A 142,478-nucleotide genomic window follows, 5' to 3' on the forward strand; every position below is an offset into this window, starting at 1 on the left:
GGCTGGGCAGGCCCGGTCCTGCCCGCCCCGCCCTCCGAACGCGGCCGTCGGGCCCAGGGCTCGGGCCTAGGTCACCGGGTTCGGCGCCGGGCCTGCATGGGGTTGTGGCGCCCGACAGGGGCGCAAGTTGCCACCCTTAGCAACGCCTACCAGCATTGCAATCCCGCAGCCCCCAGCTTTTCCGGCGGGGAGAGGGGGTAGGAGAGACCGTCGTCGTCACGTGACGCCTCGCCCGCCCGGTCCTGGTCACATGGGTGGCGCGGTCGCTGCGTCAGTCACAGCCCTGGCTGCCGGAGTCGAGCCGTCGCCACCGCCGCCGCCAGCTGACTGGGCGGAGATCCGGGTACCAGGTCCTGGTCAACCCGCCCCCGCCGCCTCCGTCGGCCGTTCCCGACCGGGCCCGACCGTCATGGAGCGGGGCGGGACCTCCGCCTGTTCCGTGTGAAGTGCGTCGCCGCCGCCTGTGCTTTTCGCGACCTCACGAACAGCAGCAGTCGCCGCTGCTGCTGCCGCCGCCGCCCGGAGCCCCTCGCTGTTGGCAGCCTGTCGCCGCTCCCCGGGCGGGCTCGAGTGCGCGACCGGTGAAGTGCAGGCCCGGCGCCGCCGCCGCCGCCGCTTCTGGGAGATGGTTCGGGCCTAGCGGAGCCGGGACTGGAGGTGAGAAGGCCGACGGGCTGACTGAGGCCGCGCCGCGGCGCGGGGGAGGGGCGGGAGAGGGGGCGGGCGAGGGTGGGGGGCCGGGCTCCACCTGGGAGCTACTGACGCCCTCCGGGCCCGGGCTGTGGCCCCAGCCTTTGCCTTCCACCCGCTTCCCTCAAATAAATAAATAAGCTAACCCAATCCGAACAAAAATTCCCAGAAATCCATCTTTTCGCCGTCTCTCCTTTCCCCTTTCGTTCCTTAATCTGTCCCTTCCCTCAGAAATTCCGTCGACTGTTTTGTGACTTTAATACCCGATTTAGAGTTATTTCTAGTTAAAGAGAAAATAGGCCTAGGTTTTGGCTTTCCTAACCGAACTAGTTCTCGCTTTCCTTCTCTCGCGATCCTGCGCACCGTCACCCCCACCCTGCAAAAAAAAAAAAAAAAAAAAGGAAAAAGATTCCGCCTACGAGCAGCGGAGGGGGTAGCTAAAAATGGGAATGGGCGGGGTGGGGGGGCGTTATGCTTGAGTCCCCCCATAACTTCTGAGTTGGCCTATTTAGCTGGTTATCCCGGTAGCTTGTGTTTGGATATTGATGTTTATCGGCCTTTCCTCCAGCTGCCTGTCTGTGCGCGGGGTTAATCTCGTAATTGACGTCAGTGCTTTGTTCTTTCCACTTTGCTGTTCCTTCCACTCTTTGAGGATGGATGTTGGGGTAAAGGAGTTGGAGGAGTATCCTTAGTGCCGTTTCTTTCAGAAACGCTAGCGTTCCTACCAAGTTGAAGGGTCCAATCTGAAACGCTTGTGTATGGCGTGCAAACTGAGACGAAGAGTTCGGTGCAGGGTTCTTAACACTTAGCTGCAATTCGAATGGTGCGGTTTCTTACCTGCTGGCCCTTGGATTTTAAAACTTAGGCCCAGTGCCTTTTCCCGTGACCCGGATTTTTCCTGACGGAATCGAAGCTCTAGGTGCCTGTGTGAATAGGTTTGTCAATATGACGTTTGAAATGGGTGTTATTTTTTAGGGCTCGGGTGTTAAAAGCTCAACGCTTTGTTTCATTCTACAAAGCTTTATAAAGTGCTTGTTGCACTGAACTGCCCTTTAACTTACCAAAATTGAAATATTTATGAGAACTTTTCTGATTTGGCATTTGATAAAGATCCTTTGTGGCCCCTGAACCTGCCTAGAATCATCTTTGGTCTTATGTGCATAAAGGGATGTTGGCAAGTGGCCACTTGGTTTTCAACAAAGCTGGCTTCTTTAAATTTCTCGGGTTTCTTTTTTTTTATTTTTTTAATAGAACCATTTTTTAAAAAAGATTTTATTTATTTATTTTTAGAGAGAGGAGATGGGAGGGAGAAAGAGAGGGAGGGAAACATCAATGTGTGGTTGCCTCTCACACGCCACCCCGCCCAGGACCGGGCCCCCGCAACCCAGACATGTGCCCTGACTGGGAATCGAACTGGCAACCACTGAGCCACACCAGCCAGGGCTCGGGGTTATTTTCCTTATTCATTATTGCATTTTTCAGTCTCTAAACATTAAAAAAATTCTCAAAAAGTTGTTTTTATTATCTTATAGAATTACCTGAAAGCAATCAGTGTATTTATTTTTTAATTTATTTCTAATACCAGCAGTTTCATTCAGTCTGCGGTGGCTTGCAGGCTGATGACTGGTTTTCATTAGTTCTACAGGAACAGTAGGCAAATTTTACTTCAAATAAAAATTTGCATCAAGTGAGGACAAGATAGGATGTCTGTGAGTGACCAACTTTTACTGTTTGGTTACAGTAAAAGGGAAAAAAAGAGCTTGGCTGTGTTAATTGGAAAGTGGTCTGCAGTTTGGGGGCATAAAGGTGATTACAGTGCTTTGGTGAAGCTATGTAATTAACAATTCTTAAACATAATATTTTCATTCAGATTCACTTTCCACTTGTCAGATGACATACATTCTCTTCTGTGCTCTTGGGTTATTGTATTACCTTTTTAACAGTTTATACTTTCTGCTCTGTGTTGCAGTTTTCTTTTTATTTTATTTTATTTTTTGGTTTTTCAATTACAGTTGTCCAATTTTTTCCCCATTGCTCCCCCCCACCCAGCCCACCTCTTCTCCCACAATCATATCCCTCCCCGTTGTCCATGTCCATGAGTCATTTATGCACGTTCCTTGTGTGTTGCAGTTTTCTTACAGGCCTTTTGTAGTGTCTTGAGAGCAAAAACCTCTCTGTATCCTCCCCAGTATTTTATACAATTATTAGATTGAATTTGAATGTGATATCCAACCTAAGATTTCACTAAAAAGTAATCTAAAGAAAACTAGATGAGCAAATGGTCGGTACTTGAAGAGGAAAAGATGACTGTCAGCCACAGAAGATGACAGAAGATGAGGCCTTCTAAAAGTTTTGTATCTTACCTTTTTTGAAGAGTTAAGGTAAATTTCATGGTTTTATGTGTACCTGAGAGGAACAAAGAAAATAGGTATTCTTTTGTGGCCATCTACTGGTTTAGAATGGAGTCCAAAATATATGAGGCCTTTTTGTAATATTTTTCATAAAATCAAAGAGGCAATTTTTAAGTATTGAAGATGCACCAGGACCCAGAAATATAATGTGAATTACAAAAATTGATAACAAATTTTATCTTTAATTTTAGCTCTGTTCTGTGAATATCTTACCATAAAAATCTTTGCTATATAATGTAAAGGTTTCCCAGCTTTTGAACCCCGATTCTTATGTTTTAATCATTTTTTTTTTTTTCATTTCTTCTGTTAAGTTGGAACGATTATATTTGATTTCTGGGAGGGTGTATACCAGTCTCAGTTATTGTGAAATAAGGTGTAGTCAGTGAGTTAAAGACTGCTTAAAGCTAACCTGACCTGTTGTTACCTTGCTGCTTTTTCCTTTGGTTTAAGAAAAGCACTCCTACTTGTAGTATCTCTCTACACCCACTCATGTTGGTTATTTGAAGTGATATTCTAGTACATGGAAGAGGGCAGTAATAAACATTCCAGTTACTAAGTTTTGGCTGATCATGTACATTCCTATTTGTCTTGATGTTCATTTTCATGGCATCATATCCTGAGAATTTTAATGGTACTGGCACATAGAAAATGTTAGAACCACTGACTTTATTTTCAAAATATTCCAAAAGGATTTTAATATCTGGACTTTATTTTTGAAGGGAAAAAAATCTTATGTAAAGTCTACTTGCTTCATCAACCAGACTTTAAAAAATCTGTAACCTGAGAAAAGGCATTTCATGTAACTTTATCTCTCGTGGAGTGCCTAATGAGCCATGGTGGTGGCTTTGAGGCAAGTAGACAAAGCTTATTAGTGGGTACTGTTTTAAACTAAGTATTTTGATAATCATTTTCTAGGATAGGTAAAAGAACTTCATGCATTCTTGTCCTAAAGCATGGTGGTGGGGGAGTGAGGAATCAGGGATGGATTGACATGAATAGATTGGAAAGCCAGTATGGTTTGACTACCCAGATATTCTCATGATGTGTCCTGGAGCTGCTTGGGGCCTGAATGAGTCTCCCATGATATTGTCAATTTGGAGCTGCCTAGTGGGTTATGACTTTTCACTTTGTTTTTGGTTTTCATGTCATTAGGGTAGGGACAGTTTTATGAAGAGGTGAGCTACAGGTGACTACTTTGCATAGACAAGTTTTCCCAACTCTTTGCAATTGCTTTGATTTCTTCCATAGGAATATCACTCTTCCTCTCTTTTACCTTAACTGTTAAAAATTACATTTTTTAAGGCCCAGTACAGGTACCATTGCCTTCCTATAGTTTTACTTGATTCCTCACTCTACTGCAATTGTGACCTACTTCCTTGGAATACTTGTATCACTTTGTATCTCAGTTATTTGTTAGGCAGCTAACTCTGGGTCTGTAGCCTGCTGGTGACATGGAACCCAATGTATCAGGGAAGACACACTGGTAAAATAAAGATTGTTACACTATTTCATTATGTTATGTCTAAAAAATTAACACTAATTCCTTAATATCATTACATATCTAGTAAGTGTTCAAATTTCCTTGCTTACAGTTTTTGCTTTAACAGTTTGTTTGAATTAGGATCTAAATAAAGGGGCATATATTACACTGGGTATGTGTCTCAGCCCTCTTTTTTTTTTTTCTTCTTCATTCTGTAGGATGCTGTCTTTTTGTTCTTGTTCTTGTTCCCATACAATGGTTTGATAAAGAAACTGGGTCTTTGCTATATGAAATTTCTCAGAGTCTAGATTGTGCTGAATGCATCCCTGTGGTTTCATGTAATATGTTCCTTTGCCCCTTGTTTTTCCTCTAAATTAGTAGTTACATCTAGAAGCTTGATCCAGTTCAGGCTTGACATTTTTTAATGACAAGAATGCTTCATAGGTTGTGTTCTGTGTACCTCCTATGCATTCTTTCTTTCTTAAAGATTTTATTTATTTTTAGAGAGAGGGGAAGGAAGGGAGAAAGAGGGAGAGAAACATCGTGGATCAGTTGCCTCTTGCATACTCCCAAATGGGGACTTGGCATGAAAACCAGGCATATACCCTTACTGGGAATCAAACCAGCAACCTTTTGGTTTGCAGGAGGACACTTAACCCACTGAGCCACACCAGCCAGGATCCTGTGCACTCTTAAACCTTCAGCTTGGCTTCTCATCCTACCATGCTAGTGAAATTGCTCTTAATCAAGGCCTCCTGTGACTTTTATTTATTCATTTATTTAAGTATATTTTATTGATTATGTTATTACAGTAGTTTCAATTTTTTTCCCCTTTGCTCCCCTCCACCCAGTACCCTCCTTCCCTCCAGCAATCACAGCCCCCCTTAGTTCATGTCCATGGGTCGTGCATATAAGTTCTTTGGTTTCATCCTTTCCTGTATTATTAACTTCACCCTATTTTGTATTTACCAATTATGCTTCTTAATCTCTGCACCATTTCCCCATTTCTCCCCCTTCCACCTCCCAGCTGATAACCCTCTGAATGATACCCATACCTATGAATCTGTTCCTATTCTGGTTTGCTTAGTTGGATTTTGTTCTTATTTTTTAGATTCAGTTGTTGATAGTTTGAGTTTGTCGTCATTTTAATGTTCATAATTTTGACCTTTTTCTTAAGTAAGTCCCTTTGACATTTCATATAATAATAACTTGGTGATGATGAGCTCCTTTAGCTTTACCTTGTCTGGGAAGCACTTTATCTGCCCTTCCATTCTAAATGATAGCTTTGCTGGATAGAGTAATCTTGGTTGTAGGTCCTTGCTTTTCATTACCTTCAATACTTCTTGCCAGTCCCTTCTTGCCTGCAGAGTTTCTTTTGAGAAATCGGCTGACAGTTATAGGCACCCCTTCGTAGGTAACTCTTTGTTTTCTCTTGCTACTTTTTAAGGTTCTCTCTTTATCTTGAACCTTTTGCATTTTAATTATGATGTGTCTTGGCGTGGTCCTTTTTGGGTCTGACTTGTTTGGGACGCTCTGTGCTTCCTGAATTTGTATGTCTAGTTCCTTCGCCAAATATGGGGAGTTCTCCTTCATTATTTTCTTACATGTAAGTTTTCAGTTTCTTGTTCTTCCTCTTCTCCTTGCACCCTGTAGTTTGGATGTTGGCATGTTTGAAGTTGTCCCAAAGGTTCCTAAGCCTCTCCTAATTTTTTTCAATTCTTATTTCCTCATTCTGTACTGGTCGACTATTGTTTTTCTCCTTATGTTCCAAATCATTTATTTGAACCCCAGTTTTCTTCCCTTCACCATTGGTTTTGTGTGGATTTTTCTTCGTTTCACTTAACATAGTCTTCACGTCTTCTCTTACGTGTTTGCTGTACTTAAGCATATCTGTCAACTGTGAGCATCTTTATCACCAGTGTTTTGAATTCTTCATCTGTTAGGTTGGCTATCTCCTCATTGCTTAGTTCTCTCACTGGAACCTTGATTCATTCCCCCTTTTGAGCCATACTTCTCTGTCTCCTTATCTTGACAGGCTCCTGTGTTTGTTTGTTTGTGTCTTAGGTAGAGCTGTTGCTCCTGTTACGTTGTAAGGGGCGAAGCCTTAAGTTTTCTCGTCAGTTGAGGGCAACCTATTTCACCACGTTGTGGCGCTGTATGTGGGGGAGGGGTCTGAGAGGGAACAATGTCAATTGCTCAGCACTCACCCCTTTTCCAGGCACTTCTCCCACTTTTTATAGGACTCACGCCTCTCTAGTTGTTGCCCTGGCTGTCGTCCCCAGAGTGGGTGGGTCTGCGGATTTTCTAGGACCGTGGGTGCCCTTTAAACAAGCAGACCGGTAGTTTCTTCCTCCGCCCCAACCCCCACTGGTTTGCACAGTTAGAAGCAATGAGGCTTTATTTTCCCGGGTGCTGGGACTGTGAGCTGTGTGGTCTGGTCTGGTGCTGGGAGTGCTTCCCAGGTGTCCCTCCTGACCTTTTAAAATATGTGATTGTGCTTTCCGGCAGCCTGCTGCTGCCATCACTGCTGCCGCCACCGCACCGTGTCCTCTCCATCCCAGCTCCGCCCCTCCTACTTGTCTGGATGAGTATTTCTTCTTTATATCTTTGTTTGTTGGACTTCCATGCAGCTTGATTTTCTGGAACTTCTGGTTGTCTCTAGTTTTGAGGTAGTTGTAGTCCTTCTTAGTTGTGGAGGGAGATGTATCATGTCTGTCTAGGCTTCCATCTTGGCCAGAAGTCTCCTCCTGTGACTTTTATATTGCCAAATTGTATAATCATTGCTTACTCCTACCTCTTTCTGTACTTGCATTGTTTATCATTTTCTCCTTGATATTGTTTTCTTTCTTTGGTGATTATTTATTTCCTACCTTTCTACCTACTAGCTGCTTCTTTGCAGACTTTTTAAAAAAATTTAATCTTTATTGTAATTTTTTTTCATTATTATTTAGTCCCCGTCTACCCTCCTCCCCCATCAATCACCACACTGTTGTCCATGGCCATGAGTCCTTTTTCCTCTTCTCTCAGTCCCTGCACCCCCTAACTTCCCCGGTCAATAGCTGTCATCCTGCTCTCCATCTGTGAGTCTGTCTCTGCTTTGCTTGTTAGATCAGTTTGTTCATTAGATTCCACATATGAGTGAAATCATATGGTATTTATCTTTCTCTGACTGGCTTATTTTACTTAGCATAATGTTCTCCAGATAAACTTATCTATAGATAGACACTTGGGCTGCTTCCATATTATGGCTATTGTAAATAATGCTGCAATGAACATAGGGGTGCGTATGTTCTTTCAAATTAGTGTTTTGGGCTTCTTTGGATATATTCCCAGAAATGGGATTGCTGGGTCAAAAAGCAGACCCATTTTTAATTTTTTGAGGTATCTCCATACTGCTTTCCACAGCGACTGCACCAGTCTGCATTCCCACCAACAGTGCAAAAGATTTCCCCTGTTCTCCACATCCTCACCAGGACTTGTTGTTTGTTGATTTATTGATGATAGCTATTCTGACTGGTGTGAGATGGTATCTCGCATACTCTTAATTATTGCTAATTCCTTAATACTGATAGTTTTGTAGTTAGTCTTAGCATTCCCTTTTCACTCTTCTGGGTGATCCCATCCATTTGTATGGCTTTAGCTATCATAGCTAAGTGTTTTGTGGGTACCAGAACTCTTTCATCCAACTGAATACCCCACTTTAGATTGTTTAAAAGGCAATTTGTTTTAGTTAGGAAAGTGACATATATCTAACTTAAGCAAAGAGAAGAATTTAATGGGAACATACTGGGTATCCCATGAATTCTAAGAAAGGCAATCAACTCATAGGATGGCAGCTAGAACTCAGAAACAGCTCGGATCTAGGGCCTCCAGATAGTTTAGGAGGGTCTCTTTATCTCTCATAAGATACTCTTTGTATATTCAGTTAGTTCTCTTGCTGCAGACCAACTTTTAACACTTACTGCTGTTCTGAGCTTGGAATCTTGCATCTTCTGACATTAGAGAGAGACTCACCTGAATCTCAATCCCAAACCCTTGCAAGTGGAGTCATTATTAGGTTATGTGTCCACCTCTAGGCTACAACTTTGGCTGGGGGGTCTACATTGTGGAAGATGCTCTAGCTGCACTATGCCAGAGATAGGTGGAGTAAAGGACACTCTTGAAACATAGTTGGTCTACCACATTCATTCCATGACTATTTAGCACATGCATACACAGTCCTACTTTCCCCCATATGTATATTAAGTATTTTAAAAATATAATATACATATGCCAGCAAAAACCCTTCATTTCTTCTATGGAGACAACCCAAATTCACATCTAGCTACAACATCCAGAGGTAATTGTTCTCTGAGTCCAGATTCTGAAGGTGATATCCTTTGTTTATCAGTTAGATATCCTTTATTACTTGTCTGAAAATTGTGAGCTAAATACTAAATTTAATCTTCTTTAACATAACTGATACACAGTGGTTAGGAAACAAGATAACTAAGACTCTTAAGAAGGAAGGGCAGAGGAAGGTATTATTGCAAAACTATGTGAATGTGGGAGAGAATTTCCAGAAAATATGTGGATGAGGTGAGGCTAGAAGTTGATCAGATTATCTCTGTAGTGTTCATTATGTACAGGTTACTATTCTACCACTTCTCAATCCCCTCACCCCAATCCCGCTCTTTTCCTGGCCTTGGAGAATGTATCACTATCATCACTTTTCCCAGAAACCTGCAAGTAGTCCTTGATTCCTCTGTTATACTTCTCACATCTGACTTGTTGCAAAATTCTACTTCCTTAACATCTTTGCATCCAAACCCTTTCTCTCCATTATCTACATACATCCCTGCTATTGCTGCCTTAATCTAAGCTTTCATTTCTCACCTGGATTATTGCAACAAGGCTTCTCACTTGTTTATTATTGCCAGTTGGATCTATACTCTGTACCAGAATGATTTTTCCCTGGAAACTGCGAATCTGATTTTGTTAGTTCTCTACTTTAAACTTCTTAGTAGTGTTCCGTTTCTGTAGCATTCTTCTAACTGGGGATTCTTAGACATTAATGAGTTTTATGTAACTTTCAAAGGACTGATTTATCACAGCCAAATACTCCCTTGGGGGTTTGTTGCTGGGTTTAGATTTTGTTTACTATGATGTTTGTGCCAAGCTGTAGTGCCTTTTATTAAGTTGATATTGCAGTGGCTTAGAAGGGAAAGATGGAAAGTAAAATTGGACCATGTGATAGTATGTGTTAGGGTAGGCAGATCAAATTCAGAAGAACCCTGGCATAGTGGGTGATATCATATTTTCACTGAGATGTTTCTGGTGGATCCCATCTTTATAATCAGTCAATCACGAAACAGTTCGCAGTATGGCTGTTGTGTGTCCAACTTCAGCAGTAGTTACACTTTATATACATTTTTTTAAAAGATTTTATTTATTTTCAGAAGGAGGGGGAGGGAGGGAGAAAGAGAAACATCAATTGGTTGCCTCTCACACAACCCCAACTGGGTACCTCGCCTGCAACCCAGGCATGTGCCCTGACTGGAATCGAACCAGTGGCCTTTTGGTTCACAGGCTGTCACTAAATACACTGAGCCATACCAGCCAGGGCTACTTTATATACAGTGTTCCCTCACTTATTGCAGGTATTACATTCTAGACCTCCCCATGAAGTAGGAACCTTACATTTATTCTACACTCTTAAACCTACATAACTTTAACAACATACGTATACAGTACCGCAAAATCCTGCGATATAGCCAAAAATCTGCGATAAAAAATTAAATGTAATATTTTTTAAAATCCCGCAATGCAGTGAGGCTGTGATAAGTGAATTGCGATATAGAGGGACTACTGTACATTTAATGTATATTTCAATAAAGTAGGAAACCACAAATGAACAAGATTGCCAGAGTTATCAAGTAAGGCCTGTTTAAACATGATATTTAAGGACTGCTAGCTGGTCTAGTGTATAAAGCGTTATTTCCAAAACTAACAAATAAACATAGTTATTGAGTCCATTTTTGTGTAATATATTTATAAGCATTTTCTGTATTAGTGTTATTGAAGTCAAGTTACAGAAGTTGTTTAAAAATATAAAACCAGACCTGAGACTACATATTTCCAGGATTGAATACATCATTGGTTTAGTTTCTGTTACATTCATGTTATTTTATACTTAATTTGTAAAGTTGTTTTAGTTTTACAGTTACATAAGAGCTATAAATATAATGAGTTCATACCTAATTTTATACTTATACTTTTTTATTAACATTATAATAAGTCACATGAATCTTGGAGGGTTTCTCAGAAAAAGTGGGATATGTGGTAAGCTTTGAAATAGATATAATTAGAAATGGGGGAAAGTAAGGCACTACTAAGTAGATGGGCTAGTTTGAGTAAAAACCTGGATCTAAATGTATGTTGGTTATTTACAGGCTCAGATAAATACTGAAAGCTTTATAAAAGTAGGTAAGACTTGAACCACAGACAAGTTTAAATCCTGTTATTGATGACTTTTAAATCATAGGAATAGAATATTCCCTCACTTATTGCAGGTATTATGTTCTAGACACCCCCGCAATTTGGTAAAGATCTGCGAAATAGGAACCTTACATTTATTTTAGTATTTATATATATTTTAAGGCTTTATAAACCCTTCCCACACACTTATAAACCATTCTCAGTCCCTTATTAACCTTCTCCACACTTTTATAAACACTACTTATATTCTTAAACATATTCTACACTCTTAAACCTACGGAACTTTAACAACATGTATACAGTACTGCAAAATCCCACGATATAGCGAAAAATCTGTGATAAATAATTAAATATAATACTTTAAAAAATCCCGCGATACAGTGAGGCCGCCGTAAGTTATTTATTCATCTTTGAAGATCAAAATAGATTTCTCAGTTTATTTGTCCGTATGCTTTTAGAGTTTGGTAGCAACATTTGTTGAGATAAGTTTAAACTAGTTAAATTTGGTTTACACAGTTCTGAAATAGTAATAAAAGAAGTGTAATTTGATTTGGTTTGGTTCTGAAACAGGTACATGATATGTAACTTCAAGACAACAGGGGGAAGGAGCATTTAGTATTACTGAGCTAAATGTTGTCAAAAGGGAGGAAGCTGGTTACATGTAATATAAATATATATTTTTAGATTTACTCTTAAGTGTGAGTATACTTGTGTATGTAAGAAACATTTTTTTTCTTGAATTGAGGTTTTATGTTGTCTAGTATTTATAAAAGAACATCAGTTTATCCATAATCAGTCTGGCAAATACTGTTTCATATTATTTATTGAGCAGTGGAATGCTTAATTACATAATAAGCATTGCTTGTGATACTGTTTGGTCTCTAAGATGAGGAAATAAATTTTACTTTATGAGAAAAGCTTCATGGAGAAAGTGAATTGAGTTATAGTTAAAGGATAAGAATTGTACAGCTTGACAGATGAATAAATGTTTCAGTTCTGGTCTATCTGAAATAATTAAATGCAGATGTTGTTAGAATGTTAAATTAAAATTTGTTGCAGAATAGTCTAATTTTAGTGTAACATGAAGTACCAATTATTTCATTTGTGCAATATTAGTATTTTGTGATGTTAGGTAAATAATATCATGATTTCTATGTATTATTTCCTAGTGAGTGAGATAACATCTCCTTTCTAACCAGGCTGTGAAGTTCATTAGTTTACTCATTCAAGTGGTTGTCTACTAGGTTATGTTATAGATATGCAATGCTGAACAAAACAAACACATTCCTTGATTGTTGTCTAGTGGGAGAGTAAATATTAATGAACATCAAAATAAGTATATACTTAATTGTGATCAAGTACTCTGAAGGAAAGGGGAATTGCATGAATTTTCTGAAGCTGGAAAGGACATTCCAAGTTGAAGAAGCTTCCCAAAGGCTCCTGGTGGGAACTGGGAGGGGGAAGGTTATAAGATATAAAATGAATCGGATGAGATAGGCAGGAGTCAGATCAGGTAGAAAGTCAGGTCAGGGCTCTGTTGGCCTAGGTAAGGACCTTAAGGTTTATCCTAATATTAGTGGAAAGCTTATTAAAATTTTATAAAGCAGGGGTTGGATGACATGATCTGGTTTGTGTTTTAAAAACATCACTTTGGCTGTTGTAAGAAATGTGGAGTACAGAAAGACCAGAGGAACCAGAAGTTTAATAAGAAGGCTGTAGCATTTGTCCAAATTGGAGATAAAATGATGGCTTGTTTTGAACAGTGGCAGTGGAGAAAGAAGTGAACAGGTTAGTTCAAAATACATTTTGAAGGCTGTGGTTATGGATTGGATACGGAGAGAGGCTGAAAGGAGGATTCGGCAATAGCAGTTTATTAGTAGGAGAGGATCACTGGCGTAGGAGTTGGTGGAGGCGGGAGAAAACAGATCAAGAAGTCGATTTTGTGTGTATTAAGATTGAGATTTCAGACCAAGAACATGATCAAATGGGTCCTTTGATACATGGCCTAATGTAGTAGGTGTCCTGTAGAGTCCAGTGGCACAGCCTCCCCTGTCACCTAAGCTGCATATTCAAGGTGCACCCTTCCTGTGGGCTGAGTATACCCTTCTCTTGTAGTTGAGCCTTGTTTGCTGTTGGCAGATCAATGGGAGGGATTTACCCAGGCCAGTCAGCTGCAGGGACTGTCTGCGACCACTTAACCACTAACCTCTGCCCTCTGTGGAGGATCAGCTGTGCTGGTCAGGGTGGTGGTGCTCCAGTGTGGTCTGTAGCTGTCCACTGGGTGCATTGGCCCTGAGGTTTCCTGGGTGGTGCAGGCCAGGGTCAGCCCCAACCTGTGTTTTGCCTGGGGCCACCCTGCCTAAGGTATAAAGCAATCTGAGATGGCTGCCACTTGTGGTGGACTTGGAGATTCCCAGGTGAAACCAAGCTATGAATCTAGGCTGGCTGCTGCTAGTGCTGGGCCTGGGGCTCACTTAGTCCCACTGTTGCTTGTTTGATAGGATTTAGGAAGTTGTGAAGCATGAGCTAAAACCAGCCATTCATGTGGAGAAGCAGCTAGGGTGGGCCCATAAGTTGGGTGGGCGGAGTCTCTGGGGATCTGCAAGGTGGGTCAGACAGTGTTAGGTTGATGGAGGCTCAGATATGGCACAGCCTGCTGGCTCAGTGGCTCTGTCAGGGGAGAGCTGAGGAAAGGGACAATAGCCTCTGCTGTCCTTGATGCCAGACACCCCTGTTTCCCCTAGTATGCCACTGGTGCCTTTCAAGCTGCTACCCAGAGCTGGAGCTCAAAGGGAGTGAGTAGGTGAGTCCGTGTGTGGGTTCTTTAAGAGGAACTGCCTGGGGCTCCAGCAGTTTCTTCCACTGTTTCAATCCCCGCTGGTTTTTGCAGCCAGAAGTTGTGGGGGCTAATCTTCCTGGCACTGGAACCCTGGGATGGGGGGCCTGGTGTGGGGCTGCAACTCCAGCAGACAGAGAAACAAATAAAGAGACTTAGAGTATTGACAAATTTTAGCAAATCAGTGAGGCTTGTATCACAACCTTTTTGGAAAGCAGTTTATTGATATATATTAAAATGGTATAGCTTATACCCTGTGACTCACCAGTTCACATCTAGAAATTTATCTGAAACTAAAATAGAGTACACGCACACACACTGTATCATTTGTAATGCTAAATTCTGTATACAACCCAATGATCTATCGGGAACTAGTTCATTGTTTATTAAATGAAATAGAATTGCATGTATAATAATTTCTACATGTATGACTTTATGTGACTCCTTATATTGTTGTTTATTTCAGGGGAGTGAAATTATTGGTGACTTTTACTTCCTACTAGCCAGATTAGCTTTTGAGCAAAGAACCAGTATTACATTTTTTTTTTAAATTTTAATATCTAGTTCTTATTTTGAAGAGTGAACATTACAGATTCATCCCATGTATCCTTTTCTTTCAAAATGAGTTTGAAAAGATCATTTTCCTTTTTTATAAGCTAGGAAGTATCCTTTATATAACGAAGACTCAAATTGTATCTTATTGTGATGTCCTGGGACACTTCTCATAAGGAATATGATGTCATTTCCTTCATCATTAATATCATCAGGAGGAACCATTTCCTTAAAGGAAATAATTGTGTTCTTACAGGAGAGAGTAAACATTTTATTGCACTTCACAGAGATGGTTACTGCCAAGCCTCTAGGGAGGCTATCTTTATACATATATATGATAATTTCAGTCCAGGGTGCATTACCATCATCTTCAGCTACAAAGTAAAGTGTGTTGTCAATAAATTTCATTTCCACAAAATTGATGCAATTGTCTTCTACTGGTTCAGCAGCCATTTTTATTCCTGTGCTCAATAGTTTTCTAGAAGAAAAAGTGATCTGGGAAGTTTGAGGTCTCTTTTCCTCTCTTGTGGCCGTGTGGACAGTGAAGGGGACAGACAAACCCCTTCAGCAGTACTGTTGGAAATCCAATAGCTATCTAAGGAAGAGGGAGGAAGAAAGAACCAGTATTACTTTTATAATTGGAAAACCAAAACCATCAAGGTTTATCTCGTAAATAGGGGGAAGAATACTCCTTATTCATATTTACAGGAACAGTCAAAACATTTACTGAGGGCCAAGAAAGAAGATTCAGATAAAAAGGGAGACATCCTACAATCTTGTGTATGAAATTGGATACTTAGATTTCAGTTTTCTTGTGTTCAGCATGTGAGGATATTAGTTGGCACATTCTGATGTTAATTGAGTTGGTTGTATCTAATTTTTTTAAAGATTTTATTTATTTTTAGAAAGAGGGTAAGGGAGGGAGAAAGAAAGGAAGAGAAACATCAATATGTGGTTGCCTCTAGCACTCCCTCAACTGGGGACCTGGCCTGCAACCCAGGCATGTGCCCTGACTGGGAATCGAACTGGCGACCCTTTGGTTTCCAGGCAAGCACTCAATCCACTGAGCCACACCAGCCAGGGCTAGTTGTATCTAATTCCTATCAATATATTCAAAACCTGACAATTCTACTTCTGAGCTTACCATAAAGAAATAGCTAGGTGCTCAGTCATTTCATATGCATATTGCATCTACTTTTGTTCACATACGACAATTATGGAAATTTTTCCAAGTTAATTGGCAAACATCTACATCATTTTTAAAAAAATAAACCATAGTTTAACCATTTACTTGACCGTTTGTTCTTGAGCATTCAGTTATTTTCAGTAGTTTTACCACTAAAAAGAGTGCTGCACTAAATGTCTTTGTAGCTCATGACTGTGCTTTTATTCCTATGGGATATAATCCTGTGAGTGAGGCTGCTGGCTGAAGGATTTATTTTTCCTGGCTGAGTTTGAAACATGGCTTCACCATTTTAATAACTTTGCTATCTTAGAAAAGTACTTGGCTCTTAATTATTGTTGTTATTAAATAACACATTCCTTTCTCATTGAATTCGATTTGGTAACTATTAAAATTCCATGGATCTGGTAAATTTCTGGGCTCTATTTTACTGATTGGTGTGTTCATTTCTGTGCACTATCATGCTAATTTGAAAATGGTGATGGATTTGTAATAAGTTTTAGTACCTAGGGTGGCAAATTCTTGTTCTCTCCCCAGTGCTAAGTGTATAATAGATGTTTGTTGCATATTAAGTTAATAAGTACTCTTAGAAAATGATAAATATTAAATGAATTTGGGGTGCTTGTTTTTTTAGGGAAACAGAAGTTGGTATATTGATCATGTCTCCTCCTAGCCAAGAATGGCATTACATTTTCTCAAGTGTAAACAGTGACAAGGGAAGAGTTGAAGAGTATTGGATGATCAGTGTGAGTTTGGAGGTGCAAGGGGGCACACTTTCGGGAATGAGAGGAATACTTTACGCCCTAGAGAAGAGACAGTTTGATAGTAAATCCCAAGGCTGAAAAATGCTGCATAGCACTCATAAATGGTCTTTTCATCCCATCTTTTATTTAGAAAAATTTCAAGCCTGTAGGAATAATGTAATATATTGGGTTGGCCAAAGAGTTGTTTTTTTTTTTTTTCCTCCCCATAAGATGGCTCTAGTAATGCTTAGTTGTCTTTTACTTCATTCAAAACAATTTTGTTAGATTGTATTGTGACTGCTATCATATCAGCATGCATTAAAAAAAACATCAAAATTAGTGAATTTTTGTGTAGTCATTTTAATATTAAAGATGGAAAGATATGCAACATTTTCAGCATATTATGCTTTATTATTTCAAGAAAGGTAAATACACAACTGCAATGCAAAAAAAGATTTGTGCAGAGTATGGAGAAGGTGCTGTGTCTGATTGAATGTGTCAGAAGAGGTTTGCAAAGTTCTGTACTAGAGATTTCTCGCTGGACGGGGCTCTACAACTGGGTAGAACAGTTGAAGTTGATAGCTAGTGATCAAATCGAGACTTTAATTTAGAACAATCAATGTTACACCACGTGGGAGATAGCTGACATACTCATACTATCCAAACCAATAAAGTTACTGGTGAAAATGATAAGTACGTCTTTTATTTTTGGCCAACCCAATACATCCATATATCCTTCACCTATATGTACCAGTTGTTAACATTACTTTTACTGTAACTGCTGCTGCCACTCTTCCACTTCCTCCTCTTGTCTGTCTCTTCCTCTATCCTTTGCTATACACGTGCACGTGCACACACACACACACACACATATATGTAAACATATTAGATATACAGGTAGATGCTGAACCATTTGAGACATGGTAACATTTCAACTGTGTATGCCCTAAGAATCAAGGGCATTCTCCCACATAACCAAATGCAGTTATTATAGTTGAGAAACTTAACATTGAGATGATTATCTGAAGTACCATCAACATTCAGATTTCCCCAAGTTTCCAGTAATGTCCTTCAGAACACTTTCCTCCCCAGGTCTAGGATCTGGGAAATGAAGGATCATTTGTACATTTAGTTGTTGTGTCTTCTTCACTGTAGAAGGTTGTAGAAGTAATCTGCAGTTGTTTTGTTTGTGGAGGGCGTCTTATAGTACTAACATTTTTAAAGAGTACAGGCCAGTTTTACAGTATGTTTCTCAACTTACATTTACCTGCTTACTCATGATTAGTCAGATTAAATATTTTAAGCAGGAAGAATACTTAGGTGGTGGTGTGTCCTATGTGCATCACATTGGAAGGCACATGATGTCAGTTTATTCCATTATTGATGTTAAATCTGATCACTTGATTTAAAGTAGTGTTTACTGTACTCTATTTTAAAGATTTTTTTCTTTGCAACTACTAGCCTGTGGAGCAATACTGATTAACTTCTGCCCCTCCCCCCCATATTTCTCACCCATTGGTTTTAGCATCTGATGATGATTCTTCCCTCAATTATTACTTTGGTGTTTACAAAAAGGCAGTTTTGGGATTCTTTTATTTCTTCTACATGTATTAGCTGGCATTCTTCTATGAAGAAGGACTTTTGTTCCCTGCTTTATTTCTCTTTTTATTCTTTGCTACTATTGCTCTGGACTCAAGAATTCTTTTTTTATTCAATTGGTTATATTCCATTCCTTTTCATTTTGATGCTCATGTTTCTAAATATGACCAATGGAAGAACTTTCAGGCTGGTTCCTGTGCCCTTATGATGTCTTCATCTGTTTTTGAGCATTTTCTTGCTGTTACAAGAATATGTTTTAGGCACACTGGTGTTTTTCCTGCTACATCTTTGGAATTAGCTGTTCTGCCAACTAGTTCTGTTCCATTTTTATGGGGAGTGATGTTAGAAATAAAAATTTGGGTGCTGACGGTGCTTCTTTCTACTCGGGACACTTTCAGTGGACAGAGCTAGAGACTATATGTATTTTTTAAATATAAGCATGAATTCATAACAATACTTCTAATTTCTAATCCCCAAATGTTTTTTCTCCTTATTCCATTCTATATTTGTATTTCTCTTTTCTCCTGGTAAGGTCCGTGATTCCCCAAAAGTCTTAATATATCTACTCATTTGCTCAGTCTTGTAGCAATGAAATTACTACATGATTATCGCTACCAACAAAAAACCGAGTTGAAGATGTTTTTTGTGTTTCTCTCTGTCCATGGACTATTGTTTATAATTGCATGTAATAGATGTGTAAACTTAACAAAAGTACTTGATGGGTGCTTAAAACAATTTACCTTAAGTGATTAAAAAATTTAGATGGAGAACCCTACTTTCTACTTGACAGTTTTCTTTCTTTTTCCCCCAGAAGAATGTAGTTTGGTATTCTTACTAAATAAGCTTTGTGCACAGTGTAATAAATACATTTTTTAAAAATCTGTTTTGAAAATGTGGGTGTTTATTTGGGTTTCATACTCTTATTGGTTTGCCAAAAAGTCTGTTTATTTTTTTCTGTAAAATAAAAGACTAATTTTTCACTTTCACCAATAACTTTATTGATTTGGATATTTTGAGTATGTTTGCTCTCTCCCACTATTGGCTTCCAGTGGGTATAGTCAAGGGGCGCTGCTAATTGTCTTCCAATGCATAAGGCAGCCCCACAGCAGAAAATTATTTGGCCAAAATGTCAGTAGTACCGAAAACTTCACAAACCACTTGGACACGTTTGATTAGTCACAGCACCTTCTCCATACACTGCCACCAATCTTTTTTGGTATTTCAGTTGCATTTTTACCTTTTTTGAAATAATAAAGCATAATATGTTGAAAATGTTGCCTATCTTCTTCCATCTTCAATATTAAAATGGCTGCACAAAAATTCAGCAAGTTTGATTTTTTAAAAATGCATGTGATATGACAGCTGTCAAAATACTATCTAAGAAAATTGTTTCAAATGAAGTTAAAGACAACTAAACACTACTGGAGCCATTGTATGGAAAAAACTAAATGAACTTTTTGGCCAACCCAATACTTCATTCATTAGTTGTTTTACTTCTTTGTGTCTTGTAATTGCTCAGCTCATACAGTCCTGAAGTTTAGCTCCAGTCAGTCCACTTCTACCTGGTTTGTGAAGACAGCATAGCTTGCCTTCCTCAGCCATTACTACTGTTAGGGTTCCAGGTGCCAGATGTTCCTCCTCTTAGTAGGGCCAGCTATAAGCAGAGAGTTAGAAAACACTGCAAAGGAAGTAGCAACTGGACGAGTTCTAATATTCAAATAACTTTTCTTCATTAAATTAACTTCTGCTGAAGCAGTCCTCCCTCATTTATAGTAATTTCAGGCAACTGTACATTTTTAAAAGCTGCTTACAAAGCAAATGTGCAGGCATCCAAAATATTTCCATCATAGTCGAGGCAAATGAGATTACAGTGTAGAAACTAAGCATGCTTTCCTTGAGAAATGCATAAGTCCTCTTTCTGAATTATCTGTGAATTTTCCATGACATCTGCAGTGAACTGGCTAGCCACTTGTGCCTCTTCTTCGGGTGGTCCAGACCGAAATCTTGAGGAACACAGAGGTGGTAGATCCACATTAGGAACAACATATCCTTTATCGGGGGCATCTGTTTGTGGTGCTGCAAATTCTGCAAATTACTGTAGTATTTCCCAGCTTCACTAAAGCAGAACCATCTATAGTACTATTGAACCTATGTTAACAGTGTGGTTCTGAATTCACCAAGTTCTCTTCCATCAGGATGGCAGCTCTTTCAAAATTCTCCTGTAGTACTCCAGAGGTTTCACAGTTTTGAACCAGCTGCCATCTTCCCGCCTGCATGCCTGTGCCTGACAGTGTTTTAAAAATATTATTTTATCTAGTGGCCCCTTAGGTTTTGTTCTGGTATAGCAATTTGCTAATTTTACAGTCTGAATCCTATTTTAGTACAGTAGTTGCATGGATCCTGAGGGATATGCTATAAAATAGTTTTGCCTGTACTGCAGAAATACACTTCAAATTGACTCATTTAAATTTCATGTTACTTTTAGGGGAACTCAGATTACTGGAATGATTGTTTTTTAGGAAACTTTATTTTACCTTAGACAGAGATATTGATATTCAAAGAAACAGAAAAATAAAAGTGGAGCCTATGAATTAGATGCAAAAATAAATCAGATCAGAAAAAAAATTAGAAAACAAGAGCTACAACTGGGATTTTGTTCCTCTAAGTAATCTGTTAATTTAATCTGAGATTCTTGGCAGTCTTGTTAAAAGAGGAAATATTCAGTTGGATGGCTTTCATTGTTTAAGAAAAGATAACAAAAGTTTTTTGTAATTGTCTAAAAATGCTACACAGGTATAACCTAATTTTTCCCTTTGACCTCCAACAGGACTTTCTTCTTTTCTTTTCTTTTTTCTAAATCAAAACTAGAATTGTTTAATTTGTCTCCCGGGAAGAGTGTTACACAGCCCCTGGTAATTCCTTGTCCCAGGGTTTGAAAACCTTTTTCCTTATTATCTATTTAATCAAAGTCCCCAATGCTGTAAATAAACTATTTCAACACAATTTTGACTACTATTACTAACCTAGGTTAATTTTAGATTCTATTGTGAAAAGCCATTTATTGAGGTGTTAATTTAAATATTAATGTATTTAGAGCAGAAGTGTCGTTTTTTTAGGGAATCTAGAGCAACCGCAGAGCTGAGGTCAAACTGCCATAAGGATGGACACCAAGGAAGCTGTGTTTGGGGCAAAAAGAAATCCGGATAAGGTAGATGCAAAGGAGAGAAAAGCACTAAACCCTGGTTGGGAGGGGTTGGGAGGTGGGAGTAGGTTGTATGTCTCTAATGGCAAAGAATAGTTAGATTTCTGAAGAGGAAGCCATGGAAGGGTTGTAGGAAATATTAAGGATTTGGGTTTAAATACTACTTTTCCTCTCAGTGTATACATTTTACCTGACTTTTAGCTAGTAGAATAATTTAAAAGTTGGTAAGGTTAAGTGTTTCACTGAGATGGTATTAGTTGATAAAACCATTGCCAAAACCCAGCTTCAGAACTAATGTCTGTTATTACTTGGAAGTCCAAAGGAAATCTCTGTTTGAAACAATAAACTGACAAATCAGTACAGAAGATTTAATTTTTCCTTTTTTGTTTTGTGGTGTAAAGATTGCATTTCTCTCCATAGCAACATGAACCGTGAAGACCGGAATGTGCTGCGAATGAAAGAACGGGAAAGGCGGAATCAGGAAATACAACAGGGTGAAGACGCCTTCCCTCCCAGTTCTCCTCTTTTTGCAGAGCCATACAAAGTTGTAAGTGGTTCTTCTCTGACTGTCGTTTTTCCCCAATACATTTTTGCTTTAAAATGTTAAAACTTAAATTTTTATATCAGAAAAGAGTTATTATGTATACCATTTAACATTTTTTTCTTTCCTCTAAGTAGACTACACTTTGTTGGAGACTTTCATTGGAATATGACATGCATACAGTAAAATATACAAATTGTGTTATAGCTAAAAGAATTTTCACAACATGAACAACCTGTTATAATAAGTACCTAGATCAAGAAATAGAGTATTCCTAGGGCCCTAAAGTTGTCCTCATTGCCCGCTCTGGGCAGGTATTTCACTTTTCCAAGCCTTGAATTAAATCAAAATTTTGTGAATCAATCTGCATTGTCTGCTGTGTCCTAGGGTCTTGGGGTATCAATCAAAGATAAATATATTTCAAAGATTCTTTTGTTTTCCCTATTTCTTTGCTTACTTGTTTTAGTTTTGTGGCTTATAGTATGTTTGAATAAATGTATCTTCAGTAGCAATCTGTTTTTTTTTCTTCCTGTTATCACATACTAAATTCTCTGATTTTCTTTCTTAATGTATTTAATACTAATTAACAATATCAGATTTAGATTAAAGTATGTTGCTAGAGATGTTCAATAAATGGAACCAATTGTTATTTTTATAATGGCCGTTGTGCTTGATTTGGGATTATATAAAACACTGAATGATACCACTTCTAATGACTAATGTAGCTGTAGGGACCACAAATGTCTATTTTAATATTTGATTTAGCTTTGGGTTTCATTTGAGTATTTTTACATTTTAAAGACTTATACTGTGTATAATAGCTATAATACAATGTATAGCAGTAGTAACGACCATTATTGGCATATAGTATGAGATTGAGAGTGTACTAAACCTTTTTTTGGATGAAATATAAATGTAACACCATATTCTGTGTTTACCCTTATAACATTTGTTGTTTATGGAAACTAATATATAAGATATATAAAAGCCACATATTGAGAGCTGTTGAGGGTTTTCTAATTAAAGGCAGTTATACTGACATCATTTATATGAGTGTAACACAAAACCTAGAATTTGGAATTAGGGATTAGTCATACTTCCATTTATTTTGTGATTATATTATGATGAATTGGGTTTTATTTCTAATTGTGATATTGTCTATAAATTACGGTGTATTTATCTGTCTTGTTTAATAGGGATCAGATTGATTTTCAAATAATTTAAACTCATTATTGATTTATGCCAGCCTCAAAATACAATTGTGTGGCTGAGTCTTGATTTCCTTTTAATATAATTAGTGACATTTCTTCCATGTGTATGAATTTGAAAGAGTGCTAAAGCTTGTAGACATCTTAGACTTTCTTATTATCCAAGAAGAATTCTTGAATTTTAAAATAGGTACGCTGACTTCAAATATTAGAGCATTTATTAGTAAGAATTAATAGTATTTAAAATATTTATTCATTTGTTTACTTATAAAATTAAATTTATTGGGGAGGATTTAAAACTTTTTTTAAAGTATATTTTATTGATTATGTTGTTACAGTTGTCCCAATTTCTTTTCCCTTTGTTCCCCTCTGCCCAGTACCCCCCTTCCTTCCATCAATCCCACCCTCCTTAATTCATGTCCATGGGTCTTTCATATAAGTTCCTTGGCTTCACCCTTTTCTATATTATTCTTAACTTCCTCTTGTCTATTTTGTACCAACCAATTATGCTTCTTAATTCCTGTACCATTTCAAAACTTTTATTAGTGGATTTTTCATTCTTAATTTGTTGCTGGAACTTTTAACTTGATGACTCAAAGTAACAAAGGAATTAAAATTTAAAAATCCATTGGATATAACTTGTTTCACTAAATTTTTGTTTTTGATTCTAACTATAGATTGAATTATAAGAAGTATATAATGTTTTCCTAGACTGCCACTATTCATTAATCTGCTGACCTGGAACTTAATTACATGAAGACAGGTTACTTTTCCTGCTCCTCAAAAGATTTTCACTACTGTTTCAGTATATTTATTGGTGAAATACGGGTTTCCTTCCCTCCTGAAATCTATTATATATGTTTTTCAGTGTCCTATAGAATATTTGTGTTTTAGTGTGAATATTTTTCACTTTCAGTCCATTTTTTTCAATATAAAAATTATATATTTGGAGTTTGCTTTGAATTATGAACCTTAAGAGGAAAGACCACATCCATTTGAAGTTTGGAAAGTCAGTTTAGAAACATCTTTTATTTTTATGCTACTTGTACATTTATATTTTACTCTTTTTTTTTTTTTTTTGTAGACTAGCAAAGAAGATAAGCTCTCAAGTCGTATTCAGAGTATGCTTGGAAACTACGATGAAATGAAGGATTTCATAGGCGACAGATCTATACCAAAGCTTGTTGCAATTCCCAAGCCTACTGTACCACCGACAGCAGATGAAAAATCTAATCCAAATTTCTTTGAACAGAGACATGGGAGCTCTCATCAGAGTAGCAAATGGACTCCAGTAGGACCTGCACCCAGCACTTCTCAGTCTCAGAAACGGTCCTCAGGCTTGCAGAGTGGACATAGTAGCCAGCGGACCACAGCAGGTGGCAGTGGTGGCAGTAATAGTAGTAGCCAGAGGCATGACCGTGACTCCTATAGCAGTAGTGGGAGCAGTAGCCGAAAAAAAGGCCAGCATGGATCAGAACACTCCAAATCACGCTCTTCCAGCCCTGGAAAACCCCAGGCTGTTTCTGCATTAAGCTCAAGTCATTCCAGGTCTCATGGGAATGATCACCATAGCAAGGAACATCAGCGTTCCAAATCACCTCGGGATGCTGATGCAAACTGGGATTCTCCTTCCCGTGTACCTTTTTCAAGTGGGCAGCACTCAAGTCAGTCTTTCCCACCTTCATTGATGTCAAAGTCCAGTTCAATGTTACAGAAACCCACTGCCTATGTGCGGCCCATGGATGGACAGGAGTCAGTGGAACCAAAGCTGTCCTCTGAGCACTACAGCAGTCAATCCCATGGCAACAGTGTGGCTGAATTGAAGCCCAGCAGCAAAGCACATCTCACCAAGCTGAAAATACCTTCCCAACCACTGGATGTAAGTCACACAGTTAGAGCTTTTAGTATTGTGACTGTGAAGCAGTGTCCTATGAAATTATGTTTGAACTTAAACTGTGTTTTTGTTTTAATAGTAAGGAGTGTAAAAGTTTTAAGGGAAGACTTGTGATTGACTCCCACGTGTATCCCTAGAGCTGATAGCTTCTTCTTTTGGGCAGTGGAGAAAATGTCATTCACTATTTCAAGTATCAAAATGATGAGTCAGTTATAGAACAAGAGTATGATCTATGAATATCTTAGACTTCCTCCTTTTGATTTTATGGAATAATACATCTTGTGTTCTTTTGCTTTAAAAAATTGTAATTTGTATTTTCATAGTGATACTCATGAATGAGATGCGGGCCGTGATTCATTGTAGATGTTGGAAGTTTTTCAGGTCCTTGGTGATGATAATGTTATATGATTTGAATGCTGTGATTCTTTTCTCTGGTTACACTTAAGATCTGAGGCAGCTTCTCCAGACTCATAGTGGTGGTTTGAAATTTACAGTGTTTAGAACTACATATCAAAGCATGATATTTAGAATAATGAAGGAAATTAAATAGCTGAATTTTTCTTTTAATGCAGTTTTGCAATAAAAAAATTTTTTAGCTAATGTTAGGAGCTGAAAATCATAGCTCATAGCTTAAAACAATGGGGGAAGAAGGGTCAGGTATAGGTAAAATGCTATTTTGAGAACATTTAAAAATTTTTCTGTGGCCATGGGAAACTCATTGTTGATGGCATTTGTCATCTAATTACTCCTTTCAAGAGAATAAAGTGGTAATTTGTTTTTTCTTCAAATAACATAATCCTTAGGATTAGATTTAGGTTCAGACTCCAGCTCTTAATTCCTGTTTGTTCCTTTATATTTATTTTTTTAAGGTTTTATTTATTTACTTTCAGAGAGATGGGAAGGGAGGGAGAAAGAGAGGAAGAGAAACATCAATGTGTGGTTGGCTCTCTTGTGCCCCCAACTGGGGACCTAGTCCACAACCCAGGCATGTGCCTTGACTGGGAATCAAACCGGCAACCCTTAGGTTCACAGGCCGACACCCAATCCACTGAGCCCCACCAGCCAGGGCTGTGCGTATAAGTAAACAACTTAACTTCCACATTTAAGAAAGGTTTTGTAAAATGTCCATTGTGTTCCACACAAGTAATCTTTGAATAATACTGGTTTTATGCTCTTAGTATATGTGAAATGATGTTTCTCAGTATCTTGGTACATTTTGTATGTAAATTTTAAAATTTTTGACAAGCTGCTCACCTGAAAAATTACATTTAAAAATTATTTCTAATCTAAGTATAAGAAAATTTAAAACTTGAAAAATATAAAATTTTAAATTCATGTATAGTTTGGTGATTGAAATTTTTTAGTTTTTGGAAAATTCGTATTTAAGAAAATTAGTCCAAAGATTCTGATAGTGTTCGGATGTGGAGTAATGAGATCGTAAGTAATTTTTTAAATTGAATTTCATTTCTAATAATGCTGTTGAATTTGTGCAACAAATGATAAAAATCTAATAATAAATGACTTTGAATCTAATTTGTCTTTCTTTCCCTCTTTCTTAAGGCATCTGCATCTGGTGATGTGAGCTGTGTGGATGAAATTCTTAAAGTAAGTTGTGTGTTTTCTTTTTAATAGTTTCAGCTCTTTTAATTAACCCTCTTATTCCTTTTCCCCTCTATTTCACAAAGGATCTGAAGCAACAGATTGCTCACATGTATGACTTATATTCATCAAAAATAATTGGCTCTATTATGCTTATGTTCATACTTAGATTCTAAACCACTTGATTCGTTTACTGTTTGTCTTCAAAGAGCGGTTTTTGTTTGTTTTTAAGTAAAAAAATAAATTCAGTCTTAATTGTTTGCCGTAAAAAGAGGAAGAAACCAAATATAACTGTACTTTCTCAGGTTTATCTGTTAATAATTTGAATGGCTAAAATCTCAATAGTTTTATCAGTCAAACCATCATACTGAAAATAACTTCTTTTGTAATTCATTTGTACATACTGATCAAATCCTACACTGTAAGACCTCCTCTGAATACTGCATATTTTGAGTGTTTAATGGAATATGTTTAAAACTGACACATGACCAAAAAGTATATTCCTACAATGGGAAAAGAAAACGAAAAAGTCCAGTGAATTAATAAGTGACAATAACTACTTTTGACTCAATGGAGAAAAACTGTAAGAAACGTTACATATATTTTGTGCAAGAGCTTCTAGGTTTTTGTGTCTATGCTTGCAGTTCATTATGGATACTTTTGAAAGATTACTTGCATTGGCTGCTTTTGCTTTATTCTCTCCTCTCCCTTAGCCCAGTATGATTTCTCTTTTACCTCTGCTGTTTTGCTGAATCTGTTCTGTAACGTCACTGGGGACTTCATTCGAGTTTTGTACTCTTTCCACTGTTTTAAAGAGTTGTTATTTTTTCCTTTTGGAAACATCAGTCTGCCTTTCTTGACTGTTGTTATGCTTCATTGTTTTTATTTTCCACTCACCTCTCTTGTCTCTCATTCTCTGCCTTTGGAGAACCTTTATGTCTTCTCTTACTTCTTAAATATGGGTGCATTTTCTAGCCTCTCCTCTTCTTTTTGCTCTTTTATTGCCTTTTTCTCCATTTTTGGCTTTATCTATTAGATAGCTATTTAGTCTTTCTCTTCTGCCTTGGTCTCCTTTGGTTTTTGGTTTATGCCTCTTAATTGCTTTTTAGCTGGGTCTCCATTTGGATTTCTCCCTGCTGCTGCATTTCCTTCCATTAGTGGTGCCTCCATTCCCCCATGTTTGTAAGTGTAGAATCCTAATTATCTCTTACTTCTTTCTCTCATGTTCTATTTAATCACTAAACTACACGTAGACTTTGAAGATTCCTTGAAAATATACCTTTATTTCCATTTCTGCCACCTGAGCTTCAATAACAGCAATATACAGTCCTCACTCTGCCTTTCTGCCTTCAGTCTCCCTGCTCATCTCTCTTCTGTATTGCTACCATAGTCTTTGCCTCAGTCCTTTATCTTCATAAATTAATACACTTTCTGGAAATTTTCAGTGGCTCTCTGAGGCCCATACAAAGAATAGTGTCCAAATTTAACATTCTAGACCTTCCCCAGGCCAGTCCTAGCCTCTCCCACTACTGATTGACCAAACTGGTTTCCCTAAGTGATATACTTTCTTCCTCTTCTACCTTTTTTAAAGAAAACTTCATGGAACATGTATCTCCTTCCTCTTCAATTACATATAGATTCTGTTTTTTTCTTAGAATCCTATTGAAATTTCTCTTCCCCCTATATCAGACTATCAGGAACCACAGTTATGAACTCTTTCCTTTGATTTTCATATAGCATTCGTTTTTCATTTGTCATGTACATAAGAAGACTAAGGGAGCACATATCTTTCCCCCAAATCCTTAAAAGTGCATGGCATACTAATAGCTAGAAGAAATCTTAGATTTTCTTATATTTAATTGTTTCTTTGATATTGTTGACAGTTTATTCTACATTTTATATATACAGGATGGCACAAGGCCTCAGGGAGAGTTAAATAGATTTTCTGTTGATGGTATTTTGGTATTTAAGGTATAAAATGCCAGCACTGAAAACCTGGGGTATATGATTTTCTATTTTCTTTCCCCTTCCCTATGCCCAGTGTGCAAGGAACTTCGGGTCTGAATTCCCTTCATGTTTTCTTGATATTTGTAGTCATACTGTTTCTATGAACAGACTTGAAGAAAAAAATTTAATCTAAAAGTAATATGTATTTACTGTAAAAATAAAATATTTTTTAATTCAAACCTTACTAATTGAATACCTACCATGTGTTAAGCATTGGGATACAGTGGTGATAATAATGATACTGTTGCAACCTTTGAGCTGACATGCTAGAGCAATATGTAGGAAATCAACTATATAACATTATTTCAGTAAGTGAAATACCATTAAGAAGTAAAGCAACATTGTAAGAGAATAAAGAGCAATAACAGTGCAGGAGGTTGTTCTGGTTCAAGTAGTATAGACTGTATCAAGTGCCTGTCTTTTGCCCCTTCTGTCATTCTATTACCCAAAGGTAGCTACTGTTAACTATTTTCTAGAGATTTTTTTCATATATAAACATCTACATGATTTGTGCTTATCACTTAAGTAATATACAGTGGATATCATTTCATATCAGTATTTAAATTTCTCATTTTACTGTCTGCTTGGTGTTCTATTATATGGGTGTCTGGTAATTTAATTATTCCTGTGTTGTTGGACATTTAGGTTGCTTCCATTTTTTAAGTGTGAGCTGCTTGAATGTGTATCTTTACATAACTATGTGGGTATAAGCTGTAAGGTAAATTCCTAAAAGTTACACTACCTTTATTATATTTTTTCTGTATACCTGAAAGTTTACTTTGAGCTAAATGCCAGAATAAACACCTTCCTCCTTAATCCCAAGTTTGATGCCTCTCTCCCCCCTGCTCCACTAACACACACATTGTGATCTTACCCAAACCTCTGCTTGGACTTACTTGGCATATGCTTAGATAGAAGGTATTGAATAAAATCAGACTTTTGGCCTTGCTTGTTTGTCTTCCTGCTTGTGTTTTTGATATCTCTCTCCTGAATTTCCTGACCAAAATTTCCTATCAATAAATAGGCTCTGTGGCCCAGAGGCGGATTAAGGTCGGTTGAGGCCCCAGGCACAGAAGAAAATATTGGGCCCCTTAAAAAAAAGAGACAGGGAAAATAAAAATACATGTTAACCATATTTTATGCTGCATAGTAATGAAGCCAAACTTGGTGTCATTAAAAAAAAGTGTAAAGTTGGGGTTTTGCGAGGCCCTTCAGAAGTCCAGGGCCAGGGCGCATGCTGGGTGTGCCCGCTGTTAAATCCGCCTCTGCTGTGGCCAGACCTCTTAGGATGAAATTCTGTGTTCCTTACCAATGAACCTTGAATAAATAACTGTGCTTCAGTTTCATCCTACATAGACTTAGGATAATGATGGTATTTACCTCGTAATGTCATTTGTGAGCACTATATGAGTAATAGACATGTAAAACACTTAGCATAATATCTGGCTCATTACAGGTACACAAAAATAAATATTAGCTGCTTTTATTATTATCCCCCTCCTCCCATTCCCACAGCAAGCTCTTCCTCAGTAGCATTTTACTATGTGCCTTGTATTTGATTACAGGCTGATTTCTGTAACTATTCACAGGTTTCATCTTAATTCAAAGCTCCTTGAAGCCACAGAGTGTATATTGTTTTTCTATTACCTGACCCATAGTGCCTTGCACACAACTGTGCTTAATTAATATTTATTGATTAAATATGTATACTTTTGGAGGAGCAATTATGAAACCAGCATTTATAATACAAATCTGGTTTTTAGCTGTATAATTTTTATCCTTGATCTGGTTGAAAACAAACTGTAATAATTACATTTCAGGAGATGACGCATTCATGGCCTCCCCCTCTAACGGCTATTCATACACCATGCAAAACAGAACCTTCCAAATTTCCTTTTCCAACTAAGGTAAGTAAATAAAATGTGTCTTTGATACTATAAGAAAACTCTAAATGGCTTGACTAAAAGTATATGAATTCAAAATTGTCTTGCCATTCCCATTTTAGTGGGAGACAGACAACAAATGAGAATAGGTAAGTTCAGCTAGCCATAACTGGTATGAAGAAAATAAAACCGATAGTGGACTCGAGAGTGATTTAGATTGAGAGGTACTTGAAAAGCTTGGAAGGCAATATGGGGAAGAGTGTTTTAAATTTGTTGCAAACTATTATGGTATTCTAGGCTACAGGTAGTAAGATCTTGTCAAACTGTTGTCTGAAAAACTCCTTTCCATAGGACATAGAAACCATCTTTATGTCTTATGAAAAAGGTTCCTCAGACAAAAATTCCAGTCTCAACTAAAATCAGCATATTTTTTTTTGACATTAAATTATGCAAGCATACATTCTCCTGTGTAGTTGGACCAGGACTTCTAATAATAGCCTTCCTAGTTCTGTCTCATCCATCTCATCTAACCCTAACCCTTTGTAACACTTTTTTTTTTAAATTCTCACTCGAGGTTACGTTTATTGGTTTTAGAGAGGGCGGGGGAGGGAGATACATTGATCGGTTACCTCTTGTATGAATACCAACTGGCTATCGAACCCGCAACCTAGGTATGTGCTCTGATAGGGGATTGAACCTGTAACCTTTGGTGCAGGGTGACGCTCCAACCAACTGAGCCACCCAGCCAGGGTCCTTTGTAAGACTTTTCATATGCATTTACATGCTTATGTATGTAATCATTACATGTAACCATTTTCTCATTAATTTCTTTACAGATTATTGTTCTGTAGTTTTAATCAGTCAGCAATATATCTTAGAGTGCTTTCCTTGTTATTATACACGTATATATTACCTATAGATTATAAATAGATAATATATTACATAGAGAGGTATATCATTTTTTTAAATTGCATCCATAGTATAAATGTATCTTATTTAGCGTTGTCCCTTTGGTATTTAAGTTTGCCAAGTTTTCGTTTCTGTAAACTTTAGTTTAGGGGATATCTTTATTCATGCCTTCTTGCATGCATGCAAGTTTCTTTTGGGAAAAAAAGCAAGAAGTAGAATTACTGTGTATTGGAAGTGTATGCATAATATATACTCTTATATTCCTTCTCTTAACTTTTGTATCAGTTAGTGCTCTCACTTGTATTCCCTGTTTTTCCTCACCTGCATTTGTTATTTTAACCACCAATCTTTTGGGTGAAAAATGGCATTCCATTTCTTGAATTGCTAGTGAAGTTCATCAGCTTCACACATTTGTCATTCGTTTGATTTTTGTATGGATGAATTTGTCAATTTCCTCTAACCTTTGAGGTTGCATCTTTTACCTGTGAATTTTAGAAGGATTTCTATTTTTTGTTTTATGTTGTTTTGTCTGAATTCTGGATTCCAATTTTCTTTTACTACATGTTACCAATGTATTTCCCAGAGTCCTTTTTAAGTTTTATGGTCTAGAAGGTTTTTAATTTTGATGAATAAATATCTTTTACTTTCTTGTAGCTTTTGCTTTTTAATTTACTGTTAAAGACTATTCATTCCATAGGATTATAAATATATCCTTTTATTTTTCTTTTAATATAATTGCAGCTTAGTTTTTTCTGTTTATATTTAATCTGGTTTATTTTTGTGAATGATGTTAGGTAGAGATAGAACTTCCTGCCTGTATGTGTGCCATACCACTCTTCTACTCGTTGCACCTTATCTTAGCCAAAAGGCCAAGAAGTGACCTTTTACTTTTTAAATCAACTTTTACAAATGAAAAATGCACATGTATACAAGATGCAATGTGAGTTTTAATAGATGTATGTACCTTTGTAACCACTACCCTAATCAATAATTAGAATATTTCCATCACTCCTAAAATTTCCTTACATTCCTTTGCAGTCCACCTCACTCACCACTGACCCCACACATTGTTGATTTGTTTTATGTTCTTTTAGATAAGTTTTGCTTTTTCTTGAATTTTATATAAATGGAATCCATTCAAGTGTTTACTTCTTTTGTATATATGGCTACCTTCTTTTGGTCAGCATATACTTTTGGAATTCCTCCATGTCTTGAATGTATCAATAATTTGTTCCTTTTTGAGTTCCTTTTTATTTCTGTTGTATGAAAATACCAAAATTTATCTATTCACTGGTTGGTGAACACTTGAGTTTTTTCCAGATTTGGACTATTAAGAGTAAAGTATAGCCCTGACTGGTGTGGCTCAGTGGATTGAACGCCGGCCTGCGAATGGAAAAAGGTCACCTGTTTGATTCCCAGTCAGGGCACATGCCTGGGCGCCATGCCAGATCCCCAATTGGGAGTGTGTGAGAGGCAACTGATCAGTATCTCTCGCACACTGATGTTTCCCTGCCTCTCTTTCTCCCTTCCTTCCCTTCTCTCTATAAGTAAATAAAGAAAATCTTTTTTTTTTTTTAAGAAAAAGTATAAAAATTAACTTAAAAGTCTCTGTATGGGTAAATACAGGGTCATATGGTAAAAAGTAGAATTACTGGGTTATATGTTTTTTTAATTAAAAAAATTTTTTTAATACTCACCCAAGAATATGTTTTTATTGATTTTAGAGAGAGAGAGGAAGGGAGAGAATGGGAGAGAGAGAGGAAGGGAGAGGAAGGGAGAGAATGGGAGAGAGAGAAACATCAATTGATTGCCTCCTGTGCTTCCTGTCCTCACTGACAGGGGATTGAAACTGTAGCCCAGGTACGTGCCCTGACCAGGTATCGAACCTGCAACCCTTTGGTGTACGGGACGATGCTCCAACCAACTGAGCCACCCAGCCAGGGCTACTGGGTCACATGTTGAGTGCGTATTAAATTAATACTAAGCTGAAAACTAGTTTTCCAAAGTGATTATATCAGACTCCTACTTCTTCCCATCCCATCTCCCAGCAGGTGTGATAGATTTTGTTCTCCCTCCTTGCCTAAATTTGGTATTGTCAACCATTTAGTTTTAGCCATTTTACTGGGCAGGCATATCTCATTTTGGTTTTAATTTGTATTTCCCTGGTGACAAATGATGTTGAAGTTTTTTTACATGAGCTAATTAACCCTTTTTTTTTTTTCCCCCCCCAAAAATCTTTTGCCTTTTTTGTGTGGGTGGTGGTGGTGGTGGCAGGGTTGGATGTTTTGTATGTGCTTTTTTCTTTTGTCTTTGGTTTTGGTATCAGGGTAGTACTGGCTTCCTAACATGAGCAAGGAAATGTTCCCTTATCTTTACTTTCTGAAATAATTTTTAAAATATTAGTATTAATTCTTCCTTGAATATCGAATATAATTCAACAGTGAAGCTGTCTATCTGGACCTGTAGAGTTCTGTTAGAAGGTTGTAAATTGCAAATTCAATTTCTTTGTTAAGCATAGAGCTATTCAGATTTTTTATTCCTTATGTGAGTTTATTTCATCTAAGTAGTCAAATTTGTTGTCATAGATATAGTTACAATATATACTTATTCTTTTAATGTCTATAGGATCTATAGTAGAGTTCTTTTCCCCCCTGATATTAATGATTTGTATTTTTTGTCTTTGATCATTCTAGCTAGAATTTATCAGTTTTAGCAATAATTTCCAAGAACCATCTTAGTTTTTCTGTTTTTTACCTCTTTGATTTTTGCTTTTATTGTGACTATTTTCTTCTTTCTACTTATTCTGGGTTATATTTGCTCTTCTTCTAACTTGTTACGGTGGAAACTTAGATTATAGAGTGGAAACATTTCTTGTTTTAAGTATTTAAAACGACTGATTTCCCTCTAGGCCCTGCTTTAGTTGTATCTCATCAATTGTGATATATTGTGTTTTTATTATAATTTAATGCAAAATATTTCCTAAGTGACTTTTATCCATGCATTATTTAGAAGTATGTGTTTTTATTTTCAACTATTTAAGGATTTTCCAGATATCATTTTGTTAATTGATTTCTAATTTATTCTTTTCAGACAATATATGCTCTATAATTTCAGTCCTTTTCAATTTACGTAAATGTTTATGGCCTAGTATATGATCTTCTTAGTGACTGTTTCCTGTACATTAGATAGAGTATGTTCTATATTGTCAGATCAAGTTGGCTGGGAGTAGTTAAGTAATCTATATTTTTACTGACTTTCTGTGTACTCTTTCAGTTGCTGAAAGGAGTGTTAACATCTGCATCTGTATTTGCTATCTGTTTCTTTTGGTTCTGTCTGTTTTTAGTTCATGTATGTTGTAGCTTTGTTATTAGATATAGCATTCAGGAGTGCTGTGTCTTTCTGATGAACTGATCCTCTTTTTAAGTTATGAGATGTCTCTTTATATATGTTAATTAATGCTTGTTTTAAAATCTACATTGTCTGATATTCATGTACGCACTCCAGCTTTCACTTAGTCTCTCGCATATTATTTAACAACTATGCCTCTTTTTTTAATTATAAAATTAAAGCTTGAGTTTATTAGAAGACTTTGAATATAAGTTCATAATTCTGGCTAATCCCTACGTTTTCTTTTTTGGGGTAACAGTTTTATTGAGCTATAATATACGTATCATTGAATTCATCCATTTAAAATGTACAATTCACTGGTTTTTAGTATGTTTGAGCTGTTTAACCAGCAAGACTATTATTTCAGAACATTTTCCTCACCCCGAAAAGAAACCCTGCTGAAGGATTTTAGCAGTTAGTTACCCTTTTATATCCTCCAACCATTCCCCACCCCCCAGCCCTAGGCAACCAAACACTAATCTTAAGTTATATCTCTATAGATTTACCTATTTTGGATATTTTATGTAAATTGAATCATACAATATACAGTCTTTTGTGACTGGATCTTTCACTTAGCATGATGTTTTCAAGGTTCATCTATGTGGTAGTATGTATCAGTACTTCATTTTTTATGACTGAATATATTTTATTAAAGGTTTTATTTAATTATTTTTAGAGAAAGGAGAAGGGAGCAAGAAAGTGAGAGAGAAGCATCGATGTGAGAAACATCGATCGGTTGCTTTTCATACACGTCCTGACCAGGGACTGACCGCAACCCAGACGTGTGCCCTGACTGGGAAACAAACTAGCAACCTTTCACTTTGTGGGATGGCGCCTGACCAACTGAACCACACCTGTCAGGGCTGACTGAATATATTTTGTTATATGGATATATCATACTTTGTTTATCTGTTCAGTTGATTGATATTTGGATTGCTTTCAGTTTTTTGGCTATTAAAGCAAATGCTGCTGTAAACATTAGTAAAGTGTTGGCGTAGATGTGTGTTTTCTTTTTTTTTTTTTTTCCCCTGCCCCTCTGATGTGTGTTTTCAATTCTCTTGTTTACATACCCAGGAGGAAATGCTAGGTCATATGGTAACTCTGTTTAATATATGAGGAACTGCCTAATGATTTTCTAAAGTGGCTGGTCCATTTTCCATAACCCAGCAACAGTGTATGAGAGTGTGAATTTCTCCACATCTTGGCCAGCTTGTTATTATGTTTCTTTTTGATTATAGCTAGTTTAGTGGATGTGAATTGGCATGTCATTGTGGTTTTGATAGTCATTTCTCTGATGGTTAATGATGCTGAGAATCTTTTCATGGTCTTATTGGCCTTTGTATATCTTATTAGGAGATATATCTATTCAGATATTTTTCTGATTTTTAAATTGGGTTGTCTTTTTAATATTAAGTTATAGGAATTCTTTATATATTTGGAATGCAGTTTCTTATCATACATGTTTTGCAAAAATTTTCTCCCATACTGTGGGTTTCTTGATGGTATTCTTCAAAGGCTTTAGAGAGAGGAAGGAAGGGAGGTAGTGACAGAGAGAAACATTAATGTGAGAGAAACATCAATTGGCTGCCTCTCTCATGTGCCCTGACCAGAGATCAAACCTGCAACCCAGGCATGTGACCTGACCAGGAATCAAACCATCATTCTTTCAGTTTGTGGGACGATGCCCAACCAACTGAGCCACACTAGTCAGGGCTTGATGGTATTCTTTAAAGCACAAAAATTTTTAATTTTGATGAAGTCCAGTTTATTTTTTGGTGTCATAGCTAAGAAACCATTGCATGCATGATCCAAGGTAACAGATTTACATCTATTTTTTTCTAAGTTTTAGAGCTTTAAATCTTACTGGGTTGGCTAAAATGTTCGTTTAGTTTTTTTCCATAAAGTGAAAGACACATTTTTTATTTTGGCCAAAAACTTGATTTGGGTATTTTGAGTATGTCGTCTTATCTCCCGCATGGTATTACGTAGACTGTTCTCAACTTCAACTGGTCTGCCCAACCACAGAGCATCATCCAGGAAGAAATCTCCAGCACAAAACTTCGCAAACCACTTTTGACATGTTCGATCAGTCACAGCACTTTCTTCATACACTGCAAACATCTTTTTTTGCGTTTCAGTTAGATTCTTACCTTTCTTGAAATAATCAAGCATAATATGCTGAAAATGTAAGCAGTACAAGAGCCATCTTAAAGATAAAATCAAACAGACTTTTTGGCTAACCCAGGATACTTAAGTCTTTGATCCATTTTTAGTTCATTTGTGCACTTCGTGTCAGGTGGGGTCAGACACTCATTCTTTTGCCTGTGCATATCCGGTTGTCCTTCCATCACTTGTTGAAAAGACTGTTCTTTCCCCATCGAATTATCTTCACACCCCTGTGGAAAAATCAATTGACCATAAATGTGAGGCTGTTTTTATGGACTCTCAATTTTGTTTCACTTACTCTATTTCTTTTCTTTTTTTAGATGACAAAAGGCAGGTATTAATTTTTCAATGTCCCACATTCGGGGAAAAAAATAGGGCTTCTTTGGAGGAAGGTGTGCCAGGCACATCTCACCTGTCCAAAACCCTTTTGCCCATTATACTTAGTTTGGGCTGAGGGAAATATTTTAGGTTTCCCCCCCTCTCAGACCCCTGGGCCCTTTCTGTCCAAGCCATTAGGATAGGAAAGAGAAACCAGTTTTAAAGTCACTCACTCTATTTCTTGATCCTTATGTCAGTACCACACTGTCTTGATTACATTAGCTTTGTATGAGTTTGAAATCAAAAAGTGTGAATCTTCCAGACCTGTTCTGTGTGATCACCCCAGGGTTTACAATATCACATATCACAATTACTTTTAATCCAGCAACTTATGCTGCTTGACTACACTACCTGCAATTACTTCTAAATAATATATCATTTCACATATAGCTTTATGTCTCACAACAGTATAACTTCATTTTCCTCCTTATATTCCCTGTGCTTTTATCATACATGTTACTTACCTATATGTCATAAACCTCACAACACATTATTTCCTGTATTTTTAAAAAATATTTTTTTATTTTCTCTCTTTTAATTTTATTTTTCAGTTACAGTTTACATTCAATATTATATTAGTTTCAGATGTACAGCATAGGGGTTAGGCAATCATGTACTTTACAAAGTGATGCTCCCAATATTTCAAGTACCCACCTGGCCCCATATATAGTTATTACAATGTTATTGACTGTATTTCCTATGCTATACTCTATATCCCCATAAATATTTTGTAACTACCAATTTGTACTAATAAGTCCCTTTCATCCTTTTTCACGTATCCCCCCCACCCCAGGCAACCATCAGGCTGTTCTCTGTATCTATGAGTCTGTTTCTATTTTGTTTTTTTAATTTGTTCTTTAGATTCTACATGTAAGTGAAATTATAATGGTATTTGTCTTTCTCTGTCTGACGTACTTCACTTAGCATAATACCCTCTGGGTCCATCTGTGCTGTTGCAGATTTTAAGATTTCTTTTTTTTTTTTATGGCCAAGTAATATTCCGCTCTATATCCACTTGTCTATTGATGGGCACTTGAGTTGCTTCCATATCTTGGCTGTAAATAACATTACAATTAACATAGGGGTGCATATATTCTTTCCAATTAATGTTTTGGATTTCTTCAGATATATGTATACCCAGAAGTGGAATTGCTGAGTCATAAGGCATTTCAATTTTTTACTTTTTGAGGTATCTTCATACTGCTTTCCACAGTGGCTGTACCAATTTAATTTCCTCCCAATAGTGCACATCCTCACCAGCACTTGTTGTTTGTTGATTTATTGATGATAACCATTCTCACAGGTGTGAGGTGATATCTCATCGTGGTGTTATTTTGCATTCTCTGATGATTAGTGACTGAGCATTTTTTTTATTTTTTTTATTTTTTTTTTATTTTGGTTTTTCAATTACAGTTGTCCCCTTTTCCCCCAATTTCTCTCCCCCACCCAGCCCACCCCCTCTCCCGCAATCATATCCCTCCCCGCTGTCCATGTCCATGAGTCCTTCATACAGGCTCTTTAATTAAACCCTTCCCTTACTTATCCCCCTTCTCTCCCTCTCCCCTCCCCCCTATTGACTGCTACTCTGCTTTTTGTTCTATTTAGTTCCTTTGTCTGTGTTGTTCTCTGAGCATTTTTTTATGTGTTTATTGGCCAATTTGTATGTCTTCTTCGGAGACGTGCCTATTCAGGTTCTCTGTCCACTTTTTAATTGGATTGTTTGTTTTTTTGGTATTGAGTTGTGTAAGTTCTTTATAGATTTTGGCTATTAACCCCCTATCAGATGTAGTATCATTGATGAATATGTTCACCCATTCAGGGGGTTGTCTTTTCATTTTGTTGATAGTTTCCTTTGCTCTGCAAAAACTGTTTAGTTTGATGTCCCATTTGTTTATTTTTTCTTTTGTTTCCCTTACCCCATGAGATATATTTTAAAATATATTACTAAGGAAACTGCCTGAGGTTTTACTGTCCATGTTTTCTTCTAGGATTTTTATGGTTTCAAGTCCAACATTTCAGTCTTTAATCCATGTTGAGTTCTTGTTTATGTTGTAAGACAGTGATCTAGTTTCTTTCTTTCTTTCTTTCTTTTTTTTTTTCACATATCTGTTCTTGTCTCCTTTGTCAAATATTAATTGACCATACAGGCATGGGTTTATTTCTGGGCCTTCTATTTTGTTCCATTGATCTATATGTCTTTTTAAAATGCAGTGCCATACTGTTCTGATTACTATAGCCTTGTATAGTTTCTTATCGGGTAGTAAAATACTTCAAACTTTGTTCTTTTTTCTCAAGATTGCTGTGGCTATTTGAGGTCTTTTCCATATAATTTTTTGAATTATTTTTTCTAGTTCTGTGAAATACACCATTGGTATTTATAGGAATTGTGTTGAAACTGTCTATTTATTTGGGGAGTATGGACATTTTAATGGTGTTAATTCTTCCTGTCCATGAGCATGGTATATGCTTCCCTTCATTTGTATCTTCTTCAGTATCTTACAATTTTCCAAGTACAGGTCTTTTACCTCCTTGTTTAGATTTATTCCTAGGTTCTTTTTGTTGTTGTTGTTGTAAATGAGATCATTTTCTTAGTTTCTCTCTCTGATAGTTCATTACTGGTGTATAAAAATGCAACCAATTTTTGAATATTTATTTTGTATCATACTACTTTATTGAATTCATTTATCAGTTGTAGTGGCTTTTGGTGGGATCTCTAGGGTTTTTTCTATGAAGTCTGTCCAGAAGGTATCCAGCAATGTAGTATGAAAAATAGACATTTATTGAAGAAGATATAAAGTACAAAAACATTGTATATAGGACAATGACACCTCAGTCTTTTTCAAAGTAGGCACCTTTCAGACCTCAGACATTTTTCCCAATTGCCATCAGCTGTCCTGTCATATTTTCCTGAATCTCATCGACCATCTGAAATCTCTTCTCTTTCAAATATGATTTTAGTTTTCTGAAAAGCAGGAAATCACAGGGCACCAAATCTGGACTTAAGGTGGTGGAGGCCTGAGTCACCTGGGTGATTTTGATGTTTTGCCAAAAAACTCTGCATAAGATATGATGTATGAGCGGGTGCGCTGTCGTGATGAAGCTGCCAGTCACCACTTGCCCACAGCTGCGGCCTTCTGAGTCATCCGCATAGTTTCCACGGAGGAATGCTCAAGCTTAATACAAAATTTGATGCATATTCATTGCTCTACTCGCTCAGTAATTTTGAATGGGACAGCCATACATAGTACACATGCTCACTCAATGGTGTCTGCCACCCTGCTGACTAGTACAGTGAAGTTTTCATTGTAAATGCATGTGCATTTCAGTCCACTCTCCTTGGCTGCCAGGTTACATTGATGTTGCCCAAACCATTCTCGTTATATTAATAGTCACTGGACTTTTTGTTGACTGACCTCGGTATATAGTCTCATGTCATCTGCAAATAATGACAGTTTTACTTATTTGTTTCCAATTTGGATGTCTTTCTTATTTTTTTGTCTGTTTGCTGCAGGTAAGGCTTCGAGTACTGTGTTAAATAAGAATGGTGAAAGTGGACATCCCTGTCTTGTTTTTTAAGAGAAATCTTATTTTTTCCTCATTGAGTATGATGTTAGCTAATGTTTTGTCATATATATGGCCTTTATTATCTTGAGTTATATTCCTTCTATTTCCACTTTGCTGAGAGTTTTTATCATAAATAGGTGCTGGGTTTTGTCAGATATTTCTTATATTTTTAAATAGTTGAATATCTTCTTAATAGTAGCTTTATTGAGGATTAATTGAGATTCAATAAATAGTACCTAAAGTATATAATTGGGTAAGTTTTGGCATATGTGTACACCTGTGAAACCGTCACTCAATCAATATAATTAGCAAAGCAATCACCCCACAGTTTTTTTATGATTCTTTGTAATGCTGGTTTCCTTCCAGTCTTTGCCCTTTCTGTCCACTAAATTGATTTGTCACTATAGATTAGTTTGCATTTCTGAGAAATTTTTGTGATTCTAGTCTTCCTAAGTGGGTATGAATTGGTAGCTATCTCATTTTGGGTTTGACTTGTATTTCCCATTATGAGAAATAATGTCAAACATCATTTCATATGGTTATTGGCCATTTGCATATCTTCCTTGGAGAAATATATTTCCAGATCCTTTTCCCATTTTTTATTGGGTTAGTTGTCATTTTCTTTTCTTTAGTATGATTTCCATTTTCTAAAAATTTATTGTTTTTCTATTACAGTTTTCCCACTTTTTCCCCCATTGCCCCCCCATTCTGCCCACCCCTTCTCCCACAGTAAATCCCTACCCCGTTGTCCATGTCCATGGGTCATTTATACTAGTTCCATTTTATTTTTTCCCAGAAAACTTTTCTTCAGTTCTTAAGGACTTAGCTCCCTACATGGGCTTTGGTGGAGATTCTGGGGCAGCACCTGAAGGTCTAAATCAGAGTGGGGGTATTCAGTCCTTCTGAGTTGCACAAAAATGGTTCCTGATTACCTTGTCCAACTCTCACAGTAATGCAGTTTCACATACAGCTTGGAAAGCACATAGGTGTCAAAGACACTCACTTTTCAAAGGTCCCTAACAGCTAGGGCCTCTAAGATGTTTTGAATGACTAACTTTAGATTTTATTTGTTTATTTTTAGAGAGGGGGGAAGGGAGGGAGAAAGAGAAGGAAAGAAGCATTAATGTGTGGTTGTTTCCTGCGCTCCCCCAACTGGGGCCTGGCCCTGCAATCCAGGCATGTGCCTTGACTGGGAATTGAACTGGCAACCCTTTGGTTCACAGGCTGGCACTCAAACCACTGAGCCACACCAGCCATGGCTCAAATGATAAACTTCTTAATGGCCTGGTCCTTGGTCACACATCAGGTGCAGTTGGTGCAACAAATGGGCTTCACATGGCCGCGGCCTCTTTGGGCATGCTTGTTGTTTCTTCTTTTCTTGGTCATCTTGGAAGCCAGGACCTGAGAGAGTTTGGTTATTTGTTTTTTTAAATGGTAAGAGCTCTTTATATATTGTAGGTATCACTCTTATCAGATACATGATTTGCACATATTTTCTCCCATTCTGTGGGTTATCTTTTCACTTTCTTGATGTGTCCTTTGAGGCACAAAAGTTCTTAATTTTGATGAATTTTAGTTTTATCTATTTGCTTATTTTGTGTCTTGGGCTTTTGGTGTAATATGTAAGAATCTTTGCCAAATCCAAGGTCATTAAGATTTGAAACTACATTTTCTTCTAAGCGTTTTGTAATTTTCGCTGTTAAATTTAGGTCTTTGATTCAATTTAATTTTTTCATATTATCTGAGGTAAACATCCTACTTCATTCTTTTGCATATAGCTTTCTGTAGTTTTAGCTCTTAAATTTAGGTCTTTGATTCCATTTAATTTTTTTATATTGTCTGAAGTAAGCATCCTACTTCATTCTTTTGCATATGGCTATTTAGCTGTCCCAGCACCATTTGTTGAAAAGACAATTCTTTCCCCATTGGGTGGCCACTCTTGTTGAATATCAGTTGACCACAGATGTAGGTTTATAACTTCTTTTTATTAGCAAAACTGTATTTTAGCTTTCATACTGTTTGGATTACTCTTTCACAGATAATTACGTTATTAAAGGAAAATTATGCTTATTTTTAAATAGGCATTTAGGGATGTTTGTGTAATTATAGTAGTACATAGTGTACCATAGACTTAACCTAGAAAAAATGGACAATGTACACGTATGAAACAGCTATTCCCATCATGACACTTGAGTGTGAAAACTCATGTTTCACACAGTGCATTTTGGCTTCCTTTTTATTGGTGCTTCCCAAGTACCAGGCACTATGCTAGTATAGAGCTTATAAAGATGTATATGACAATCTCTTCAAGTTACTAATTGTAAACTGGGAGCAGAAAAAGGGAGTAAAATGACATGGGAATACCATGTAGAGTTTTTTAGTCCATAAAACAGGTATATTTTGACATTATATAGGTTGTACAGCTGTTTTCACCCTAGTATGCATTTTTGGGTATTACATTAAAAAAAATAAATTCAAACATTTTTTTAAGACCAAGAATCTTTTCTTTTTTTAAAATCCTCACTGGAGGATATGTTTATTGATTTGGGAGTCAGGGGGAGATGGATGTGAGCAAGAAACATCGATCGGTTGCCTCCTGTACGTTCTCCGACTGGGGATCAAACCTGCAACCTAGGTACGTGCCCTGACCGGGGATCGATACCACAACCTTTTGCTGTATTGGATGATGCTGCAACCAATGGATCCACTGGCCAGGACAAGACTGAGAACCTTCCATTTGCTTTTCTAGGGCTCGAAATTAGCATAAAAGTGCCATGGATGATGCTGAAAAGAAATGAATGATAAAAAGCACTATTAGGTCGTTTTTCGCTTTTTGTATTAAGCTCTGGGAAAGTCCATTGTTGACTACAAAATTGCTGAGGCTGATCAGATGCAATCATTAGATTCTCTCGTGGTTTTTAAAAAAATGCATTCTTAGGGACGCAACATAATCTTTCATTGAATTAGCTGGAATTGAATATTTAATGAAGCATTTTTCACTACTGAAACATTTTCACTTAATGTTACTATATAATTTATTTCCCCTTTATCTTAGGAGTCTCAGCAGTCCAACTTTGGCCCTGGAGAACAAAGTGAGTATTTCTTTTCCTCTTGGTTTTATTGAGCATGCATTTCTCTTGGTCATATATATTGCTTTAATACTTTTTGCATATATTATCCAAATTTTTATGATTTGATGTTTAGTAATGGGTTGAATTGAATCTTGATACGCTTACAAAGTGAAGAATTATAGACCATTGGAAAGCAAAATTAACTATTTTTTAAAAGATATTGTTTATTTTTAGAGAGAGGGGAAGGGAGGGAGGAAGAGAGGGAGAGAAACATCAATCATTGCCCCTTGCACACCCCAGCCAGGGACCAGACTGCAACCCAGGCATGGGTCCTGGTTGGGAATTGAACAAGCAACCTGTTGCTTTGTGGGATGATGCCAAACCAACTGAGCTACAACGGTCAGGGCAAAATTAACTTTTTATTATTGAATATTTGAACTACAAAGTTCATGGATTCAGTTTGACTGGCACTTTATAAATCCAAGAGCCATTCTGTCTTTCCGTCTCCTTCATGAAGATACTTGGTTCTATGATAGCAAAACTCCAGGTAAGAAGGAGTCACTGTTGCTTACAATGGCTCCTCTCTTCCTGTATTTATGTATTTACTCTTTTGGTCTGGGAAGAAAGCCTGCTGTTTGCTGCATAACCTCCCTCCATCTTCACTCTCTTGGTTTCTCAGAGGAACTTGATGGGAAGATAGCCTTAGGGAATTCAAGCATGGTTCTCAGACCTGATAGTGGCAAAGTTGGCAGTAAGGTGAGGAACTGTAGTAAATGTCCAGGCTTCACTATGTAGCTCTGTTAACAGAACAAATGCTCTCCTTGCCAAGAGTAATTCTCTCTTAAGTAAGGTAGATTTATACTGGTAATAACCTATTTGGGGAGGTAAATATGTGGAACTTTTTGATACTTAGCATGTTACCTTTAGTGATCTTAAAGATGAAACTAGAAGAATATCCCTTTTAATGTTAACAATTTTATCTATATATCCATTTCTTCTGTATTAAAGCTGTTGTTATAAGAAAAAGGGACCTGATGTTGAGAATAAACAGAAAATAGTTAGTTATAGACCAGAGAGTTTACAGTTTCTCTCTTAAAATCTTTTAAGAATTTAAAGAATGTTGTATCTTTACATTTACCCCCTGACCTCCTTTCTCTCTCCCCAAAGCTAACTATTGGAAAATGGGGTCATAAGCTGTGCCTACTCTTTGTTACCTGTGTTGTTTACTTAATTTATTTTAGAACTGTTTTTGTATCAGCATAAAGCTCTAGCTCATTCTTTGTAGCATTAAAACTGTGTTATATTGAATGAAGGTATGTACCATAGTTTGTTTCAGTAGTCCCCTCTTGATGGACATTTACCTCTAGATTTTGCTGTCACAAACTATACTGTTATATAATAAATATCTGTGTGTGTTTATGTTTGTGTATTCCTCCAGATATATGTGAAAGTAAATTCCTTTTATTATAATTACTCATTGGATATTTGCATTTAGCAGTATTGCGAAGATAATATTACCAGATTGCCCTCCAAAAAGATTGCATGAGTTTATAGTTCTACCAACAGCTTATGAGCATGCCTATTTCTACCAGTGCCTCCTATTATCTGACTTTAAAGTGTGAAAATTTGATGGTGAAGAATTATATCTTATTTTTATTTTTATATCCAAAAATATCTATATTGATAGATATTTTACAATCTAAGTAACCCTACTTCGGTCGCTGATTTCTGCATTCTTTTTATTCTAGAAAGATACAATCCTTCTTCTAAAACCTCAAATGGGCATCAGTCTAAGTCGTAAGTTTATTGCTTAATAAGTTTGATGTTTGTGTTTTTTGCAAAACATCTACATGTAGTACCTGGATATTTAGAACAACACTTAGGAATATATACCTAATATTTTAAGGCAAGGGTAGGCAAACTTTTATGTAAAGGGCCTGATAGTGAAATATTTAGGCTTTAGGGTCCAGATGTTCTCTGTCCCCAACTATTCATCTCAATCATTATAGCATGAAAGCTGCCATTGACCATGGGTGTCTATGGCTGCATTCCAATAAAACTTCCTTCACAAATAGGTGGTGGTCTAAATTTGGTTTGTGGGCCATAGTGTGCTTACCTTTTGTCTGAGATTACAGATTTTTTCCCATCTCTTCGAGATATGTATTTATGTTGTGTGTATTGACAATTTGTTTTTAATAAAGAAGACATAAAAAAAGATAGGATTCTTCTTTGTAGGCCCTTCATGTAGCCTCTAAATGTAGACTATTAAAGCAGTGTAATGTCTGCTGTTATTAATCCTTTGAGTGCCAATGTCACTGTGAGCGGTGCTGACAAATTTTCCCAAAAGTGCGAGCATTGCTTCCAGTGACTCTTTTTTTCCGATGGCTATGAATGTAAATAACAATGGAATAATTTGTATTTATGCTTTGTTCCTTTCTCTGTACCTCACGTTATATATTGATATAATTTTTCTCATGTTGCAAATTTCAAATTACGCATGGCACTCAAAGGGTTAAACTTCCTTACTTTTATTTTGTAGATAGAACCTGGAGTATACATCAAAATTCAATAGGGTAGTATATTAGATGATAATAAACTCCAAGTCGAAGAATGATCTCCTGAATTCCTGAGACCACAAGTCATCTCAGTGAATAAAACAAAGTTCTAATATCGCCAATAATAGTGCCAGCACCATGCCATAACCACAGTCTATACTGATAACCTCAGCCTCTTCAGATGACCATAGGGAGACCTGAGAATGAAAATATATGAGTGTAACAAGTCCCACATTATTCCTGAAGAATTCAAATTATATTTCTCTTTATCATATTTATTCATATGTGAAGAACTAATGGGAGCCTACTGTATATATGCATATCACTTTGGTTGCTGAGGGAAAAGCAGGCAGGACCTTGACTAGTTTGGTAAAACTTTGACATATTCACATGTCAAATCATAAGGGCTGAGGGAATTCAAAGTAAGATATTTGCTTACAGGAAATCAGTCACGGAGACACACTAAGCCCTTGTCCAAAAGAAAACTTCTTGTTTTCTGTCCCACTTAATTGGGCCAGCCTTAAAACACTTTTCATAATTCTATAATTATCTGATTACTTTATTTCTGTGTCAACTTTTATGTGATACTCTCAATTTGGAGTCAGATTGAGAAATCATGTTAAGCTTTGAGGGGAAAGTGTAAGTAGTTATTAGAGTGAAAGAATATTTTCTTTCCACTGATTGGAGACTTATAAGGTTTTAAGAAGAAAAGTAATGGAACTACTACTGATCATGAGAAATTAAAATGTTTTCTAGTTGTAATTCTCCCTAAGCTTGTATTAATTTTTTCTCTCCTGTAAAAAGGCAAGGAGTGCTTTATGGTCTATTACTCTTTTTTAATTTTAATTTTGACTTTATGGCCTTAAGAAATATATCTTTGTGTTTTTTAAATTGTTTTGAATTCAGTCATAAAAATTGAGAACCTGGGGTTTATATTTAATACATACATGGTCGTTCTCTGGTATAGCCAGATTTTTTACCCATAATTGTTACTTTTATATAGGGTGCTCATCTTTCGTAGTGAGACATTTATGAACTAGAACTTTGAGTTTGTGTTCTGATTTTCACATTTACCCAGTTGTACAAATCTCTTCACAAAACATTGGGGACAACAAAGGAGAATTGCTGATGCTTTCATTTTATCTTCCTTCTTTTTAGGAATTCTATTTCTCTAGTGGACTTTTGGGTATGAGTACAATAATTTGTTTTCATAATGAATGTGTGTGTAGCGAAAAAGTAGAGATAATAAAAGTGAGTATAAAAGTTAATACAAGGTGGCTTTTATTAATTAGAAAAGATAGATGAATATTTTACTTTTGGAAAAGTTAGTTTCTGAAATTTTAAATGACTGACTTCTGAGTTTTTACTCTGGATGTGAACCAAACCAGACAGAATAAGACTTACTGATATTTTTGCTTTGTTTTTCAATTGAATCTTTGGCTACCACAGTCATTATTTCTAGAATTCTTAGTAGATATTTAATACTCTGGTATGCTATAATAAATTGTCCCAAAAATAATAATTCTTTCTGCCTTTTCCCACTAGTATGTTAAAAGATGACTTAAAGCTGAGCAGCAGTGAAGACAGTGATGGGGAACAGGTGTGTCTACTACTACATGATTTTGCCAGTCTCATACAGTATTTGTTTTCATTGTTTTTTAATAAGAATTATAATGATTCAGTTATTTAAAATAAGTTAATTCCTGCTTTCCAACATTGGAATGTTGTAGTTTTCTGTTCTATCTTTAAACCTCCATTTTCTTTTTTTTTTAATGTGTTTTATTGATTATAAAAATTAACTTTTCCTTGATGCTTACCATGGATCAGAACATACTTATGAAGCATGAGGTTGTTGACAAGAACTATTAACAAAGCTTTTTATCTTATCCTGGCAATTATTTATTCTTTAAGTTAGAACAGTGTGTTGTGTTACTTAACATTGATGCACACATTAGAGAGACCAGTTTTTCTATGAAACATGTAGAGATACTTGTTCACATTAAGCAAATAGAGTACTACATATTCATTCATGGGTTTCCTTTCATGTTTTAATCTTAGGATTGTGATAAGACAATGCCAAGGAGTACACCAGGAAGGTAAGCATCCTTTTATTTCTTAAAGTCAGTTGCCAGATTTGAAAGCTTTCCTGTTGTCATTGTTTTTTTTGTTGTTGTTTTTTTTTTTTAAACAAAACAACTTTTGGTCATTTATATGTTTTATCTCTTTTAGTAACTCTGAACCTTCGCACCATAATAGTGAAGGTGCAGAGAACTCCCGGGATGATTCTAGCAGCCACAGTGGATCTGAAAGCAGCTCTGGGTCTGACTCAGAGAGTGAAAGTAGTTCCAGTGACAGTGAGGCCAACGAGCCATCGCAGAGCGCGTCCCCGGAGGTGAGCAGGGTGGGGGGCCTTCCATGGGGCTCTCAGGACTCCTGGCAGTGGCCAGTGGGGAGCTGATTCAAATATAAAAGGTGAAGGAAATGTTACATATTTTGACAAAAAGAAATTGAACTGTGTATCTTGGAGGATACCTAGGCACTTCATTTTCCTTATTTGAACATTTAGGCTAGATTAAGAACTACTCGAGGTCATATTTCAGGTCATAAAAATACTGGATTTGTTTTTGTTTAGGCTATATTTTGTGTCTTAACATGGTAATTCATATTATGTAGTTATTGTGGCTTAAAATAGTCTTATAGTATAATTTTACTGTAGGTTGCTAAAATGATTAAAAATCTCTCTTGGTACCTATATTATTTGTTTACTTTCTGGATAACTAGATGGATTTTTTAATTTTTGCCTTTGAAAATGGATTCTTGACAGAAATATTTAATATTTAAAGGCCATATATAACATTAAGCTTATCTTCTCATTCAACTGATTATAGACCTAATAGTCAATATTCAGCACTTTGCCTTGATTCATTCAGAATTATGAAAAACATATACCATGAGGCATTGTGTTTTCCCTCTTCCTGAGACCGCAAAGGAGGGAGGAGAAAGCTACAATACTGAAAAAAGCATATTTATTTCTCTTTCAGCCTGAGCCACCACCAACAAACAAATGGCAACTTGATAATTGGTTGAATAAAGTGAACCCACATAAAGTATCACCAGCTTCTTCTGTGGACAGTAACATCCCATCATCTCAAGGCTATAAAAAGGAAGGCCGAGAACAGGGCGCTGGGAATAGCTACACTGATCCAGGTGGACCTAAGGAAACGAGTTCTGCTACCCCTGGACGGGACTCCAAAACCGTCCAAAAGGGATCAGAAAGTGGGCGTGGGAGGCAGAAGTCTCCTGCACAGAGTGACAGTACAACACAGAGGAGAACTGTAGGCAAAAAACAACCCAAAAAGGCCGAGAAGGCAGCGGCTGAAGAGCCCCGCGGAGGTTTGAAGATAGAAAGTGAGACCCCCGTAGACATGGCTGCCAGCATGCCCTCCGGCAGACACAAGGCCGCCACCAAAGGTTCAAGGAAACCCAACATAAAGAAGGAGTCCAAATCTTCTCCTCGCCCTTCAGCAGAGAAAAAGAAATACAAGTCAACAAGTAAATCTTCCCAGAAATCAAGGGAAATCATAGAAACAGATACCTCATCCTCAGATTCGGATGAAAGCGAGAGCCTTCCTCCCTCCTCACAAACGCCTAAGTACCCTGAGAGTAATAGGACTCCCATTAAGCCCTCCTCAGTGGAGGAAGAAGATAGCTTTTTTCGGCAGCGAATGTTCTCTCCTATGGAAGAGAAGGAACTTCTCTCACCCCTTAGTGAGCCTGATGACAGGTACCCACTTATTGTGAAGATTGACCTGAATCTCTTGACTAGAATACCAGGAAAGCCTTACAAAGAAGCAGAGCCACCCAAAGGGGAAAAGAAAAATGTGCCAGAGAAGCACACAAGAGAGGCTCAGAAACAAGCTTCAGAAAAAGTTTCCAACAAAGGCAAGAGGAAACATAAGGTTTGTAAAAGGTTCTGTTGTTGTTTTTGTTTTTAAACATCAGAATCTGAAATGCAGTGGAAATCTCAGCCAAAAACAACTAGTTGAGTCATAGCTTTGAGGGAAATAGAGGGTGAGCCCAAGGCCCATTGGAGGCTACAGATGGAATAGTCCCCTGAGGACCACTGTGCCTCCCCCTGTCTCCCTTCATAAAGCAGCACAATTTCTAATTGGGTCACAGATGAGCCAGTGCTTCTGTTCAGAGTGTGTGCTGGCCAGTGTAGAGGTGAGAGTCACCCTGGCCTTCTCGACATTCTTCAGATTTTGGTTTGAAATGTCTGCAGTTGGGATATGCACTCCAGGTTGTCACTCTTCTCTCTCATATCAAACCAAGTCACATTTTGTAAATTACAAATTCTAGCTAAAAGAATAGACTCACCGATTTTGATATGTCCTTAAGAATTTCACCAGTCCACTGTACATAACTATACCCCAGCTCTTTTCCCCTTTTGAACACTCAAGTCCACAAGTTCAGAAATGAAAACATTTGCTGACACATCTCTAAATGCTTCCAAGATAATTTGAATTTAGAAATGAAGCTTGGTGTATATATTTGTTAGCCTTTTATTGACCCAGGAAATGTGAAAACTCACAGAATGTCTATGACTGGAGGACAATAGACATATAATAGAAAGAGCTGAACAACTTAAATATTTAGATGGAGATTCTTTGAGAAAAACAGGTTGATCATCTTGATCTTTTCAGATCTAGTGAGGAATTTTTATTTTATTTATTTTTAAATTTATTTTTGGATAGAGGAGAAGGGAGGGAGGAAGTGAGGGAGAAAAACATTGGTGTGAGAGAAACATCTATCCGTTCCCTTGTATGCTCCCTGACCAGGGATAAACCTACAACCTAGCCATGTGCCCTAACTGGGAATTGAACCAGCGACCTTTCACTCTGTGGACTGATGCCCAACTGACTGAGCAATACCAGTCAGGGCTAGTGAGGGATTTTTAAAAAGAGAAAAGTAAATTTTAGTAATCTGTTTGAAGAACAGTGTAATTTTTTGATACATAGATGTGAATATAATTGTAAAAGACTGAAAGCATGAGCAGGTAAACAGATAGGTACCAGGTTGTCTCGGAACAAAACCGCAATCCCAGTTGACCTTAAGAATTTCACATAGAAAGATAAGAAGAATACAGCATTTTCTTAAAACGAAGTGAGCTAGAGGTCTTTCCTGTCTTTTTCTTAAAATAGTACTGTGTGCAGATGATGAGGTGTATTTGGACAAACTAGGATAATACTTGTCTCCACTTATTTTTGAATATATTTTAAAATTTGAATTTCTAGAAAACTGAAGCTTACTATCTCAGTGCTATAGCTAATGAGTTTCCATTATTGTAGTATAGCGATACTTTATTCAACTAGTAAGCTGTTTCGAGCTGCTGGCCCCTATGGCTCACAACCTTGGATTGTTGGGTGTGAGCATGGGACTTCATTCATGGAATTACATGAAATAAGAGCTTATATATGATAGGCTCTGCTCTTCAGAAAACTAAGGTATGGAATAAAAAGATGGTCCTTTTGTGCTTAACAAGTATTACATGTTCTTTATAAGATTTCAAATGTTTAAAATAGAGAAAATGAAGGTCCTTTTTACTCTTTTGTTTAAAAAGATATTACTTATTAGGAAATATCCCCTTCCTCTAAAAGAAGTGCCCCATATCTCCTCCCCTCCCTTACATCTCACTGGATATATTCCTCCCAAGTTTTCTGTAGCAATACTTGTAAGTCAGATTTTGATTTTATAAAATAATATAACACCAGGAAACTTAGTGATGATTTTTGAGATTGGTGGCTTTGGTGAAATTAAATGTTGGGCAATTCCTTAAGATAAAGCAGATGATACTGACAAGAGGCCCAGCCAAGGGTAATGAGGGATGTAGATTTCCTTGTTCTCATGTGTTCATTTTTAACCATTTGCGTAGGGCAGCGATTTTCAACCATTTTCATCTCATGGGACACAAGTTAATTAAGAAAATTTGGCGGCACACCAAAAGTTAGTTATTTTTTTTGCCAATATGACCAGAAAAAAAAAAGGTATAATTTTGAATCATTCACACCAGGTGGCTGTTGTTGTGTTGACTATTATCATTCTTTTATTTGACAGTCTAAGGGAAAAGAGGTCAGTGCTCTGATTAAATAGTCAGGTATTGCATGTTTTAAAAATTCTTGCAGTCCTGTGCCCTGATATTTAAAGCAAATATCAGATAGGAAAACTTAGATTCACCCAGGAAAGTAGCGTTGGCAATTATAGATGTGCTCATAAGTTTTGTTTTAGCCAAAAAAGGTTTTCAAAAATTATTAGGCTTGGCTTATAATAAAAAAGATGGACAGTAGCTAGTGTTGAAGGTGTAGATGAATTGGAATTTTCAGCAGTGCTGGTGGGCATGTAAAATGATGTAGCAGCTTTGGAACAGCGTAGCAGTTCCTCAGAAAGTTACAGCATTATCTTATGTCCCAGATATTCCACTCCTAAGTGTAGGGGTGTGTGTGTGTGTGTGAGAGAGAGAGAGAGAGAGAGAGAGAGAGAGAGAGAGAGAGAGAGAGAGAGAGAGAGAGACAGCCATCCCCCAAGAGAAATGAAAGCATAACTTGTACTTGAATGTTCTTAGCAGGATGGCCATCAGCGTGGATAAATAAAATGTGGTATATCCATACAATGCACTACATATGTATATTCAGCCATAAAAGGAAATGAAGTACTGATACCTGCTACCACATGGATGACTTTTAAAATGTTGTGCTAAGTGAAGGGAGCCAAACACAAAACGCCACCCATACTATATGATTCCATTTATATGAAATGTCTACAATAGGCAAATTCATAAAGACAGAGTATAGATTAAAAATTGCTAGTGTCTGGGGATATAGAAAATGGGTAGTGACTGCAAATGGGCACAGGGTGTCTTTTTGAGATGACGAAAATATTCTAAAATTGGTTGCACAGCTTGTAAATATACTAAGGGCCATTGAACTGTGTACTTTTAAATAGTGAATTTTATGGTATGTGAATTATATCTTAATTATAATTTCATTTCCCTCCCCCTGAAATCACTAGTCTGAAAAAATGCCATTTAAAAGACTACAGGAAATTTGTTTTAATATTTCGGTTCTGTTTATCTAAAATAGGAGACTTCTACTGAGCCTTAAAACCTAATTCACTGAACATTGGTTAAATGAATTATTTTACTTCACATTTGTCTTCTTGCAGAAGCCTATCATGGATAAACTGTTTGGGGGTGCCTAGTTCTGGAAACTAAAATTAAATGAATAAAGTTCAAACCTAGCAGCTCTCTTTCTGTTTTTTACCCAGAATGAAGATGATAACCGAGCCACTGAGAGCAAGAAACCCAAAACAGAGGACAAGAATTCTGCAAGCCACAAGCCATCCAGCAATAGAGAGTATGTTCCAAAAACATGTTACATGCATGTTAACATGTATGCCCTTTGCTCTTGGGTACTTTCTAACATGCTCTTAGAATGTCTTTTAGCAAGTATATGTCATATATATATATACACACACACATACATATACCAAATAGTGGGAGCTTTTGCTTTTAGCTAATAGGGATGGAAAGCATTTAAGGTTCAGTCACATCTTCTGCTCGTTTTTTTAGTCGACTAGGGGTAAGTATAGGATAAGAATTAAAGTAAGGCTTTACTATTTTCTGCCTAGATGACAAGCTTATCTGTAACTTCCAAGGGACTAATTACTAATTTGTGAGCATTAGTATCTTCATTCATCATTCGTCTTTTTGTTTGGTTATTCAGACAGTATTTATTGAATACTTATTGTACGGCAGACCAAGGGAAAGGCCCTGTGTATACAACCATAGGGGGAAGAACCAGGCAAGATGCATGCCCTCATGAAATTTACAGCTTTGTTTTGCAGAAATCATATGTTCTAGTAATCTTATAAGGAAAAACAAGTTTGAAAGCAGGCAAAGAAAAACGAATAAACTCCATCCAGCCCTATGACTATGTGGGGAAATAAGGGCGTTCCTTTGATTTGGCAGGTCATCTAAACAGAGTGTGTCAAAGGAAAAGGATTTGTTGCCTTCCCCTGCTGGGCCTGTTCCTTCAAAAGATCCAAAAACAGAGCATGGCTCTCGGAAGAGGACTATTAGTCAGTCTTCTTCCTTAAAGTCAACTAATAACAGCAATAAGGAGAATAGCGGCAGCAGCAAAAGCAGTTCCTCTATGTCAAAGCAGAAGAAGACTGAAGGGAAGACTTCCAGTAGCTCTAAGGAGGTCAAGGTAAGACACTTGGGGGCCTGAGTCTTTCGAAAATCAATTTCATTGCCATGTGACTTTTCCAGTGTGACACCCGTGCTTTGAAAATGTGTAAACATTTCATTAACCCTTTGAGTGCCGTGCGTAACTCGAAATTGGGATCAACCTGAGAAAAATTAATATATAATCTGAGGTACAAAAAAAGGAACAAAACATAAAATATGAATTATTCCATTGTTATTTACATTTATAGCTATCGAAAAAGAGTTGCTGGGAGCGACGGTGGCACTTTTGTGAAAATTTGTCAGCATCACTCACAGCGACATTGGCACTCAAAGGGTTAAATTTATAAGCCTGTGCATTTTTACTCTCAAAATGTCATGTTCTTGATAATAAACCTATGCAGTGGTCTGAGACCAGAAAGCAGCAAGTCAGCTGGAAAAGTTGGTTATGGATAAACAGTTGATTATGAGCTAATTATAAATAGCTCCAGTTGCTTCTCTATGGTTTGAAATTGGCTTCGGACTTTTTAAAAATGGATTTTACAAGCAAGTTATATTACATAAAGTGACAGAGCAACTGTTTGGCTTTGATTCATGAAGAAAAAAAATTCTTTAACTCAGCTAACACTGGAACTATTCCTAGAACATGATCATATGTAGGGGAATATTCTTAATGCATGTAGATGGAAATTAGTGCAGCCTAGAAAAACCTTCTTTGATCTCTCACCCCCAGTTTATTTTACCAGGTTATTTGCATTGCTTTCTAAATGTTCTGAACCAGGAGCAAATTCTCTGACAAAGTTAAGAAAATACGTAGATATCATAGAATATAATTCACTGCATTATTATTTGTATCTTAAATAAGGAAAGGTTTGAAAGTTGAAAAATGAGACTGTTGAAGGCAGTTAATCGTGCTTATTAAATGTGGTAATTAAGCCTTTTAAATTCAGGTAATTTTAATTGTGAACATCTCAAATGGAGATACACAGAAGGGTTTCTCCAGCTGGCACCCTCGTGGTGTCCTCAGGGAACCTGGGAGTCCTGTTGGCTTCCTTCACTGCTCCAGATCTCTACTTCCTGCTCACTGGCTCTTTCTCCATTTCCCATCCTTTAACTGTAGGAATTTGAGGCCTGTATGCTTAGTTCTTGAAACCTATTATCTTTTTCTTCTTCTTAAACACTTATTGAATAAGCTCACCTGCTTATTTGGCTTCTGTTATTTTGCAGATAAAACTCACTGCCCGTTCTCTTCCTCATTGGTTGTCAGCTTCTTGAAAGCAGGGATTTGTATCTTACTTGTTTTGTATTTTATTCAGCATTGAACTTAACAAGTAATCAGGAAATATTTGTTGGATCTAATGTAGTTATTTGGTACTCTGTTGTTATCAACAAACTATAAAATAGCGACCCTAATCACTTTAATTTCAAGATCTTATGGCATTTACCAGTTGTTAAAATTATTACTGTTAGTCTTGGCAATTTCCAGTTGAAACAGTTATATATGGATTTATTAAAGAAAATATTTTTTCTTATTGATTAGAGAGAAAGAGGAAAGAAGAGAGAAAGGAAACATCACTTGGTTGTTCTAGCGTTCACTGGTTGATTCCTTTATATGCCTTGACTTGGGGCTCAAACCCACAACGTTAATGCATTAGGACAATGCTCTAACTAACTGAGCTACCCAGTCAGGGGTAAAGAAGAATCGTCGATGTAGTTAGAAAATATGCTATTTCTTTTATCAACTAAAAGAATGATCAACTAATAAGGCAAACCAAAATTACATATAATTTTTATTTTGTTTTTCTAGATATTTGCTCATATTTTCAAATTTGTGAAAATGGCAGAGAGCTGTTCATTATAGTGTTGTACTATGCTTTTAATATCTGTAACATCTCTACTTATATTCCTCTTATATTCTTAATATTAGCTGTGTGCCATCTCTGTTTTTTCCTTTATGATTCTCATCAGAAGTTTATCAATTTTACTTGTCTTCAAAAAAACAGCCTTTGTTTTTGTTGATTCTCTGTAGTTTGTTTTCTGTTTCATTAATTTATACTCTTTATAATTTCCTTTCTTATTCATTTTGTTTGTTTTGCTAACTTTTAGAGATGGATATTTCATTAATTTTTAAATTAATTTTAATCCTTTCTTCTTTCTCTACTATAAGCAGTTAGACTATAGATTTCCCACTAAATACTGCTTTAGCTGCATTGCACACAATTTGGTACATAATGTTTTTATAATGCAGTTTAAAATGTTTTCTAATTTCCATTTTATTTCATCTTTGACCAACAAGTTATTTAAAAGTGTGTTACTCAGTTTCCAAACATACAGAGGTTTTCAGTTATCTTTTGGTTAGTCTTTCTATCTTAATTGCATTGGAGCTACAGAGTGGTGTGCATGGTAGTAACCTTAAAATTTGTTAAGATGTGCTTTATTCCTATAAAGTATATGGAAGATTTTTAAAATTTCATATTTGTTTTAAAAGAATGTGTATTCTATAATATACCATAAATTTAATTAGATTAATCATGTTTTCAAACCTTTGTCCTGACTGACATTTTGTCAGTTTGTTGTTCTATTAATATCTGCTGGGAGAAGTTATTTCCACAAGTATACAGGATTTATTTATTTTTTGTAGTTCTGTCATTTTTTTACATTGAGATACACTTCATACATAACATCAGTTTCACATGTACAACATAATGATTTGATATATGTATATTTTGTGAAATAATCACTACAATAAGTAGTTAACATCCATCACCACATAGTGATTTTCTATATCACACACATACAATTTTTATATAATAAGGTATTGAAATATCTGGAAATTTTTTTTATTTATTTTTCAGAAACTTCAGTTTTCCGTCAATAAATCTAAAGTTAGGCACTATAAGAGCTATCCTAATAATATTATGTTACGTTGCAATATAATATTCAGGAATCCATTTCATAAACATGCAAACTTTACTATGAAGAGCTTAGGATTTTATCAAATCTTAGGACTTTTTTTTCATTCCTTGAAGTAAGCTGTAATGAGTGGAAATGAAGAGCTCATCATACAAGAAAAGAAAGGAAATGGTTAACATGATTCCTTTTAAATGGATTTTAAGCACCAGTAGTAAAATTATTTATTACTGGGTTTTCTGATTTTGAAACATTCATGCATTTGTAGGCTAAACTCTACTTATTTATGATGTTTTATTATGGAAAGTGTATATTCATTTTATTAAAGATAGGGTTGGATGGGGATGCAGTCATAGCCCTGGCATTACAGGGCTATGTTGATAGGAAGCAAAATAAAGTTTAAGAAAGTGGCTAGCCTTTTGAAATCTGACAGATCTGGATTTAAAACCCAAATTCCAGGAATGCCACTTAAAAGTTGTTTGAACTTGGGGCAAATTACTTAACCTCCTTGAGACTGCTGCTTATTCTATCCTATTAGCAGTACATATTTCATAGGATTGTTGAAGGAGTAATGACTGTGCTAAGTACTTAATTAACAGTGCATGGCAATAGGTAAGCACATAGTAAATGTCAGATATTATTATTACTGTTTTTCTTGGTTGCCTCTTGCACATGCTGCAATCAGGGATCCCCACAACCCAGGCATGTACCCTGATGGGGAATTGAACTAGTGGCCTTTCACTTTGCGGGATGACATCCAACCAACTGAGCCACACTGGTCAGGGCTGTGTACTATGTCTCCACAAGTGCTCCTCAGTCAGTGCCTGGCACATAGTAGATCCCTAATATTAGAATGAAAAATTTTGATTATTTAAAATGGACTTAATGTGTAAAAAAGATGTTTAGAATCTGAAAATTTTAAATTTTGTAACAAGAAGATTACTGAAGTCAGTGGAGTTTTGTTTTGCTTTTACTAGTGGCTTAGGAAATATTTTTAGTTTAACTTTAATCTCACAATTTTAAACATAGTTATATATATTTTCTTTGTCAGGAAAAGGCTTCAAACAGCTCCTCTAACTGTCCTCCATCTACACCAATCCCTGAAGCTTCTAAGCCTCGGAGAACAAAGCTTGCCTTTGATGACAGGTGAGCTTAATAAGGTGTTTTATGCATTCAGGAAATCATACCAGTCAGCATATAAGAAACTCATTTTCATTTCTATCAATTACTAGAATTCGTACTTGTGTTGTAATTTACAGAATAATCAGATTTTAATTTGAAAGGTACCCACTAGCCCCAAGTATCGCTCCTTTGACTTATCTCAGTGACTCTTATGGGGAATGTGAATGACATGTCTTCCTGTGCAACCTTCCTGCTGCTGCTCTCATTGTTTAAAAGAGGGGTGTTCTCAGATATGTAAGAGTAATGTTGATTTTCCCCTCCATTTGGATAAAAGATTATTCCTCCTATTTAATCTTTTATTTACTCTAAATTTCTCAAATATCTTGGGTAAATTAGTATTTAATACTAGGGCGCTTGATTTCTGTTTCTAAGTAGAAAATTTTTGCCATGAGTTGGCCAGAACTATGTATGTTCTTAACCCAATGTAAACATTTATCAGACAAAAACTGAATCAAATGTTTTAGTAATAGCTCATTGTCTTGAGGACATTAAAACTTAAGAGATGCTAGAGACTAAAATGAACAAGTGTCATTTATGAAAAATATTTATCACATTATTTAAAATAAAAATTTGCATTGCAGAAATTACTCAGCAGACCATTATTTACAAGAAGCAAAAAAGCTAAAGCATAATGCAGATGCATTGGTATGTAAATATTCTCTTCACATTTATATAGTTAATCAAGTTAACTAAATCTTCACTTATTGTTTCCAAGCTATATTAGTGCAGCTCTAATTACATTTTTTCTCCTTTCTTCAGTCTGACAGGTTTGAGAAAGCTGTATACTATCTTGATGCTGTGGTATCTTTCATTGAATGTGGGAATGCATTAGAGAAAAATGCTCAGGAATCCAAATCTCCATTCCCCATGTATTCAGAGACAGTGGAGCTCATTAAGTAAGTGGGAAAACTTGCCACATCATTGGCAATATTATTTCTCTGGTCTGTCTAGGAAGGGAATGATAAAACTAAACAATCATGCACTCCGTAACAACATTTTGGTCAACAGCAGACCACATACATATATATGACAGTCCCATAAGATTATAGTGGAACTGAAAAATTCCTGTCTCCTAGTATAGTGGATCTGTGGTAATGTCATAGCGCAAAGCTTTGTTTGTAGTGATGCTGGTGTAAACAAACCTAATGCACTGCCCGTCTCATACAGTTATGTACAGTACATAATACTGGTTTGTGTGTTTGCTATACTTGTTATCATTATTTTAAAATGTACTCTTCCCGTTTAACATATGAAATGTTTACTGTAAAACAGTATGCCACGTTATGCGGGCAGCTGCCTCATACATCTTGCATTTACCCCTTCTCCTAGTTGCATCATTTTCTCTTGCCCTTGATTTACTCTTGTGTTGTTTTGTGCAGTAACATACAGGCTTGTAGCATGGGAGCAATCGGCTGTAGGCTATACCGTCCAGCCTAGGTCTGCAGTAGGCTGTGCTGTCTCGGTTTAAGTAAGCGCATTCTACGATATTCACACAGTGATGAAATTGCCTAATGACACGAACGTGTCCCTGTCGTTAAGCATCATGACTATATATAATAGAGCTAAAGAGAATGCTTAATCTTTTATTATCTTTGGATAAGGAGAACTAGATACTTCAGTGCATATTTTTGCCTTTACGCAGGTTAGATTCTAATGTTTTGAGGACTAAGAAAGAAGATCAGGTTGAAATACTTTGTGTCATTTATTTATTATTTTAACTCACAGATACACTATGAAGCTAAAGAATTACTTAGCACCAGATGCTACAGCTGCAGATAAAAGACTTACAGTACTTTGGTAAGTGTTGTGTATTCTAATCTCTCCTAAGTGACAGGCAGTTCCACAATAAAGTGTGCTGTGTATGCATTTCTGAAAATTATCCTTGAATCAAAGGTCCTTAACTCAGTCCTCAACCTATTCTGGATGGGTAAAGTAGAAAATAACTCTGATTCCTGTTGAAAGGTTTTAATAGTTGTCAGTCTCTGTTCCATTGCCCTCTTGACAAAAGCCTTGGTAGAGTGGGACACATAAGAGCTCTCCATTGTCTTAAGTGGTCACTTTTCTGGGCCCTTTTTTGGTTTCCTCTCTCACCATTCACATATACGAGTATGCCTTTCCTTGTGGGATAAACGGTTGGCTTGCTCAGAATAAAGAATGTGGTTTGTTTGCTTGTATTCCAGGGAGGTGTAGCTGTTCACTTGTTATAGGTATTAACTGCACTGGGCACTGTGTTTAACAGCTGGACGTGCTGCTGTGGATAAAACTGGCATGGTCCTGTTTGTCACAGGGTCTAGTGTTTAATGTGAGGAGACAGAAACTAATCAAATACCTACAAATATTGAGTAGTTTGAAAGAAAAGTATATATAAAGGTAAGGGCAGAGGACAGGGAGACCTAGTCTTAGGTAGAGGGAACATGTATAAGGACTGGATCGTGCAAAGAACCTGGAAACTAGGGAGGAACCAGAAGAAGACCAGTGAGAAATGAAGTGACAGTGACCAAAGAGGTAGGCAGTGGTCATCATGCAGGGCCCTTGTTAGCCATGTTAAGACTTATGTATATTACCTCAGAGTTATAATATTTATAGTTGAGTTTACTAGTTTTTGTTTAATTTTAGATTGCTTATAATTTGATCTAGAGAGTCTGCCCCTCAGCAATTTATTTTTAAATGCATATGTTATAATACAATTACATGTTGGGTCCTGTGGGTGAGGTTTTAATTTTTGAATGTCAATAAATAGGAGGCTAGTCCTGTGTCCCTTTGTCATTTCTAGGGTGTGTATGGTAATAAGAACACCGTGTTTGGTTTTGCTTAAGAGTCAGTGTTATCGATCTTATGCCTTGCTCTGCTTACATGAGCCAGTTCTATACTCTTGCACAATGCACAGGCAGTCTGTGCAGATAAGGCCAGAGTGTGTCGTCCTGTAAATAAGCTGCCCTTTTCCATTGACCAGCCTGCGATGCCAGTCTTTGCTGTACCTGCGGTTATTCAAACTGAAGAAGGAGAATGCTCTGAAGTACTCAAAGGCACTGACGGAGCACCTGAAGGTAAGTGCCAAAACGGAAGATCCATTTGCTGGGAGACGAGTTTGTAAAGTCTTCTACCCCCACTCCAAAGTGCCCTCATGTTTTACATACCATGGCAAGTGCAGAGAGGGAGCTACTGTTTGGGAACTTTCAAATAAGTTTGAGGTTTCTTGGTAAGTTTTCAAATGCACATATATATCTGATTATAGAACCTATGCAGCCATATTCAGTAGCTCTTAACATCTCACTAGATGTAGGCTATTTTTATTATGAAACCTGATTTATGCTTTTAAAGTGGTCTTTTGTATTTGCTACTTTCTTTCCTTAGACTTATTATAGTTTTCTAAAATGTCTTTCTATGATTTTTTTTCTTTAATAACAACATATAAATCTTCCTCAAATCCTGCCCTATTTATGACTTGGAATCTTTCAGTAGCTTACCGTTGCCTGGAGGATAAAGTCCAGGCTTCTTACCCTGACCTGCCAGGTCCATCTCTCTCTTATTCCTTATCTAAACCTGTGGTCCAGGAAAACTTTATGAGTCACATACATTCTCTTTTCAGCAGCCTTTATATGGAGTATGACTCACCTGTCCCCTCTTCTTTATTGGTCTGAGTGTTACTTATTCTTGTTTCTCACTTAAGTCTTCTAGAACACCCCAGCTCTTACCTGTAGCTTATTTCTATTACATATTTACCTACACACACACATACATTTTGGATTTTTAAATTTACAAGACTCCTTAAGATCAGTTCTGGCTCAGTGCCTTGAATATATTTAGTACTCCATAAGTAGTTAAAAAAATTTTTTTTTGTTAAGTACATTCTATTTTCTCCACAGAATTCTTACAATAATTCTCAAGCACCATCACCTGGCTTAGGAAGGTAGGTCAATTTTATTCTATAAAATACTATTTGGGACAAGTTTATTTATTTTTATGTAAAGGTGGAATGGGTAGGGTCTAATTTCCGAAAATGGTGCGATGATAACCTTTTAAGAAATTACAGCTATCTCTAATTAAAAGTATTTTAAAATATCTTATCTTTTTTATAAATTGAAATAGAATAATGAACATAATCTTTAAAAGATTAGAGAGGGAGGAGGGGCCATTTCACCTGCAGAAGTCTCAATTTTTACTGCACCTTTACTCGTCTCAGAGGGTGACATCTGTAGGTACTTGGGTTTTATCACAGTGGGATTATCTTTACTAAAATCCTGACACTGCCAGAGTTAACACTAGAGGCACGATGGTGGGTTCTCCTGCATCTCCATCTCACTTTCATACCACTCTTCTCCCAGAGGGAGGAAAATACCATGAAACCTTTTTCTTAAGTTTATCTGTTCAGTTAGCATGTTTGAGTTCATTGATATTTTGTCTTTGCCCTTATGTAGTTTTTAAACCAAATTTATAGTTCCAAAAGTGCAAATAAAAATATTTTTAACAACTAGTTTCCTCCTTCCAAATTTAGTTTGATTTTCCTTTTATTATGGTCTTGGGCATTTCCACAAATTTTAGTACTACTGAAATGAACCTGCCAGCTTTCAACATGTGTTTTCAAAGAACTATCTAATTGACAGAAGCTTGAGATGATTGCAGTTGATTGAGAAGGCTGTACCTCTTTGTCAGCTCTGAATAACTTGGTTAAACTAGGAAAGTACCAGAAATTATGGACTTCAAAATAAGATGTTCCCATATACTACCCACAATTTTTGTGTGTGCTAAATTGTTAATTCCACACAACTTTTCACAAAAGAATTTGAAAAGTACCTAAATATATGCCCATCGAAAGTGTGTTGAGCTGGAAATGAGACAGTCTAACTTATTAAGTCTTTGAACATCTCTTGTTCTGTTGCCATTTATTAAAACAAAGAGTTCAGATAAAATGATAATTCACAGTTGTCTTTAGTGAATGAAGTACTTATTTAGAAGAAATTGTGTTTCTCTGGGAACCCTTTTAAGTTTAAAAGAACCTTTAAATTTTAAAAACCTTCAGCTGGGCCCTTCCTAAGAGCCCATGTTACATTGATTTCCTCATGTTCACAATATCCATATGAATAAACTCTTTGTTTCTTTGTGTGTAGCAAAGCTGTTGGGATGCCTTCCCCTGTTTCTCCAAAGTTGTCACCAGGCAACTCAGGAAATTATTCTTCTGGGGCCAGTAGTTCTTCAGCAAGCGGTTCTTCAGTGACCATTCCGCACAGAATTCACCACATGGCAGCCAGCTACGTGCAGGTTACATCTAACTTCCTCTATGCCACAGAAATCTGGGACCAAGCTGAGCAGCTCTCCAAAGAGCAAAAAGGTAGGATGGTCTTTGGAGAAATTTTGAGGGGAGGAATTGTTAAAAGGAGATTTTATGATCTAGTTTTAAGTAAGTGTCTGGTCTGCATTTTTAGTTTATTATCTAGTCTAGAGTTAATTATAATAGGTTGCCAATCTCTGTTGCTCAGTAGTCACGTTGAATGCACTAAATTTGGTCAGACTTTCACTATATACTCTTGATCAAACTAAACTAAAAATAATGTTTGGTCTAAGACAAGTATACCTTTGTTCTGGTATATTAAACGCAGCTCATACTATAAAAATAATAAAGTATATGTTCTGTTCTAGGATGGTTAACAGTAAAATTGTCTATATGCATAGGATCACATCCAGACATCTTATACATATGAGATATTGTAAGAAAGTATGTTCATACTGGAGTTTTAGGTATACTTATGTGATAGGAGACCACAAAACGAATAGCTTTCTAGCATTTTTAAAATATTTTTAAAATTTTAAAATTTATTGTTTTAGAGAGGAAGGGAGAAAGAGACAGAAGGAAACATAGATTTGTTGTTACCACTTATTATGCATTTATTGATTGATTCTTGTATGTGCCCTGACCGGGGATCAGACCTGCAACCGTGGTGTATCCAGATGATGCTCTAACCAACTGAGCTACCAGCCAGGCTCTAGCATTTTTTAATATTAGATCACTTGAAACTTTGTACTTTAAGTTTGTTGTCTTCCAGATTAAGAACAGTGAGAATTATAAAGTATTTAAGGACTTTACAGAGAAGTACTATATAAATACCATGTTATTTTAGTAGATGTTATTAGCATATGTGTGTGTGTGTGTGTAGATTGTTTGTAGAGAAACACTAGTCAATCAAATGTCCTTTTGTCAAAGGGTACATTTGTTTACTTATAGTATGAACAGATAATCAGATGAAAATGAAAGATTTCTATTTCTAAAGAGGGGTAATGGTGAAGAAAGGATTTAGAGGAACCCCAACATCTAACATAAAGTTGTGTTTTTAAAACCTACTTTGTTTCTTATATTTTAAATATTGTCAGTATTGCTCAGAAACCATTAGAAATCTGAAATTCTTTAGTCACCCCTACTTTACTTCCCATTCTTCTCCCTAATGCAAGTTTCGTAGCCTCTTTTCTTTTCCTTTTCCTTTCCTTTCCTTTCCTTTTCCTTTTCCCCTTTTTTGTATGACAGTTTTTCAAAATTGACTAAAGGAAACAGCATGATACAATGAACCCATGTACCTTTCATTCAGCTTCAGCTTCAGTAACACAACATTTTGCTAATCACGTTTCATCTCCCTTACCCCGCATTCTTTTCCCCTGGAGTATTTTAAAGCAAATACCAAATCATGACATTTCACCTGGGTACTTTATATGCATCTTTCGGTGACAGACTTTTCTTTTTCTTTTAATCGTCACTAAGGACATGGCTTATTGATTTTAGGGAGAGGGCAAGGTAGGGGGAGAGAGGGAGAGAAACATCAGTGTGAGGGAGAAACATCAGTCAGTTGCCTTTCATACACACCTTGATCGGGGACTGAACCCGCAACCTAGACATGTGCCCTGACCAGGGATTGAATCTGTGATCTTTTGGTTCATAAGACAATGCTCCAACCAACACTGGCCAGGGCAGATGATAGACTTTTCAAACACATGATCACCATGCCTTTATCACAACTATGCAAATTAACAATAATTCCTTTATATCTTATTATACCTAGTCTACCACCAGATTTCCCTATTATCTCAAAATGTGCCCCTTTTTAATAGTTGCATTTGGTTTAGACAGGATCTAAACATTGATTGATCGATATCTTAAGTAGCTCCCCGTCTTCCACTTCTTTGTGTGGCCATGCCATTAAAGATCAGGGAGAAACTGGGCCGTAGACTATGTCATATTCTGGACTTGACTGCTTGTTTTCTCATAGTGTCATTTAGCTTGCTCTTCTGTGTCCCGTATATTTCCTTCGTACTAATAGTTACATCTTGAGGCTTGATTAGACTCAATTTTATTATTTTAGATAAGAACGTTTCATAGGTGGCACTCTAGATTTTCTATTACATCATAGTATAAGGCATGCAATGGTTATCTCTTTTTTCGTGATAATAAAATCTGACTGTTGATTCACTTATGTGGTGTCAGCCCGGCTCAGTTTTTAATGTAAGATTCCCTATTAAACTTAAATGTATGCTTTTAGCATCCATTGATGATTATTACCTACATTTATTATTCCGTTAAGAAATAGAAAATGCATCAGGAATTTTCTATTTTGCTATTCCTTCTACATTAATTAGCTAGAATTCTGTAAAGAAGACCCCTTTCTCCTCAACTGTTTGCTTACTTCTCGCCCTGTTTGAGTAGGCTGAGATCTTTGTCATGAGAATGAGCCCTTTCTCTATGCACGCATAGTTGCTCTTTATTGTGTGAGTCCTACATCTCTCTCTTCTCCCAACATTGCACTGGGATCAATGTTAGGATACTACATCCCCCTCATCTCCACACCTGCCTCACATGCACATCGCCTGTATTTGTTCACATAGGGAGAGGAGAATCCTTTTATTTCCAACCCTTATATTTTTACACTACTATCTAAAGCATGGGATTTATCAGCATTGCATGGCATATGATTAGAGCAGAAAGGTTGGATACAGGCTGTCCTAAGTGTCTAACCTCACAGGGGCTTGTATGGGGAAACATGCTTCTTATACAAAAACAGTGCACAGAGAATGTTGTGAGTAATAACACACTGTAGTACTAGGTGTCCATTTTAATAATGTTCACTGCATGCTAACAGTTTATCATTTCCATCAGTGGAATTCTGCTTCTGTGTATAACACCTAATTCACGATCATTTAAAATGTTTGTGACCTAAGGAAAAAAAAAGAGATTATGTTCTAAGATAGGGACAGGTATTTTAGTGTAGGAGGGTGTTTTTCGACTTTATGAATACTACTTTATAGTCTAGACTAAAAACTTTTTAAGCAGTGACTCAGAAAGAGTGTACCTCATTTAATGAGTGTTTTTGGTTTTCTAGAATTCTTTGCTGAACTGGATAAAGTAATGGGCCCTCTCATCTTTAACGCAAGCATCATGACAGACCTAGTGCGTTACACCCGGCAGGGGCTGCACTGGCTTCGCCAGGATGCCAAGCTGATATCTTGAACTGAACACATTCTCGTTGCCTCTGATTTTCTCCACAACACTGTGTTACATCACGAAGGAAGACTGCCATAACATGCCACCTAGGCGACACTAAGAATGAGGAATGGTTTTCTCCTCCCTTGTTCATGTGTTACTGGTTTTTACAACACAGAGCCGTCATGTCAGTTGACCCCTTCAATATTCCCGATATGAAAAATTATTTAAATGCTTTGAAATCTGCAGCATATTGATAAGATGGTTTCAGTTACCTGTAAGAAGATTGAAATTCCAGTTTAATTCATAACTAACCAATTGAAAATTTATTTATTTTAATTTTTTTAAGTTCCCACATTGGGGCTAGTTTAAAACTTTAGTTATTTTTGCCTATAAATTTATCCTGTTAAATATTTAGCATAAATTTAATGTAGGCATTTTTATTTATATACTTTGGGAGTTTTGTTACCTAATAATATCTTTTTGTGGTAGCTCTTCTCTAAGAGTAATAGTTGGTTCATCTAAAATATGGACATGTTCTTTCTGTACCTACTACCTGATAATATTTCAAATCTTAACTGCAGTTTTATTAATGCAGAATTTATACTTAGTATTAAGGATATTCTTCTACATATGAAAATCACTTAAATATGAAAAGATAGCATTCTACATGGATGTAAAATGAAATATGTCTGATTTGGTATGCATTATTTCAAGAACTGTGAATGTGTGTTAATAACACTAACAATCACAAGGTGACTACAACTTGCATTTAATGCATTACAGAAGAGAGCAGGCAAACTTTCTAGGAGAAGCATATATGAAGGGTTTCATAAAAGGACAATCTTGAACTTTATGGGTTTTACTAAAACCATGTGTTCTTTTTTGTTACTAATTATTTGACAATTGAAACAGTAAGTTACTGTTGAGCAAAGGATGAGCAAACTCTTGAAAGTCGCTGCCTATATCTTTTTTATTGTTGATGTTTAAAGGGTAAAATCTCTTCAGATTTCTCATTAAAAATATCTTTTCCCACACAAGATTGTGATGCTCTGATAGGAGCATGCAGTGACTGATACAGGAATGGGCTGGAGCTTTGGTGTGTGTGCTTCTGTTATACAACTTAAGAGTTCTGATGCCTGATGTAGAGATGATGGATTTTTCCTTTTAAACCTGTTTTGTAATCAGTCCCTTTGTATTATGAAGGCCCTTGTCAATGATACATGTTTCTGATAGGATCAGAAAATTCACACTAGAAAAGTATCTAACTTGGTTCAATGTGAGCTCTCTTGGGAAGGGGTGGGAGTTAGGGGTATTGCTTAAAAAGCCAGCTCTCTAAGAGTTGTATATCAAAGTACCTTTTCCCATAAGGTGCATATAAGAGTCAAAGGTGAGAAATATTTCCTCTATCTTGTTTTTAGTGCCCCTATCATGTCTGGTGTGCCTTATAAATCTTACCTTTAAATGAAGACTCTGGACTGTTTACAAATGAAGTTTCACACTAGGACCAGATCACCCATACGCTTACGGTTGGTTTTCTGCAGTAACAATGTTAAATTCTCTCTCCTTTTAAAATCTTCTTTCAGGATCGCATAAAGATTAATTCTTTCAGAAAAGCTAATGTTTTGGTACATGACTTAGTCTAACCTATTGAGTAATGCTGCTTCAAATAATAGGTTGTCCTTCTCCCCATTTGAAAAATGAATCCCTCCAATCAGAAAAAAGGATTATCCTGCTATTTACAGGTGATTGCTAAGATTTGAAATGAGAAAGAAGGGATAGAAAATCTCCAAGCCCAGTGGTGCAGTGGATTCTCTCTGTGTTAGTCTCTTTTACACTTATTTATGAAGCTAGAGACATTTCATTGTCCTGTGGCTTCATATATATAGAGCTTCTTAACTGTTTTGTACCTCGTTGTTTTTGCATATCATTCAAGAATGATATTTACAAGTTATGTTGACCTTTTTTCCCTTGGAGAAATCGCCTCTGATATCTTTCTAACTTAATCTTCATGTTTAGGAATAGTTTTCCTTAAGAGAACAACTTCCCAGTGACCATGGTAGTTATTCAGTAGGGAACTTGCCACTGGTAATCCAGTGGACATATGACCTTACCTTCTCTGACTTCTCTGACCCCGATTCCTTCATTTGCAGTGATATCCTAGAAATGGAAAATGTATCCTCTGAGCTTTAGTTGGTCAGCAACAGCAGCCTGTGGGCACCGCTGAGTTCCAAGGTGCTCTAGTGTCTTGTGTGTCCTGAGAGGCAGCAGGAGAGTTTTTGGGGTCACCCTGGCATTTTGTTAAAGCAGAGTTTCCTGCATGTTTTATGGTGCTGCTCTAAGATACTCTCTCTAAAACTGTGTCGATTCTTAGAGAGTGAATTTTTCAAGCTTTTCAGTGGTGGTAATGGGTAATGGATCAAAGTTCTATCCTAAATAATTGAATTTTTAAGGTAATGGTCTGTGGAAACACCACTTCCTCTCTTGAGTCCATTTCAGAAGTTCTGTCTGTGTCTTTATCTGCTCCAGCACAGGTGACCATTCCTCCCTCCTCAGTAGGTGTCTTCAGTGTTCTCCAGCCATTTAAAACTGAATTTGACAGGTAGCTAAAATTTTACTTAGACTGAGACTTGTACTTAATAATAGCTAATTCTAGAAATAGCAACTATTTAAAACTTCTCTGTTGACTGCTCTTTAAGGCCACACTTATACGCCAGGAGGCAGCATCCTGCACCATTGGACTCTTCACAGGCAACCAATGAACAGACTGCATGGATGAAGTTGTTGTATCGTAGTCTTGCCAGCCTGGGCTGGGCTGTGGAGAGGGCTTTCCTCCAGGCGATTCAAGCTTCTCCAGTCCAGTCCCATTTCTAGAAATGGGAGCGTTCAGCCCATTTCTTGCCTCTGTGCCACCTTTTTCTGGTCATGTAGCCAAGAACTGACTTTAAAAGCAATGAGTACCTTCAGTAAATTTACAGCTGTAGTTTCTGAGGAGTTGTGGGGGTTGACTGACCGTCACTAATTCTCCAGTGTAAAAGCAATCCAGAGTAATATGTGCAGGTGCCCACACACACCTGTGCTGTGGGGCGCTCTCGCACTGGTGGGTCCCTGGGCATCTTGGCTGCGCTTTGAATGACACACTTGTGGCTTTATTAGATTCACTGTTGTTGTTTTTAATTGTTTCCTTTAATTAAAGAAAGGTTTAATCAGCTAGCTCAGATAGCATCATTTTGTGTTTAATGACAGAAACTTTGGGAAATTACCTTTATTGAATGAGCTTGCATTGTGTAGCAAGCGCCTACAAAAGGCATCTGTTCTAAATGAACGTTCTGGCCCTGGAGGCCGGCAGCACTCTGCAGCTTCAGAGCAGCTCGTGGGCTCTGCAGTCCGTGATGCCCCATGGTGCAGAGGAGAGGTGCGCTGTGCACTCTTCTAGGTATGAGGGTATGCAACTTTGGACTTTAAAACTATGTACACATGCTTTATATATATGTATGTATGTATGTATGTATGTATGAAACATGAAATTAGTTTGTCAAAAACGTGTGTGTTTAGTATTTTAGCTTAGTGCAACTATTTCCACATTATTTATTAAATTGATCTAAGACACTTTCTTGTTGACACCTTGAATATTCACGTTCAAGGGTGCAATGTGTATTCCTTTTAGATCTTTAAAGCTTAATTACTATGATTTGTAGTAAATTAACTTTTAAAATATATTTGAGCCCTTTTGTAGAATAACAGGGCTCTTACAGGGTGGGAAAGATTTTAATTTTCCAGTTCTTAATTGGACAAAACGGCCTCATGTATTTTGAATTCAAGGAGTTTGCTTCTGGGTCTCAGGAACATCTACTGGGAATGACTGATTTTAGGCAGATTGTGGTGATGTTTTTAAATTGAGAGAGCATTTCAAATCCTGTAACTCCTGTTCCCTAATTATGTGGAACATAGATTTCATTTCAATGTCATATATCAATGTGTTGGAGAGGCAGACTTTTTTTCAGTAATAAATAATATTGCACATTTAAGGTTGTATTCTGTAAGATAAATAGAAGAGCTAAGTATGGAATGACTTGGAAAATGTAGTGACAAGAGGCCAAATTGGTCATGTTTGTGAGCATATCTTCCACCTACTCAGTGAAGGAGAGATTTAGTTTGGACCCCCTAGACCCTAGAAATAGGCTGGCAAGTGACAGGAAGCAAGTTTTATAGTTCCTAAAGCAGTTGCTGATTTTATTCAGTTGCACCCTGGGGTTAAATAAAAAGAATGTACTGTCTCCAGTAAAGGGAATGGAATGAATATCTAAGTCTCTTCTTTTTGATAGAATTTGGCCACAGAATAAGGTGTCAGAGTTAAGTCTAAACCAAGTCTTGTAGATCTTTAAGCATCGTAAAATAGCCCAACTAATCAGGTAATGAAGTTGACTTCGGGAATGTCAGCATTTATCTCTCCTTGCTGCCATTGCTCAGCTAAACATAAATTGCCATTCTTAAAAAGAAACAAAAAGTACTCTAGATGAGCATGAGGGGGAAAAAACAATTCCCACCCAGAAATTCTAGTACTACTCAGTTTTGACCTTGTCTTGCTTCCACGTGGAGTTTCTTTTCAGCTATTCACTGATGGGTATTTTCTGCCTGCCATGTTCTTCTCTGGAAAATATGTATCTCTTTGGAAATGCTGCCGTTCAAGTCACTGCCATGATTATCCATACTGTTGAGTTTGTCGTTGCTGTTCAAGAAGTGTCCCTATTTTACAACTTGATGCACACACCTGGCAAGTCATTGACATGAGCATTCAACAGTACTGGGGTTGGGGTTGGGTGGGCGGGGGCAGGGCTCACCAACAGAGTTGGCCTAAGTGGCAGTGCCTGGAAAGGCACCCCCTTTGAGGACCAGATATGGGGTTGGTAAGCACAGTCATGAAAATTTCTATCTAGCCTCCGTTTTGAATGGTTTTAGGAAATTTTGTATATGGAGGATGGAAATGCTTATATATTTATTGAAAATTCTTTTATTTGAAATTAGAATTATTTGGTGAATAATGGTTTGATATTTGGGGAGGGTTTTGGAGGGGAGGTAGCACCGCTGTTGAATTAGAAGCCTTGTTGATTCTGCAGAAAGGTACTGTTAGTGTCTGATTGGATGCCTTTGTTTTGTACATGATCCAGATCTTTGTTTTACATTTCTCTTGCCCAAAATATTTAGGCATCTGACATTTTCAACCAAAATTTCAATTATATACTGTGATTTTATTTGTTGCAATATGTTAAAATTTCAGAGGTACTTTGGGGTTCAAAGCTAGGATTTCTAAGTCAGTATGTGCATTTCACATAATAAAGCTGTTAATGGTGAGCAAAGTATTATATACTAACTAGATTTTTCCACATCTGTATAATATATTATATGTATTTTGTGGTATTGAGATTATAGAAAGTTTAGAATGTCAAACATGCGTTTAATGTGTATTTTTAAATAAATTTATGGCAATTAAAATATTTGGAGACAAGGGTATCACATTTCAATTTGTAAAGATCTTTTTAACTCTACTGTGTCATTAAGATGCTTTGTATAATGCCAAACCATAGCTGGAAAAACTAAGTTTAATAAATATTAAATAGATTTTCTGTATTAAAGTTTATAAACATTGTCAATTCTCACTTTGCCCTTTTCATGTAATTTCTGTTTTGTGTTTTAGACTCCAGTGCTACTCTTCTTATAAAGTCTGGTCCCTCCAGTCCAGGTCTCGTTTTCTGATTACAGAAATTCTGTACTTTTGCTGGCCATGAGTTCATGGGTCTTTTTGCATAGATGAGACTTTGCCCTGCTCCAACAGAAATCTCAGACAAATCCTTTTTGCTCTTCTCGGTGCCTTGGACTTTTACTGTTTTATTAAACTAGATTTTCTTCCAGTCCTGCCTTCTGTTCAGTCACAGACAAACGTGGGCACATCATCGGGTAGGTATGCCAACACTGCCCATCTTTGGCAACTTACTGAAGAGCTCTTTCACAAGGAGTGAAGGGTTAGGATTCAGGGCCACAGCTTAGGAACTTGCTATCACATAGGTATTACTAAACATAACTGAAGCCTGCTGTGTGTTAACTCTCACTACGTTTGTTACTAGTCATTGTTAGTTTTCAAGACTGAGAAATAATGCATCATTATTAGGCAGTGCTGTCTTTTTCTTTCCTGTAGTATACAAAACCCCTTTTCCCCTCAAAGCTTAAATTCCAGGCCACCAAAAATTTCAAATTTGAGATCTTTAATAGTATATGTAGAAAAATAAACTCTTAAATTGACAAGTTCAGTTATGCTCATCAAAATATCAACACTCTAAAAAGAAACGGAGACCAATTTAAAGCATACATCTGTCTTTAAATATTAAAAACACAAGATTGCTTCACTTAAATGTCTCCAGCCATCATGCAGTTAATCAATATTCCATAGAACGGAGCATTGTTGTGAGCGCTGTCCTCCTTTCTCCTGGTTTGTGCATCATTCCTGGGCCACACTCAGGGAACATCGTCTCTTTCTGAAGGAAAGGAAAAGGTTCATAAGACAAAGGGAGCAGTGCCCAGAGCCAGCCTGCCGTTTCCTCCCTCTGGTTGCTCTCCCTAGTCTTAGGGAAGGCTGCAGGGAGGGAAGGTGCTCCTCTCATGGCACCTGTGTGGAGCCACTCTCAACTCCTGAGGGATTCTCCAAGGAGGGCCCAGCCTCAAGTCCTCCATCCCAATTTTATTCTTAGTTCTGTGTGTGCGCTGATCTCTGCCTAGCTTCCCAGGCCTCTGGCTCAGCACTGCTCCCAAGTTTGTGGAGTACCTGCATAGCCTGGTGACACATTCGGAGTCATCCCGGCAGGAGGCTCCAATGGGCCTGAGGGAAACCCCTCTCCAAAATGGGGTCATTCTCCGCAGCCTTCTGTTTGCTGAACTCAGTTCCGGAATTGGGGAGCCATCTACCTGTAGGGCAAAGACAAATTCGCCTCAGGTAGGGAAGAGTTCCGCCCTTACCCAGGATGCTGTAGATTGAGCAGAGGAGCCATCCCTTGGGACGGACTGTGTCTGGCTCCGGTTCTGCTCACAGCACTCCCGCCCCCACATCCTCATTTGTATCCTTTCCTTACCTGGCCCCACAGCAACAGGCAGACCATGAGCACTGCAAAGAGTTTGAGGTGCCACATCTTTACACGGGGGATGCTGGCGCCTGGAAGCCAGGGACAGTCCCACTTCCTTTTATAGACTGAGATCTGTCTCTTTTATGGTTGCCAGGTGACATGGGGCAAAGTTTATTTTTGCACTCGGGTTGGTTTAATAAGTTAATGCCTACCAGGGGAATGTGCTCAAGGCCTGCCTTTCAGGCACGTTGTATTTACTGATCCCCGATCTGGACTTTGATTATGTTGCTGGCTTGGACTCTTTCACCCATTTTAGCAAAAGTCAGCACTGCCCTCTCCCCTGTGGAAGCCACGTGAAGCCATTGAGGTAGGCCAGGCATCTAGCCACATGTAGATACCAAAATAGCTCAGTGAGATCACTTTAATCAAAATAGAATTCTGAAAATGAGGTCTTCAGAAATAGTGTTGACTCCTTGCAGGCTTTTCAAGGAAAGAGGCACTGAGCTCTCATTGCAAGCAGTTGGATAACTTATCTCCCTGCTGTGGGACGACACTTCAGCAAACGAGGTCTGCAGTGCCCCAGCCCCGCATTTGTGTAGATCGACTGTCACCCTCATCTTCTGCTCCAGATGATCTCCCTTGAAGAGTGGAGACCCAGCTGTGGAAAGTTCAAACTCTTTTGTCTCCCTGTCCTCTCCCAGGGGCAGGGCCATCAGGACTGATGTGGGACTTATGTGAACCACAGGTGAACTGAATGAGTAGACTGATTTGTTTTGTGAATGAGTTGGGAGCGAGGACTCCTGAATAAGTGGGAGAGCTGGTGCTGGGAACAAACCACATTGCAAACCCCTGACTTAACGGGCTTCCCTGCAGTAGGTGACTAGGGCCTCCCGAAGGGCGTGTCCTCCCAGCAGCCTCCAGGAAGCAGGCCTAGGGCTGAGCTGTCTCCAAAGCCCAAAATTCCTGCTGGCTTCTTGGGGCATGAACCTAAATCATGAGTAGTTATGGGTACTGATGATATGGGCATTTTAATAAATTTGGGGGGAAAAGTGTGCATTCTGAGTAAGGAGATTTATAGGACTTTAGATCCTCCTGTGACCTAGAAGGATTAGCCAAGAAAACAAATGCAGCGATTCCTTCTCTGCCTGTCATCTCCCTGGAAACTTCGCTGATACCTGTTTCCAAGGCCCGTCTCACCTTCAGAGGTCGGATATTTGGTGAGAGCCTACCTGTTCACCAAGGAAAAGTAAGGAGATACGGCACCGCTGACAGAAGGTCGCCAATCCTCCTGCCAAGGGGGAGGGTGGTATGGTGGACCTCAGAACTGGGGTTGTGCAGGGTGTCACCACAGATCTGTCTGTCCTGGTTCCAGTCCTCGCAGGACCTTGCAGCCAGGCCTGGAGGGAAACACTGCTGCCTGCACTTTAGGAACATTGAGAAGCAGACCTCTGCCAAAGCCACCTACCCATTCCTGCAAGTGTGCGACTAGTTAGCTGCTCCTTCCCTTTACCCCGAGCTTGGGTCCTGAATGACCCCAGGTAGGGGCTTAACAAGGAACTCTTGTTGGGTGGGGAGGAGGCTACGTGGTGACCTAGTGAACATTGGGTAAGAACAAATCCGATTAGATAAGCAAAAGACTGAACAACGTGATGTCCTAGAGCCGGTTGGGCCTGTGGACTCTGTCAGCCTCCCATAATCGGCCTGGAGCGATGTGCCAAACGAGATTTGAAACTGCTCATTCCAAAGAGGGGCATTTCCCCCTGATCCTCCATTTCTGCCTTCCTGTACTCCAAGCAAAATCAAACTAGCCTTTTGTGTTAATAAAGCCAATACCACAGCCAAGGTGAGGGTATGGTGGACCTCAGGACTGGGATTGGTCAGGGTGTCACCACAGATCTGTCTGTCCTGGTTCCAGTCCTTGCAGGACCTTGGAGACAGGCCTGGAGGGAGACACCACTGCTCCAGTTCCCTCCCTGTACATGGAGAAAAAAAGGACCATTCATTGTCGTGGGTGTGACAACACTGCAGAAGCCTCTGTGGCTCACGCCTCTTTCTTGTCTGCCACTTCCTACCAAAACTAAAGAACCATCGGTTATTGCCGGTAGAAGAACGACTGTTAGGGGTTTAAACTAACCCTGTTGTTTTAAATCAAACTTAAAGAGTGGCATCCAGGCAACACTAAACTAAAGTGACAGCTGTCCACAGCCATCCTATACCCCTTGAGTGGTTGTGAAGACCTATTCCTGAAACTTGATAAAATAAAAAAACTGAAATGTCATGGGCTCTCTGCAATCAAGTGTTTTGCTGAGTGAATAAACACATAACTACATGTTCCTTCCTCCAGGAAAAGGCCTAAGAGCCTTGAGGAATTTCAGCCATAAGAATGCTTGGCTGGGAGGTGGGAGTGGGGTCTGGGTAGGGTAATTGACTACCGGCCAGCCATTCCCCTCCTTGGGCTTTAGTCTCTTGTCCTGTCCATCAGATAAGAGGAGATTCCTGGGGCCTCTCAGGCACTGACATTTGGAGGTTCAAGTGATTAAGTTACAAGAAATTGAGACTGAGGCACATTTGCTGGTTGATAGCTTGGTTAATGCTGAACACAGCTGCCAGGGAGTTTCTGCTTTGGAATGAAATGGGAGAAAGAGGCTGTGGTACAGGAACAGATGTTTGAAACACATTCAAGGTGGAGAAACCATTAGAGCTTGGCAGTAACTGGAAACTTTCGCTGTTCCTGAGCAGGACATGTCTTAATAAAAAATGACTTTCCTGAAATGGGAAAACTTTTCCAGGTGAAATTTCAACAAAGGGTCAAAGTGTATTTGCTTTTTTCCTGGCTGGAGCTGGCAGACTCCTGGGCCTGCACTAGGAAGACCTGTATCTCCAGGACTATTGTTGGCCAACTGCAGAGCTCCCTTTGCCACATCCTGCAGCCCAGAGGTGAAAGCCCTGGTTGGGTTAGGAGCACTGCTAGGTGAGAGAAGGGCAACACAAACGAGTGGTTGTGCCCCCAGCGGCGGGTGGAGGAGCTGCACCCAGGGCTGAAGGACCCAGGTGGGCGGGTGGGTGGGTGGGTTATATGCCCTGAGGCCCACAGCAGTGGCCCCTCTTTCTTTGAGATTTTACCCATTTCCTTTTCTTTATGGATTTCTACAAATAGTCTCTAAAATGATCCCAAATCATGTACAGGAGCAGTGAATTATGACAACTCACCACAGCCTACCACCACCGCCACCTTAGCACCCTGCTACACAGAGCTCTTGTGTCCCCAAGTTTAGGGGACACCTTTTGGTGAAAGGCAGTCTTCACAGCCTTTAAGTTTCATCTAAAGGCAGCAGCGCAGCATGCATGGGGCTTGCTGCAGGGGCTTCTCAGTAGGGTACTCGGGGTAAAAGGATTCAGACCAACAAGTTCAGTGCTGAGAAAGGCTAAGTTTGACTTTCAGCTGGCATTTCCAAAGGAGTCAAAGTTTGAGGATAAAATGAAGCCAGGAAGGTGGGAAAGGGTGGCCATCTCCCCTAGGAAAGTTTAGCTCGGGGCTGAAATCAGAGGGAGAAAGTGAGACTCATGAATGGCTGTGGTCCTCCCCTGGTGTGTGAAATCTGTTGAAAGTGCAGTTATGGGTGGGTGCATGTACATCGTTTTCAGGTCCACAGCACTCATCACTCTTCATGACCCAAAGGTGCTGCAGATCAGGCAAGCCCTGAGAATAAACCCTGACAAAGAGCCAAATGGGAAAATTAAACCATGTTTGGTGAGTTTTCATCACATCACCATCCTTTAAGCCTACACCACTTGGCCGAACTCATTTCGTGTTACTCATTTCAGAGCAACCCTATGGCTTTGTATTAACACATCTTTTTCACGGGCAACAAGTACAAAGCTCAGGAAGGCAGGTATGACAGAGGAAGCAAGTGAAAGGGTATGGGCCCAAGGCTGTCACTTGGCCATTCCTCCTTATCCTGCCTCACAATCAATGCAATTTATCTTACCAATTTTTTTTTGTTTGGAAGTATTTTAACTTGGTTCCTAAAAGGCAAGAACAATCATTAGAATAAGGAGAGGTACAGCCTGGGACAGAAGCTGAGCTACAGTGAAAGCTACTGCTCTGGGCCAGCAAGTGTTGTTCAAGGAGAGGAAGTTTCTAGAAATGAAGCAGGGAAGCAGAAGCCTAACACTGCCAACACTTAACACCACTAACTCCTGTTGAAAGTAAAAAAGGTGCCTTTTTGAGTTAGTCGTGATCTCCGCGTTCCTGTGTCCCTGCCAGCGCTGCCAGCATTGCTGCCACCCTTGGGGCCCCATGGGCAAGGGGACGGTGGTGGGTATGTTACAGCAGCTGATGACCCCCATGATGCCTGGTGACGCAGGCATTTCTGCCTTCCCTGAATCAGACCACCTTTTCAAGTGGGTGGGACCACCCCTGGAACAGCTGGCGCAGTATGAGAAGACCCGAGGCATAAGCTCACCCTTGAGTTCCCCAGGGTCTACCTGTACAATGCACCCACAGTGAGGTTCCTCACCCCCTGCTCCCACCCCAATGTGGACAACGAAAGGATCATGTGCCCCGACATCCCAAAGGACAGTGGTCTGCCCTGGACATCAGGACCATCCTATTCTCTATCCACCATCAGGACCATCCTATTCTCTATCCACAGCCTACTAGAACCCAGCACTGATAGCCTGTTGAACACACAGGCTACAGAACTCTGGAAGAACCTCCCAGCCTTGCTAAGAAGTACCTGCCAGGAAACTGTGCAAAACAGGTCTCCAGCCAAGAGCCCTGACCGCTGTGCAGTCTCTCCTTAAGAGATCTTCACTTTTTCCTTAGATGGTCTGTCCTTGTCTTGATTTCTGTATAGGACTGTCTTTAGCTGTGGCTTTTTTCCCCCCTTATTAAGTCTGTGGTTGAGGCCCTGTAATAAATATATTATATACTTTTTTTTAAAAAGGTAATTCAAAGGCTGCAGAACATGGGTAAACTTTTTCCATAAAGGGCCAGAGTAAATATGTTGTGGTTTATGGGGCATATATGACTACAAACCAGTTAGCAACCTGGTACAAATAGCCAGGGTGCTGCCCCGGGTCTACAGGCCAAGGGGTCGCATCTCCTTGTATAGCTGACTCCCTCTCGGGCTAAGGAACGACTACCTTAGGAGGAAAGGCAGTATAGCCTTACTTTACGAGCATAAACTTTAGTGCCAGACTCTACCATTTACTGCCTTTATAATTTGGGGCAAATGACTTACCCTCTCTGTGCCTGTGTCCTCATCCACAAAACGACTGGAATGATAGTTCAAAGGTAGTTCTGAGGTTTAAAAGAGCTTCTTTGTGTAAAGGGCTAAGAAGAGTACCTGACACATAGTAATGACCATATAGTTAGATTTTAGTCTAATTACAGGAGCAGAGGGTCAGGAACTAACACTCCCCAGTCCATGCCACTCACAGCTGGCCAGGGTGCAGGAGTGGCTGCAGCAGTTTCTTGTAGATTACACTGTAGAACAAGGGTGAGCCCCATTCCTTCACCAAACTCCCAGGCTAGCCAATGTTGTTCAGGGCTCATCTGGGGAAGGGAGTTCATGAACTTGAACATAAGCAAGTCACACCAAGGACTCTCTCTACTCGCAAAAATGCAAAACCACAACATTGCAGCCTATAAGAAGTTTATTGTGTCTTCAGGACCTTACAGTGTAGACTCCTCTTCCAGAGAAGGGCCTTTCAGAGGCAAGGAACCATCCTCCAAATGAGTTGCTCATTTGTCGTTTTCATAGGCAGCCAGATTCTTCCTCTTGGATTTCTCAAACTCCTGGGTCCCCCATGTGTAGACAAGATAAAATGCTACAAACGCTTTAAAAATAGGAAGTGAGAAAAACTAGTGAGCATATATAAGACAAAGGGGTTCCCCACCTTCTCTGAATCACAACAGATTCTGCTCTGGGGTTTCTTGTTTAAAAATGAAAACAAACAAACAAAAAAACATTTTTAAACCAGATGATCAAGAAAGGTTAATTACACAACCATTTGATAGGTGACCAAAAGAAAAGGGTACCTGGGAAACAGTGTCACCAAACCTTCCCGATCTCTCCCTTATGGCACATTTAAAATTAGTTAAGGTAAAAAAAGAAAAACAGTAAATATTTTTGATGAGACAGTGGAGATAAAATTAACAAACTTCATCACTTAACCAATTCACAATGTTATGCAACTATCACCACTATCTCCTGCACATTATCACAAAACAGTTCGTCGCTAAGAAGGGAGTAAAGACCTCAGAGGGAGACGGAGTCGCACAAGTGACTTTGGACCACTCATTTAAGTTCTCCGTGACTCAGTTTTCTCATCTGTAAGATGGGGACGATGATATGACTAGTTCAAGGACCCTGAAGAATTTTTAGTGGGAAACCGTGTGTACGGCGAGCGCTCCGCGACGGGCCCACAGTCACCACGGAGAACCGGAGTCCGGCCCCCGCCCCCGCCCCGGCCCAGGCACTCACGCGGCACAACGCGCAGGATGGACGCCTGGATGCGGCGCAGCACGTTGGGGACGCCCTTGGTGATGTAGTGAGGGAAAGCCTGCTGCTCGAAGGGCGACAAGCTGTAGGTGATCACATGCCGCACCCGAGTCAGCTTCCCAAACTCGCGGCCCATGGTGGCGGCGGCGCCTGCAGGACCGAGGGCGGACAGGTGCAGGGCTCAGTCCTGGGACGCGCCGCCCGCACCGGGACAGGCCTGCCCCCGCGCTCGTCGTCCTCCCCAGCCCAGGTGGCGCCCACCCTCCCAGGGGCCACAAGGACCGCGCGACCGGACCCCACTCCCGCACCAGGGTCACCTCGCCCTCCACAGCCGCGGGATCCACCGGCCTCTGTCCGCCACTTCCGGTAGAACCGGAAGCTGGCCTAGGAGGCCGTGAATCACTTCCGGGCATACTATTTTCCCGCTGTCCCCGGGGGAGGCGCCGTTGCCCGGGTTTTGGAGGAAAGTACTCCGGCGGGGTGACTGGCTGGGCGGTACCTGGGCTGGGGGATGGGGCCTAACGGAGGATGGTCGTCGGGCGCGCTTTGGAGCCCCGGGGCAGTCCCCCGGGCTCTCACCCTTCTCCTCAGCTCTCCGTCTTGGAGCCGCCGGACGTGGTGGTGTGCTGAGGGGGACAAATAGGTGATGAGAAAGGGGCCCGCCGACCTCGAGGGCTGCGCTGGCCTGGCGCTGAGCACCTGGGAGCCCTCCACCTATGGAGAACGCCCCTGAGGCTCGAGTGGGTGCCTCCGCACGGCAGCGCACGCCAGGTTTTACACCGTCTGGCGCGGTAGCTGAAACCCGGCTCGACCCCAGTACCAAAATCGGGGACTCAGATCTGGGTCTTCCCTTTGCCGCCGCCCCCGCCGCCGGGGACTCCACGGGAGGGGTGTAGACTTCCCCAGGGTGGAGTAAAAACGTTTCCTCAGATACAACCACCAGAGCCCCCAAATACTTGTCAAGCAATTGATCACGGGCTGCTAAGTGGCAGTAAAAGACGAGGCTACCCGCATGGCATCCAGCTCGCGCCACTTCCCCGTCCCCAAGATGGAGAGGGTGGAAAGAGGGATGGGGGATAAGTCGTGACGCCCTCCATTCTCCCCTTCATTGCCGGGGTAGGGGAAGGCGAGCGACGGTGCCCGTGGTGGGTTACCTGTGGGGAAGGCGCTTGCTACCTAAGGACGCTGCTGCCCTGTGCAGCTGACTGTTCTGCAGCCGCGGGGTCTGTACATGCGTTCTTCATGGAATTGCTGGCCATCTTATAACCCTGCTTCTTAGCCAGAGGCCAGGTAGGCTTGGCAGGCCAGGAACTTAAGCGTTTATTTTTAGAAAAAGGAAGGGTAGAGAAACATCAATCGATTGCCTCTCACGCACCCCCAACCGGGGACCTGGCCTGCAACCCGCCTGGGAATCGAACTGCAACCTTGTGGTTCTCAGGCTGGTGCTCAGTCCACTGAGCCACAGCAGCCAGGACTGATTCAGTATCTTGCACCAGGAGTGTGGGTTGCCTTTCTGCCAGCACAGTCTCTTTAGGGGTGGCACTGGATATCCCCGTGTTTCTGCTATTCATGGCTCACCTTTGTCTCATTTTTCTAAAACATGATCTCTAGCCTGGTCTCAGCTCCCAGGTGAGAACATAAATACTTCTAACAGTTAAGAACAGTAATACCCTAGGAAATTTGACCACCATTTGAGTGATTAACAAAAAGTAAAATTTTCATGTACTTGCTAGCACCTGCAAACGTCTCTAAACCTTTTGACCAAACTGTACAGGTGAATGTGCAGACAAAACGAAGTAAAGACATCAAGATATTATATTTAAAAATGAGTCAAGGTCAAAGGTGATGTCCTCTTTTTTTAAAGCATATTGCTGTACGTATTCCAGGTCCATATTCTCTACTAAGCCACCTGGGAGAACTGGGCAACCTACCAGTTCTCTGCTCTCTGGAATTTCAATGCCATCTGTGACTTTCCCCCACCCTCCAAATCAATATGTGGTAAATAGTTAATCTAAGCACCAGAAAGTGGGAGAGATGGTGAGGATGAAGAGACAGGAAGGGGAAACGTGATACTATAAATAGCATATCCACAGATCTTCCTATCATCATGAATAATTAGTTAGCTTTTCCATGTGCCTTGGAAGTTTCAGCAAGCACCTAAGGAACATGTTAAAAATCCTAATTTCAAAAAAAAAAAAAATGCGTGATTTCAAGATCATTTCTTAATTTCTCTTAGCCTTTCAGCTACATAGCTGGTGCATTAGTATAAAGATAACTTAAGAGGTTTTAAATAAATGAAAGAGGAAAGCAAAATAACCAAATAAACCCGTATCTAATGAGGACAAATTGGATAGTGGGTTGTTATCAGCTGTTTGATACACAGCTGATAAAAATTATCTTCAGCTAAGCATCCTTGAGGTCTGATTACAGAAGTGACCCTAGCCCACCCACACACCTAAAATTTATTTAAGAGATCAACCTAGGCTCTTACTAGCTTTTACGTATGGTTGTGTTCCTTGCTAGTTCTTGCAAGCTATGGCGCTCTCCAGCAAATTCCTTTTTTGGTTTGGCTGCTTTTCCTGGCTGTGTTTTCCTATTAGCCTTGGTTCTCAGGCTTCTAGGGGAGAAGCTCAGATTGCAGTTAGTGCTAAATTGGAATTCGAGGCTGAACCTTGGTCCCTGCTGCAGCCTCCAGGTGGGAAAGACAGATCTGGCCCTGTTTCCCCTCTCTTACAAGTTTTGTGTGATGGGCAAGGTGGGGCCCCTGGGCTGCAGCCAGACTCCAGAGCTCTGCGCTACATGAAGAGGCTCTATAAGGCGTATGCTACCAAGGAGGGGATCCCTAAATCCAACAGAAGTCACCTCTACAACACTGTTCGGCTCTTCTCCCCTTCTGTCCAGCACAAGCAGACCTCTGTGGACCAGGTGACAGGTCTGTAGGAGCAGATTGGTTAATGGGTGGAGGGAAGACGTTAGACTGGGCTGCCCTTCAATTACAGAAAGGAGCTGGGCCTTGCTCCTTGAATTGCAGTTTACTTTGCATGATACTCAGTATCATGATTCAGACAAATCTAATACTTGGTCTTATTGTTCCTTCTAGTGCTGTCATGGGTCAAGGTGGGCTAATATGATAGAATGTTAGAGCTAGAAGAGACCTAATGGCTCTAGAGGCCAAGGAAGGTGCTACTGGAGCAGGTTGACATCTTGTACAAGGTCACAAAATCAAAACTGGAAGCCAGGTATTTGGACTTCCCAGTTGTTTATTCTTCCCATTCTACCAATGCTGGCCTGAAAATGTGCCTAAAATGTCTCATAGCTATGGGTATTCTTTGTCACACAGGCTGTTTTCCCCTGGCTTGTTACTTTCTGTGAGAGGAAAGCTAAGTCTTGGTTCCAAATAGTAGGTCCTTACAAGAACAGAATCAACAGTTTGAGTCAGCACCTTGGTGAGTGTGTGTGGAAGAAGCAGTGCTTATATATTTATATATATATTTATTTTTTCAGTATTCCATGGTTCTAACCCAATAGGTCAGTGGTGGCTCTTTCAAACCCTTCCTCCTTCCTTGGTGTCTTATTTTGGTGGTTTTAGAGCCCCCTTTGTTGTCCATCTCAAATATTTCAAATTAATGTAGACAATTAAGCATTCTTTATTAATGCCACCCATTAAGGCTTAAAATGTCTGCTTAACAAGCCTGGTAAGTGTTTTTTATTATAGTTTTCCCTTTAAAGACTCCCGAAGAGAAAAACATTTTTTTCCTTATTAGCTTCTTCTATCTTTGGAGCGAATTAATTAAGATTCTAAAACTTAAGAATGTGTAATAATTCTCTTGTTTAATTCACCACCAAAGCTGTTCTGACTTTCTGGTGAGAAAATATCCACCAGAAAATATCCATTTGTAGTTTCTGGGAATTAGCTATGGTCCCAATTACCTGTATCTTCTGTATAACTCACCCCCCGCCCCCACCTTTTCTTTGAGGTTTGGGGAAGTGGGAAAAGAGGAGGGAGAAAGCACATTCTGAAATACTAATTCCTTGATTTGACTTCCTGTTCTTTTCAATTTTTTTGTATTCAAGCACTACTGGTGGATTGTTTTTCTCCGCAGGAACCCTGCCATCAGTGGACCTGCTGTTTAACCTGGGTCGTGTTACTGCTGTGGAACACTTACTCAAGTCAGTCTTGCTATACACTTTCAACCACTCAGTTTCTTTCCCCGGTGCTGCTAAATGCATGTGCCACCTGGCGATGAAAGAGCCAGAGTCCTCTAGCAAGGCTCTCCCTAGAGCTCCACACTCCTTTTCCTTGAAATCACAGTTTGAATTTAGAAAGAAATACAAATGGGTTGAAATTGATGTGACTGCCCTGCTTCAGCCTCTAGTGGCCTCTGCCAAGAGAAGTATTCACATGTCTGTGAATTTCACATGTGTGAAAGACCAGCTGCAGCACCCTTCAGCACGGGACAATCCCTTTACCCTGGCTCCCCCTTCACTGCTTCTGTATATGAACGACACAAGTGCTCACACTTACCACGAGTGGCATTCCCTCCAGAATGAAAGGAGCCCTTCACAGGCTCCTGCCCAGAGAGGTCTGTCTGCCTGTCCCACGGGAAAAGAGGCTGCCAAGGAAGTAAGATTTACCCGTCACCGGAGAGGTCAGGACACTGTCAGCTCAGCATTGAAGAAGCCTCTGGTTCCAGCTACTTTGAATCTGAGTGAATACTTCAAACAGTTTCTTTTTCCCCAAAATGAGTGTGAGCTCCATGACTTTAGACTTAGCTTTAGACAACTGAAGTGGGACAACTGGATTGTGGCCCCGCACAGATATAACCCTCGATACTGTAAAGGGGACTGTCCAAGGGCAGTCGGGCATCGGTACGGCTCTCCAGTTCACACCATGGTGCAGAACGTCATCTATGAGAAGCAGCTCGACTCCTCAGTGCCAAGACCATCGTGTGTGCCTGCTAAATACAGCCCTTTGAGTGTGCTGACTGTTGAGCGGGATGGCTCAATCGCTTATAAGGAATATAAAGATATGATAGCCACTAAGTGCACCTGTCGTTAACATATGGTCCTCTAAACTAAAATAATGATCCTCTTTGGCAAAGTAAATGCGTACATGTGCCTTCAGGACACAGCTTCATGCATCACATCGCTGAATATAATGCAATATGTCTTGTATGAGGAGGAATCTGTATAGATTGGTGCATTCTGTGGCGTCTATCAGTGTAAAGGGATAATATTGCCTTTTTTATTTGCAAATGTAAATTAATTATTTTGGAGAGCTTTCGGTTTCTTTCCTTAAGCAATTTTTTCCTTTCCATAAGAGTATTGTTTTTGATGTTAAAAAACTTAATTAGCATTAGTATTGGATGGAAGTGTGCTCTAAATAGACAATTCAGAGTGTTGTAGTCTTATTTAATAGAAAAATAAATTCCTGTCAATGGCATGAATGTTCTGTATGTGTGTTTATTAAATAAAGATTGCTTTTATGTGGTGATTGGGGAGGTAGAGGAAGTGTCTAAAAGCTAGTTTTGCCTCAACTTTTGATCTCTTTCAGAGTAAAGGAGAGGCTAACTTCTTTACCTAAATCCTGATGAAGGGAGGTTCACTAGGTCTAGAGAGTATGCAACAAAACCCATTTCTGTTGCATCAATGCGACTGGTACGCACTGTACTAACTTTGCTCATTAGATGGCTTGTATAAATTGCTCCATTCATATCGAACAATATAGCATTTGTTCTATATATTTAAAGGAAATTGCCTTGCAGAATCTTTCCAAGAAAATGCAGTGTTAAAGAGTTTTTAAATGCATTTTCTTCTTTATGTATTTAGATCTCTGACCCTATGGAAGGAAGTCAAGGAGCATTTTTGTTTATTTTTTCCAATTTCCCTTAGCCCCCATCACTCCACCCCCGCATATTTTTTTCCAGGTGGACTTTGGACTGTTTCCACTGATCAAGCTGGCAGTGACAAGGTTATATTACAGAAGGGGCCTTGTTTGGATATGAGGGCTTATATGTGAGTTTTTAATTTACATGAAGAGAGCCCTAGGGGCACAAAGGACTAATGTAGTGGTTTCTGTTTCAGAATTTCTAAAACCTAGACTACAAACCAAAAGTATCTCCTAGGTGTGAGAAGTACTTTCCATTCTTGTAAATGATGTTTTCTTAATGCTTAATGTCTAACTAAAGAATCAGCTTGGTGGTATTGAATCTGTCCATCAGGTTGTGGGGTATTACTGTCTAAACAATGCTGTCTTCCTGCCCATGACCATGGGATGTTTTCCCCTTTACTTAGATCTTCTATTTCTTTTGGAAATATTTTGTAGTTTTTAAGTATGAGTTTTGTACTTTTTATTGTTAAATTTATTTCTAAGAATTTTATTCCTAAATGGATTTGTTCATTTAATTTTGGGATTGTTTCCTGGTGCTATCATGCATACACATTACAAACCTGCCCATACTGACATAGATGTTATGTTTTCTGCTCATGATTTTTTCCCTTCAAAAACATTTTCAGAAAAATGGGACTGAAGCAAAGGGAGAAATTTTAGGTAGTCCATTTTCCAAATAACTTTATCATCTTGTTTAACTTGAAGGCGTCATTATTCTTTGGTAAAGGAGGCCACAAGTTTAAGAGATAAAGGGTGTTTCGGGGTTTTGTATCAATTGCCATTCTTAGGAGTAAAATATATCTGGAATGGAAAGGTCATGAGTAATGGTTGGAACATACAGGTAAACTTATTTGAAACTAAGTCCCCCTTAAATATGGCTGTTTTCAAATGGACCGCAGGAAACATGAACTTAAGGGATTCCTCATAGTTCCTCAGTTACCCTAAACTGATTTAATTTTCATTTTTCTGAAACAGGAATTTGTTTTGTTTTTGTTTTTTATTTTTTCCATGGCCTGGTTCTGTGGCTGAGTGTGGAGTGTCTCTGCAAACTAAAGGTTTCAAAAAAGATGAAGGGGAAGTTCTGATGGCCGTTAAGCTTTTGGGTCAATGCCAAAATTAGGACCAGAAAAAATAGTTCACCCTTATAGGTAAGTTCCAAAACTGACTTCCTTAAAAAACACTTTTGCATAGTGTTTTGATGTTGTAGCTGAGTGATGATAGATAGCTTGAAGAGCTAGAAACTTGGCTTTTTTTGTCTTATTTTTATAGAAGGTTGGCTTATTTTGTCTTATTTTTAGGCTTTATTTGTAAATCTAGTTTCTCTCATTCAAAAGACAGTGTTAATAGTCAGGGCTGATATGTCTGCTAAATTTAAACTTCAGAGATTCTCTTCTACACAATTGAGGAGGATATGCTAGTCTCCCAACTGCTTCCTCCATATGAAACCTGTTTTTCTTGGGTTACCCTTATAAAAGCTGCCACTTTAGAAGATAAATGAGAAAGGACAGCAGTGATTTAAATCTGGAAATTTAAGGATGAGGCCACATCTGCCTTAAATAGATGCATTCAGCTTTGGTATTTAGTCCAGATGAGATATGCGGCCACCTAATGTGATGAGTGCCTCAGTGTGCCACAGAACAATGGGGCAGGTCAAGGGCTGGTTTTACCTCCAGTTTCCTGCTCTTTATCGGTTTCAATCAACTCCTGTGTTACGTTGAATACTTTGTATTTTGCTAATCGGCTTCAAGAGCAGCAACTACTCGGACTTGGTTAAGAGCTCAGTTTAGACAGTCTGTGGGAAAAAGAAAGTTGCTCTTTAATGGGGTAAAGGAGGAAGTATTCATGGTTATATAAATGATCGAAGAAAAATGCTCAGATACAAGACCTGGTTTATAGCAAAACTTTAGTCAATTTTAATTTGTAACTTTGGAGCGATTGCAACTTATAATAAATGAAGTGAAATTATAAAATTTAAATATTCCTTTAAAGGATGTGAGTCCCAATAATGTTCCTAAGTATGTAGATTGGCTGAATGGATTGGTACAATAGGAACGCAGATTGTTCTGTCCATTAACTCTTATCTAAAAAGAAGGAAAATAAACACAGTCAGGAAATTGATACTTCATTCTTTACCAGAATTGACAAGTCAGGTAGGTTCTCCATGTCCACGTGTAGTTAGTTACTGCCTGATGCAACTATCCTTCCTCAAACACAGATTTACTGGTCAGTTTTTGGAAAGGGCCTTGGTTTATTAGACCAGAACTATTTCAGTATCCATTTAAAATACGGGATTTTATAGATGGCCTAACAGTATTTTTTTGTCCCTCCTTACTGTAATGCAATTTGTATGGGAGAATTGGGTAACTGTTATATGTGGATAAGTGTCAACTGTACATTTTGGGCATCCTAAGTGCTTTGTGAGCAGTTTACAGAGTTATTTATAGACCTGTCTTTCCACGTTGGAATGCTTCGATAGGCAGTATTAGAGTTCACAGCCTGTGGCTGGATGTCATTTTGGCATTCTCAGAAATAGTGAGCTCATTGAATAAATATTTATTGAATACTGACTATGGGCCATGTGCTGTGTGTGGTTAAGAACAGAGTCTAATGTTCTCAGCTTCAGAAAAAAGATATCATATACCAGAAATGGCAACTTCCTTTATTAGCCTAGGTTCTATCAGTGAGTATCTGTCAACCACAGAATATTCTGTGGAGGAATACGTTTTGGGGTTAGTACTACAAAAGCAGGTTGAATAAATTATTAAATTATCTTACCTTTAAATTAGAATTTTTTAAACCCTCACCTGAGGATATGTTGATTGATTTTAGAGAGAAAAGAAGAGGGAGGGAGAGAGAAACATTGATCGGATGTCTCCCAAGGTGTCCCAACCAGAGATTGAACCCACAACCTAGACATGTGCCCTGATTGGAATCAAACCCTGCAACCTTTTGGTGTACAGGATGATGCTCTAATCAGCTGAGCCACCCAGCCAGGGCTAGGTTAGAATGTTTCAATTAAGTGTTTTATTTTAAGGTAATTGTAGATTCACATGCAATTGTGAGAAATAATAGATCTATGTAGTCTTTATCCAGTTCCCTCAATGATGACATCTTGCCAAAGCACAGCATACTATCACAAGTAGGGTATTGACATTGATATACTAGGTTAGAATTTTTCACATTGAAACTCGAATCGAGGGAAATGATGATCCTAACACCAATGAAGTTTTGATATCTCCTCATGGAATTAGTGGATCAGTATTTTTCCATCTTCTATCACACATCACCTCTACCCATGAAACTTTGAGCCTGTCTCTTTACCACTATTATACCAACAACTAGAAGAATACCTGACATGTAGTATTTGCCCAATAAGTATTTATTGAATAAATAAATTTGTACCTTAAAAGGCTCAGAGTGGGGAGAGGCAGACAATAAAAATTTAACACCATGACACCCATGTACAGGGACCTCTAGGCAGAATAAACTTGTCTTCTAACACCAGAAAGACCTGGTATGACTGGCAGGTGGGCAAGGAGGACTAAGTGGAATGGCAGGTAGGGTGGGAGGAGATGAAGTTGAAGAAGCAGACAGACATGATGATACAAGACCTTGTTGACCAGAGCGAGGAGATTGGATTTTTATGCCAAGGTCAATAGGAAGCCATTTAAAAATGTTTAATCAGAAGTCTGAAATGATAGAATTTTTTTTTTTTTTAAAGATCTCTCCAAGGCTGGGTGGCTAAGCTGGTTGGAGCATCATCTAGTAAACCATGGTGGGATGTGGGTTCAATCCCCTGTCAGAGCACATGCCTAAGTTGTGAGTTCAATTCCTAATAAGGGCACATGTGTATGCGGGGGATGCAGCTGATTGATTTTTCTCTCACATTGATTCTCTTGCGCACTGTCTCTCCCATGGTCTCCCACTAAAATCAATAAGCATGTCCTCAGATGAGGATTTTTTTTAAAAAAGATTAAGTGTTCTGTGTAGGGTCATTTGGCAGAGACTAGTCTGAAACAGGGAGAGCTTTGGGTTTGGGGGGCCCTTCTCATGGTCCAGGTACAAGATGATTCTGGCATGGACTCCGGGAGTGAAGATGGGGATGCAGAGAAGTGAAATTGGAATTCATTTTAGTGGCTCTCTTCTTTGTTGTTTGGCCTATCTCTCTGGGGTTGCTGGATGGCAACCTGCTGTATTAAGAGAAGAAATTGATGTTCTTTTTTTGATTCATTTTTACTTTTAAAATATATTTTATTGATTATGTTGTTACAGTAGTTCCAACTTTTCCCCCTTTGCTCCCCTTTGCCCAGTACCCCTCTTCCCTCCAGCAATCCTACCCCACTTAGTTCATGTCCATGGGTTGCACATGTAAGTTCTTTGGCTTCACCCTTTCCTATATTATTCTTAACATCCCCCTGTCTATTTTGTACCAACCAATTATGCTTCTTAATCCCTGCACCATTTTCCCATCTTCCCCCTCCCCCCTACCCCCTCCTAGCTGATAACCCTCCAAATGATCCCCATATCGATGATTCTGTTCCTATTCTGGTTTGCTTAGTTGGATTTTGTTATTATTTTTGAGATTCAGTTGTTGATAGTTGTGAGTTTGTTGTCATTTTAGTGTTCATAGTTTTGATCTTCTTTTTCTTAAGTAAGTCCCTTTGACATTTCATATAATAATGGCTTGGTGATGATGAACTCCTTTAGCTTCACCTTGTCTGGGAAGCTCTTCATCTCCCCTTCCATTCCAAATGATAGCGTTGCTGGATAGAGTAATCGTGGTTGTAGGGTGCTTTTTATCCCATTGAATACTGCTTGCCAGTCCCTTCCTTTGTGCAAAGTGTCCTCTGAGAAATCAGCTGATAGTCCTATAGGCAACTCCCTGTAGGTAACTCTCCACCTCTCTCTTGCTGCCCCCAGGACACTCTCTTTATCTTTCACCTTTGGCATCTCAGTCATGATGTGTCCTAGTGTGGTCCCCTCTGGGTCCAGCTTGCCCAAGACCCTCTGTGCTTCCCAGACCTGTATGTTCATCTCCTTCACAAAATTTGGGAAGTTTTCCTCATTTTTTTCAATTCTTGCTTCCTCATTCTGCACTAGTTGACTGTTTGTTTTTTCCTTATGTTCTAAATCATTTATTTGAACCCTGGTTTCCTTCCCTTCACCATTGGTTTTGTGTGGATTTTCCTTCATTTAACTTAGCATAGCCTTCACTTCTTCTCTTATGGGTTTGCCATACTCAAGCATATCTCTCAAGCCTGTGAGCATCTTTATCACCAGTGTTTTGAATTCTGCGCCTGTTAGGTTGTATATCTCCTCATCTGTTAGGTTGGCTATCTCCTCGTCACTTAGTTCTTCCACTGGAACCTTGATCCGTTCCCCCTTTTGGGCCATACTTCTCTGTCTCCTCATTCTGACAGGCTCCTGTGTTTGCCTCCGCGTCCCAGGTAGAGTTGTCACTCCTGTTATGTTGTAAGTGGGGGGAGCCTTAGGGATTGGTCAGTGCAGGGTGACCTATTTCACCATGTTGTGGCGCTGTATGTGGGGGAGGGGTCAGAGAGGGAACAGTGCTGCTTGCCCAGCACCTGCCTCTTTTCCAGGCACCTCTCCCACTTTGTATGGGACTGATGCCTCTCTAGTTGTTGCCCTGGCCATAGTTCCCAGAGTGGATGAGTCTGTGGATGTTCTAGGACCATGGGGGCCCTTTAAACAAGCGGATTCTGCTGAGACTGGCAGTTTCTGCCTCCATCCCAACCCCCACTGGTCACAGTCAGAAGCAATGAAGCTTGATTTTCCCCAGTGCTGGGACTGTGGGCTTTGAGGTATGGTGAGGAGCTGGGAACGCTCCCCAGGTGTCCCTCCTGATTTTTTAAAACATGTGACTGCACTTTCCACCAGCCTGCCGCTGCTGCCGCTGCTGCCACTGTTGCCACCACCACACCGCGTCCTCTCCGCCCCGGCTCCACCACTCCTACCTGTCTGGATGAGTATTTCTTCTTTATATCTTTGTTTGCTGGACTTCCATGCAGTTTGATTTGCTGGAACTTCTGGTTGTTTCTAGTTTCGAGGTAGTCGTATTCCTTCTTAGTTGTGGGGGGAGACGGAGCATGTCTGTCTATGCCTCCTTAAGAAACTGATGTTCTTATGGTGAAAGTAAAGCATAAAACATATCTCATGTCCTGGCTTCATACTCTCATCCTCATGAAGTATTTCTTAGTCATCATTTTTCTGCATTCTGTTTGTTTTCTTCAGTGAGTTTTGTTTCTATTTGTTTTGGTCTTTGCTTTTCATGTGTGTCTATAAGTGTAAGGCCCTAGGAAGCCACTGGAAGTGTGCACAAGGATGGGATGTGTTTTAACAGGCTCTTTGGTTTGAGGCTTCTATCAGTTTCTATAGGTTTCACCACAAAACTATTATCCAATCTTCTGGTGGGAGGAAGAGGGGCAAAGATACACACTCAGCTGCTGGTGTTCTCAGAACTCTGCAGTGCAAGGGGCTGTGAGCTTTCACCTAATCTCTTCCCTCAAGCTCCACCACATCTGGAGTTCACCTGTCTGGATTCAACTTTTCCACAGAAACAATTGCCAGGCTTGTGGTGGGTTGGAGGAGAGGCGGTCACCTAGCTGCTTTGGATGGGGGAGCATACACTGGGGTTGAATGATTCCATCCACAGATTCAGCCAACACCCACTGCCGCCTTCCATGGTACACGGCGTCTTCATTTCCTGAGCTTTCCCAGGGTCCTGCACTCTCCTCACCTATTGTTTGCCCCATGGTTATATTTGAGATTCACTTGTTCTAATGTTAAGGGGAGGAAGTAGAGATAAATTTGTGTGTTCAGTCCTGCAAGTTAAAAAGAGGTGCTATAAGCACCATGTAAAAGCCCTTGTTCCAACCTCTGCTTAGAGAAAATGGATAAGAAAAGTCTACAGCAAATTGTAATCCCTTTGTGACCTGCAAAGACCTTTCTACATGTTCCCTATTTGATGGCTTCTTTTAACTTCTCCATCTCATTCTTGTACAGTTTGGGGTAAGAAAAGTAGAACTATTTCCAAGACAGGAGCACATCCAATACTTGGATTGCTTACTGTATTTAACATAAAATGTACCTCACTGGATAGTTTTAACTAGTAGGACCCAACTACTTGCCAATAAGTAAACTGAAGTTTTGCCTAAATGTAGGAAGACTGAGTTCAATTGTTACCTTTAGAAAAGGGGAAAACAGGCTTAACAGTTTATTAAACTCAAAATAAAGGTTAATGTGGCAAGCTCCCATTGCATCACTTGCCAGGAAAATCTGTGCTGTGAACTTTACAAATCATTGCATGATTAGAGAAAAAAGTGACCAGGATCACAGGTTTTCATTGTGTTCGTGCCCTTGGCCATTTCCAGTCTCTGAAGTATTTGTAAAGGGCTTAAGCAGAGCTGTGGAGATGAAGGAACCTTGGAAATTTACTGAGTTGTTGCCACACAGGGAGTGCTTCCTGGGACCAAAGGGTTCATGGCTTCCTCTCACTCAGTCTGTCTCCCACAAAACTACATGCAAATGAGATTTTAAAAATCCCCAGTAGAACAGAACTTGGTTTATTGCCACTCATCAAGAGCATACCAGAGAGAGAAATCATAGGCGCAGTCGAAGGAACAGAGCAGACTAAGGAAAAGCATGGGCTTGGGAACCACTCTGGCTGGACCTTCGGGCAGTGAGTTTGCTCATCTGTAGAATGGCTCTAACAAGAGAACCTATATCATAGCATCGCTGTGAGAATTAAATGAGTTAACACATGTAAAGAGCTTAGAACAATGTCTATCAAATAGATTCTCACTAAGTGCTGCCTTTATTATTATTATCTTAACCAAGATGCTCTGAAGCTGTGCTTTCCAATATAGTAATCACTAACTACATGTGGTTGTTGAGCATTTAAAATGTGGCTAATCAAAATTAAGATGAGCTGTACTTGTAAAATATACACCAGATCTTGAAGACTGAGAATGCAAAAAATAATGTAAATATCTCATTGTTATATTGATTACGCGCTGAAGTGATAATATTCTGGTATATTGGACCTATTTGGATATCTTAAATATGTATATATTAATATATTAAAATCAATTTTACCTGTTTTTATTTTTAATGTGGCTATTAGATCATTTAAAACTACATATGTAGCTTATGTTATATTTCTATTGCACAGCGCAACTGTCTCTTCTTGTATGATTTCACTCTAAACTTCACCCTGATATTGTGCCCCTCGGTAGAGCTCATGGCACTTCTAAAGTACACACATTATATATTTATTACTTAATCTGATACATTTCCCTCCTCCTACGCAGCAGCTTTCTCTTTTGAATAGTGATACTCAAATGTACTTCTTTCCCACTATTAAACTGTCTAAGCATGGGGTCATCACTGATGGTAAGAAACAAATCACAGCTCTCGTTGGTGAAACAGGCACAATATGGGGAGCGAGGCACAGACTGAGATATACATGAAACATCCGTGATTTCCTGTAGCTGCCTTCGGGGTGCAGTTTTCAGGGGCTGTCTGATGATCTGCCCACTCTCGTCGAAGGAACAGATGGGACATAGTTCTGCCAAAGAATACACTGGACACAGTTCTGCCAAAGTTCTTTTTCTTTCACAAAACTACACACGTGAAGCTGAGAACTATTGTACCGTGTAGATACACATGTGGTGTCAGGGTTAGGATATGCCTTGACTTGGTGGGTTCTGAGAGTAGTTTGTCTTCATTCTACTTATGATTTCATCAAGGTCAAATTGGTTAACAGGTAGCACTAGGCTATATAGTTTTAAACCTTTTGCATCGCTGCTACAGAGTCCTTAAAATAGTTAGTAGACTTAAATTCACCTTCAATAGTAATTTGTTAAAAGTCATGTGACCTACGTGCATATAAATATCGGAACATGTGGCCCACAGGTAAAACTCAGATAAGGTGGCTTGCAAGATGCTTTTAGGTCTGTGGACAGATGGGGCTCTAAATTAGTGGGTAAATTAGTGTGAGAATAGGTGAACCATCTTTCTGCATTTAGAAACACACTTAAAGTGTCAGGATGATGCCCTAGCCGGGTGGCTCAGTTGGTTGGAGTGTCATCCTGTGCACCAAAGGTTTCAGGTTCGATTCCCGATCAGAGATTGCAGGTTCAATCCTCTGTCAGGGTGCATTATGTGGGCAGCCAATTGATTCTCTCTCTCCCTCCCTTCCGTCCTCTCTTTCTAAAATCAATAAACATGTCCTCTGATGAGGATTAAAGAAACCTCAGGGTGATTAGAGCCCTTGGAAGCCACTTCTTGCTTTGTATATGAAGATCTTGAGCAAGAATGGGCCAATATCAGCATGTATATCCATACATACACATACAGAGAGAGACATTCACACACCATTAAATTTACCATTTTAAAATGTGCAACTTAGTGGTTTTTAGTATATCATAATTTTTAGCACAAATAACAAAATTGTGTATTGCTATCTAATTCTAGAATATTTCCATCATCCCAAAAAGAAACTTCATACCAAGCACTCACTCCCCATCCCCCATTCTCTCAGCAGCTAGCAACTGCTAACCTGCTTTCTGTCTCTATGGCTTTGCCTGTTCTGGACATTTTATATAAATAGAATCATATGATGTGATCTCTTGTATGGTTTCTTCCACTTAGCATAATGTTTTCAAGGTTCATCCATATTGTGGTAGCATGTATCAGTACTTAATTTCTTTTTATGACAATAATATTTTGTAGCATGGAAATGTGACATTTTGTTTATCCATTCATCTGTTGAAGGCCACTTGGGTTGTTTCCACTTTTTGGCCATTATGAATAATGGTGCTATAAACATTCATGTACAAGTTTTTGCATGAACATATTGTGTTAATTCTTTTGGTTTTATACCTAAGAATGGAATGGCTAGGCTGTATGGTAACCTGGTTTAATTGTTTGATGAATTGACAAACTGTTTCCAAAGCCACTGCACCATTTTACATTCTCCCAGTGATGCATGAAGATTGAGTTTTCCTTGCAAACACTTAATGTCTCTCTTTTTGATTATACCCATTCAAGTGGGTGTAAAATGGCATCTCACTCTGATTTTATTTTTATTTAATTTATTAGAGTGACGTTGGTTAATAAAATTATATGGGTTTCAGATGTACAATTTTATAATACATCATCTGTATATTGTATTGTGTGTTCACCAATCTAATCATTGTGGTTTTGATTTGCACTTGAGATTGAGCATCTTTTCATGTGCTTATTGGCCTTTTGTCTATCTTCTTGGGAGAAATGTCTATTGAAATTCTTTATTTTTTTTTAATTTTTAAGTATATTTTATTTTTTTCCAGCTTTTCTTTATTGATTATATTGTTACAATAGTTCTAATTTTCTCCCCTTTGCTCCCCTCCACCCAGCATCTCCCTCCCCCAGCAATCCCCCCCACCAAGTCCATACCCATGGTTCGTAAAAAATAACTATCCCTCCCTCTCAGATATTAAGACCCTTTGTAATCTTGTAAAGGACAATGGGCGAAGGTCTCAAGCTCCTCTAGCTGCTTCTAGCTGGACATGGTCGTCGTCCTACCTACCCTTGGGTCCAGAAATCCCTAATAATAGTGGGGGTGTGGAGGGGAGGGTGGCCTTCCCACATGGGGAAGGATCGTGCAGACTCCAGGTCAGTTGGCTGTCTCCGGTCAACGGCGTGCTTGGTTTAGCAGGCTGGCATCCTTGTTGTGTTCTGGGGGCAACAGATTTGGCAACAGGGTTAAAAGACATCATTCAATCCATAACTACTAGATGACAAAAGACAGGGATTAATTTTTCAATGTTCCACATTAGGAAAAAAAAAAAAATGGGCTTCTTTGGAGGAAGGTGTTCTAGGCACATCTCACCTGTCCAAAACCCTTTTGCCCATTATATTTAGTTTGGGCTGAGGGAAATAGTTTATGTTTCCCCCCTCTCAGACCTCTGGGCCCTTTCTGTCCAAGCCATTAGGATAGAAAAGAGAAACCAGTTTTAAAGTGAAGCCCACAAACCACCCCATTCTTCCCCAACCCAGCCATTTAGTTCAGCCAAACCACTGAGTCTCAGGAGGCAGCACTGCAGAGAGGATTAAGTGAGGCTTATGCATACAGACAATCACTCAGGTAATGCAGTCATAGGTTTATGCCCTTTGAAAACAGAAAACACATGTTAATTTATGTAACATAACCAACAAACAAGTCTCTAAATCTGTAAGTCTGTCTTATTGGGAAGACATCCAGTTGCAAGGCACTTGACATTCTACTTGCCTGCAACTTGAATCTCTTTGGTGATATCACAGACATGGTTTAATTTTCAAGTGAAACCATATTTTAAATGAGAAGAAACTTTTAAGACGGTTAGCTGCCCTACTTTACAGTCTACTACTGATCATTGTGATTTACCTTGAATAGTGATTTTTCTCCCTAAGATTACCCTCCTTGTCTTTAAAGGGACTACATTAAGTCCATTTTTAATTTATCCTGTTCATTTGCATAAACATAACAAGAGCAGCAAATGATCACTTATGATCTTGAGTTCTGCTTTGCTGGAACTTACCCAAGGAACATTTAGGTTGACCCTCAGTCTGCTCTTCAGGGCACAGAAGCTGGGCCATATACCTGGCATTCATCCTTGCCTGTACACACCTGTCCTTTCCAAGTCTTTATGGTTTTCCATTGTGCCTTAAGGTCCCTTCTAGCCATCTTTCAGGAAAACAACCTTCGTTCCTTCCCTGGGGAGATTGCTGCGGACCACACAACCAACCATGGTAGCAGGCCTTTTATCTCAGGGGCTTTTATTACCTTTGAAAGTCATTCCCAGTTCCTCAGGGCTTTTTGGTAACAACCTGAGCCCAAGTATGTCTCCTTTAGGCTTGACATTCCAGTCAAAGACTTGGTAAAAAAAAAAAGGAACCTCTATTAACAACTGGTCTTATTAGTTCTATGCAAAGAAACTTAAGTCATTACTTACTTGTTTAGAATGCCAAACTCTGGAGAGATCAAATAGGGAGAAAAATATACAACGTGAAGGAAAATCTTTGTCATAATATTCACTGAACTGGCATTTCCATTCTTCATATTTTCATTTTTCCCCCACTAAAAAAAATTTTTTGTTTGTTTTTCCATTACAGTTGTCTCACTTTTTCCCCCCTTGCTTCCCTGCACCTTGCCCCTCCCTTCCCCCACGTTCAGTCCCCACTCAGTTGTCCATGTCCTATTCAAATTCTTTTGACCATTAAAAAATAAATTATTTGTCTTTTTATGGTTGAGTCATAAGTAGTTAAGCATATTAAGCACTCAGTTAAATCACTGTCCTAAAAAGACAAGAGGGTTATGGTTTGACTTTGTTTTTCATTCTTTTCTAGTACTTACAAACTTTTTGAAAAGAATCTGTGTTCATAGACTGAACTAGAACCTCCTGCCATCACTAATATAGCTCATTAATCTAATCCTAAGAACCAAAGCAGAGAATTTGGAAATCCAAATGCACTCTCCTGGAAAAATTAGCTTCAACCCATGGCAATAGTTCCCAGGCCTGTCTTTACTGTGCCCGAGCGAGTGGCTGAAGTCTGGGATCTAATATTGCTTTACACTTATTTCCCCCAGTGAAGACTAAGGCGTCTGCCCACAGGCAGAGCCACCAGGCCCTGCAGGGTGGCTGAGGCCAGAACACAGAGGGCTAGCCTGCTGCAGCAGGATGGAAGGGTGCTGCTGATTTCCCTCTGGCTCTCGGCTCTTAGGATATGTGTCCTCCGTCTCTCACATTAAGCTATGGGCAGATTGTTGCATGGACACTCAATAATTGCTTGCTAATTAAAAGATTCCTTTTACACAATTACTTCCTTAGGAGGGCTGCTTAGTGTCTAGAATGCTGTTTGTATAGACTCTCCCTCACACCTCCCCCAAAGCACACATTCACACACACACACACACACACACACACACACACACACACACACACACATCACTGGGTCCAGGAGACCAAGGCCATCCTTGGGATGTTGCTATCAAATGTGAACACATAGAATGGAGGAAGGGCACCTCTGTCCACCTGAGATCCAATCTCCCACATGCCCTTACTCAACAGCACTGATGTTAGTTCTGAGCTTAGGGCTGCCAGGCATGGCTCTTTCCTTCAAGAGCTCGCACTCTGTCTAATAGAGCAGACAGAGCAGTCGTCGGCAGCCGTCCGTCTCGAGAGACGATGGTGTAGCTTCTTAAGAGTCTATCTGCACCGCCGAAAATGGCTGTGCAGTCCGACTCGGGAGTGACACGGTATCTGTCTCCTCCCGTGTTGAATCGACATCATGCGATGACGCTGAAGCTACAGAGCCTGGGCAGGGTAATATGGAGGGTCTGCTGTTGCCCATGCAGCAGACCCCCCCTCTCTTCGCAGCTGAAGGGTCCAAGGGAAAGACGGAGTCAATACAGCTTGGCTTCAGGTGCGCCGCAGGAGTTGCCGGTGTTGACTACAACGTCAAACCGCCTTAGGGACTCCGGCTCCGGATTTTCTGTCGGGGTTTACTCCCTTAGCCTTTCCCCTGAAGAGGTATGCCGCAACGCAGCGGAGGTTTTTTGGAGTCAGAGTTTTCCTTCTCTGATGTGCCCTGACTGGAAGATCGAACCAGCGACACTTAGCTCGCAGGCCGACGCTCAATCCACTGAGCTAAACCAGCCAGGGCTAAGACAGAGCAGTAAGTAAGCACAAATTCTACAGTGTACTAATAGGTGGAACAGGGAACAATAAACTCTGCCTAGGGGTTATCAAGGAAGGCTTCACTGAGGAGGCGATCAGGGGTTGTATAACTCAGCATCATGACAGGTCCTTTACCAGGGCCATTTGCTAGTAGGAGAGGGAAGAAAAGGGGGTAGTTCAGCATATGCCAACCCTCTGTAGGGGCATCTCTGGGATGGGAGCCTATGCTTCTGGGTCTGCAGCCAGGCCCACTTTGGCCTGACATCAGCTTGGTCTCTTGGCCCATGTTGGTGTGAAAAACCAGGTAGAACCTAGCCAACCCTCTTTAGTGCAGGCATAGGAAAAAACACCCGACCTCTAAATTATCTAAACTTTGATTTTCTGTTTAGCAAGTAAAATCTTGTTTTTGTTTGTAGAGCAATGTTTATGCCTTTGAACCAGGAACTTGCCTGCCCCGTGTTTCTCCTGCACTGCTTTGTCCTGTTTTCTGAGCTCCTGGGTTAGAGACTGTGTGACACTTGTTAGAGGGTATCCAGCCAGGCCACGGGGCAGGGACTGCATCACAGGGCAGCTGCAGGGAGCTCTATTGCCCTCTGGCCTGGTGGTTGCTTCTTCTAAGGCAAGAGTAGCTTGGAAACCCAAATCTGGCTCAATTATCCTCCTGCCTAGCCCTGTCATCTCAATATTAATAGGTATTCATAGGTTCTGTATAGGAAACTAATTAGTTTTAAATAACAGCTGCCAGCTGTGCCTGACTCACTCCAAAAGGAATGTATTGGAAGGAGGTCTGGTGGTTCGCAGAACCAACTGGAGGGCAGGAGGACCAGGCTATGAACACAGGCAGGAACCAAAGGAGGCTGAGCAGCGAGAGCTGGACCCACGTTAGGACCACCCGTGAGGTGAGGGCTTGATAGTGTCTCACCTGCTCCTGCCTCTCTGTGTCCCTCACATGAGACTGCCAGTCCCAGGGAGAAGCATTGAGCCAGGTCTCAGCCTGCACCGTGGCTAGGCTGGCTCTTGCAGTGGGAGGAGGGCTCTGTCTCCCCCAGACCCACACAGTAGGGGGCCCCCTAAGAAGGGAGTGAGCAGATGATCGCTGCAGCCCTGCCTGGGGGAGGAGGGAGCCAAGTTTAGGGGAGAGGCTACTGACATCAAGAATGGCAACCATGGGAGGCCACGGTATGCAAGGCCGTTCTTAGAGATAAAAATGGGACTCAGATTTAGTCGAGATTGTACTCTCCACAGGAGATGTTGATGTGAGGAACAGTAATGTTAGCTGACCTCATTTACAGAGGCCTCCTGTGAGCTAAATGTGTGTGATGGAATCTCACCTCATTTTTACCTGACAGTAGTACCCATCCTTTACGGAGGAGGAGATGGAGGCCCAGGAATGCTGGGCCATCTCCAGGGTGCTGCAGCTACCGGCGTTCACATGTAGGCCTGCCAGGCCTGGGGCTCATGCTCTCTTCTGCGCTGCTTTCCCTTTCCCCAGGGTTCACTGTGCATGGTGAGGAATCGTGGAGTGTCTGATGAACCTGTGTGAACCCATCTCTGCCCTTTCTAGGCAATTGCTACTAGTTGCTCTTTGCCCCAAAATTCCTTTGGTTTCACCTACCTAATAGACACAACCTGCCTTCATCTTGCTATGTTATTTGTTAGGAAAGTCGGAAGTAACTTTCTATTTATTTTGTTTTAACATCTCTTAATGCTTCCCTTGAAGTCCAAAGAGCTTCCAGCTAGATTGTATGTGTGTGTGTAGTCACGTTCACCCCACATGGGGTCCTAAAAACACACGGACCATGATGAATAAAGTCTTTTCCATGTGAGAACCTGAACAAACAGTTTAGTTAAAATCAGCAGAGTTTTCACCCTGGCCAGGTGGTTCAGTTGGTTGGAGTGTTGCCCCGTTCAACAAAAGGTTGCTGGTTTGATCCCAGATCAGGGCACATACCTAGGTTGTGGGTTTGATCCCCTGTTGGGGTGTGTACAGGAGGCAACCAACTGATGTTTCTGTCACATTGATGTCTCTCTCTCTCTGTATCTATCCCCCCTCAACCCCCCACAACTTCCTCTCTCTTTAAAATCAGTAAACATATCCTTGGGTGAGGATTTAAAAAAAATCAGAATTTTCTAGGTGAACATTAAGGACATGCATTATCTGCTTCCAGAGCCAGGGGCCAAAAATTCACCCCACATGCACATGGCATGCTGTGACCCGTCCTGCCCAAGTCCAGCATACACCGTCTTTGCACAGCCCTGGGCCTGGAGCTCTAGAGTTGAATTGTTCTCCCCTTGAAAATGCTGACCAGGTGACTCCGTGGCAAGCAGAGTCCTGAGAGGTTTAGCTGAAACAGAAGGATACTTTTAGCAGCGGGCTTTTGGGAGACCCTATCACCCTTTTGCGGGGGCCTGTTAATTCCCGGCCTTGAGCCAGCTGTTGACCTCGCTGAGCAATGCTGCAGGGGTCTAGCTCAGAGCCTGAGTTAATTTACATGCTTGCAAACTGAACTGAAGCATACAGGGAACTTTTCATCTGGGTCCCAGGAGACCAGAATAACAAAGTAAAAAAGCTCAGCTGACCTCTTATCTGTCCTGGGTCCACAGGAGTAGGCAGAAGAGAGTCTGTACCCATCTGTCTCATTTGCCCTCTCTTGTCCAAGACGTGTGGGTAACATCTGAATGAGAGCAGATCGGGGGATGAAAGGGTCCCAGGCCTGGAGCCAGGCTAGAGGACAAAAGCTGAGTTACTATGACCAAAGCAAACAGAGACTGGCATGTCACCCAGTGTCTGTAGGGAAAAGGCGATATATTTGTACTCAATAAGAATGTGACAGCCCAACATTCTTTTCAACAAACTGCTGATCTGAAAGGGAACTTCAATTCAATCCCTGGGACAACAAGTCCCTACCCAACCTCACCCAGAGATCTTGCCTGTCAAGAGTCCCCGTAGGAGCGGGTGAGCATCATGCTCCCTGCACTTTCTTCTTGTGGCTGTCTTTCTGTAAAGCCCTGTCTTTGGAGCGATGTAGTGAACTCAGAGCATAATTAAAAAGCAAACAAACTTGCCCCAAGGGAACATTTGCAACTTAAGCAGACATTTGTGTATAAGCAGTGATTCATGCTGTATTATATTTCTGAAAACAGACAAAAGGTTTCTGCCCTCTAATGTACTTTAACCAATATATGACCAGCTCTGAATTATTAAGACAGCTAAATAGCTGCTGTCTAAAAGAGAGATACATCTGCTCCAACCATGAATTATAGATTCATCACTATCACTGACAAAGTGAAAAGACATAAATTTGGGGAAATATTTGTCACACATAGGGGGAAAAATGTTAATTGCCTAAATATATAGAGATTTTATAAAACAATAAGAAAAAGACTAATAATCCAATAGAAAAATGGGCAAAGGAAATGGACAGATCACAGAAGTTAATGCAAATGGCTTTCAAATGTACAAAATTTTGTGTAATTTTATTTATTTATTTATTTAAAAAAAGGAAATTAAAGCAGTGAGATAATATTTTAACCTTTCAGATTTCAGAGATCAAAAGTTTGATAATGTACTGTGTTAACGAGGATGTAGGAAAATAGGCATTCTCATGTATTGATGGAAATGTAAATGATAAACCTCTTTGTAAGAAATTTAGCAATATCAACCAAAATTGGAAGTTTACATACCCTCTTACTGTGTAGCAAACTATCCCAAAACTTAGCAGCTTGCACATTCACAATCATTTTGCTTATTATTTTGAGGGCCAGAGCCTGAAGAAAGGCTAGGTTGGGCGGCACACAGATCATGCCTATCGTGAAGATGCAATTATTTCCTAAATTCTTCAATTTCAGAGGATGCATTGCTTTCTAATATCCGAATTGGTCCACCAGAAATTCACGTAGCCCAGGTTAGGAACTCCTATCCAGGAAGTGGGGACAGTGAGGGGATGCAACAGTTTTTCCAGGAGATGCTCATCTACAGGAACTTGGGCAGCTCTTCCAGGTCAGGTCGCACCCAGCCCAGCTTGTCCAGCACACATTCATCAAACTTTGCCTGCCTTTTCTGATCCATAGGCTGTCAGCTGCGGCAGCTGACACTATAGGATCCACTTCCAATTCATCTTTTAGGGATTTATCTTATAAACTAACCAATGCGAGCAAAGGTATGTGACCAAAGGTATTCACTACAGAATTGGAAATAGGAAAAGATTAGATTCACCTAAGTGCCCATCAATAGGGGATTGGGTTAAATACTCAATTTATTTGTGTCCATGCAATGAATAATGATGCACATGTTTAAAAAAATGATACACCTCTATGAACTGATATTGAATGAGCCCCAAGATATAACATGAAGTAAAAAAGTCAAGGAGCAGAAACTCTTGCAAAGGTACCTACAGAAAGAAATCTTTTACAAGCCTCTTAGAATAAACCACTGGAAACCAAATATGACACAGCCCAGGCATATGTCCAGCTGTTGAGGACACGCACAGAGGGAAGTCCTGACTGGAGTCTTGCTGCTGCTGCTCACTACTCAACTTACCCACTCACTTTCTTGCCCTGCTCAATCTGAAGTTCAAGTCCTGTTCTGGGAAGGTGACATCCCAGCCACATACTGCAGTTCTTTTCTCTGGTCATGTGAAAATTGCCTTTGGAATCAGCCATCATGGAGTCAAATTTTGCCTGTACTGATTATGAGCTACTTGACCTTGACAAGATATTTAATCTCACTTGTAAAGTGGGGTTATAATGACACCTACTTCTTAGGAATAACAAGGTTACAAAAAAATAAGTGAAGCACTTAGCATAGTGCCTGGCAGCAAAGATGTGGTCTTTAGCATCCAAACCATTGTCACATCATGTCCCCTAAGTCCAACAGAGAGTGGGCACCAAATCAAGAAGCCACAGACTTGTAAGGTGGACAGTGCTTTGGTATGGTGTCATCAATTCAGGTTAAAAGTGTCAAACCACATGGAATGGAGGCCCAGCACCTTCCCACCGAGCAGCTCCTTGAGCTAGGACCTGGCTGGGAAGATCAAAGACTATGGCTCTAACCCTGACTAAGCTTAATCACCTAGAAGGCTCCTTTAAAAAAAATTTGTTTTTAAATTTATTTTTAGAGAGAGGGGAAGGAAGAGAGAGCGGAAGAGAAACATCAATGTATGGTTCCCTCTTGCACACCCTCAACTGGGGGCCTGGCCTGCCACCCAGGCATGAGCCCTGACTGGGAATCGAACCGGCGAATCCTTTGGTTCACAGGCTGGTGCTCAGTCCACTGAGCCACACCAGCCTGGGCTAGAGGGCTCTGAAAAGAACTCTTCCAGGCCTGGGAAAGTACTGAGATACCAAGGTGCACAGGCATCTGTCTTCTTACATGGTAGAGAAACGTGATAAACATGTACATGTCTCCATCCTCTCCACTGCCACTAAGGGAGACTCCAGCTTTGCAGCAGTTTCTTCCCCTTCCTCTCCAAGATTCTTTGGGCTTTTGTAATTAAGGGACATGAAATGCCAATGTCTTCCAGGCAAAGACCACCAGGAAGACACTTGCAGTTGAACAAACTGTGTTTATCGCCTGTTGCAATGAGGGGAACCATGGGCCATCTTGATAAGAGGGCCCTGGAAAGTGCTTACAGGATTTGGGCTTCTATTAGTGGAGAGTTAAGGAAGCAGAGCTTTTCTCAGTGTTGGATGCTGTTGGGAAGCAAGAGCTGTGACTGGGTATCTTAGCAAATCTTATGTAGGAAGACAAATGGCTAGAGCAAAGCTAAAGCTACAACTGGTAAAGAAACAGCAGTCACCCCTATTAACCGGGACAGAAAGATGTTTGGTCATTTTTGTGACATGGACAATGTTCATGGTTTATCTGTGTCCAGCTCTGGTTACAGAGTGGTCTTGTTTTTTATCTCAAACTGTCCTGGTTACAGAGGACCTTGTTTGGTGTTAATGTCCTGTGAAATTGTTTAGGTGCAACAGAACACCGGAGCCTTGACTATGCATGTCAGGGGAGCTCTTAGCAACACCAAGGTCTAGCGGGTAGCACCAGGCCAACTTCTAGAAGTCAAGCACTGCTTTTCTCTTCCTCAGAAGAGTCCAGGAGAGAAGTGTCAGGTGGGATTTCTGTTTTCCAGGAGTTGGGCAGAGAGGTTCTGTAGCCATGTGCGAGAGAAGTAAGGACAGGAGGGTCGAGTGGGTTCTTAAAAATGACAGGACACTGTGTCCACTTCATGGTTTTCACAGAATGTTTCTTTTTAATGTAAAATTTAAAATAGAAATTAAAAATGAGCAACTTTGAGTTGCCTTTTAGTTGCTGGGCTGTGTTTCTTCTCTCGTGATACTGCTTTGGACCAACCATGTGAGTCAGGGTCTTAAAAGGGTGAGCTCTCAAAGCCAAACACTCCTGAGCCACTGTCACAGAGCCGAGCTGGCTCCAGCTGAAGCAGATGGCTGGGGCACGATGGTGTTGGAAGAAGGGGCAGAACCAGAAGGGCACCAATCCGAATCCAGGCTCGAATGCCTGCTGCCTCCACCTGAGGAGATCCAAGAAGACAGAGCCCCCCTGGGCTCCCAAAAAGCAGCAGCCTTGACCGCTGGTCTGACTTCTGGGTCTCAGTTATTCCCCACCAATAAACCTTATCATCTAAGCATGTCAAGATGAGGAACCTGGCCCCTGACCCCAGGCATGCTGACTCTGTGGGAGAGGGAGAACAGCCCACACCAACAGCAGAGAGACTTGGGAGCTGAAGGGGCTCAGCAAAGGGCCCCCAGCCCCCTTCCGAGGATGGAGGGATGGAGCATTTCTGGGCAGAGCCAGTATTCATAGGATAGAGGCGTGCAAAGCAGCGGTGGGAGAGACAGAGGACCCAGGAGGGGGGAAATGCGTGGAGCAGAGTGGCAGATGCATGCAGAGCGTATTTTGAAGATAGAGGTGCCCAAAGGCCAGGACCTTGAGACCCAGACTCCATCCAGCCTGTGACCCCTAGCCAGCCACAGGGCATCTGCATATGTCCAGCACGGGAAGGAACCACCGAGCGCAGCAGGAGTGAACACACAAGTCAGCAGTCCCTGCGCTGGCCCAGGTGGCTGGCCAGGAGCGCCTAGACAATGCAGCGTAGTGAAAGAAATGGAAACAAAGGGGGCAAAAACAGGGGAAAGAGCCCGCGGTGGGAGTCAAAAAGTTGGAAGAGTTTTGGAAATAGGGCATCTGTAGAGCTGGTCAAGGGGTACGTTACCACCCGAACGGAACTGTGCTTAGGGCCAGAGGCAAGAGTCCCAGGCGGGTCTGCTCTCTTGGCCATGCTTGAAAGGAAGGGGGTGGCCGTCCGGAGGCCTTGGGGCCCGGCCTGGGCCTCCCCCCAGAGGGGCTGGAGGGGGTGGGGGCCCAGGGATGAGGCTAGCGCACCACGGGCGCTGACGGAGCGGGCAGGCCAGCGCAGTGTTGCCCTTCCTCCCCCAGTGCTCCTGCTTCTCCGGCTCAGAGCAAGAGGCCTGTGCCCCGCGAGGAACTAGAGCCCACCCACCCCTGAGCCCGGGGCTAGCCACTACGAAGGTGCAGGTGGCTCCCCGGGTAGCGCAGCTGCTTCGAGCTCCCGCCCCTGGTGGCCGGACGTGGCGCCTCCCCCGCGGCGACCGGAGCCTGGAGGTGGGGTCCGGAGCCGGAGCCCGGGGCTCTGATGTCACCGCGCGGCCGCGGGCGCCCATGAGCACCTCTCCGGCTGGAGCTCAGGTACGCGGCGAGGCGGGGGCCAGGCAGCGGGATCGCGTGGCGGCGGGGTCGGCCATCCGCTTGCCAGGAGAAGGCAGGGTGAGCCCCACTGCGAGGGAGGGCTGGGGGGCCGCGGTAGCTGCGGGGCCACGGGGCAGTCAGTGCGACATTGGGTACGGAGGGGTGGATTCCGCGCTTCCAGTGGCGTCCCTGGGGCCGGTGCTCTTCGCAAAAGGCTGGAGGCGGGCATGAGACCTGCCCGAGGCGAAAGCTGCCGGTGGGGTGGGGTTAGGGGCGCTGGAGCGCTTGGGAGGCCAAAGACCGCCAGGGTCTTACTCCACGACCCTCCGCTCCGCCCCTGTGCCGGGGACCACCGGAGCTTCCAGGTCCCTCCCGCCCATGACCTCGCTGCCCCCCAGCTTGCGTTCTGAGTCCTCCCTCCTCGACGGCAAACCCAACAGGAAAGGCCGAGAAATGAACCGGCCAGCCGCCATCCGCTCTCCCAGCGTCCCCGGGACCCCGCTCCACCGCAGCACCGCGTGACTCTGCCGCCCCCTGCGGACGCCAGTCCTGGGCCCCTGTCCTCCCTCGCATGCCTGGACTCAGAGCTTGAATCCTCAGGTACGTAGTCCGACCACACCAAGGCCTGCTGCCCCAGATGCCATCAGCATCCCGCATTTCCTGCGCGACATTGAGCGGGAGGCTCTGGGAGAGTGGGGGAGGGGCGCTGGGGACTGGGAGAGCCCTGGGACTTTCCCGAATGATTGCCTGGCCAGGCCTAGTCTGGGGTGCTTGGATTCAAGACACCGCGCGGGACCCAGAAACTCAGTCTGGCAGGGAGACTGCCTTGCAGGAGTGTCCCCTCAGTGAGCCTAGTACTGGGGAGAGCCATCCCGGAGGGGCGGCCTGGAGGACCTCTCTAGAGAGGTCGTATGTGAGGTGGCCTTTGAGAGAGGTGCCACTTAATTCCTGACCACTGTTGGTCATGTGAGTCTGTCTGCCTTTCTGGCCCCCTTGCCTGGATCTGTCTTGGTATAGTTTTACCCACTGGAAGCTGTCTTCATCTGTATCCCCAGCAACCTCTAACTGAAAACCTGGGCCAGCCTGCTGGCCTGGTCCAACCTCCCCCCTGAAGTCCTGACCCACGGCGCAACTTCTCAACTACCAGACTTGCCACCAACACTGCAAAGCCCACAGGCCCCAGACTGAGTGAGCCCTGGGCCCCTGGGCCGGTCCCACCTCAGCTTCCTACTTCCTGAGCCTGGCACCACACCTCCCAGGCCCCAGTGTAACATGCTGAAGTCCTCTCTCTCCTTCCTCTCTTGCTCTTTCATTCAGGTGACACTTATTGCACAAGCCCTCTCCCACGCCCCACGGGACCCCAGTCGGGTGGCTTTCTGGCAGGGCATCCATTCTGCTGCCCTGCTCTGGTGAGGCTTTGGCAAGAGAGCTCTTCGAGCCGCATCCTCTGGGCTTCATTGCAGGCCCTGGCTCTGCAGCCCAGCCCACAGCTGGCACTAACGCTGGTGCTGGGGCTCTTGGGCTGGGGCCGCCCCCAGCCCCAGGCACTGGCTGCACCACAAGAGGCTCCCTGTAGCCAGACAAGTGTGAAAACTCCTTACTCTTTGTGCTGAGGCCCCAAAACATAGTAAAGGAGTTGGACTCTCCTGGCGTGGCAGGTTCTGCAAAGGTGTGAGCCTCCTGCATGGGTATCAGCCCGCTGGGACCACCCTTGCAAAAGCATCCCAGAGATAAGTCAAGGGCTGTAAGAAAATAGGTACATACCACATTGTTATGATCCGCTCGAGCTGTTTTTATTTGGTGAACTCAGAGTTCTTCTGTCAACGCCGTGGCTCACAAGTAAGATAGAATTTTCAAGGCCTTTTTTGAGGAAACATCTTTGTGCTTGAACCAGCACCCGTGCCTATAGGTGCAGCAAGCCGACTGCCCTGGACAGGCATGGGTGATGTGAGCCAGAATGACTGGCACTCCCAAGCTGGGATCAGAAGGGTCAGAAGAGAGAGGACTAGTGTCTGGGCAGCTAGGATGGGTTTCCTAGAGGAGATAACGGTCCTCACAGGGCAGGGCTGCTACTTAGGGCAGCTTGTCTTCCTGAAGTCCAGAGTGGAAGCCCTCTGCGAAAGAGGTCCCAAGCCTCAGTGTGAGGCCCAATCTGCACGGCTGGCCTTAGTGAGCATAAAGATGCCTCCAGGGGGTTGAGGTCAAGGTGGTCTGGTCCCAAGATGGTCAGCTGAGAGCCTCTCCAGGGAACACTGCAGGCACTGCCTCTCCCGTTAGGAAATGCTGTATCCTCTTACCGCTAACCTCCCTACCTGCCCTGCTCAGCAATCTGTAGCATGTGGGGTCACAGGGAAGGGGGAGGGAGGGTGATCCTAAGCTCCAAATAGTGTCTGGGAGGCTCAGATGAGCCTGCTTTTCAGTTCCTGCACCAGCTGGGGGCATCCTCCTCTGCACTCCCCTCCCAGCAGCTCAGAGAAGGCAAGTCCTCCTCCTAAGTCCCCTAGCTCGTTGGGAGCCCCAGTTTCCCAAGACTCAAAGCTGCTCTTACCTCTGACCGAGGTACACCCACCCAACTCTTGCACTGGGGAGGTATAGATTTCTGGTTGGTCCTGCTCAAAGCTGTACTTGCCTGCTTTTTTGGTTCCTCATAAAGCATGAGTATGCCTCACCCAGTCTGCCCCCTTCCCCAGAGAAGACAAATAGGGAGGAGAGAAGAGGGGACAGAAGCCAAGGAGCCCTCTTCCTTCTCCCCCATCTACTCCTTACAAGTTGGCTCCTTCCCTTGCCATCCAATAAGCATTTCTTTAGCATCAACTACAGGCTGGGTACTCAGGGTCCAGAAATGAGTGAGCAGGGGGCCTGTCTTCAGGAAGCCCCAGGTGGGAATGGGAAGAAGGAACCACAGGCAAGCCAACAATTCCAGTGCAGGGTGATGAGGCGTGTGATGGGGGAAGTTCGGGATACTGTAGGGGACCCAGAAGGTCAGGAGACCTCTAAGCTGAGCCCTAGTGGAGAAGCAAGAGTAACAGAACAAAGAGGGAGTGAGCTTGTAATTACCAGACAAAAGGCAGTCTCCAGAAGCAGGGACCGTGTTGTACTGGAATCCGCCAGTTGTTTGAGGCAAGGTGGGGGCAACTGTTTCCCACAGTGGAGTTTGGGCTGTGTTGGAGGCTTTGGGCAGCTGGGGAACCTGGGGGGTGGAGGGGACTGCATTTCAGCAGGGTTTCCTTCTAGAAAATTGGTTCTAGCTGCAGTAAGACTGGAGGCAGGCCCAGATTCCAGGCAGGGCTCTGCTCCTACCAGCTGTGTGCCCCTGGGCACATCATTCCCCCCCCAGAACCTCAGTGTCCTCATCTGTAACATGCAGATAGCAGTAGGGAGGAGCAAGGCAAATATTTGTATAAAGCATGTAGGGCTGGAGTGCAGCTCTGGAGCTGCCCCTGCCCCCTGCCCTGGCTCTTCCCCTCCCCTTTCTTGGCTTCCCAGTCATCTTAGAACGTTCTTGACCATTGTTTATCAGGGAAGGATCACATGGAGAAGCTTAACAAAGCGCCCGGAAGCAGCCCGGGTGGGACAGGGCTGGGGAGGGAAGGAACATGGATACATTCCCAGTGCTCCAGAGGATACTAGCCAGGAGAGCCCCAGCAGGGAATGGGCTGGGGGCCAATTCCTTTCCCTAAGCTGAGGCCTTCAACCTCCAGAATTGCTCCCTGGGGTTGGCCCTATTGCCCATGGCATCTCTGATCTGGAGGTAATGCCAGCGCTTGAGACGGTGTGACTAGAGAGGGTCAGTGTAAGCAGACTGTCCTCTTACTCTGAGCTCCTCACCCATCTCACCATCTATGTTTTTGAAGGCCCCACGGAGCCAGCCGGCCCAGCGCTCATCTGCACAGCCATGGAGGCCCTGGGCCCCGGGGACGACCGCGCATCCCCAGCCTCATCCACGCGCAGCCTGGACCTGCGGCGGCTGTCCGTGCGCGCCGACTCGGCCTACAGCTCCTTTTCTGCGGCCTCGGGCGGTGCCGAGGCGCGCACGCCATCCCCAGGGAGCGATCTCCTTCCGTACCTAGACTGGGACTACGTGCGCTTGGTATGGGGCGGCCCAGCCCCCGCCCGGATCAATGCAGCCCTGCATGCCTCCTCGCAGCCCCGGCCCGCGGCCGCCGCACACAGTGGGCCTTGTCCCCCACAGGTGCAGGGGGCCCCGGGGGTGCTCAGCAGGCAGGCCACCCCACTTCTGTACGCGCTGGCAGCCGAGGCGGAGGCCGCAGCGCGGGCCTCCGAGCCGCCCAGCCCTCCGGCCTCGCGGGCTGCCTACCGCCAGCGGCTGCAGGGCGCACAGCGGCGAGTCCTCCGGGAGACGTCCTTCCAGCGCAAGGAGCTCCGCATGAGCCTGCCGGCCCGCCTGCGACCCATGACCCCCGCGCGGCCCCCGGCTGCGCATCCGCGATCTGCTTCTCTCGGCCACCCTAGCGGGGAAGGGGAGCCGGCGCGCTCCGGGGTTCCTGCGCCAGGCACTGCCGGCCGGGGCCATCTCGCCAACCAGCAGCAGAATTGGTGCTTCTCGGAGCCAGGAAAGCTGGATCGTGTGGGTCGGGGCGGGGGGATGGCCGGGGAATGCTCAAGTGGGGCCTGCTCCAGCTTTGGCCTCACCAGGCCAGAGCCTCAGGAATTGCAGCATCCTGCGTTGGCAGAGTTCGAAGGTCACCAGATCAGATGGCTGCCCCGAGGCATAGGGGACCCAGAAACCCGGTCCCTGAAGCTCGACCTCACCTACAGACCTGCTCGCAGGAGTCAGAGCGCTTCAGGGGAAGCTTTGGGTCCCTGGGGAGACCCAGGAGGGGTCATGCCCATTGTCCAGGTATGGAAGAGAAGGGTTGCAGGCTTGGGGTGGGGGGGCATCTGGAAGACTGAAAACTGGAGCCACAGTTCATCCAACCTCTGCCTTTCCAGGCTGTGTCTCAAGGAGCAGAACCCCCCAGACCATTATTTCAGACCAAACATTCCAGGTGAGAGACATGGATCACTCTTGGGAGGAGGCGGCTTCCATAGCTCTTGCCCAAGAGAGCAGAGCGCCTCATTCTGATGCTGTCTTTTGCAAACCAAATCCCCAATTGCCTTCCTTCCTGGTCACTGTGGTCAGTGTGGGGTCTCTGCCTCCAGGTTCCTGACTCAGAAGGAAGCTACAGTGGTGTGTCCTGCAGAGGGTCGCCAGAGCAGTCCCACTGACTGTGAGCACAGGGTCCCAGAGACCTGCATGGTGTCTGCCCGACTCCCTTCCCTTCCTGATGATGATGTCTTCCTGGAAGAAGCCCCGCTGGTCAGGAGATTGCCTCTAGACTCCCATGCACCCCCGGAGCTCCTAACCAGGTGAATTCTCTTGCTTGCAAGCAGAGCGCAACACTCACTTCCCACGCATAGCTACAAATTGCCAGGGGTGGGGGCACGGAACCCCCTCCTAGCAGGACCCCGAGAGCCTGGGTGGTGGGGTGAGGACTGGTGGCCCTTGGAGACCACCACTGGTCTTCAGCCAGAGCTTTTCTTAATTGTGTCTCTTCCACTTCCAGTGTCCATGCCTCTGACCTGCAGTGTGGAGCTGGTAAGGCTACAATCCTCTCAGAGCCCCCCCACCACAAGTGCCCAGAGAATGCAGCAGCAGATGACCGCTGGCAGGGGGTAAACAGTTCTGTGGGTGTCTCCAGGCCCACATGCTGTAGCCCCCCTGGGAATGCAAATGGTGACATCCCAGCCATTGACTCCACTGGACTGCTGATGACTGACTTCCCTGCAGCTGCAGAGAGTGACTTTCTCAAACCTCTCCCAGTGGGTGCCCTGGGACCTCCAGGCAATGATACCCAAGGGTCTCCTGATGAGACTGCCCCGGTTTGGGGCACTGGCCAGTCTGGTTCCCAGCCAACATGGCCTAGTCCCCGCCTGGAGGAGCTGGTTCAGGAGCTGGTCAGCCTGGATCCCTCTCTGAGTGACACTCTCACCCACTATCCCAGCCCAGAGCCACCTCTGGATCTGCTGGATGGGCTGATTCCTCTAGCTGAGGTCTGGGCTGCAATGAGACCAGCCTGTGGCAAGGCTGGAGAGGAAGCTGCTGGTACTTGGGAGCCAGGGTGAGTGAGGGTCACCAGCAACGCAGGAGATTCTGAGCCCCTGCAGTATGGGGCATGACAACCCATGAGCTCTGGCTTTATCCCCAGGTCCTACCTATCTAGCTCCATCCAGCTTCTGCCAACTTCTCAGGAGGAAACAAGGCCTGAAAACCTTACCACCCACCCTGTGTCTGAGCCAAATAGCAGCATCCAAGCCAAGAAAGTGAGTGTGGTGGGGCTGGTGGAAGGTGGGTGGGACAAGAGACTGGAGTTTGGCTTAAAAATCTGGCCCCAGCTTTAAGTACCCACGCCCTCACTGCAGGCGGAGTTGGCGGACCTCCTCCAAAAGATGCTGCAGAACCTTCAGGCTGAGCAGGAGCAGCTGCAGGGGGCAGCCCAGACCTGGGCCAGGCGGGGAGCTGCGCTGGAGGCCGCGGTGGGCCAGGCCTGTGCACCCCGCGAGCTAGAGCGGTTCAGCCGGTTCATGGCTGACCTAGAGCGTGTGCTTGGCCTTCTGCTGCTACTAGGCAGTCGCCTGGCTCGCGTACGCCGCGCACTGGCCCGGACGGGGGCAGACAGCGACCCCGATGAGCAGGTAAAGGGTTCAGGCTGCGGGAGAGCAGGGCAGCGATGCACGCTCGCCCTGCTCACCGTACCTCTCCCCGTGGGCTCCAGGCCTCTCTGTTGCAACGACTTGGGCTCCTGCAGCGGCAGCAGGAGGATGCCAGGGAGCTGAAGGAGCATGTGGCGCGGCGCGAGCGGGCTCTGCGCGAGGTTCTGGTGCGGGCACTGCCTGCTCGGGAGCTGCGCGCCTACTGCGCCCTCCTGGCCGGCAAGGCCGCTGTCCTGGCCCAGCAGCGCAGCTTGGACGAGCGGGTGCGGCTCCTTCAGGATCAACTGGACGCCGTCAGGAGCAGCCTTGGCCATCGACCGCCATCTCCCAGGCTGGCCTCCCTCCCGGGGAACCGTCCTCCCGATAAACCGCCCTTCCTTGCTCTGCTTATTTAGTTATGGCGGCGGAGGTGGGGAGCATTGGCCCTTGCCGTTCACCCACGCCGCTGGGGGTGACACTGGTTTCTTGGGTGCTTCTCCCTCGGGGTGGGGATGATCTAGGCTGGGCCCTTCCCGGGTACTTCTTCCAAGTATTGTCATGTGGCCTTACCCAAGTTTTGTGGATTATTTGGTAATTAATTTATGGATTTTATAAACTGCAGTATTCACTCTTCTTGTAATGAGAGAAGGGCTTGGTCAGAGTGGAGATAAGTCCGAATCTCAACTGAAGATGCAAAACAGCCTCTTTTTCCTCTCAATAAAAACTGATGTGAGAAGTGCATATGCCACCCAGTATGTAGTTTGGGGGAAGGATCTTGTTTACTGATTACAGACACCAACCCTGCAGGACTAGAGCTGGAGAGGGATTTGTTGGAGGGTGTCAGTGAGGTATGGAAATCTAGGAAGACTGGAGAACCAGGTTTACAAACAGTTGGGACCAGGGTATGCTAGGCCCTTAACTCCACTACCAGTGATCCCTCACTGTTCTGGTGACCGCATCACCACCAAAGCCAGGCCTGATTGGCTGAGTCCAGGTCTCCTTGGCCGGTTTTACCCAAGCCACCAACCTCAGTGGTGGCAGTGGGGCACTGCCTCCCTTCAACACTCAATGGAAAAAGTCCCCAAATGGAAAATGAGTTCAGATGCTCTACTGCCTAAGAACCCTGACAAATGTTCAGTACATTTGGACATTTGGGGACATTCATTCCAAGAGCTTTCTTCCTCTCCCAATTGTGTCATAAAAATAGAGTTTCTCCTGCTCTCCTTCGAGACTCCACTGTGTCAGGAAGGCTTGAGGAGGGCATCAGGGGATGGGAACAGGCGGTGAGGCATGGGGACATGGAGACCTACCATGTGAGGGCCGAGGACCTGGAGAGGCAACTCAGCTACGTGCTAGAGACACCCATCTGGGGGTGGGTTGGGGTTGGGAAGGAGGAGTTAGGGGCTGAAGCAAAGGACACACACTCTTCTCTATTTGTGCATCAGCCCCGTGTGCACAGAATCACTGTTAAGTTCTCAAATATATGTGAAAAATCTGCTTTAGTATTTATAGCTGAAAATGCCAAGGAGAAGAGCATTGTTCATGCAAACCTTCAGCATATTTTTGGAACTTGGGCACATTAAAAGGCATGTATGTGTGTATTTAAAGCCAACTGACCCCAAAGTGAGAAATCTCTGCTTCTGGACTTGTTTTCTGATCCGTTTTGTCACTAAGTGCAACTGACTGGGAATTTTAAATGGTTGTATTCATAGCAAACAAATTAGTTATAACAGTCATGCTATTGAGCACAGAACAATGCTCACACTGTGCCTTCTTATAAAAAATATATGGGGCTCCTGCTGAAGCTGTTGTGGGTTCTAACATTATGCTTTGAACACTGGGCAGAGCCTCTGCTCCAAGGCCTTCAGTCTAGCAGGGCAGCTGGCTTCTAGATGCGTTCTGGATGGAATCTACTTATTTCTGACTTTTGCCCTGTACAGGTGCCATTGCATTCTCTGGTTGTAATATTCTTAGAAACACACTTAATGGGGTCCAGTAGGCCAGTGGAAATGGTGTATTTCAGACAAAGCACTCCCAGGCCGCCATGGGCCTCGGGGCCTGGGGAACAGCATCTGCCATTGTCCAGTTAAATTGCACTTTGGTTCTGTGCTGAGTTTTTCCATGGGGAAATACGACGCTTCTCTGCTTGTCCCTACCACATCAGGGGAGCCACCAAAGTAGATGGACACCAACTGCACCGTCCTTTCACGTTGCCTCTGTCTCCTTCCTGCCCCAGTTTATCTCCCTCCCACACCGTTATTCCTTCGCACGGCAAGAATGAGCCACCGTAGGTGTTCAGTGTTGGTACCACAGACCACAATACTCGCAGGGCCCTCGGAGCCGGTGAATTTCATCCTCCAGGACACCGCCAGCAGAGGGCACTGTTCTCACGATGAAAGCTGCTATCTACACTTGAACACCTACCTGCAGCTCCCCCAGCTACCAGGCCCTCTGGGTAGCCACTGGGACTTTGCCTGGCCGTGCAGAGCAGTGTTGCTGCTGGGCGTTTTTGCTTCATTCGGAAAGCAGTTCTGGCGAGGCAGCCCTGGGAAGGCTGGCTCGCTTTCCTTTGTTGCCGGTTAATGAGAAGCGAGGGGGAGGGAAGCCGGGGTTGTTGATCTCGAGTATCAGTATCGAGAAGACTTACTTAGTCCTCCAGGGTAGAACAGAGGGTTTCACGGTTCTCGGTTGGGGTTTCTGGCTCCACCTTTTGAAGTCCCCTGCGTCCCCCGCCTGCTAGTCTGGTCCCCGCTGCCTCCCGGCTCTGCCCTGGGCCGGCCTGGGCCGGCGAAGGCTGGGGTTGTTGCTGAGCAACAGACAGCCCAATGACCGCCTCCGCGGCTCGCCTCCTCAGCTTCCGCTGCTGTTCCTAATATGAATGTAATTGGTGTACTTTTACCTTCAGTCTGCAAATTGGAAATGCCGGAGGGAAGCAGTGTTCCGCGTGCTCCAAAGCGGCGCGCAATCTGCCTTGAACAGCCTGCTCCGAACACCACGTACCTCCTCGAGCGGCTGGCGAGAGAACCTCGGAGATCCTCACCGCCAAAGACCGTGGTGCTGGCCATTCACATGTAAATCGCAGGCTTAAGAAGGAATTTAGGTCAACTGTAATTGAGGGCCAAAGAGAGGGGAGGTGAAAGGGAAATCTGGGGGTGGGGCTGGGGGACGGCAATTGCTATAAAGCAACCTTCTTAACCACCCTGCAGTTATTGCCACAGCTTGGCCGCAGCTTTTTGTTGTTGTTTATTTTTAGAGAGGGGAAGGAAGGGAGAAGGAGAGGGAGAGAAACATTGATGTGCAAGAGATGCATCAATCCATTACCTCTCACACACACACAACTGGGGACTTGGCTCACGACACAGGCATGTAACCTGACTGGGAATCGAACCGGGAATCTTCTGGTTCGCAGGCCGGCGCTCAATCCACTAAGCCACACCAGCCAGGGCTTTGACCATAGTTTAGATGGCCACGTTGGGTAGTTTACCTGTTGTCTTTGAATTTTAAATCAGCATCAACTTCCTACTCGGACTTTTTCTGGAGGAGCGGTCTGCACGTACCTACTCGTTGTCTGTGTGTGTGTGTGTGTGTGTGTGTGTGCGCGCGCGCGCGCGCGCGCACAGGCATCTCTCTCTTGCTCTCCCATTCTATCGTTCTCTTTCCCCAACCCCCTCCCTTCTCCCTCCCCTCCTCCTCCCTTTCTTTCTCCCTCTTCCTTCTTTCCTCTTCCCAGTAGTCACACCTGAGGCCACCTCTGCTTCAAAGTTCAAGTGCAGAGGTGTGGCAGTTCTGGAATGACAAGGCCAGGACAGAGGTCCAAGGCAAAAAGCCATCTGGAGAGCAGAAGTTTATTTATGCAACCATTTTAAATGGTCAAATAATTTCTTCCAGAAAAAGGCCCAAAAGAGGGGAGAGTGCATGTCTTGGAGGTGCATAGCTTTATAACTGTAAGCTGAGGGCTGAACTGCGACTGTAGTTCTGGAAGGCGGGGGTAGAGATTCAAGAGGAATGTGAATTAACAAAGACATTGTTGATAGCTATTTTAACTAAATGGATATTACATAAAGAATATGGAATAATTTCCCCTTGTTGGAATACGATTTCCCTAGCAAAGTCAATTGTTATTTATGTAGACATTTATTAACACGGTAAAAGAATGGTGAAGCAAAACCACCAATCTGAGCTTTTTTGTTCTGGAGTGTAGCCAGATACCCCTGTGGAACCAGCTTGGCAGCCCTGGTAATATTTCAGGTTGGTTTGCAGTTAACAAAGAGCTCTACCTACTCATTTCCTATGCAAATCTCCCCACAGGCTGTAGCATAGGTACTGCCAGTCTTATGTCCCACAGAAAATAGCGATGGAGCTTGGAAAACTGGGTGACTTGCCTGATGTCACTAAATGAGTAAAGGGCTGAGATTGAGACCACCTTGCTTTTCTGCAACAGGACATTGTAATGGGAAGAGCACAGGATGCCATCCCAGGCTCATCCTTACCTAGCTGTGAGGCCTGAAAAAGTCATTTACAATTTCTCTAGGCTTCAGTTTCCTCACTTTAAAATCAAGATGCTAACAGTACCTACGTTCAAGGTTGTGGGTAGTGCCTGCAAAGTGTTTAGAACTGTGCCTGGCACTTAGTGAACAACAGGTCATGCATGCATTCCCCACACCCTGGTCTCCATTAGGTAAGTGAGACACGCTCAACCACAACCTCCAACCTTCTGCAAAGGAAATATAAAACTTTATTTAAAAGCTTGCTCTGGACAAGACTCATGTATCTATTAAACATCAACAATTTTCCCCATTAAAAGGAGTGATTCTCTGCCCTGTGAGAATTCTAACCAGCTCAATCGCCTTAACTTATAAACAATTATAAGTTAATTGCGTGTCAGTTGGAAATACCCTTCCGCAGGTGTACTTCCTTCTAGGTGACATATGGTTCTTGAAACCTTCCCATATGTACACCAATCCATAGTTTCCTGCTGACTTACCTTACAGCTGCAGAAAGTCTTGGCCTGCGATGAAAAAGGTGGTTTCTAACACCTGAGTTTTAGGCTTATTGGTCGTAAACTCTTCCCAAATGTTTTACCTCATTGAGAAGGCTCCCAGCACACCTTTGGCAACACAAAGATTCTTCTGGCAGCTTGAGTAACCCTCCTCTGATTTCAGTGTTCAATAAACATTAGTTATTGTAATTACTACCCTACTGGTTTAGATTTTGATCTTTCTCAAGGTGAGTCATTACTGTGTTTGTATGACCTTTGTTACCCTATTTTAAGTCAAGCCTCTCTTTTACCATGAAAATCTCTAATATTTTATTGTCTTATAGACTTTCAGTCACTCAGATTGCTATAATTATTGCCGCCCACAATTTTTCTGCAGAGGCAGAAGACTTCATTTGCATTTTTAAATAATTTATGCAGATTAGCTAGAGTTCCAGGCAAGGAAGAAGGTGGGAAGGGTCAGATCAGAGCTAACATTTATCTACCATTTTGGCTACTGTATCCACATGTGGTTGACTCGGTTTATTTTGCAGAGCTATTCAAGTTCTTTCAGAAATAGAATGCTTGAAAGTGGCAGAAGAAAGGTGAGGAGAATAGGAAGAAATTAAGTAGATAAAAAAAGAAGAAAAGAGAAATACAGTGGCAACAGGGGGTGGGGGAGATGGAGAAAGATATAAGGGAATAAATGGTGATGGACGGAGATTTGACTCGGGGTTGTGAATATGCAATACAGTGTAAAGGTGATGTGTTGTGGGATTGTGCACCTGAAACCTGTATAATTTTGTTAATCAGTGTGACCCCAATAAATTCAATAAAAAGGAAAAATGATAATAAAGAGAAAAATACAGTGGCAAGAGCTGTAGAAGAGTCAAGGGAAGTACATCATCACATAAACAAACAAAATGAGAGATTGTTTATTTCATTGCTTAAGTCAAACCATTCTATGAAGGACTGCCTTAGATAATTTTAGAAGCCTCACTGATATATATACTCGTATATGGCAGAGGAGCCCCACTACACTGTGCCACAAAAGCGATTTGATATAGCTAATGATATGCAAACACAATTTGCAAAAGCAGAGCATTACTACCATTTGGTATTTTAAAAGACTGAGCAAATAGATTCCACATCTTTAAAATAGAAAAAGAGCCATTTTCTTGAACCTGGGAAATCCTGGCAATACCTACAAAACTTTTTCAATTACAGAGAGGAACAAAGGTCCAGAAACACTAAATCACCCTCGAAGGTCACTGAGCAAAGAGATTCTGCACCTACTGTTTTGGAATAAATTGTTTGCTTTCAAATGGCTTTAAAAAATGGATATCGTGTTCTTTCTACTTATACAGAACTTTCATATAAAATCCTTAATTGTATTCATTACTATTTCAGCAGTTATTTTTCTGGGGTAATGCTATAACTTTTTTTTTTAATGATGGCCCAACTTTGAAATATTCACCTACTTCACTGAAAGGCTCAGCCAGATTTGAAAAAAACCACAGATTCAGAAACATGGTACAACAGTGCAATTCACATAAATCACACTTAAAACAATTAAATATTCATGCCAAATCAAAAGAGCCACCCACCAGTGCCAAAGACAGGTGTTTATATTTCACCATAAAGAAAAAAATCGCTAATTAAAAGTATTTGTCCAAATGTCCCTTTTCTCTTGTTAAATCACCTTTACTCCCAAGATGCACTTATTTCCTAATACTTAGCATTCACAGTACAAGTAAAATTAATGACATTTACAACGGTCATATTCTGTGTTCAAGACTCTGGAATCTTCATTGCCTAAAATGAGGTAGATAAACATTTATGGGTTTTGTTGGTTGAGGCTAATTTCCTTTTGATCTATTTAAAAAAAATATTTTTTTTGTTTGTTTGTTTAGGGAGAGTGGAAGGCAGGGAGATAGAGAGGGAGAGAAACATCAATTGTTTGCCCCTTGTAAGCCCCAGCCAGGGACCTGGGCCACAGCTCAGTCATGTGCCCTGACAGTGACATTTTGCTTCCCTGGACAATGCTCAACCCACTGAGCCACACCAGCCAGGGCAATTTCCTTTAAATCTTGATCATTATTTTTTAAAATAGAATCCCAAAATCTTTACCAAAGATTGAAAATGTCTGAGCATTTTGCCTAAAAAAATGGAAAAAATATAATTTCAAAAGGTTATTATAAAAGTTGTTTTACCTCATTTCAATTTAAAGATGGAATAAAAGCATCCAATTACAAAACCACTCGTATCTTAAAGCTGACAAACCATCCAGCCTCACACAACACATAAAGAGACCCTTGTGACTAGCTCCGGCTTGGGAGTGTATAGATGCAGAAGCACTGGGTTAACTCATTCAGGGGCCAGACCAGCTGCTGCCCCTTAACTTTTAATCCTACATTTCAAGTCTCCTCCAAAGTTTAAGCCTGACTTCTGGCGTTCTTCATAGGAAGCTCACTGAAATCTTGAATCCCACCTCTGGAGATAAGTCAAGCTTCAGAAAGAAGCTGGAGGCATAGGCTCACCTGGGTAAAACAGGGTGCAGTGGACAAGATTAGAAACTGGATGGAGTTGAAAGTGTTGGGCTGCCTTCATGCTCAAACTTACACTGTGATGGGCAGGCCCAGTTAGATCAACCTCAGGGACTGTCAGGCTGTGGGGGGCAGGCTGGGCATTAAACCAGCGAAGGGCACCGGAGTGGACCGACGAGGGATTTCTGAAAAGGCCGGCGCGCCACTGCGGGCCTTTGTCCTTTTACGAGGAGCTATGGGCGAGGCACCCAAGAACTTGGTGAAGGAACCCGACTTCCTCACGCCTCGAGCCAGGTCCTGGAACATCAGGTCGTCTGCCAGGACGCCCAGAAACGCGCTGGTGGTGGAACTTAGGATGGTGGCGGCCACCTGCACCGGGCGCCGGGCCGCAAGACTGCCACAGCCACCACCGATCGCATTGGGTTCGGCAGAGCCTTGGAGGCCGGGGTCGCCCAGCAGGCGGCGCAGCGCATACGAGGCGCCCTGGGGCAGGTACTGGTAGGCCCGCCGCCCGCTGTGGTCACGCACGTGCACCTGTGCACCCAGGCCCACCAGCAGCACCGCGGCATCCTCGTGGCCGTGCAGAGCCGCCAGGTGCAGTGGCGTGTAGCCGCCGTGTGAGCGCGCGTTCAGGTTGATTGGCACGCCCCCCCGCTGCGACACCTCCACCAGCTGCAGAGCCATCTCACGGTCCCCGCTCTTGGCGGCCCAATGCAAGGCGGTGAAACCAGACATGAAGTCACGCTTCGCGGCCAGGCCACCGTCGCGTAGCAGCAGCCCGTGCAGCTGGTGGGTCCAGCGGCCAGTGGCCGCCCTCACTAGCCACTCGTGCTCGGCCGGCTCCAGGGGCACGGCAGACGGTGGAGGCGCGACGGGCACTTCTTCGGTGTCGGGGCTCAACAGGCGCGGGCAGGCCCGCGACAGGCGCCTCAGATGCGGGGAGCGGCCCGGGCCCGGGCCGAGGCCCAGGCCGGACTCCTCCACTGAGAGCCGCCGCAGGAGCGGCGGAGAGCTCCGCGGGCTCGGCTCCTCCGACAGCTGCCGGCGCATGCCCTGCTCCTCTGCTCGGATGCGGAGCGCTGCGGGCCCCGGGACGCAGCGCACCGGCAGCATGCAGGGCTTCTGCGGAGGCACGCGGCGAGGGGGCGTTGGCGGCCTTGTGGTCGCCCCAGGTCCGGATTCCGGGTCTGGCGGCTCTGCGTGGGGTAAGGCGGCCTCCGACGGTGCCCTAGACGGTGCAGCCACGTCTGCAGGGAGGCCCTCGGAGAGGTGGGCCGGCCCCAAGGCTGGGAGCCCTGGGTCGGAGGGCCGCCCTGACTGCTGGGCTGGGGGGCTTAACAACCGCTCCCCAGTCTGCTGAGTGAGCTCAGGGGCTGGAGCCCCAGGGCTGTCCCGTGGCTCCGATGGCGGGGCCGGGTCCTCAGGTGCTTCCGCCGACGGCTGCGCCGAGGCCAGGCATGCAGCCCCCGAGGCAGCGGCTTCCACGTGTGAGAGCGACGTGATCTTGGACGGCGGCGCTAGTCGCTCGGCGGTGCTGGGGAGGCAGGAGGGCAGCGGCTCTGGTCCCTCTCTGGGCCGCGGCTTCTTCAGCACCACGAACTTGACGCCGTCGAACTCCTTCACCATCGCCACGTCGTTGACGAACTGCTTGAAGCGGTCCCTGCGGGCAGCGCGGCCGCGCGGATCGCCAGCATCCAGCAGCGGCTTGAAGCGGCTCAGCAGCTCCGAGTTGCGCACCTTTCCGCCGTGCTCGTGCAGGAAGCCCAGCACCGCCGCCTGGCTCACCCCGGCGGCCGCGGCGGCCGCTGCCGCGGCGAGGGCCATGGTCAGTGCTGCCCGGCCGCCCGCCCCCGCCACCGGCCTCCGTTCCCGGCTGCTGGGGCAGGTGGACGGCCCGGCGCCCCCTGCTACGCGCCGGAGCCGGGGTTCCGGGAGCCAAGTCCGCCTCGGCCAGGCTCACCTGATCGTGTCCACCGAGGCTGGACGGGCGTGTCCCTGCAGCTCGACCGCGGTCAAATCAGCGCCGCAGCGCCTGGGTGTCTCCGGGAGCAAGGCACTGGGGGCCGCGGCGCGCGCCCACCTCCGCAGCAACGCCGGCCCCCAGTCTTCGGGGTAGGTTTCTGCCTTTATATTTTGTCCAATGGGCGCCGGGCTCCATCCCCCGCGTTCGGTGCTCGTTTTACAGGTGACAGCTGCCACCAGGACCTTCAGGGAGCGGAAATTCTCCACCGCCGCCCCACCCCATCCCGGGAATTAAAGGCGCAGTGCCATGCTGCTGCTCAGCTCCGGTTGCTAGGTGGGTGTGTTTCCCAGGGATGCCGCGGTCGACCCACGAGGCAAGGTTTTATTCCTCTAAGAAATGTTTAACCACCACAAAATGCCGGGAGATTACTTAAAAGCAGTCATATCTTTAAAGACCATCAGCACTTCATGCAATTTACAGCAAAGATGATTTGCTGTGCGTGGTAATGTATGTTACCCCAGGTTTAGAAAAGATAGTTTAAAAATTAAGTTTCTCATGATAAAATAATACATTTTCATAATGGAATAAAACCACAGGAAAACATAAAGAAGAAAAAATATCACTTCAAATCACCATTAACGTTTTGAAATATTTTTATTCTCTCCCGTACACGTTACACATGTGTATGCTTTAAAGTAAGAATGTGAAATTGGAATCATGCTATGTTTTAAAAACTTCACTTAATCCACAAATATTTGTTGAGCACCTTATTTATGCCAGTACCCTTTCAAGTCGTGATACATCAGTTAGCGAGACAGGTAAAGATCCCTGACCTAGGGGAGCTCACAGGTGGTGGTGGGGGTACGGTGGGGTGGACAGCAGTAATATGGTGAATCTGAAAATTGTATAATATGCTAGACTTATACTATGGAAACAATAACGCAGACTAAAACAGAGGAGGGGCTGGGTGCAATTTGGAACCTTGTGTTCAAGGTAGAACTCATTGTGAAAGTCATAATTAAGCAAGAACTTGAAGTGATCAGGAAGTTATGTAGCTAGGTGGGAGGAGAAGGCACCACCAGGACAAAGGTGGGATCAATTTCTTAATTTACAAACACAATCCTACAAATATATAACCAGAGGCACCATACCTTAGTACTATAGTTAGAGCAAGACTCTGGAGGCAAAATTCCACACCCGTATTCTTGCTCTACCATAGGCTACTGGCTTGACTTCTCTGTGACTCAGTTTTCCTCTCTGTAAAGGCGGATGATAATAGTAGTATAGTACTTACTTCATTAGGCAGTTGTGAGGATTCATTGAGAAAATAAACACAAAACACCTAAAACAGTGCTTGGCCCAGAGTAAACATTCAAATTATTTTCAGATGTGTAGCCACTACTGTTATTAATACTTGTTGAAAAGAAAAAGAGAATGGTAAAATGAGAATGATTCCCTTTCCCTAATACCCAGAGGCCATTTCTGTCTTCAGCCCTGTTTCCAGAATGCATATGATACCATCTTTTCCTCTCACTTTAATATTTTATTGCAAGCATTTCCCCCAATGACAATATTCTTTTAAAAATATGATCATGAAGCATCACATAAACATAGTATCACACTTTGCAAATATATCTTAAAATATATCTCTCCAACTTCAAACATGTACAAAGATTTAATTTATTAATAGGGATGATTTCATTAAAATTGAGTGAGATTGGGCCACATATCTATCTTACCAGGGAATATATCTGGTATGAAAGTGTAAAAACTCAATCTTTCCAATTCATGGCTGGGACAGCATCCTGTGCCAATTTCTTCTTTAGTGTATCTGTTTTGTGCTTATTCATTACACCGCATAAGCACCAACTTAACATAGATCCTCCTGTTTTCTATTTGTCTACAGTGCAATTTAGCACACCTTTTAGTGGCTCTTAATGTTTCCCTCGTATACATTTAGTCTCAAGACTAAAATAGAAGTAGATAGGAACTATGTCTTAGAATAACTCAGTGCCCTGGACTCAGAGTCTTAAGGACCATTTGAGCCAACCACCTCTTTTTACAGAATTCATTGGGCACCAGTCAATCTCAGAAAAGATGATTGAGAAGCTGAGCAGACAGTTTTGAAAGCGTTGAGTTAGAAAGACAAAAAATTGGAGTCCTGAAGACACCAAGGAAGGGGAACCCTGGAAATTCCCCATGCTTTGGTTTGGGTACCCAAAAAAGAGCAATACACCATACATAAATAAACCCTAACAATGGCAAAATCCTGCTTCAAATCATCCCATCCTCAGATTTAGGTGAAGGTCATCCAGGACTTCTCGTGGCCCTAGCTTCCTGCTAGAAGCAAAAACATATCCTGTCTGGAGAAAGACCGTCTTAGATCTCACTTTACCTGGCATCATTTTTCAAATACTGTTTCTGGAATTCCATAAGAATTCAACCAAGCAGAAGGAGAAATAATACAAAGGGATCACAAACAGAAAAGGAGAATACAAAGTAGATAAACTCTCATGGGATGCAGATAATAAAGTCACGAGACACAGAATGTTTAACATGATTAAAGAGATAGCAGGCATAATGAAAAGTTAGACAGGGAGCTGGAAACTATTACAAAGAACTAAGTTGAAAAAGACATCACCGAATAATATAATAATCAAAATGAAGAACCCCAAGATTTTTAACAGTACAGTAAGTCCAGTTAAGGAGAGAGTTAATGAACTGGAATATAGGTCTGAAAAAAGTATTGAGAATAAAACATAGCTAAACTAAAGGATTTTTTTTTAAATAGAGAAAAACAAAGACAATCCAATCATAGTACAAACATATGGAGAAAGAAACCTCACTGAAGAGGATGGAAGGAAAAGGTGCTCAACTAAGTAACCATGGAAATGAACAGAGTCTGTAAGACTGAAGACAGAAGAAACTGTGCATACACGCTGTTCTGTGGTTGGTAAATCGTGTCCCACAGGATACAGGTTAACAATTCTGAATTTGCAGTACTCGCACATGGGAATTGCGTGATTAAGTAAAGGAATGGCAGACAGTCGGAACAGGTTTCTCATTATTGCAGAAGAACTTTACAGATAAGCAAGGGAAAATCTAAAACAATCCCTGTCTTAACAGATTAGAGACACTAGTAAGAATTCCTATTTAGCTTAATATGGAAATAGCTGGGTATGCTATGGTTATGATATTTATACGTATACTGTTATTCTTGATAGATACACATATATACACAGGTTAGTGTACACACACATATACTCCTGCTCTGTCAGATGGGACTAGAAGCAGTGTCACATAGTAGCAATGGGCATACCTAGCACCCGGGTCTTGATTTCTAATACCATTATCCAATAACAGAAACCAGGACTCCTTGGCAAGTACCATTTCTTATTCATAGGTGCTTGTCCTGAGGTTTGTTTACTTTTCATTTGAAAATAAAGATTAGTGAGGGCTTGAGGTGGTTAAAGATAACCTAGCACTAAACTGAGAGCTTCTTTTTGTAGTAATTAAAAATACTAAAGTAGACTTGGAAAGGAAGTCACACTGTGAACATGTGAGTCTATGTGACTTCACCTTGATGCCCTTGCTTCTTAGAATCATTGTGTATATTATGACGTCTGCCATGCGGTGAGGACCATCGGCCTAAAGCAGCTCCAGCAAATGGACTGAGTATGAGGCCTCCTAAGAGACCCCAGAATTAGAAACTTCACCATTTTGTTCATAAGGCTTCACAATGTTCGCCGGGGCGCGTACATCCCGGTTCAAGCCCAGCCCAGCTTTACACTGTTGTTGCAGCACAATCGTTCACCACAGTCCCTTTTTCACTCCAATGTGTCCTGACGGGGGACAGTCCCCTGTATGGTCACAGGGTTGACGGTTCACCTGTCCACCATTTTCTGAGCACCCACTCTGGACCTGGCTCTCTGAGAACGAGGTGAAATACAAAGGGGAGCGACACAGTTTCCGGCCCCCAAGAACTTGGGGATGGAGGATGAGGGCAAGGGGGCAAGGGAACCACTGAATGACAAATGCAAAGTGACGAGCCACACGCAGGCCTAGGCCATATGCTGAGATCTCAGGGAAGGGGGACAGATGCATCACAGGACCACGGTAGGTTCCTCAATGCCCAGGGCAAGAAGGTCAGCTGATCAGTGATGGAAGAACAACGAATCGGCTCTGCAGAGGCAGGGAGGGCTTTCCCTCTTAAAACAATCGATTAATTTGTGTTCCTAACATGTTCAGGGCACTGGGGTGGTAAGGATTAAAGTGAGAAAGACACACAGTTTCTGACTCACATTTCTTCAGCAGTTATAGGAAAACCTGCCCTGCCTGGTGAATCATATTATGTGTAGGTAGTCTTGTAATATGTGGAAATCAGTAAAAATCTTTGCAGAAAAAGAATATTCACCATAATTGACTGGCTTTAAAACATAAATTGGATATTACTTCCTTGCTTAAAACCCTTCATGGGTTTGATCACTCTTCTCAGAGTAAAGCCCACGCCCTTCCCGTGGCCCAGGAGCACTGCCCTGTGTCTGCGGCCACGTCTCCTGCAGCTCTCACTCCAGCTCACTGAGCTTTGGTGGCCTTGAGCTCGGGTGCATCCTAAGCCTGGAGCGCTCTTCCTCCAGCGCTTCACAGGTCAGACTGTATAAAGGGAAAGCCCCCCGGACAATGACACCAGCCCAGAGGGAAGCAAGCAAAGCCAGCAGGTCGGGACAGGTGGCTCCTGCTCATGTCACAGAGCACCCAGGCTGCCAGCCAGCTGCCTGCTTCGCCCCCTGCTGGGCCCTGGTGTCAGGAACCTGCCCAGCATGCCCAGACCCTGCCCCTGGCCCATGCTGACCCAGGGGCCTTTGCCCATAAAACCACATTCCTAACTGTTGGGAGTTCCCGTGGCAAAGCCCACGTATGTACCACATCACTGCACGCTTCTCAAACACCATGTGCTCAGCCCCAATCTGTGTAGAGAGGATGAGAAACAAAGACTCCAAAACATTTTTCTGGATCCAATCATCAAGTTTATTTCAAAATCTGCAAAAACCAAGAACTGTATGAAGAACCACCACAAACATGGGAGCAAAGGGGAGCAGGGGAGGGGACAAGGGCCCCAGGAGAACACAGTCCATGAGATGCGGGATCCCCTCCTGGTGGGGGTCCCGTGCGGAGAACGCTGCGGCAGCTCGCACTCGGCGTCGCCCACCGGGCCGGGCCCTGTCACCTGCACGCGCGCACGGTGTCATGGTGTCACGGTGTGCACTTCCGGCGCCGCTCTCACCGCAGCTGTTTGTCGTCCTCCGGGTGCCGTGGGCCGCCCACAACTTCAGAACTTATGTTGGCGCGACTCTTTTCCTTCTGCGCCGCTGCTGGCTCGTGGACGGCCCACAGCACACACACTTTAAGAACCTCCGGAAGATCCTGCGAACCGCCCCCCGCCAGCCCCGACTGGGGGCAGAGGGAGAGCCCGGGCTCCCGCCGTCGGGCTGTGCAGTCGGGACGCGGTTCTCCTCGGCGGGTCCTTCCGGGGCTCCTGCGCTGTTGCCGGCGCTGTCGCGGCGGGGGGCGGTGGGGGAGCCACGGGGGTCACACTGGGGGGCGGGGCTGGGGGTGGCCATCCTGGCCTGGGGGCCGGGGAGGGAAGTGCCGGTCCCGGACGCCAGGCTGGCTTCCGCTGGGGGAACATCCGTCCTTGACCGCGGGCGGCTTGAGGGACCAGCAGGCCCCGCTGTGTTCTCCCCGCCGCTGGAGACGGGGGAGGGGCAGGGCCTAACCCGGATGGTGCGGGCCCTCATCCTGGCGGTGGTTTTCAGAATCAGGTAGGTTCCCATGACCCTGTCATATGTCCTTTGGGTCAATGACCTCTGGATCTGCCCCTTTCCGAACCCCATCTCCTCCATTCTGCCTGTCACCTCGGGGTCAAGGTCACCCCAGCGCGGCTCGATGTACGGCCTCAGTTCTTCCCCCCAGCCCATGTTGACCCATGGGTCTCGCATCACGTCGTCCAGGGAGGGCCTTTCCCTGGGGTCGAGGGTCAATAATTTTTGTAAAAGATTTCGACCTTCTTCGGATAGAGACAGTGGTACCTGGAACTCCCCACTCAGGATCTTACTCTCCACGTCCTCAACTGTGACCCCCTCAACTGGCAAAACCCCCACCATCATCTGAAACAGAACTACCCCCAGGGCCCAGACATCCACCTTCGGGCCGTCATAGCTGACACGCCGGAAGATCTCTGGAGCCATATAGGGCGGGGTGCCACAGAAGCTGCTTAGTGTGTAGTCCACACAGTCCCTAGCAAACCCAAAGTCTATTATTTTGACGTTCCTCTCACCGTCCATCAGGATGTTTTCTGGCTTCAGGTCCCGGTGGACGATTTTCTTCAGGTGACAGTACTGAAGTGCCGATACGAGCTGCCGGAACATGGGTCGGGCTGCTGACTCGGTCATGGGGCCGCAGTTTTCCAAATAATCGAGTAAGTCCCCTCCGCTGACATGCTCCATGAAGAGGTACCTTTTCTTCTTGGTGGTAATCAGCTCAAATAGCTGTGCGATATTTGGGTGCTTTAGTTGCTTATGACAATCAACTTCTTCAAAATAATCACTCTCAAAGCACTGAGTAATGATTTTGACAGCCACCTCTGTGTCCGTTGGCAAGTGCGTGGCCAACCACACCTCGCCAAAGGACCCACTGCCAATGGTGCGCAGGAGCATGTAATCGCCAATGGTGCGCTCCTGAAGGTCAGCGGTGGCTGCTGTAGCCATGGTGGCTACAAGATGAGACAAAAACAAAACAAAAACAAAAGATAAAACAAAAAAAAAAACAAAAAAAAAAAAACGAAAAAATAAATAAATAATAAAAGATAAAGAAAAACAAGTAAGAAAAATTAAAAGAAAGAAAAATAATAAAGGAAAAGAAAAAAATGCAAAATAAATGATACAAAACCAAACCAAACCAAACCGGTAAGCAAAAGAAAACAAACTCGCAAAGGAACGGCAAGAGGCAAGAACAAAGCTCGCAAGTCCTAGTCCAACAGGTCACCACAATCAGCTCCCTGGGCTCTAACGGACAAAATCTCAGCCCCGCCACGGCAGAATATATAGGGTGGGCTTTGCAGTTGCATCACAGTGGCGCCTATGAGGTCAGAGCAGGGCGTGGACCAGGCGTGCGTGGGTGGGGGTAAATTACAGTGGTTTTCTCACCTTTTGGTCTCACAACCCTTTGGCTCTGGAGTAAAAAAAAAGGGATTCCACCTCCCCACCCCTGCCCAATGAGCTTCTTGTTTATGTTGGATATTAAAGATTGATATTTACTTTATTAGACATAAAAGTAGGTAAGTTGCAACAATAAAATAAAATAGAATAAAATAAAATGAAAAGTCTTAGTCTCACGCTCCAGGTCATAGTTCAAATATCATCTGCTTAGAGAAAAACTTTCCTGACCCACCCATTCCTACCTGCCTCACCCAGCCCACCACATCTGTCATCTTCGCAGCACTGACCACAGGCACCTGGTTCTCGTTCACTGTCCGCCCTTCCCACGAAGGCAGGAGCATGACGGTGGTCTTCCCTGTGTCCAGCACGGTGAGTGGCAATAAGACAAGTGGTTAATAAATAGACAAGTTTGGGGTAACAAAAAACTACATGGCAAACTATTTATTTAATCAAAGTGATTCATTAAAATATTTCCCTCAGCCCAAGCTAAATATAATGGACAAAAGGGTTCTGGACGGATACGATGTGCCTGGCACACCTTCCTCCAAAGAAGCCCCTCTTTTTTTCTCCCTAATTGGGGACATTGAAAAATTAATCCCTGCCTTTTGTCATCTAGTAGTTATGGATTGAATGATGCCTTCTAACCCTGTTGCCAAATCTGTTGCTGCCGGAATACAACAAGGACGCCAGCCTGTTAAACCAAGCACACCGTGGTCTGGGGACAGCCAGCTGACCTGGAGTCTGCACGACCCTTCCCCATGTGGGAAGGCCACCCTCCCCTCCACACCTCCACTCTTATTAGGAATTTCTGGACCCAAGGGTAGGTAGGACGATGACCACGCCCAGCTCGAAGCAGCTAGAAGAGCAGGAGACCATCGCCCACTCTCCTCTATAAGATTACAAAGGATCTAAAGTCTGAGGGGTGGGGGATGTTACTTTTTTTATTGTTATAAAAAAATCAATTAATGAAGTAATTCTAAAATAATGGTAACATAGGAAAGGGAGAAACTGGAGATTGCATGCAGGAACCATGGACATGGACTGGGGAAGGGAGGGATTGCTGGGGGAGGGGGGTGCTGGGCGGGGGGGGAGCAAAGGGGGAAAAAATGGAACTATTGTAACAATATAATCTATAAAATGTAATAAAAAAAAAGCTGAGCAATCTAAAAACTTCAACAGTCAACCCCTCTACCAGGGTTTACACCCATATCTAGCCTTTTATGTACACTCTATACTGTTCAATATGATAGCCACACATGGCTTTTTAAATTGAAATTAATTAAAATTAAATAAAAATTTAAAAATTCAAAAAAAATCTCTTAAAAATTCATGTTCTGTCTTCACTCAGCTTTGGAACAAATAAGATAGGAAAGAGGAGAGCTGAAATCTGGGTTTCCAGGTATGTGGGCGCTTGGTGAGGCTGAGGAAAGGCCAAGTGGAGGGAGCCTTGCTCTAAAGATTCAAGAAGATGATCCGTTCCTCCCTCCTGTGGTACTTGCTGGGGGTGCGATGAGTTTGGATCTGCAGTGAGGCTGCAACGTCACTTTACACTCTGAACATCCCTTTCCAGATTACAGAAAGGACATCCCAGGTGGCCCTGAGTAAGCCATGGAGGTAAATTTCTGCGTTACTTAAATGAACCATCTCTGTGGAGAGAAGTGATGATGAAGCTGGTTAATTTCCATTTGTAAACACCCTTGGAAACCTCTGGATGGAACGACTTCTGCAGAGGTACAGAGGGTGCGGTGACATGTTGGCTCCAATTCTACCCTTTTATGGTGGCACGGGGGGAGCAGGCAGTCTTTGAGGACACTGAGGGGCAGTCTCTGGCACGTTTTATTCAGACTAATGCTGAAGCAATTTTCTTTTCAGTATATGGAGTGTGTTAATCACATGTATACATTTCCTAGGAATTATTTTCCTTTAATACGTCTCTGCAAAAGTCTCAGATTTGTGGAAAAGGGACTCTTTAGAGGGATTTGCCTGTGACCTTTTCCCTCCCCAACACTTCAGTTTGTTACTTTTTACCTTATGTTGGTGCTGCTTGGCCCTATGCATGACAATGTCTGTGGCAGAGCTGACTGGGACCCAAAGGACAGTCATTGCATCAATTATAGACAGATGTTTACAAGTGACAGAGATTAGAATAAGCTCAGAAAGGAGAAAAAGGAGAGAATTTCAAAGAAAGCTGCCAGTTTACGACTTATTTATATCCGTTTATAAAACTGGTGTTAATAGCTTCTTAAGCGATAATACCAACAAAATAGAACATTCTTTTACATTTTATTGATTTATTTTTAGAGACAGAGGAAGGGATGAAGAGAGGGAGAGAAACATCTATGTGCAAGAGCTACATCAATTGGTTGCCTCTCACAAGCCCTCAAGTGGGGACCTGGACTGCAACCCAAGCATGTATGTGCTCTGACTGGGAACCGAACCAGTGATTCTTTGGTTCACAGGCCGGCGCTCCATCCACTGAGCCACACCAGCCAGGTCAAGATAGAACATTTTCTGAACTCTTTCAGCAACGTCAATACACACCCAAAGATGCAAAACTGTCAAGGCAAAAGCCAAGCTTTGGGTAACCCCAATTTGAGGTACCTATAGGCTGGAGTGTTCAATTAGGTGAATGAGGTACAAGTTAGGGCTTTTTGTTTTTTGTTTTCTTTTTAATAAAAAACAAATTCATGGATTGGTACCCTTTAACCTTGCAACTCAGGGATTAGTTCACAATATGCAGTGTAGTCCACTCCAGTGAGGCCGGAGGGAGTCCTTGTGGGCATGTTTCACTGACGGACCATGTAGCCAGGTTGTGGGCTGTGATGCTTGGTGCCATCTCCCAGAAGGGCACTGTGGGAAGACTGCCCTATGAACTTGCACTGATTTCAGGGGCCTTCGTAAGTTCTTAGCAGGAAGTTAGAAGGTCTCCTTACTTAAGGCAAGTCCTCACATTCCCTGATCTAACCTCACAGGATAGCCCTTCTGGTCACAAGTTTAGAAGGGGACAGTTGGTATATACCAAAAAGAATTGATCTTTAATTAAGCAATACCAAGGGAAGGCCTTTAGGCCAAGGTAGATTAAAAGAGTCAACAGATTTTACCAATTGAATTTTACGCATCTGGTCAGTTTGTTCTATCAAACGAGAGGGCTGGGGGTGATGAGTACGATAAAATTGCTGCACTAGCAGCCAAGTTTGCACACCCGGGGTAGGATTTGTCTAGTAAAACGGGTTCCCCAATCCCTGTGGGATCTGTGGGCATTTTCCAGGTAGCAAAAGTCTGACTTTCCAGAAGTATTATAGTAACAGCTATGGTTGTAGCCCTACCCAGTGAAAACACACATGGATCATCATTAATACACTTTTATCCTTTGGGGGCAATTGGGTTGAAAGCCACTTTCCAAACATCAGGTGGGCCTAATTAGATTTAGTTCCCCCTTTTCTAAAGACAGATTCCCTCATTTTAGTTATGCATTTAATCATCGACAGGAGGCCATTGGCGTCACTTGAACACCAAAAGATATCTCCAATTTGGGGTGCGGTAAGGGAGAATACGTTTTCTGTGAAAGTAGCTCAATGGTGACAGAGCACGGCCGTGACACACCTCAACTGTGACAGCAGGTTGTGAAGACAGGACTGTTAGGCAGCCCTAGGGCCAGGAGTCCCCAGAATGAGGTGTCCTGAAGCCAGACCACTTTTCCAGTCAGACAGTGACCCCTAACTGCCTGGCCCGCTCTGCCCCGCACTGCACTGGGGTTCCCCGCTCTGCTCCAGTGAGACATCTTCAGTGTTTTAGCTCCCGCCGGGGAAAGGCAATCTTCAGCCTTTGTTGGGAAGGGAAAGTGTGCTCTCAGAGTCAGAAGGGAACTGACTTATGTAGACACAAGTCCCCATCCCAGGTCCCCAATTGGTCCATCCTCATGCCAATGAGGACTCCAAATCCTCGCAGTTTGATTGGTCCAAAAGGCACTGTCCTGGTTGGTCATGATGGAGCCACTCTGATGGATCAATAAAGAAGCTGGTGGGGAAACAGCCATGTAGGTCTGAGTAGATGGGGAAAGCCTCAGTCCTGCTGGTTGAAACAGGACTCCGGGCGCTCCTTTAAAGGCCAGCTCGGAGGGCAGAAACACACAGATGCGGACAGCGCAGGGCCAGCTTTTCCCAGAGCGCGGTGTGCGTGAAAGGGCCCTGTGTCCAATGGCTGCTGGGCTCATGTGTTTGTTTGTTCATTTGTTTGTTTTTGTTGTAGTTTTAACTTGAACCCAGTTAAGCCACCAGGAGTCCTTCTCTAGGCATCGTCTTTCTCAGGCTTCACAAAGGTCAGGTCAGACTGTCACAGAAAAGCACAGTGAGCACAAGGAAGGTATCTGTTCCCTATGACCCTCATTTTCGTATGTAAACTGGGAATGGTCTGACCTGTTGATATTGTACTGTTAATACAATGTCCTACGTGAAAGACTTTGAAATCTGTAAGGTCTACTACATGAAATGCGTTCATCAACAGAGGCAAAATGTAGCCAACATAACGACCTATTTGATGACAAGAGAGTAGGGTTTTCTCTCTCCACCTAATCTTTTCCTTCCTACCTCTACCAAATTATTTAACAGATATTTACGAAGGGCCTAATGTGTGCCAGACACTGTATTAGGTGCTGAGAATACAGCGGAAACTAGTCAGATGAGATACCTTGTGGGGCAGGGAGTGGGGAGACATTCAATGAACGTGTAAATAAATAAATGAGCAATTTCAAGGGTGAGAAGTACCGAGACCACAATGATGATTACAGAAGAACTTTCCGACGAGAGAGCATGAGGGCCGCAATCTGAATGATCACACAGTCTCTCGCGCAGAAGAAACAGTGGCAAGGGTATTCCAGAGAGAGACAACAGAAGCAGCAAGTTTCTAAGACCAGAATGATCTTGGCATGTTCAAGACACGGAAATAAGGCCCCCACAGAAGCGGCACAATGACTGAAGAGGGGGGTTTACAAGGCAAGGTGGGCCGGCAGGACGTATATGGAGGGTCCTGGAGACTGTGGTGAGGAACTTAGATTTTATTCCGCATACAGTGGAAAGCCATTGGATAGCTTTAAGTAGCAAAGTGGCTTAATCTGACCTCCATGGTCAGAATCTCTGATAAGATCAAGTAAGGGGGAAGAGTCTTTGTTAACATTGTAAGACTAATTTTTTTTTTTTTTTTTAAGAGAGACAGGCGATATTTAGCTTTAGAAAGGTTTTCCAAAACGGAGACTCACAGACATATCAAACTCAACATGTGTAAGATTGAGATTTCTCCCCAGCAGTCTTCCTTCCTTCAGAAACGGTCACTACGTGCTTCCAGTTTTCAGAACAAATCCCATGAAGCCATCCTTGACTCACCCAATTGGTCGGCAAAGCCCGAGCCCCTTTCTCACCTTCTCCATGCTACGACCACGGCCCCCGTCCCACTCAGCCCCTGCCCGGGCCATCACTCGGGCCTCCTCACCATCTCCCTGCTTCCCGCCCTGTCTCTCTTAGGTCTGCTTTCAACACAGCTGCCAGAGGGCGCCTGCTGAAATAAAAGTCAGGTGATACTATTTCTCTGTCAAGACCCTCCATTGTTCTCTTACTTCAGAGTCAAGGTCAGGGTCCTCACAATCCCCTAGGAGGCTTGAAAACGTCTTTGCCACTTTCTTCCCAAAGCTCCTGCCAGTTTTCTGCTCACTTCCTCCGCCCCTTGAGCACTCTTGCCCGCTCCCACCTGAGGCCTCTGCTCTTCCTGGCCCTCGTGCACGCAATGTGTTCTCCAGATACACGTAGCCTCTCCCTTTCACCTCTTTTAGGATTTTACTGAAATTCATATTCTCGATTGAGTTGGGAATTTAGTTGTGTGTATAGAACAATATATATTTTAAATGAATACTTAGTAGATGTAGCTCGAAGCCAAATTTGGCTTATTTTTATCCTAACAACTTCTACAAAATAGGGACTGTTTATTCACTGAGTAAATGGACATAGTCTGATGATTTCTTAATGCTACCTGGAATCATATTCAGTGCCTTTTTGATAACGCACTCCTAGGCATAAATTTACAAATCCCTCTTTGTAGTGAAGAATTCACCTTAAGTGACTCTTTTCTATAAACACAATGACAGGGTTCAACTAGCTGGTATGAAGCCTGATTAAGACCAGCTCTGCCCAAATGATTCCTGGGATTCCTCATTATTACATCACTTCCTTCAACTGCTTCCTCACTGTCCTTGCGATGGAGGCCGGAATCTTGACCATGGCTCCACAGTCTGGACCCGGCACGTCTCTCAACCCCATCTGATGCCCCGCTTCCTCTTTGCTCCCTGCCTTCTGGACACTCTAGACTTCTCTAATGAACATGCCTTTCTTCCTCTTGTCTTGTGACTTGTGCACACGGTGGTCTTTTTTTGCCTGGAATGATTTTGCTACCTCCTCCTCCAGGAACTGTGATAACTCCTACACTTTAAGTCCCACAGCAACCATCACTTTAAGGACATTTTTCCTGACTTCACTCAAGAGGTAAAATACTCCAACCCCTCCTTATACACTCTTATAATAACATGGTCCTTTCCTTAAGAATTTCCATCATAGTTGTGACTTTACATGCATTAGTTTGATTCTTTATTTTTTAATCTCACTCATGAAACTGGACGAGGACAAAAACTGTGTGCATATCGGCTCCCCGAACCCCGGTATCTGGCACAGAGCCACATCCATTTAAGACACTCAGTAGTTACTTGTTAAAATATGTCAATGGAGGAATAATTATTAAAATAAAGAAATAAACCAAAGAATCGCAGTTTTGGTGTCTAAGGGTCTCAGTCATCTTTGAACAGAATATCATCATCATCCCATATCCAGAGCTTTTTAAACCGATTATTTCCAGGCTCCCAATATGATGACATGTCCCCCAAATACGAATCATGCATAATTCGCATGTGATTTTCAGCTTTCAATGAGCTTTCACTTTCATTTCTACATTTCAATCAATGTACTGATAAAGGATCTGGAGATCAAAATGCCACATAGTTAACAAGACACAAAGTTAAGCCTAAAATTCTAACCACACCAAAACTCCCACAAAATATAAAAAGGGAAAGGTGAGGAACTGGAAATTGGGTCCTTATTCCAAAGGCCCAGGGGAAATGTATCTAAAAATATATCTCTCCAACTTCATACATATACCAAGATTTAATTTATTAATAGGGATGATTTCATTAAAATTGAGTGAGATTGGGCCACATATCTATCTTACCAGGGAATATATCTGGTATGAAAGTATAAAAACTCAATCATTCCAATTCATGGCTTAGACAACAATCTGTACCAATTTCTTCTTTGTATATCTGCTTTGTGCTTATTTGTTACACTGCATAAGCACCAACTTAACATAGACTCTCCTATTTTCTATTTGTCTACTGTGCAAGTTAGCACACCTTTTAGTGGCTCTCCACTAAAATAGAAATAGATAGGAACTATGTCTTAGAATAACTCAGTGCCCTGTCCTCAGAGGCTTAAGGACCATTTGAGCCAACCACCTCTTTTTACAGAATTCCCTGGGCACCAGTCAACCTCAGAAGAGTTGACTGAGAAGCTGAGCAGAGATTTTTGAGAGCGTTGAGTTAGAAAGACAAAAATGGGAGTCCTGAGGACACCAAGGAAGGGGAACCCTGGAAATTCCCCAGGCTTTGGTTTGAGTACCCATAAAAGGGCAATACACAATACATACATAAATCTTGACAATGGCAAAGTCCTGCTTCAAATCATCCCATCCTCAGATTTAGGTGAAGGTTATCCAAGACTTGTAGCGGCCCTAGCTTCCTGCTAGAAGCAAAAACATACCCTCTCTGAAGGAAGACCATCTTCGATCTCACTTTACCTGACATCATTTTTCAAATAGTTTCTGGAATTCAACAAGAATTCAACCAAGCAGAAGGAGAAATAATACAAAGGGGTCACAAACAGAAAAGAAAAATACAATGTAAATAAACTCTCACGGGATGCAGATAATAAAGTCATGAGACACAGAATGTTTAATATGATTAAAAAGATAGTAGGTATAATGGAAAGTTACACTGGGAGCTGGAAACTATTACAAAGAACTAAGTTGAAAAAGACATAACTGAATAATACAATAATCAAAATGAAGAACCCCAAGGTTTTTAACAGTACAATAAGTCCAGTTAAAGAGAGAGTTAAGGAACTGGAATATAGGTCTGAAAAAAACTATCGAGGTTAAATCATGACTAAACTAAAGGATTTCATTTTTTAAATAGAGAAGAACAAAAACCATCCCATCATATTACAAATGTATGGAAGGGAAAGGTGCTGAGCTAAGTAACCATGGAAATGAATGCAGTCTGTGAGACTGAAGGCAGAAGAAACTGTGCATAAGTGCTGTTCTGTGGTCGGTACTTTGTGTCCCACAGGATACAGGTTAACATTCTGAGTGTGCTGTACACGCACACGGGAATTGGGCAATTAAGTAAATGAATGGCAGACAGCTGGAACAGTTTTCTCACTATTGCAGAACAAGTTTACAGAGAAGCAAGGGAAAATCTAACAGATTAGAGACCCTAGTAAGAATTCATATTTAGCTTAATATAGAAATAGCTGGGTATGCTATGTTTATGGTATTTATATGTATACTGTTATTCTTGATAGATACACATATATACACAGGTTAGTGTACACACACATATGTTCCTGCTCTGTCAGATGGGACTAGAAGCAGTGTCACATAGTAGCAATGGGCATACCTAGCACCCGGGTCTTGATTTCTAATACCATTATCCAATAAAAGAAACCAGGACTCCTTGGCAAGTACCATTTCTTATTCATAGGTGCTTGTCCTGAGGTTTGTTTACTTTTCATTTGAAAATAAAGATTAGTGAGGGCTTGAGGGGGTTAAAGATAACCTAGCACTAAACTGAGAGCTTCTTTTTGTAATAATGAAAAATACTAAAGTAGACTTGGAAAGGAAGTCACACTGTGAACAGGTGAGTCTATGTGACTTCACCTTGATGCCCTTGCTTCTTAGAAACATTGTGTATATTATGACGTCTGCCATGCGGTGAGGACCATCGGCCTAAAGCAGCTCCAGCAAATGGACTGAGTATGAGGCCTCCTAAGAGACCCCAGAATTAGAAACTTCACCATTTTGTTCATAAGGCTTCACAATGTTCGCCGGGGCGCGTACATCCCGGTTCAAGCCCAGCCCAGCTTTACACTGTTGTTGCAGCACAATCGTTCACCACAGTCCCTTTTACAGTCCAGTGTGTCCTGACGGGGGACAGTCCCCTGTATGGTCACAGGGTTGACAGTTCACCTGTCCACCGTTTTCTGAGCACCCACTCTGGACCTGGCTCTCTGAGAACGAGGTGAAATACAAAGGGGAGCGACACAGTTTCCGGCCCCCAAGAACTTGGGGATGGAGGATGAGGGCAAGGGGGCAAGGGAACCACTGAATGACAAATGCAAAGTGACGAGCCACACGCAGGCCTAGGCCATATGCTGAGATCTCAGGGAAGGGGGACAGATGCATCACAGGACCACGGTAGGTTCCTCAATGCCCAGGGCAAGAAGGTCAGCTGATCAGTGATGGAAGAACAACGAATCGGCTCTGCAGAGGCAGGGAGGGCTTTCCCTCTTAAAACAATCGATTAATTTGTGTTCCTAACATGTTCAGGGCACTGGGGTGGTAAGGATTAAAGTGAGAAAGACACACAGTTTCTGACTCACATTTCTTCAGCAGTTATAGGAAAACCTGCCCTGCCTGGTGAATCATATTATGTGTAGGTAGTCTTGTAATATGTGGAAATCAATAAAAATCTTTGCAGAAAAAGAATATTCACCATAATTGACTGGCTTTAAAACATAAATTGGATATTACTTCCTTGCTTAAAACCCTTCATGGGTTTGATCACTCTTCTCAGAGTAAAGCCCACGCCCTTCCCGTGGCCCAGGAGCACTGCCCTGTGTCTGCGGCCACGTCTCCTGCAGCTCTCACTCCAGCTCACTGAGCTTTGGTGGCCTTGAGCTCGGGTGCATCCTCAGCCTGGAGCGCTCTTCCTCCAGCGCTTCACAGGTCAGACTGTATAAAGGGAAAGCCCCTGGGACAATGACACCAGCCCAGAGGGAAGCAAGCAAAGCCAGCAGATCGGGACAGGTGGCTCCTGCTGATGTCACAGAGCACCCAGGCTGCCAGCCAGCTGCCTGCTTCGCCCCCTGCTGGGCCCTGGTGTCAGGAACCTGCCCAGCATGCCCAGACCCTGCCCCTGGCCCATGCTGACCCAGGGGCCTTTGCCCATAAAACCACATTCCTAACTGTTGGGAGTTACCGTGGCAAAGCCCACGTATGTACCACATCACTGCACGCTTCTCAAACACCGTGTGCTCAGCCCCAATCTGTGTAGAGAGGATGAGAAACAAAGACTCCAAAACATTTTTCTGGATCCAATCATCAAGTTTATTACAAAATCTGCAAAAACCAAGAACTGTATGAAGAACCACCACAAACATGGGAGCAAAGGGGAGCAGGGGAGGGGACAAGGGCCCCAGGAGAACACAGTCCATGAGATGCGGGATCCCCTCCTGGTGGGGGTCCCGTGCGGAGAACGCTGCGGCAGCTCGCACTCGGCGTCGCCCACCGGGCCGGGCCCTGTCACCTGCACGCGCGCACGGTGTCATGGTGTCACGGTGTGCACTTCCGGCGCCGCTCTCACCGCAGCTGTTTGTCGTCCTCCGGGTGCCGTGGGCCGCCCACAACTTCAGAACTTATGTTGGCGCGACTCTTTTCCTTCTGCGCCGCTGCTGGCACGTGGACGGCCCACAGCACACACACTTTAAGAACCTCCGGAAGATCCTGCGAACCGCCCCCCGCCAGCCCCGACTGGGGGCAGAGGGAGAGCCCGGGCTCCCGCCGTCGGGCTGTGCAGTCGGGACGCGGTTCTCCTCGGCGGGTCCTTCCGGGGCTCCTGCGCTGTTGCCGG

The 142,478-nt window shown here is 42.1% G+C and overlaps 6 protein-coding genes and 4 pseudogenes across 9 annotated transcripts; 4 read left to right on the forward strand and 6 right to left on the reverse strand.

Moving 5' to 3' along the window:
* The first annotated feature begins 254 nt into the window (after window positions 1-254).
* On the forward strand, window positions 255-69,659 carry AFF4 (ALF transcription elongation factor 4). The gene is made up of 21 exons (XM_090288344.1): window positions 255-657; window positions 21,594-21,720; window positions 24,007-24,801; window positions 26,377-26,421; window positions 30,243-30,329; window positions 43,765-43,801; window positions 45,529-45,577; window positions 47,881-47,935; window positions 48,394-48,431; window positions 48,565-48,727; window positions 49,377-50,294; window positions 53,656-53,744; window positions 54,359-54,599; window positions 58,539-58,633; window positions 59,251-59,314; window positions 59,429-59,565; window positions 60,395-60,466; window positions 61,623-61,716; window positions 62,536-62,579; window positions 63,778-63,998; window positions 67,030-69,659. Exons 2-21 carry the CDS (start codon window positions 21,598-21,600, stop codon window positions 67,155-67,157), a joined length of 3,495 nt encoding a protein of 1,164 aa, XP_090144470.1. The 5' UTR covers window positions 255-657; window positions 21,594-21,597; the 3' UTR covers window positions 67,158-69,659.
* LOC150000814 (interleukin-18 pseudogene) lies at window positions 14,455-15,045 on the reverse strand (annotated as a pseudogene).
* LOC150000815 (exosome complex component RRP43 pseudogene) lies at window positions 18,873-21,443 on the reverse strand (annotated as a pseudogene).
* LOC150000816 (putative ribosomal protein eS26-like) lies at window positions 41,540-42,095 on the reverse strand (annotated as a pseudogene).
* Window positions 69,660-73,373: 3,714 nt separating the features above from the next.
* LEAP2 (liver enriched antimicrobial peptide 2) lies at window positions 73,374-74,356 on the reverse strand. The gene is made up of 3 exons (XM_090288343.1): window positions 74,252-74,356; window positions 73,948-74,087; window positions 73,374-73,660 (listed from the first exon to the last, which is right to left on the reverse strand). The coding sequence occupies exons 1-3, from the start codon at window positions 74,306-74,308 to the stop codon at window positions 73,624-73,626; spliced, it is 234 nt and encodes a 77-aa protein (XP_090144469.1). The 5' UTR covers window positions 74,309-74,356; the 3' UTR covers window positions 73,374-73,623.
* Window positions 74,357-78,581: 4,225 nt separating this feature from the next.
* Window positions 78,582-79,026, forward strand: LOC150000818 (ubiquitin-conjugating enzyme E2 C pseudogene; annotated as a pseudogene).
* Window positions 79,027-79,885: 859 nt separating this feature from the next.
* UQCRQ (ubiquinol-cytochrome c reductase complex III subunit VII) lies at window positions 79,886-81,122 on the reverse strand. 2 transcript variants are annotated; one of them, XM_090288347.1, is made up of 3 exons: window positions 81,069-81,122; window positions 80,734-80,901; window positions 79,886-80,086 (listed from the first exon to the last, which is right to left on the reverse strand). In XM_090288347.1, exons 2-3 carry the CDS (start codon window positions 80,885-80,887, stop codon window positions 79,992-79,994), a joined length of 249 nt encoding a protein of 82 aa, XP_090144473.1. In that variant the 5' UTR covers window positions 80,888-80,901; window positions 81,069-81,122; the 3' UTR covers window positions 79,886-79,991. The 2 variants fall into 2 exon arrangements, with proteins under 2 accessions (XP_090144473.1, XP_090144474.1); XM_090288348.1 differs by having other exon boundaries at window positions 81,060-81,113.
* Window positions 81,123-81,241: 119 nt separating this feature from the next.
* On the forward strand, window positions 81,242-86,037 carry GDF9 (growth differentiation factor 9). 2 transcript variants are annotated; one of them, XM_090288346.1, is made up of 3 exons: window positions 81,242-81,394; window positions 83,507-83,683; window positions 84,855-86,037. In XM_090288346.1, the coding sequence occupies exons 2-3, from the start codon at window positions 83,551-83,553 to the stop codon at window positions 85,808-85,810; spliced, it is 1,089 nt and encodes a 362-aa protein (XP_090144472.1). In that variant the 5' UTR covers window positions 81,242-81,394; window positions 83,507-83,550; the 3' UTR covers window positions 85,811-86,037. The 2 variants fall into 2 exon arrangements, with proteins under 2 accessions (XP_090144472.1, XP_090144471.1); XM_090288345.1 differs by lacking the exon at window positions 81,242-81,394 and having other exon boundaries at window positions 83,042-83,683.
* A 21,947-nt stretch (window positions 86,038-107,984) lies between these two features.
* On the forward strand, window positions 107,985-115,512 carry LOC150000821 (protein Shroom1-like). Of its 2 annotated transcripts, none has more exons than XM_090289500.1 (9): window positions 107,985-108,163; window positions 108,526-108,685; window positions 111,940-112,946; window positions 113,039-113,094; window positions 113,249-113,455; window positions 113,653-114,207; window positions 114,295-114,409; window positions 114,509-114,781; window positions 114,862-115,512. In XM_090289500.1, the coding sequence occupies exons 1-9, from the start codon at window positions 108,059-108,061 to the stop codon at window positions 115,192-115,194; spliced, it is 2,811 nt and encodes a 936-aa protein (XP_090145626.1). In that variant the 5' UTR covers window positions 107,985-108,058; the 3' UTR covers window positions 115,195-115,512. The 2 variants fall into 2 exon arrangements, with proteins under 2 accessions (XP_090145626.1, XP_090145627.1); XM_090289501.1 differs by having other exon boundaries at window positions 107,985-108,085.
* Window positions 115,513-120,664: 5,152 nt separating this feature from the next.
* LOC150000822 (ankyrin repeat domain-containing protein SOWAHA-like) lies at window positions 120,665-124,238 on the reverse strand. The gene has a single exon (XM_090289502.1). It carries the CDS (start codon window positions 124,121-124,123, stop codon window positions 122,417-122,419), a length of 1,707 nt encoding a protein of 568 aa, XP_090145628.1. The 5' UTR covers window positions 124,124-124,238; the 3' UTR covers window positions 120,665-122,416.
* Window positions 124,239-142,478: the final 18,240 nt, after the last annotated feature.

The sequence above is a fragment of the Furipterus horrens genome, unplaced genomic scaffold (assembly GCF_987537825.1).
Source record: "Furipterus horrens unplaced genomic scaffold, mFurHor1.1.pri manual_scaffold_10, whole genome shotgun sequence".
Classification (NCBI taxonomy): Eukaryota; Metazoa; Chordata; class Mammalia; order Chiroptera; family Furipteridae; genus Furipterus; species Furipterus horrens.

What these genes read in the sequence shown, in the direction of transcription:
- UQCRQ (XM_090288347.1), bottom strand. Translation starts at nt 80,887, where the DNA reads ATGGGCCGCGAGTTTGGGAAGCTGACTCGGGTGCGGCATGTGATCACC. An exon ending in CATCCTGCGCGTTGTGCCGC is followed by an intron (nt 80,087 to 80,733) that starts GTGAGTGCCTGG and finishes CTATTTTTAAAG; the next exon opens with CGTTTGTAGCATTTTATCTT.
- LEAP2 (XM_090288343.1), bottom strand. Translation starts at nt 74,308, where the DNA reads ATGTGGCACCTCAAACTCTTTGCAGTGCTCATGGTCTGCCTGTTGCTG. An exon ending in GCCTGTTGCTGTGGGGCCAG is followed by an intron (nt 74,088 to 74,251) that starts GTAAGGAAAGGA and finishes TTTGCCCTACAG; the next exon opens with GTAGATGGCTCCCCAATTCC. An exon ending in TGTGTCACCAGGCTATGCAG is followed by an intron (nt 73,661 to 73,947) that starts GTACTCCACAAA and finishes CCTTTCCTTCAG; the next exon opens with AAAGAGACGATGTTCCCTGA.
- AFF4 (XM_090288344.1), top strand. Translation starts at nt 21,598, where the DNA reads ATGAACCGTGAAGACCGGAATGTGCTGCGAATGAAAGAACGGGAAAGG. An exon ending in AGCATAATGCAGATGCATTG is followed by an intron (nt 59,315 to 59,428) that starts GTATGTAAATAT and finishes TCCTTTCTTCAG; the next exon opens with TCTGACAGGTTTGAGAAAGC. An exon ending in CACTGACGGAGCACCTGAAG is followed by an intron (nt 61,717 to 62,535) that starts GTAAGTGCCAAA and finishes TTTTCTCCACAG; the next exon opens with AATTCTTACAATAATTCTCA.
- LOC150000821 (XM_090289500.1), top strand. Translation starts at nt 108,059, where the DNA reads ATGAGCACCTCTCCGGCTGGAGCTCAGGTACGCGGCGAGGCGGGGGCC. An exon ending in GGGTCATGCCCATTGTCCAG is followed by an intron (nt 112,947 to 113,038) that starts GTATGGAAGAGA and finishes CTGCCTTTCCAG; the next exon opens with GCTGTGTCTCAAGGAGCAGA. An exon ending in GCTGGTACTTGGGAGCCAGG is followed by an intron (nt 114,208 to 114,294) that starts GTGAGTGAGGGT and finishes CTTTATCCCCAG; the next exon opens with GTCCTACCTATCTAGCTCCA.
- LOC150000822 (XM_090289502.1), bottom strand. Translation starts at nt 124,123, where the DNA reads ATGGCCCTCGCCGCGGCAGCGGCCGCCGCGGCCGCCGGGGTGAGCCAG.
- GDF9 (XM_090288345.1), top strand. Translation starts at nt 83,287, where the DNA reads ATGGCGCTCTCCAGCAAATTCCTTTTTTGGTTTGGCTGCTTTTCCTGG. An exon ending in CTCTGTGGACCAGGTGACAG is followed by an intron (nt 83,684 to 84,854) that starts GTCTGTAGGAGC and finishes TTTTCTCCGCAG; the next exon opens with GAACCCTGCCATCAGTGGAC.